At 38.4% G+C, this 109,741-nt stretch overlaps 1 protein-coding gene across 5 annotated transcripts; it reads left to right on the top strand.

The window, feature by feature from the left end:
- Nucleotides 1–4,063: 4,063 nt before the first annotated feature.
- Nucleotides 4,064–109,056, top strand: ARHGEF3 (Rho guanine nucleotide exchange factor 3). Of its 5 annotated transcripts, XM_079316687.1 has the most exons (13): nucleotides 4,076–4,118; nucleotides 15,793–15,888; nucleotides 38,308–38,374; nucleotides 57,580–57,642; nucleotides 95,366–95,473; nucleotides 100,332–100,502; nucleotides 102,201–102,263; nucleotides 102,556–102,652; nucleotides 102,758–102,834; nucleotides 104,233–104,490; nucleotides 104,656–104,826; nucleotides 105,804–105,990; nucleotides 106,841–109,056. In XM_079316687.1, the coding sequence occupies exons 1-13, from the start codon at nucleotides 4,084–4,086 to the stop codon at nucleotides 107,179–107,181; spliced, it is 1,734 nt and encodes a 577-aa protein (XP_079172813.1). In that variant the 5' UTR covers nucleotides 4,076–4,083; the 3' UTR covers nucleotides 107,182–109,056. The 5 variants fall into 5 exon arrangements, with proteins under 5 accessions (XP_079172814.1, XP_079172813.1, XP_079172815.1 ...); XM_079316688.1 differs by lacking the exon at nucleotides 15,793–15,888 and having other exon boundaries at nucleotides 4,064–4,118; XM_079316689.1 differs by lacking the exons at nucleotides 4,076–4,118; nucleotides 15,793–15,888; nucleotides 38,308–38,374 and adding an exon at nucleotides 48,098–48,342.
- The last annotated feature ends 685 nt before the right edge of the window (nucleotides 109,057–109,741 follow it).

Below are 109,741 nucleotides of genomic sequence, written 5' to 3'. Positions count from 1 at the left end.
GATTGAAGTAGGTGGGTGAGTGGATGGAATGCTACCCTGTTGGGCTGCTGATTTAGTTGGAATTCTAACTATTTAGTTGCTACTGGTGTGCAAATAGATCTGCTTGAAGAGAGGCAGTCTTGTTGATTATATAAGTCAGGTAAGTTTGTGTCAGGGCAGTCCATCAATTTGGCATTTTTTCTCCACAGGCTAAGTGTGTGTCTGTGGTTTCATGTAATTCTAAACTCTCTGACACATCTGCTCCCTGTGCAAACTCTGTATTAACCCTTTAACTATAAATCAACATCAAATTGCTCACAAAACTTGCTCTGAATTTTTGTAACAGCCAGCCAGGTTTAAGAGGAGATTTTACTTACCCTTAAGTACTTTGCTATAATCATAATGCATTTTCCTAGGAGCACAACATTTCTTCCATATCTTCATTACATTTCTTGATAGCCATAGAAGCCTGGATTATACCAAGGGCTTGGGAAACTGATACAGTCTTTTTTTCCATTTTAAACTAAATTAACTTTTAGAAGCTGTCTTTCATTGGAATACTGACTACTTCCAATAACTGCAATCCATGAGTTCTTCGTTACCTTTGACACTACAGTAAAAATACAGATCAAACCTAAAACCAGAAGTCACCTTCTTCATGGTTAAAAAAAAATTATTTCTAACCCAATTAGAGAGGATTAAACTTGTCAAATTGGATGCCTTGTATAGTAAAAGGTAAAATTAAACACTTGGAGAATGGGCTTGTTTATTTATTTTTCACATTGTTGCCAAACTAAGTTGTGTTTTAAAGCAAAAAATTTCCCAGAAGGATTTTACATTGAGGAAACCAATGCCAGGAATATTTTCAGGGCAGCAAGTTGCTGTCTGGTGAAAATAACTTCTGGTGCAAGTTGTAGAACTATAATCACGATATAAAAGTATTTTTTAGCATAATTCTTTATGCCTTTCCAGAAGGCAGTGCCACACCCTTTTTAGTAATAATGCTTTATTTCTCAGGTGATTCAACCAATCTCAATGGGTTTGCTTATGAAATCAGATCCTAATGATGGGAGTGGGGCATAGATCAGACAGATTTTTCTTTATAAGTGCACAGCTGGTCACATACAGGCCATGAACAAGTGTTAGTGTCATGTTACATGAGAACTGGGTAGGAACTAGATAAAGTACAGGAAATAGATCACTTGGGAACAGAGGTGGGCTGGTGTCAGCTGAAGGTAGAACACAGGGATTGGTGTCTTGGTCCTGAGCCATCATAGTGATTCTTTGAGCAGTCTGTGACCTGTCAGTGTGTTTGGTTAGAGATTATTGCTGCAGCTTTGGCATTTTGCAGTAACTTGGGTGATGGAACCACAGGGCACTGGTTCATGTCTGCAGCAAATCACCTACTGATGGAACATGGTGGGGAGCAGAGAATGGCACAGCAGGAACTGCAGGAGAAGGAAGTGTTGCAGTTGGGCAGACATCAAGTGATGTTTTATTTCCTCTACAACACCCCCAGAGGCCTGAAGTGTGAGATCCCTCGGGGCAGACTCTGCAGGGGCCTGTTTCAGCCCCAGAGCACTCCTGGGTGCTATTCCTCTGCATTGCTTGATGAGAACCTGGTTTGCAAGAATGACTCCTTTATAATTTTGATGAAAATCTGGAGTGATTTAATTGCTGTCAGTTACATCATACTTATTTCAAAATAATTAAAAGTGAGAATAGAATTAGACTGACTTGTGTTTAGCAATGTCTAATAGAGGGGATGTACCAGTAAAGCCATGAGTCATCAACAGAAAGGAAATTGTCTGCTCTTTATTGTAGCTTTTGCAAACATGCCAAGGTGTGTTTAGGTGTTAGGAAGGAAGTCACCATCTCTTTGCTGAAGAGTTGGACAATGCTCAGCTACTGAGGGTGGAGTGGGAATACCACTCCTGATAGTGAATCAGGAAAACAGGGCAGGATTTGTGTTCCTGAACTTCTCCCTCTTTGCTTAGACTGCCTGCAAACCTGAGAAATACCACTGCATTTATTTGAGTATTCATGTTTCTACCCTTGAATAGGCTTGCTAAACATTTTTTCAAAAAGTATAACAGTCAGATATCACTATGTTTTTAAGATAATGTTTTGGACCAAAGTAATAATACATTTAACAGTTAAATTTTATGTATTACATACTAAAGAAAATTCCATGCTTGCTGTAGTTTTAAAACATTGAACAAGCAACAATTACAAATTACATTATATAATATATAGTCTTTAAACCCAGGAAATACAAATTAGTGATTACTGAAAACTGTTCAGTCTCCCTGGACAATGCTTTTAGTTGATGTGTTGGAGCACATTCCACTTTGTTATGTAATTATACATGTTACATCAACTAATTGTTCATTCCCTGTGTGTATAAGTAAGTGGAAATTTTGTGGACAAAAAAATATTCTAAAAGTTAAAGGTCTCTAAACAGACCATCTCTTTCCATTTCCTGATAGTGAATATCAAATTAAGCTTGAAACAGGGGTCTGGAACTGCTGCTTTCCATGAAGACCTGGTGAGTGCTGGATAAAAAATGGACATGCACTTACAGCCTGTGCATCCCTGCCTTTGTAACAGGCACTGCCAAAGCAGGGGGTGGGATGTCTGTTTTCCACTTACCTTGGCTGCAGCTATGACAAAGGCTCAATGTTTCAGGAACCCATCACAAATTATCAGATTGAGCAAGCTCACAGATTTCTCCATTCTGCTAAATTATATCCATGCTGCTGGGAGCCCAGGTTTTGCCCATAACCTGGTGTTGCTTAAATAAATCCCTGATTTGGCCATAGGGCAAGAGAAGTGCCAAGTCTCCACACACCTGTGTAATTGATGTGAATTGCTACTTTAAGAGAAGAAAAAAACTCCTGCTGTAAACTACAATGTAAAACTATTATGGCATCTTGATGGCCAGTTGAATTGTCCCTAGCTTAAAATAATTCACCTTAAGAACCAATTTCTTTAAATATGATTTTAATTCCAGAATGTTTTCATAAAGTGTGGAGTTAAGAGATTACTTTAGTATTCCAACCTGAAGAAATGACATGGAATTAAAGACCTTTACTTAAAGCAAGGTCTGATGTCCATATGTCTCTTCCATACCACTCCTATCCTCAGCAATTAGAAGCAACTGAGAGATGAAATCTTGCAAGATGTTGATTTAGAAAGTAAGGCCAAATCATAGTTAATTATTTGCTATTCTGCTATAAAGTGTTTCTGGTAACTGGGCCACAAAATGTAATGAGTTTGTTATTGTTTTTCCATTGGCTGTTTTATGTTGGCAATACTACTACTGTGAGAGACCTACCACCTACATTTAATTTGAGGTTGTATTTGTTTTAAGTGATGTAATTGTTAGTGTTTATTATTATTATACTGACTTTGGTCACAGAAAATAAGATGATCTTTCCCAGGCACGGTACAAACAAGACTAGAAAGTGTCCCTCATCTAAAGTGCTTGTGATCTATCACCATCTTCACATCCCTGTATTTTTCCAGGGGAATAGGACTTTTGAGTGTATTTCTTACTTTAGTATTACTACTATTTCGTTCAAAACACACATGCATGTTACCATCTGTACATTATTTGTCACTGTTTCCCCAAGTTTTTAACCTAACGGGACCTACTCCTGGTCGCTTGCTGTCACTCTCATCTGAGACTGAGCGTGGCACGATGTCCTTTGCCTCTCTGTGGTCGCTCTGGCTCCTGAGCTGTTCCCAACCCCAGCCTGGTTCCTTCACCTTCCCCGGGCGGGGACGGGGGCGGGGGCCGGTCGGGGCTGCCGAGCCGCTGCTCCTGGCCGGGATGAGCCGCGCAGAAGGGACCCGGGGCGGCAGGGAAGGGCAGGACACAGCCAGGAGCCGACTGGAGCGGCGAAGGGCGGAGAGCCGGGCGGGGCCGGCGGAGAGGGGCGGGCGGCGGGGCGCGGCGGACACAGACACACACACACAAACCCGCGGACAAATCCCCTCCCGCCGCCTGCCGTGACAGTCGCCCGCAGCCCCGGCCCGCGTCCCGCCGCTGCCGCTCCCCGTGCCCACCCTCCGCAGCCCTGCCTGGCTGCCGCCGGCCGCATGCCCGGAGCGGGGCAGGAGCAGGACGGCGCAAGGTGGGTGCTGTCCCTCGGGCTGGGCTCTGGCGGCGCTGGCAGGTGGGCGCTGCCCACAGAGCTGGACAGGCTCGGCTCTCGTGGGGCAGCTGGGGGCGGCGGTGGCGGAGCTGCGCTGCGGGAGACCCGCCGCGCCTGACGGACTCGGCACGGAGCGGTAGCGGCGGGTCGGGAGGGGGCTCCCGCCGGCTCCCGCTGGGCGGAACGGGGCTCGTCCCGCTGCCGCTCCGCGCCCCGCTCCCGCTGCCCCGTGCGGAGGAGGCCGCAGCTCCGCGCTGCCCGCGCCGGTGCGGGACGCGCGGGCTCCGCTCGTGCCCGTGAGGGGCCCTGAGGGGCGGCTCCGGGGCCGGCGGGCGCTCCACCCGCTGCCGCTCGGGTGCCTTTATTAGTTTATGCTTCTGAAGAACTTTTAGCGTTTGTTTGATGGCAAATCTTACACGAGCGTCGGTTTGGAGGAAGGGCCGCGGGGGCCGCAGCCGGCCGCCTGCTCTGAGCCCTGCGGTGGCTGTCACGGAGCGGCTGTGCCGCCGCCGCTGTTTGCCTTGGCGGGACCGGCAGCCGGCTCTCGGCCCTTCCCTCCGCCCGCACGGCCCCTGCCTCGGGGAAGGAGGCTCGGGCCGCAAGGAAAGTGGAAGAAAGAAAAACAAACGGGGAGCGCAGTGAGTCGCTCTGGAGGAGCGGCTCGGCAGAGGTGGGAGGCAGCGGGGCCAGCCCGCTCCCTGCGGCCCGTGCCGGCTGCGGGCTCAGAGCGCTGCTGCTCCTCTGAGCCCTGCTCGGCAGCGGCCACCGGCTGGGCTTTACTGCGGAACCAGCTGCGTTCGTGCAAGGACGCCAACTCCGGTAATTTTTTTTAGTATTATTATTTTTAAATTTAATTTTTGTACAGTTCTTTAATTTTGTGACTGTATAAGCGTTCTTGTATACATTTTCTCTGTATACCTACATTTATTAATGCAATTTCTAGTTAAATGTTATCCTTTAGTACATTTCACTGTTAGAGGGTAGAGGAAATTCCCTCATCCTCAAGCATTTGCTATGGAATTACTTTGATTGCTGCTTAGTTCAGTAGCATATAGGAAGGTCTGCTGAGTGCAACAAGTTGTGAGATGGATGCTGTACCTGTACAGAATTTGAGTTCAGAGTAGGAGAACCCATGGGATTTGGAAACAAATGGAGCTGAGTATTGATTGCAGAACGTGGGTAGTAGAGTGTGTGAAACAGAGCTGCCCTGGTGTAGATGGAGTAAGGGAATTCATGGTGTATGTCTGGCTTGTCATCTGGTGGAGTCAGTCCTTCTATTTAAGGTTTTCATATGTATGATATGATACCTGTTCTCAGTGTGTGTTTGTTAGCCAGTTTCGGTCAATGAAATGTCACATTGTTTTGAACAGAGGTCCATTCAGGTTCCCAGCGGTGTGTGTGGGTAGCAGTGTGACAAGGCCTGGTGGCCCCAGCAGACACTGTAACACTCAGTATCATTCCCTGCACATTCTCGCAGACCTCCGCTCTGTTTTGAATAGCTCGCTTCTTCTCAGCGCTGTTTTTGTGCAGACAGTTGTTCTGGCGTGATTCCAAATTGTGGGAGTCATATGTGCACATCATTTGGAGGTGTATTGTGTGGAGTTGCTTCCAGCAAGTGGCCACGGAGTCCACATGGCCTTAAAGAAAACTGTTTTGTTTTGCTGCTCATGAGTTGAGGTGTGTGATACCTGCTTCTGCTCAGGAGTTTATGTGTAATACCTTCATATTGACTTAGGAGCTTTTTCCTGTGTTAAAAAGCTCCCTAGTGTTTCTTTTTCCCTGTCATAAATATTTTGCTTTAAGTGTTAAAGAAAATTAACCTGACCTCTTAAATCTTATTTATCTTGGAGTTTTATTAGTATGTTTTCAGTGTTTTAGGTTTTTGAACAATCTCCTTTGATGAAAGTATTTTTTTTGTTGTTGTTTTTGTTTTGGTTTGTTTGTTTGTTTGTTTCTAGGAGGATCTGCCTGCTGCTATAAATGCTGTCATTAATGCATTTAGAATCCTTTTGGATGCTTTGTGGGTGCTGTATTTTAGTGAAGACAATAACCTACATAGTTATACTCAGTGTATGAGTGAGAGCTGTGTTTGGAGAAATAATTTGTTACTGTTTTCTTCCTGTGAAATATGGAGGGAAACTGGCAAGTGATATGTTTGTGAAATACTGTTTTGTTTAACTCAACTAGCCTCTTTAAGTGTCTTTGCTTTGTTAACAAAGTGTGCCTCTCAACTTGTGGGGATGTGTTGTGGATTCCATTTGCTCGGGTCATATAAAATCTGGAATTGACAAATGGTTGAGGTCTTGCATAAGTCTTTGAGAGTGTGTAGAATTACTGTAGTGTAGTAGCTAAAAAATTGGAAAATAAGGACTTGGTAAATACGCTCCAGTAATGTGTGATTAACACGCAGTTCCTTTTGCCTTTGACTCTAACAGCTATAAAGCAACTATTCTGAAATAAATGGGTGTTTAGCGTGTGGCTGTGGTGGTCTCCACCCCCAGGTGTAGCACGGGGCTGTGCAAACACGCACACCCTGTCCTGTCCTGTGCCAGCCGGGTGGAACGTGCAGGGATGTGCTGTCGGCTCCCCAAATGAGGGCAATGATTAACCCACACAGCTGAAAGGGCTCCTGGCGCAAGGATCGCCTGTTAATACCTGAACACAAGGCTGTGTACATTCATTTATTTCCTAATCACGTGCTGGTGGGTGGCCCGAGGGGAGGCTGCTGTGCCTGGAGGAGCTCACTGCAGTAATGTGTGCTTGAAGGCATGGCCAGTAGTAAAATGGAGCAATTCCCTCCAAAACATTGTTTAAACTGGACAAGGAGCAGAAGCTTTATGTTCTTGGCAATGAAAGGAGGTTTGGCCTTTTGTGTTAAATCATTGTATATGCAATCAGAAACGTAACTGGAAAGGTGCCCCATACTATTGTTTTTACTTTTCCCTTTCTTTGGAGTTAATTACTCTCACAGTCCTCTAGTTGCCCTCATAGCTCTGCAGGTGTGATCAATGTGTGGTACGACTTGCATTCAAAAAAGTTTATTGGCTTTTACACCACTGAAGCTTGCATAAACTTCGAAAGAATTATCTGGACTTGTGTGATTTCTGTAAAACAAGAACAGCTATTCTGCTGGTATCATGTCTCAGACATTTTAGATGTTAAAGAGAAGTGCAGCTTTTTTTAGTTTATTTTAAACACTTCACCATTTCTCCTAAATTAATTTTCAGTGTTGTAACTGATAGAAGAGAACGTCCATTGCACTGTGTGTACTGGATCAGGAGTCCCAGTGGTTTTATTTTAATATAACAGTGTGCCCATGTAGTGTTCCTTCAGAACATTTTGTCTGGACTATCACCTCTTTCCTGAAGATAACAAGCAGCTGCTTGGACATGGTGTGTTTTGGGACTGACTCCTTCTGCTTGTGCATGGCTTTCACTTGGGAGAGGTTAAAGGCACGTAGGAATTGCAGCACATTTGTGTGGGCACTGCAGTGATGAGAACATCCCCCTGCAAACTGTGAGTTCCTTAGGTGAGCATGAGCCTTAAAATGCTTTGCCTACAGAAGTAGGGGCTGTCAAAATTAACATTTGTTGATGCTCCATGGATAAGTAATTGATAGCCAAGAAAAAACTCCCTCAAGTGAGTTGATAGTTGGGTGAAGGGGTGGTGTTACAAACTTTCCCATGTAGGCTGGGATTCTAAAAACTTTCCCGTGTAGGTTTGTATTCTGACTGTGCTTAGCAGTTGCAGGTGAAAAGCTGTAAAGACTCGATTTTAGGGAATACAGCTCTTTGTCTGCCTTTCAATGTATTAAATAACCAAGAATATAAATGCAAGGCAAACTTGACAAACTTCATTTAAGTGTATTAAACTGTGCATAAATCCTGAATGAAATAATTGTGATTAAGACAGTAGGCTGAAAGCATCATCATTTTAATTTTAGGCAGAAAATATGGCACCCTTCTAGGCACTTAAAATTTTAACCTGCTGCCATTTCCTGACAGTGATGATTCTGATAAAGAGAAAAATGTATTGTATTTGTCTCAACTGTGGTGGCATTTCTTTTGGTTTTAATTTGTTCTTAATGTATTTTTGTTGAGGATAAACCACATTTATTAAGCAGGAATATGCTGAAAGGGTGGGAAGAATATGAAGAAAAGGGACAGTGGTTGCATTAATTTTATACTGGGCATGCATGCTCTATCTAATTTTTTTTTTCCCCGAGTCTGCCTTAACCATGAAAAGATTGAATTTCAGTGCTAGTTTCAGAAAATGTATCTTTTTGTTTAGTAAGTTGTTCCTTAAATTGACTTATCTTTGCATAACCCTTTCAATATTCTGTACAGAAACAGCAAAAAGATACTTCTGGAAATAATTTTCCACTAGATAAAATCTAGATTAAAAACAAAACAAAACAAAAACATAGAAAAAATCTTTGTGTTTTATTGTTGCAACTTTTAAATAGACACTTAGTGCTTGCTTTCAAATACAGAAGTTTGAAGAGGATAGAGTTAAATAAATCTCAAATTGCTGCTTGTATGAGTCACTAAATTGGGAACATAAATACTCATATTCTTTGGAAAGGACCTCTCAACATTGTTTTCCTGCATAGTGTCAACTGCAAAACACAATACAATATGTTTAGATTAAAACTAGTAACATTTGCATTTGAAATCATGGTTTATGATAAAAGTCAGATAACCTTTTGCATGTTAAGCTGACCAAGGGCTAGCATTAAGTCTCCAGTGGAAGCTGCATTATTGTAATTTGTTGTGTTTTCTTTGCTTGCTTTGCTGAAAAGAAATTGAAACTTAGAGGGGGGTAAAGGGTAAAGAAAAGAGGAGTGCTGGAGAAATCTCCCTGCATGCTGATAGAAGGGATAGGTTGTTTTGTTTGCTGTCTGGTGCTGAAGCCAGAGACTTGAAATAGGAACATCTGGATCTTTTAGTCCAGAGAGAAACAGATTTGTCTCAGGATGACATATGTAATTTCAACACCAATGACAAAAAAATTCTTGTTATCTATGTGTGTTGAATAGAGTACTTAGTGTTCTCTGTATTCTGCTTAAACAGTATGTTTAATTTTGTGTATCTTCTGCATTTTAAACTTTCTCTTTAAAATGCTTTGTTGAAGTCTTTGCAAATGTTTCATAATGTTAAATTTTGTCCTGATCAGATGAGAGGTTTGGTTGCACGTTTTAAGATACAAGAGTACTGAAGGCTTAAACTTTTTTTTTTTGTTGATATGGCAATCAACTACCATGCCTAAAAGTGACAACAGAGCTCACAAACATTCCCTATTGTGCCTGCACTGCTCAAGTTGGACTTGAAATGCTGTCAGCTCCTGATAACTGCAGATTGGAGATGGTGGATGAGCCCTTGCTCCTCTTTTCATGGCACTGGTGGACAGTATTATACAATATGCTGATGTGCAAGACAGACTAAAACAGCATTCTCTATTTTTTGTTCTTTCTTGAGCAATAATCTCCTTAGGAAGATCAGTGTTTATATTTGGGTGTAGAACATGTGCATGTGCCTGCCTGTGGTGTCCCTGATGTTGCTGTCTTACCATATAAATGTATTTAAATAGTTCTGAAAGCTGTCTGAGATGTAACCCTGTCCTCTCTTTGATGCTGGGAAACTTCTCCAGGGTCTTTCATTAACAGTAAGGTTTGATGGATTACAATGTAGTTGGTTGCCTTGCACTTCTTTAGGTATTTTTTAGGGAAAAGAGCTAAGGCTTACTTGACCAAAGGACTGGTTCTATTCACAAAGTTGTCTCATATTGGGCTGTATTTCTCCAGCATGGAGCATTTTTTCATGTCAGTGCTCTGGTTTCAGCCTGGAATGAACTGTTACCTATTTATTTATTTAATAGTTGTCTTTTACCTTTTAATATACATTGTGCTGAGAACAAGTACAACATTCTTGCTATCTTAGAACTAAATATTGTCTTTTCTATATGCTGGATAGTCTGCCTTGCTGGCTATAGCAACTGTGTGTCTATGGGAAAGGGAGCCAAACTCAACTCTTGCTGTTGGATCATGCCATTACTTTAAAGCTGCTTCTCTGTCACCTTGAAGAGCTCTGAGATTCACCAAAATCTGCAGCATCTGTGGTTCTCTGAACTGCTGCCTCCAAATATGTCTTTGTATTTATGCTTCCTTAAAGTACCTATAATAAAATTTAACTTATGAAGAAGACAGAAGGAATATATTTTTAATAGATGCCTTCAGAACAGGAATAAAAACTCTCAAAAATGCGTGTTTGAAAACACCCTCAAAACATTATTCTTTAGACCATCAGATGCATTTTTAAGGACTCCAAGCACCCTGGATAATATGCCACATGTGTTCATTCAGGTCAAAATTTGAAATAACCATGATGTGTGTGAAACCAAGTGTGCTCTATGGATGGCTTGGACTGAAGCAGACATACAAAGTGTAATTCTCAGCACTGGCTTGAAATATTCTTCAAGAGCTTCTTGAGTTTTTACCTAGTTTCACTGAAGTGTGCTGTAGTGGCCTAAAAATGTTTTGCAGCTCCCATATCTGAGAGTTAGAAAAAACGATTTGAAGAAAAGGTTGTGTTTAGAATTTGTTGTTATTCAGTTAAATAGTGAAGTTTGGTTTAAAGTTTAAATGTGCCCTTTAACTGTTTGCCCAAGGCGGCAGCTGCTGGGAGCTGAGTGCTATCGAGGTGGGAGCTACTTGTGTTTGCTGACTTAGGGTGTGGAAATGTGGCTTTTCATAAAGCAATGCAAGGGTAAATACGTTCATTTACTTAGAAATAGCAGATTTCAGGCAGTTAGTGAGGAAATGGCAATGGCCTCTTTAGAGATGTTACACTACACCTACTAATTGGTAATCAGCTCTTCAGGCTTTGTGAGCATAAAGATATTTGCTTTATAGAATGATAGTGGGTAACACATCTTTTTCCTTTAGTAGATGCACATTATTGCCCATTACATAGTGATGCTACTGCCCTCTATTTTATTAAAAAGAATAATAGTTTCTGCATTGAAGGTTCTTTGAGTTCAGAAATATTTTTTTTCCCCTCATGGTTTTCCTATCAGCTAAGTATAACAAGATACTATTTCAACAATGCAAAGCATTCTAGTGAGGGTGAGGAACTGTGGGAACATGTTTCATCAGAAGATATTAATTATTTTTGCTTTAACTGTAGTGAACAGCTGTTGAATGATATGTTATTTTTTAACTACGGCTACTGTGAATATCTTGTCTAGAGATACAGAGAGGGTGCGGAGGGAAAGGCAAAAAGTATTTTTAGCCTGAGGATCAAAGTGTATCTACACTTAGTAACACAAGGGGAGGGGAAAAAAGGTGGAGGAGAAAATGAGCTTTGTGTAGGGAATCAGTTTTAACAAGATTGACTAATACTTACTCCATTCTTCCAGATATAAGTCAGGTTTGAGCCTGTGGGGTGTTGTGACTTCAATACTTTTCTTGAACCTTCTCATGTTTTTCTGTCCAAGCAATCCTGCAGGGCTGTTCTGTGCAGGTGTTTGAGGGCTTGAGTGCTGTGCTATACTAGAGCCTCTCCCTGGCTTTGTTTTTGTCCACTTAAGGGCAATTGCAGAACTCCCAAAGGTAAATACAAATGAATAAAATATACTTAATATAACACTTGTCAGTATTTGAGCTAGTGGCTTCCCACTGCTAGGCTTTTTTCTGCCATTATGAGGTGTAAGAATCTACTCTAAGGCAGATGGGCTAACAAGGCTTCAGATAAACAGAGTTAATATTTTTAATGGAAGTGTGGAAGAGATAACATAAGAGAATTTTAGGGTTCTTGTTTCCCCTGTGGGGACCCTAGTGTTAAGCAACCTATACCTGGTCATAGAAGACTAAGTAATCTGAATTTCAGATGTCTCATCAAAACCAGCAAGGATGTTTCTTCAAGTTTCCTCAGTAAGACAGAGAGAGTAGTGATAAACTTAGTTGCTATAAATAAACTCTCTGGCATTGTTTTCCTATGTTTTTGTTCTGCAGTTGTGTTATGCCCACTTCCTGCTCTTACAGCACAGCACAATCTCCAGGACAGCACCTAATTCCAGAGCAGGTCCCTTATCTGGAACAGGCAAGGTTCAGTGTGCAGAGGCTGAGGAACTGAATGCATCTGAGCAGTCTCTTAATATTCATTGACTTGTCTTGGCATCTGGCTCCAAGTTATTAAGAGGGAAGATGATAGATTTATTTTCCTCCCTCAAGTTTCATCACGAATCTTGCCTATGCCATAAAGTTCAAGTCCAAACAAGAGTTGGATGGTGATAGAGAAAGAGGCACCTGTGAAAAGCATTTTTTTTTCCTGAACATTGTTCTTTTGCTTCTTGAGTTGCATTTTGTTTTTTAAGTTGTTGCTGTTACTGGAGGCTGATTTCTGAGGATAGTGGTAGTATTCTGATTGTGTGCATATATATATATATATATTTTTTAAACATATGCAAGATTTTCCTTTGCTAGTTTAAGCTTTCATTTTGTGTACCTCACTTTGAATATGAACAGTATTTTTTTTTAGATATAAGCCTTACCACTTTCTTTCCACAAAAAGGAAAAATTTCAGTTTTATTTTAGACCTACTGAAGCAGTATGTGTTCACTGAAAATATATCCATAAAATATTCTTAATGCTTGAAAAAATATATTCCCCTTGTAGATATTTAATTTTTTTTTTAATTAAAAAAATATTTTCAAGAAAGGGTCTTAAGGGAACTCTGTGGCACATGAATAAGGAGAGAATCTACAGGCTGAGAATTTTTCTCTGAAATGACTTTCCAGTAAGAGAAATAGTGGTAATATTTGGTATCCCTGGCTTTGTAAAGTGTTGACTGATACCAATTTTCTGTTTTCCATTTAGAAACTAAAAACCTTTTAGTGTTCTAACAAGGCCATAAAACTTGTCAGCATTATGGGGATCAGCTGTTTAATTACCTGTTGCTCCTGGTAGAGAGTGAAGGAGGCCTGTGCAGACCTGTTGAGAGGCACAGCGTGACAGAAATGTGTCCCCAAAGCTTGTGTGAGTCACTGCTGCCCACCCTCTGCAGTGTGGCTGGGGAGAGCTGCTGGATGGCAATCCTGGCCAGCCCTGGCAGTGCCATCCACCCACAGTGACAGTCACCAGGGAGGGAGATTGGAAAGAGGCTGATGCAGACAAAAGCCACTCAAGGTGCACAGTGTGCTGCTGCTGTTCTCAGATATCAGCAATGGGAGGGAGTTGAGGAGTTGGACAAGATGTATTCCTCTGTATTACTTTATGTGGTTTTCTTTTGCAGAGCATCTCAGAACAGAAGTTAGGTTAATGCCATATTTCATGGATTTTCTGTTAGATCTATGTCAACCTTTATCATCAATTGTTCATAGAAAGGAATAATAACACAGTAACTTTTTATCACTCCTGGCTCTGCTTTTGCTGTAGTTTGAGCATGGAAGCCTCAGTGCAGAGATTTGTATGGAGTGTTGGCTCAGATATTTCCAAGGGTGGGGAGGACAGTGCTGAAAACAGCTTGATTTTTTTTTTATTTGGGTTTTTTGGTTGGTTTTTTTTTTTTTTTTTTGGTCTTATTTTTTTATTTATACATTGAACAATTGTACTGCTCTAGTACCACCTCACAAGACAACAGTGGGAGTTGTACCTTTTTTTCTGGAATGGCAACCTTGTGGTTTTGTAATCAGAATCTTTGACCTTCCAACTCTGAGAGTTAATGGACTGCTTCTGACCTTGCCCTGGACCTTTGATCTTACTGGTATGGGTGACTTGTAAGAGGAGGTAAAACTCTTGTTGGCAAAACTTGTGTGATCTTTGAAGAACCTGGGCTTTACCCAGATTAGGAAATTGCTTCCTCAAAAAGGGGAACTTTGCAGAAGATGTTAGGTATGGGCTCTTGCATTATTACTTTAATATGTATTTAAGAAAAACTCTTTTCTTCCTGTGCTATTATAGACTGGAGAGGCAAGTAGTAATTAAGTTTTCAACATATGTTCTTGCTGAGCCACTTTTAGAATAAAAAGTTTTTTTATGTGGGTTTGTTTAGTGGGGTTTTTGTGTTGTTGATTTGGTTTGAGGTTTTTGTTGTTGTTGGTTTTGGGTTTTTTTTCTTTGGGGCATTTTTGTTTGTTTTTTCTTACTTTTCATTCATACTGCAGAATCAGGAATAAATTTGAGGTCAGGCACTGATCCAAAAAGTGGTCAGTGTTGCTGCCCTCACAGAGGTGAGGCTTTTGTTGTTTTCCAATTCACAATAGTTTTTTAGATCCTTTAAGCCAGAAATAGACTTTTATCCCTCTCTATTATGAAGGATGTTTAAAAAATGCAGGATTAAGGACCTGTTCTTGCCAAGCCATTCTGTTTGCTCTGAAGGGTCAGTGCCACAGGCTCCATTCACAGCAAGGGGCAGGTGAAAACAAGACATGAATGTCAGTAAGGAACAAGGTTTGGTTGCTGGTCCTGGGACAGGGCTTTGCCAGGGCTGTTTATCCACTCTTGCATGGGCAGACTTTTGAAACCAAGATGAGCATTCTCTTCAGAGCATTTAGCTTGTGCAGGTTGGCCTTCTCTACCTGCCAGTGATGGGATGTGTGCCCTGTACTCAGCATTTCATGCTGTCCCTGAGATGTCAAATTAGATTTTGACACAGGTTTCACACAGGTTAAACCACCATTTTAATGGTTCTTTGTACCTACTAGAAAAAAGGAAGGGATTATTATCTTGACAAGCACAGCCTATTTTTTGGTTATATACTAGTAGGTATTAATTAATATACAGTTGATGCTAATTTATGTTAATCACTCAGGTCTTGTGCTGATCATACTACAAGCCAGGTGTCAAATCAAGTTCAATAAGATGACTGAGAGCTAAAAATATCCTCCCCCCCTTGAAAAGAAAGTGGGAGTGGGTAGGGAAGCTATAGGACTCAGATGTTTCAGGTTAATATTGTGGATCTAGTTACTAAAAAATGATTACTGTTTCATGGGTGGAATTAACTTGCATTATGTAGAATCTTCATTCATTCTTACCATGCAATTAATTTACTGGAAACTTTTTTGACCATTTAAACCTTTTGTAAGTGGTGTAAATTGGAAATTGCTATTGCAATTGGAATATGTCTGTGCTGTTTTAGAGAGAGACTTCAGCCATGAATTAACTGCTATTTTCTGCAAATTGGCAAAGTATAATCTTAAATGATAAAAATATGCTGAAAAGCTTCTGTAAATCTTTGCATGTTAGAAATTGAATTTTTCTCCCTCATATTGTGTTTGGATCATTCCACAGCAGTGCTGGCTGTGGCTGCTGCTCTGAATTAACAGAGCTGCCATGATGCACAGCCCTGGATACAGGCTTGCTGACATCAACTCTCTTGGCATGTGTTCAGAAAAGTAAACAGAAGACAATCAGTGTTGGGTTTGGCATAACTAGCAAGTCCATAAAACTGCCAAATCCTTCTCAGTGTGTTCATCCAATTAATCACATTGATGTAGAACATTTACTTAAATGAGTAAAATATACTGTATTTGGGTTTTAAAAGTTCTTGTCTTAAAGTTTCCATTTTCTACTTAATTAGTAACCCCAATCTTTACTTAAATAGCATTTTTCTTTTTTTTTCTTTTTTTTTTTTTTTTGATGTTGTTCTTTTGTAGAAAAAAAAATGAATTCTGAAAGCTCAGCCCTTACCATGAGTAGCCCTGCTGTAATAAACCAGTGTGCCAGAGGAGGAATGGAACAAGAAAAAATTTGGTAAGCTTTACTTCTAATTTTCTAAGAGGTTAGTAGAAAGCAGTACTGGGAGATGTAGTTTGAAAATTAAGTAAAATAATTATTTATTATAACATGCTTTAAGTCTGCATTATTTAACAATAGAGAAGGAAAAAGGGAAATTTTTTATTTTGGTTTTGAGTTTTTAGCAGATGACATGGTACAGGGTGCCATGGGGGATGGGCTGTGGAAAAACTCCTGTTCCCTTCAGCAGTGCAGCAGTTGTGCTCAGGGAATCTTTCACATATAGCAAATGTTTTAATCTCCCAATGCTGCTGCAATGCTGGGTCTTGCTGGTACCAGGACCTTCAGTGCTGTGAGGCTCCCAAGGTTCCTGCCCTGGGAGACATTACTAAGTCAATAGTTTATACTTTGTGTATTTACTCTGTGCTGGAGGAAAAAAGCAATTGCAATGTTTAATGGTAGATGTGGACAAATGTTTACACTTCATAACAATTTTTTTGGTGAAAATTGCCACAGACAATGCAATTTTAGCAACTGGTTTGTGTTTTCATGAAGGGAACTATTCCACCTGGGTTAATGAGAGCCTTTTTTTGAGAACCTGCTGGTTTTTACTTGCTGTTGTTTGCTAGGGCTTTTTTACATTACTTATTTACTGTAAGACAAACAACCAGTAAATTCATGACAGGAAACATGACAGCCATATGGACAAAAACCTACCTTACATTGTTTTTGTAGTCTGAGAAATACTCTTGAAAAACTAAAGAATTAAAGAAATATTAGCAAGGGAATATTCTGTTTCCTGTTGCATGCTTGTCAAGAAATCACTTTTTTTTTTTTTTTTTTTGGTGCTTTGGTTTTTATGTGATATTAAATTAATAGCATCATAGTACTTGAAAGAAGTTCTTTAATCGTTTCTTCTGGAACATTCTCAATAAAATCTTTGGGTGAAAGGGCAGGGTGAGGAAAAACTGTGGGCTTCCCTCCTGACTCACAAATATACTGAGGGATGGGAAATTAACACAAACACTTTTTTTGCTTGATGTCTTTGCTGATTCTTATATCCTGCTTGTGGTATTGATCTGGGGACAATTCTGTTTAACGTCTTTACCAATTATCTGCATGAGGGGATGGAGGGCACCCTCAGCAGATTGCACCCAGGTTAGGTGGGAGTGTTGTTCTGCTGGAGGGTAGGAGGGCTCTGCAGAGGGATCTGCACTGGCTGAATCAATGGGCCAAGGCCAGTGGTGTGAAGTTCAACAAGGTAAAGGTGGATCTTGCCTTTGGGTCACAACCCCCTGCATCTCCAGGCTGGGGCAGAGTGGCTGGAAAGCTCCTGGCAGGAAAAGATCTGGGGGTGTTGGTTGACAGCAGCTGAACATGAGCCAGCACAGGTGTGCCCAGGTGGCCAAGAAGGCCAGTGGCATCCTGGCTGTGTCAGCAATGGTGTGGCCAGCAGGACCAGGACAGTGATTGTCCCCCTGTGCTGGGCACTGCTGAGGCCACAGCTCAAATCCTGGGGTCAGGTTTGGGCCCCTCACTACACAAAAGGCATTGAGGGGCTGCAGTGTGTCCAGAGAGGGAAATGGAGCTGGGGAAGGGGCTGGAGCACAAGGCTGTTGAAGGGAATTGAGATTAATGTGGAGAAAAGGAGGCCCAGGGAGGACTTGATCAATAGCAGTGTGATGCATGTCTGGTCAGGTTTCTAAAATGCTATTTTTTATTCTGGGGTTCTGTGAGTACTACAGCTGAATGAACATTACTTTTCTCAGCCTAATAAAGTGCAATGGTGCACTGCCTTACTGCATTGTTCATTTATTGCTGTTTATTCATTGTCTGATCCTTAGAACTTATTTACATTCTGATGGTTCTGGGTTTATTTTCATGAAAATGTGAGTATTGGTAAGGACTGATGTTAGTCATAGGAAGATTAGAAATATCTATTGTTAAAAGAGTACAGTGGCAGGGTAATATATTCAATTAAGTCAAAAGGGTTCATAGAGAAAAGCCCTGAGCAAGACCTTATCTAGCATTTAAACATCACTTAAGATGCATGTAAAAGGCTTTGATGTTGCACAAGGCCCCTAGAAACAGAGGGGAGAGTAAATAATTGACTGAACCCCAGTTACCTTGTACAGCCATTAACCAAGTCTGCCATTCTAGTTCATCAGTGTTTCACATCTGCCTAGTTTTGTGCTTTTACCAGATGAACAAATAATTGAATTCTCAAACTAGCAATGCTTCACTTGGTTCTGTTGCTTTTTCCCCTCCCAACATACATAAACAAGATTACAGCAGGAGAAGAATGCTGGTATTAGCAGAAGTGTGAGTGCAGTGAATGTCTGATAACTGCAGGGTTCATGTGTGAACCAAATTAAGCTGCTCTTGATAAGCAGGAAGGTGGAGGAACGTGGTGGATGGTCATAACATCAGCAATATCAGCTGTCTAGCTGGTGTGGAAGAGTGTTGAACAATCAAGGATTGAGAGCCTTGAAATTGTAGAAGCTCCTGATTTGGCAGATTCTCACTTTCTTAATGAAAATTGCACGAAAGGAACTAAAGATAAGGGAGCAAATGGGAACTGTGTCAATTCATCCACACTTTTTGTGAAAGTAGGTGGCTGGCACATGGTTTTTCAAAACAAATGTGCAGGAGAATTGGAAATTTTCCAGGTATGTGGATTTTAACATATGCTTCCTCTAGGCTGGATGAAGTTTTGCTAGTCACTCCATCATGTTACTTAGGATTAAGTCAGAAAGTATTTAATGTTTTTTAAACTAATAATTGAAAATTAGGTTCTGGATGTCTCATGACAGTTTTTGGTGCCTTGGCTTTCTGTTTCTGTCTCTAAATACTCTGCCATGTTCCTTATGAAATATGCAGCGTTCTGCTATTTCTATGATGAAGTTTTCATCACTTTTAGACCAGTTTTTCTCTGAAAACTGTCTATGTTATGAATAAATAAATCTATAAATCTTTAAACTAACCAAACAAGTGCTGTTGTATGTGGACTCCAGTGGCTTTTGACTCTGTACATGACTTGGCTTAAACTGAGTTTGAGGACAGAAACTTCTTAAAATATTTTTCTTTTGTTTTTTTTTTTTCTTTTCATTTTTGTTTTATGCTGTAACGGATTGTTTTTGTTTCAGCTTTCCTTTCTTATCTGAAACTGCTAACTTTGTGGGGAAGGGAAGCAATTGAAAATCCAGTCACAGAGTGACAAAGGAAGGCATGCTTAGATACTGAATTTAAATATTGCAAAAAGTAATTTGAAACCCAGCTTCATCATTGCCTACATTGAAAGAGAACAGCTTACTGTCATATCTTAGCATGCACATGTCTGTAAACTCTTTGATATAGGAAAGTAATATTCTGTAATATTGTACTCCAGAATAATTTGTATTTGCACAGATTTGTATTCAGATTTGTATTTGAAGCGCTTATTTTGGTGTGGGTTTTTTTTTGTTTGTTTTTAAAAATAAGTTTATCTGTTTAAGAATGAAATAGAAATACCAGGGTCAGCTGAGATTAAATCAACATTGAGTAAAGCAAGATAGGAAAGCAATGGTGAGCAGCTGAAAACCTGCATCTTCACTTAATAGGGAACAATGTGGATACCACATAGATTTTACCTTAATGCCTGTGGTTTTAATCACACAGCCCTTCTCCCTCAGTGAGGATCAGAGCAGAGTAGCTAAATTGCTGCATTCTGCAGCTCAGGGACAGACAAGTGCACAAGATGACTCGTAGCTTGTGTGGGAAGTAAGGTTTCGTGACAATAAATCATCATGGCTCTGTTGCAGCTTTTGCCAGCTGCTGGTTGATGAAGGAAGAATTATGTGTCTGGAATTACAGTAAGAAGAGAAACAAGTTTCACAACTTTTCCCTGTTTCTCCTATATCCTTGTTTAATCAGTAGAAATGAGTCATCCTGAAGAACTGAATTAAACTGGCTCTAATCAAGTGCAGTTTAACTGCACGTGTTCGATTACAAAAGGCACATATATGTTTGGGGAATACAAGGTTACAGTGTGTGCAAAAAGGAAGCCCTATAAATTACAGACTAACATTTCAGATAGCTGGATAAAATGAATTTTATCTGCAAGAGACCTTGAATTAGTTGCTTTCTAGTAGTGTCTTATTACAAAGAGAGAAAATGCTTTTCTTGGAAAGCCAAAGAATATTCAGGATAGTTAGTATAAAATAACAATTATGACCAACTACTTTCAATAAAGCAGATTAATATTTACTATATGCATATAAAATCACTTCTACCTTACCTCACTTTCCTAGTTTATTTAAAGTATTTCTCTGTCCATAAAAGGAGTAGTAGAATTGAAAATTGTTACAAGGGAATCCCTTGCATTGGGACTTTCAGCCTGAGACCAGTCCCTTAAAGGAAGTGGATGAAGATCCAGGAGAGTGACGTAGGACATGGAGAGGGTGACTCATGAGCACACCCACAAACACTGAGAGATGGGAATGTGCTGAAATGGTTAAAGTCAGTGCACTCACCAACTGCTGACTTTGCCTCATGCACACATGAAATGAGCTTTGTAGCTGAGGAAAATACGCCCCAGAGGCAAGTACAAGTTTGAACATATGTTCAATCATCATGTCTTACCAAACTAAGTGTGGATTGCGTTTCCTCATCCTGGTCGGGATCGGAGCGCTGTGATGGTGCCCGTGTCCCTGTCCGTGCCCGTGTACCTGTCCGTGTCCGTGTCCGTGCCCGTGTCCGTGTCCGTGTCCCTGTCAGTGTCCCTGTCCGTGTCCGTGCCCGTGTCCGTGTCCGTGTCCCTGTCAGTGTCCCTGTCCGTGCCCGTGTCCGTGCCCGTGTCCGTGTCCGTGTCCGTGCCCGTGTCCGTGCCCGTGTCCGTGTCCGTGTCCGTGCCCGTGTCCGTGTCCGTGTCCGTGTCCGTGTCCGTGCCCGTGCCCGTGTCCGTGCCCGTGTCCGTGCCCGTGTCCGTGTCCGTGCCCGTGTCCGTGTCCGTGTCCCTGTCCGTGTCCCTGTCAGTGTCCCTGTCCGTGCCCGTGCCCGTGTCCGTGCCCGTGCCCGTGTCCGTGTCCGTGTCCGTGCCCGTGTCCGTGTCCCTGTCCGTGCCCGTGTCCCTGCCCGTGCCCGTGTCCGTGCCCGTGTCCGTGTCCGTGTCCGTGCCCGCGCTGACCCGCGGGGGGCAGCCTTGCTCCGGCGAGCTCAGCGCTCCCGTCCCGCCCTGCCCCCGCCTCTTTCTGGGATCACGGCAAGACATAGCAGCAGAGGACAGTCACCAATTGCTTGTTTAAAAACACCTTACCAAGCTAAGGCTGCTGTTTGGTGGGGTTTTATTGCAGGGGCTTCATTTTTTTTTTTTTAATTTTTTTTTTTTCTCTTGAGGAATCATCACTCACTAGATTCCTGGATAAAGCTGCAATCTGCATCTTGTACATGTGATTAGATTGTCTCTGGGTCATGCTGCAAATCATTTTTATTGATAGTGTGTCTCTTAAAACATTTGCTGTATACTTAGTTATGACTCTATTAGGCCTTACCTGCTTTTTCAGTGTTACATGTCTCTTCATTATAGCTGTTAGCTGAGGGAGGGAGTTACAACAAACATTTCTGAAATACCTGATTGCTTCCAGTTGAATGTCAAGAACTTTTTATCCAAGTAAAAGGTAATGACACCTTTAGGCTGCCCTCAATGGTATTTTGTTTATGAATGTGTTTTAGTGCATAGACTGATGACATGGCTTTTGTACTCTGATGAATAAATTGAGACTTCACAGGGAGTGTATAGAGGGGGTGAAGAACATTTCTTTATTAAAGAGCTGAGGAATGTTTGAAAACAGAAACTTTTACTTATTTTGGTGTAGGAAAGGACTGTAAAAATCTGTCAGTCCATATGTTTGTTAAAAATATCTTGTGTTTTTCCATATGGGATATTCTGGTGAAATCTAAGAAATAAGTTTACTAAAAATGTCAATTTGGCCTGTGTGAGTAACTCTCTTGGCTGGAACAGGAATCACTGGTACTGAGAAACTGAATCTATGTAGCTTTAAATAAGGAACCAGGCTCTGCTATGTTAATTTTTTTTCCACTTACTTTCATTCCCACCCCACCCCCCCTGGAATTAGAGAAGTGCATGCTTTCAGAATTATAAATAACACAGGTGCTTAGGCTTGGATCACCAATGTTAATAACTAATACACTATGGAAGGAGGCATCGCCATCCCTAACTCAGATTTTGGTAATTCATAAATTGAAATTATGATTATAGAGGCTGAAAACACTGTTTTGCACATATCAAGTAAATGACTGCATAGTTTAGAGCAAGGATGAAATTTGTCATCTTAGTTCTTATTCATGCTTTAGAGCCTCATTTTCTCATTCAGATATGTGACATCTTGATGTATTTTCTTTTCCTTCTCTACAATCTTCAGGAAAAAAACACTAAAATTGCAGAAATAGTAAAAATTTTTAGTTTAAAAATATGAAACGTTAACTAGCCAAGTAAAGGAAAACACTGCCTTTCCTCCTTCATAGTTCTCGTGGCTTTACCCCTAACTAATGACAATGTCACCAGAACAAAACTGTCTAGTAATTTCAGTGTTAGGGAGAGGCATTACTTTTATTTTAGGTGAGAGGGATATTTCTGCCTAACACATTAGTTCAAATCTATGTGGTTTATACATATTCATTACATTTCCCAAGACTCATACATACATGCTAAACATTCACACAAATTCTTTTGCATATTCAAACCACTTCTTAGAGCTTATTTACATAAGAGTAGGCATCTTTAGAGGGTCTCTGGTGGTCATTTGGGAAACATTCCATTCCTCAAATCGTCCTTTTCTGGTCACAGACCTCAAAAAAAAGTTTCTTTTCTTTGAGTGCACCCCAGCATGGTCTGGCCAAGATGCAGCTTCTTATCAGCATTGCTCAGGCCCATGCTCTTTAAGGCTGCAGTAACCACTGGCACACATTTACACAGGACTAAGCAATGTCCTGCTTTAGTTAGAGCTACAGGAATTCACATGAGTTAAATGCTGTTTGTTACAATTAAAGCTTTTCCCAGCAGTAGTAGTAGCTGTAATTGAAGGGACAGAGAAGCCATGCACAGTATGGTGGCTCACCAGACACTGAGTGATGCCAGTCCCCATGCAGCCATTGGCCCCCTCCAGCTCCCTCTTACACTGGGCATGGCCTCCTGGCTATGGAATATGCCTGTGGCCAGCTCAGCCCAGCTGCCCTGCCCTTCTCCATCCCAATTTCTCCTGCAGCTCCTCACTGGCAGAGCAGGGGGCAGTGGGTGTGAGTTTCTGCAAATTCCTTTGAAACATCGTGTTTCTCTATGTGAGTGCATGTGCATGTGTCTATATGAAGTGTGACTTTTTTTTAAATGTAAAAACCCCCAAAGACTCAGTGATCTACCACTGATAACCATCTGTTTCCTGTATGCTTACCCTACTTCTCCTTCTAAAGATTCTTGTCCTTGGTCATGACTTCTTTTCATTAAGGCTCCAGAATCTGTTCTTATAAACAGTTTGTTATTACTTTATACACTTGTTCAGAATGTATTACAGTTTATACTCTAATACTGATAGGAAGAATTCTTCTGCCCCCTTTCCCCTGCCCCCTCCCCCCCCCCCCCCCCCCCCCAAACAAAAAAGTTCTTAGATATACTTAGTTTAATTCTCTGGCTGTAGAGGGAGCTGGTGATAGTTTTTAAGGAGCGCAAATGGTAATTCTTTGAGAATATTTATACATTGCAGTGTTTGGAAACAAGATCAGAAACACAAGGCTGATTCTGATTTATAATTTGGTCTTTTCTATCTGGGGGAGAGAAGGCTGGAGTGTATGTGAACTGGTTACATTAACTGCATTTTCCTGTGGGCCTGAAAATTTCAATAGGTAAGTGTTGTAAGAGGCAGTGATTTGAATATGTATCTTTCAAGCTGAATACACTTGGTCACATGCAAATCTCTGGCACACAAAAGATAGCTTTTCTGTATTGTGTTTTCATTCCATTTCCTTAAAACTGCACAAGGAAATTCCTCAGCAGACTTGGTTTTTTTGATGTGGAAAGAGAAAGCCAGTGTGAATAGGAATATTAAGGTCATTATGACCAAAAACTCACTAAAAATATGTGACCAAAAACTACCTGTGAATATTTCAGAATATCCTCTTGTGTTAATTATTATGAAGAACTCTTGTTTTTCTTTCCTGACTTTGGACTGAATTGTTAAAAGAAGCATAAATTAAAATTTAACCTAATGTATTAGCAGGAATAGAGGTGGCTTGTTTCACCTTTTCTGTCAGGCTTTGTACTCGGTGGTGAAGGCCAGGAACAGACTGTACTTTATGAGCTATCCAGTTAGCTATGTCTTCATTTTAATCAATGGATTCTATAGTTTTTTAAAAAGTTAATTCAATTGCTACTATGCTTCTGAGTATAGAGAAGATTTTGTTTCAAAGACTCGTTAATGATTGCAAATTGTGCTAAAAAGGAGGAGCTCTCAGTTTTTCTCTCTTGGGGTCTCCCCAGCCCCACTCTGCACAGAGCAGTAAGATAAATGAGACTCTATTTTGAAAGCTATATGTGTTTCTATCCCACAGACTAAATGCAACTAGATAGATTAAAAAAAAGAAAAGAAGATGCACTCAATTTAAAAAACTGAGGTCTCTTTGTGATTTCATTAGATACATTCAGGTCTGACACTTTATAATCCATTATTTATTGCTACTCAGAGCTAGATCTGGCAGGTTGCACCCAGGCATGCTGAGGCACATTTCCCTCCCTCAGATCTGCTGTTCTCTAACTCAATGTAGGGAGAGAGTCACACAAAGTCAAATACAATCAATAAGGGATCTGTATCAAAGTGCAGACAGGGAAGGTCATGATATGCTTTTATTGTATCTGCCCTGGTATATAGTACCTTCTCTGTTCCATCCATCAGATTTCATAAGTTTGGAGTTGTTTTTTTCTTCCCCCGGATATCCTCCTTTATCTAAACTAGCAACTGACTCAAAGAATTGTTTCATCATCTTCCCCTGTGCTGACATGGGGGCACTGCATAACCAGACAGAAAATTGTGGGAAACATCCAACAATCTCCATACAGAGAAAGCGGGGGAGAGAAGATAGGATTTAGAGGGTTAATAATTTAGAATGTAAAATTTATCACTAAACATTGAAATTTGTGTGATGACCTGCTGAATTCTTTACACTTGAGCCATTTCTTCACTTCCTCTCCAGGGGTTATATGTCTCTGGTTTTGCTGGTTGTGTGTGTTGTATGGGTACAGATGTGGTTTTCTGACCAGCAGTGTCCTTCAGGTCTGTAGGTGTGTCTTGCAGAGCTTTCTCTTGTCAGGTTGAGCAGATTTCTTTTGCAGTTCCTAAATAGCCTGTTTGCAAGAAGACAACTATGAAATGTCCCCTAACTCTGTACACTTCATTTGGAAAAATTATGTATGCTAATTTTGTAGTGATAAACAGAATAGTGATTTCTTATGTTCCTCTACTAATGTGTCATTTCATCTAACTGAAGCAGTTGTCCCTGTCTCCCTGAGGAACACAGGCCATGAATGTTCAGCTGTTTGTTTTTCTCATAAAGGTGGGATGGGATCGTGATTTTCTCTGACCATGCTCCTGCCTCAGGCTTTCAGCAGCTGACTTCTACCTACAGAAACACATAATTGTCGCCAAGGGCAGGTAGAAAGATTGACCAAAGGCTTTAGAACTGGCAAAAACTTGTTTTGGATTCTTAATCTCTTTTGTCCTTATTTATAGGAAATGGTCTTTTGTTAAATCCCATCAAAGTTCCTAAGTATTATTTCCTTGCCAATTTCAAGTCAAAGCATTTTAATTGGTGATTAAAATAATATTTTTTTTTGCCCAGCAAGGAATCTGTGACTCTCTTGCCGAGATATTAGTAGTCCTCAAAAGTGTCTAATCCATTTTCAGGTCACAGTTAATTTAGGATTTTGCATGGCTAGGTGACTAGGTGAGGGTAGTTTGTAGCCTGGTGAAGCAACAAGCTCTGTTTCTCCTGAGGAAATGCTGATTTGTTTTCTCAGCCTAAGCCAGCAGTTTAGAAATTGCTCAGGTAAACAACACTGTGGTGCTGCAGAGCAAGATTTGGAATCAGTATGGATGCTGGCTGTCTTGCTTTGTTACAGATTTAATCAAGAGGAAGTTTTAACAAAGCACGTGAATTTATTTTGTTTACAGTGCTAACTTGTGCAGAAAAACAAACTCAGTTATTCAAGTGACTGTATTTATTTAAAAATGAAATATCTAAAATTTCAGGTTCTTCACACAATACTTCTTTCATGTTTTGAGGTTTCTGTACAGAACAGAAAGGTTTTTGTGTGAAGCTGTTGTAAAAATGTAGTTACACCCACTTTTTATTATGTGTTAATTGTCTATTAGGCTTTGTAATTGGTGTGCAAAGATTGACACTCGTGATACCAGAGCATGCTTACAATAAATGTCTGCTATGGTAATTTAATGCCTTAATAGCTTTTTAGCAATCAGTTACATCTCAAATGCACTATAGGGCATTTATTTTTTGTTAACTGTGGCTTTTGCTTACAGTTGACCTCCATTACAAGTGTACTGCAACTCTGTTTATAGTCCACTGGAGCAAAGATGCAACTGCTTTGATCTCATTTCCATTTAAAGATAACTTAAAAATACTGTGATGCTTCTTTTTTGGTTTTATTTATTTATTTATTTATTTTTTTCAGTGCAATTGAGTTTAATGATTATCTTCAAACCCTTTGTTTATATATCAGAGACAGTGTTAATGTTTGTCTTTCTGGATAAGATTTAATATCAGATATTTTTCACTTGCTGGTAATAATAAATATTTCTTTTGAGAAGACCCACCCCATTTTATGAACTTGGACAAAAAATAATTTCATTTTTTGCCATGTAGGGTGATGGATTCATAATGACTATTTAAAGAACAGGCTTTTTTCCCCTGTTCTATAGATTTATTTGAAGAATGAAAGTTGTGACACATTTTGAGTTTAAAGATTCAACCAAGTAACCCTCCAAACTTTTATCTTTCTCAATAGGACATCAAGAGACATAGCAGCTGGAGTTATGAAACCATTTTCTTTGCGTACCTAAGCAAGTCAGACTTACAGAAAGGTGGGGTTTGAAGAGTCTGGTTTCCTCAGGAAATGACATGTGGCTGTGCTATTAGTCTTGCCAGCAACTTTTGAACTCATTGCCTAGTTTAGTTTGTCAGAAGATACAAAAAATAGCAGAGCAAATGGACTCCAATTGAACATAGCTGTGTGTGAGTTGAGGTGAGAGGTCCTGGTTAGTACCAGTGGGGAGGGAGGCTCCCAGAGTGTGGCCAGTGCCATCCTTGGTGAGGAACAGCAGCAGAGGTGTTGTCCTGGGCTGCCCACAGCCCTGTCATGGCAGGGGGTGAGTGCTGAGGGGTGGGACAACCTGGGGCTGCTGCCACTGGAAGGACCTTCCTCAGCTGCCCAGCACAGTCTGTCTGCAGCAGAGGTGGGGTCACCATGTGTGCTCAGTGCTAAACCATCTCTAGTTCTGGCTGAGATCATGAGGTCACATCTCACCCCCTGCCATGCTTAGGGTGCAACTTCTGCTTCACCCCATTCTGGTGCCACCTCAGTCTCATGGAAGTAAGAAAGCAGCTTTTATCTTCTATCCCCACTTCAGTTGGAGGTGGAGAGAGTATCAGCTGAAGTGAACTCTGTGTCACTGTTTTTCATGCAGTTAGAAATGAAAAATGCTGTCCTGAAAGCACAGATAGTGTTTTACTAATCATGAGATACAGCATGATTGGAGAAAATCCAACAGCTTGGCTCCAGAAACATACTCAGCATATTTAAAATAGGATCACTCACCTAGGCTACCAACAGTAGTTCTGGTATGCATGACCATAAAGGAAGTGTTAAATACTTCTGCATCATCATTGATCAAATCAACATCTGTTTGATTTCTTCCCTTGTGGTTTGGCTCTTACGTCAGCTGCTGTAGTGACTGGGGATATTGTCCTTGTGTGCCAGTGCTTTCTGTATAGAGACTGAAAAAGCCTGTTCCTTTGTGTTTGTGACTGGGAGCTTTTCAGTTTTTATAATGAAATATTGCAGTGTGTGTCTCTAATGTACCTTGTTGAAACCCAAATACATTAGCAATCAGCAAGAGTGAGAACAAACATAAATGTGCTCTAATTTAAAGGCATGGCATTAAAAGTTTCAGAGGAAATGTAACAGTGGAGAGTGTCTGGAAAAAATTAGAAACGTGATGGAAATAAAGCAGAAAACCATGTGCACAGATGTGCAAGTGCTAATTTCCTCCATTGGTGGCTCATCATTGCTCTGCTTTATAGTGAAATCCCATTTCCTGCCTCACTTCTTGTGTTAATGCCTGGTTTTGCAGGGATTGTAATCAAAACAGAAAGGAAAAAGCATAGGAGTGTGAATATGTATCCATAAAAAGAGTTTTTAACAAAATGTATACTTACATATGCATTTTGGAAAAAACTAGCTCCAGATATCTCCTACTGATAAATGCACTTTGAAAGCAATGTTCTTTGACCTAGGACAAAACATATAAACAATTTAAGAGCCATCATATTTTAAATGTTATTTTAAAATATAGGATTCTGTACTCGTAAGAAAATTATTTTAGCAAGGTTTCCTGTATGCCCTTGTAAAATGGTCTTGGGCTGAAATTATTGTAGTTAGTGTATTTATATTGAAAGACTAGGAAACCTAACTTGTTGCTGGCAAAAGTAGATATAAGTGAACATTTTCTGTCCTGAGTGGATATTTTGAATGGAGCTTTAATGACACCACAGTTTCAACAGGTTTGACTCCATTGCATTCAGGGTTTCTATAGTAATTACTATGGCAACAGTGATGCAGAAAATGTTCCCAGGGGAACCCAGCTGTGAATAATAACTAACTGAAAACATTTTGCTTTTGTATCTCAGGTTAAATGTCTCTTCAGTGAAAGTATGGGGAGTTTGCTTACTTAATAGGAAGTCATTCTCTTGCATAAAAACCCACATATGTTGACAGTTGTGTCTGGTTTCAGAGTAGAAGCACCTTTTCAATACATTGCTGAAGTATCATCCCAAAGATCAATGAACAGTGTCAGAAACATTAGGTGTAAAATTTGGCACTATCTTCAAAAGTTTTATGTTGTAAATAAACTTCTTAAGCCAAATTTGTTTTACAAAATCTGCTCAGGAACTATAACTTAGTTTTATCTTGAAGAATTACGTAAATCTTTTGCATATGATGAATACTGTTAATAAAAACTGTCTTGGTAGCCTTCTGACCTCACTGTGTAACAAAGGTCAGGATCACACAAGTTACATGGTAGAGGTCAGTATTTGTTGTCTTCAGTGTCTATTTATAAATTACTTTCAAAAACTCTTCTGCTTTTTACAGGAAAAAATTTGGCAGTGTTAAATGTCCTGAAACTGTTGTTAAATCTAGTCCTCCTTGTATTTGTAAACTAGACTTTGTACATACAATTGCCTTGTTCATATTTATTTCACTTTCATTCAGAACAAAGGAGAAACCAGTCTGGTGTTTATGATATGAATAAACTTTGGAACTTGAAAGCATTTCAGGGTTTGATTTGGTAGCTTCACTGTCATGGAGTAACAGAAAATACTTATGGTACTCAAGGGATTTGTGGCCACATGGGGAAGTTCTAATGAGTTATATTAAAAAAAGAGAAACTAAACCAGTAAATATTTACAAGACTCTGGTAATTATTTTTGAGATCTACAAAAATATGTTAAAGCTGAATATGAAAAGCTCTTCATTGAATATAAAGAAAAAACAGTTTTCTAAGCCTTGAGAGCTGATAGTTGCTCTTAGAGTTATTTATGCAACTTAAAAGGAATTACTGTGCAGATGGACATGTGATGAAATGGAGGTGAAATCACTATTTATTTGGGCCCCTGTGGTGTACAATCTGCTAGTAATGCAGGTGAAAGTCTTACAAGCAAAAATGTTTTTGCAAATCTAAAAGCTACATATCTGATCTTGATGACTTGTATCTATATATCACATACTGATCTCACATGCACTACAGATCTTTCAGCTCTGAGTCTCTTAAATATTTTGTTGCATTTATTGTACTTCCTGGTCTTGGTAATCTAATAGATCATAAGTGTTCTCTTCCAGGTTTTGTTGAATTCTTGTCTTTAAAACAATTCTCAAAGAAAAAAGATAAAGTATTGTGATCTGGGATTTAAGAAAAATAACTTCTAAGTGAAATCTCTAGAAATGGCAAAAGGTTGAAAAAGTTGAAGCTTTATTCCTCAGGCTTGATGTAAATATTCAACTTCCCATGAAAGGTTTTGTTACTGATAATGTGATGAGGACAAGAGGAAATGACAGTACAAGAGGAAATGACCTCAAGCTGCATCAAGGGAGGTTCAGGTTAGACATCAGGAAGAATTTCTTCACTAAAAGGGTGGTTGGGCATTGGAACAAGATGCCCAGGGATGGGGTGGAGTCACCATCCCTGTAGGACTTCAAGAAATAACTGGATATGACACTTAGTGCTACAGTTTGGTTGGCATGATGGTGATCAGTGAAAAGTTGGACTTGATCTTGGAGGTATTTTGCAGCCTTAATGATTATATTATTGTATGAGTTTCTTATTTTCCCCCACTTCTTAATATTCTATTCTTTATTTAACTGACAATAGTCAAAGTGTAGGAGAATTTCTGTTGTCCATGTTGTAGTTATGCCATCATAAAATACTTGTATGTGTTAGCAGGGCCCCAGGATGCTGCAGAATTTAATCTTTGGTGAGATTTTCATGTCCTGTTATTGACCTGTGACAAAGTAGTTAAGTGGAATTTGCCATGACAGCCTCCAATCCTTTCCCTATGCTGGAGGGCAGAACTAATGGAGACAGAAAACTGTGGTATAATTTGACTTTTCAAGAGAGGTAGTTACTGCATGCTGAAGATAAGTCATGGGCATAGCTGCATCCACTTGGGAAAGTTTGGTTTGTTAGCTCTGGTGGTGACAGGCCTGTTACAACCTCAAGATAAGACATTCTGGTCTGTCTGCATAGAGATTGTAGGAGTGGTTCTTGTCACTCAGTGTAAAACCCTTCAAGCAAGAGCAGTCTCGCTCAGTGAAATATTATACTCAAAGTTAGTCCTCTATAACTGATCACATTTAATAAAAGCAGATATCTTTCCTTGTCTGTCTGGCTTAGTGCCATATCCTTGAGAGCAAGGTGTGAAAGTATCACACAACTCTCTTGAAAGATATGCAGGAGTGTTTTACTTTTCAACACAGAAAAGTCTCTAAATTGACTGTAATGATACCATATAACATCTTACAAACCTACATTTTTTGCCTTTTCAGGTGAAATGCAAGCTGTAATGCAGAAAAATATGAAGTTGCAAATGATGGATAAGGAACCAGCAATACAAAAGTTTTAAAATCATATAGATAGGATTGACTTGCCTCCAGATTTTACTTGGTTTAAATACTGTTGCCTGTTAGTGTTCAATCCTTCTGATCTCTCTGAATGCCTGATTCACAGTTCAGTTCACAGTTCAGTGAATCACAGCTCCACAGGGGCACAAGTTTACCTTCAGAAAGAGCCAGATGAGATGCATCCAAACAGAAAGGGCTTTCAGAACACACCCATTTCCTTTATGAAGAACATGATGTGATGGCACTTGAATGGATTTTGAGGGTCTTGGTAGGTTCTCTATGATAGAGATGAAAATGCTGTTTGAGTGGATTTGGAACAGCTAAGAAATCCCTTGTTTGATTTCTCTGTGTGAAAACCAACTTTTTTCCCATCTAACCAGCAAGTATCCAGTCTGCCTAACTGAAGTGGATTTCACAGCCTTAGGTTCTAGTTTGAGAACAAAATGAAGAACTTGTTGTCTTTCCTTGAACATGAGTGTTGTGAGGCTTTGGCCCTGAGGCTTGGCTTTTTCTGACTCTGATGATGAGGGCAGTTAAGCCTTACCATCAGATCTTATTTTTTTATGGACCAGAGAATCCTCTCTGGCTATTGTGTGGAAATGAGCAAACATTTCTAATGAATGAGCAGTTGTTCTCACTAGTGTCTCTGAGATACACTAGTGGGGTGAGGAAATGACTAAAAATTAATGAGCATTATTGCTTTATCGTTATTTATTTATTTATTTATTTATTTATTTTATTATTTATTTATTTATTTATTTATTGCATTATTATTAATGAGCATTATTGCTGTTTTTCTTCTGAATATAATTGAAATGATACAGGAATATTTTTGGGCTGCATAGTCAAAGTAAAGCTGTGAATTCTCTCTCATCTCAGCCTTTTATAATATTCCTGTAACTGTGATTTTTTTAATAGAAACATAATACAGGACTGTATAACAGCATAAATGCAGCTGTGCCTTTGTCAAACAGCAGAAAAATCTGAGTCCTCCTGTTGGCCAGAGCCAGGGATTTCTCTTTTCAGATGTGATCAGAGTTCATGTATATCAGGTATAGTCTGGTATACTAATGGCATTTATTGCAGCAACCTGCAAAAATTAGAAATGAAGAAACAGCTTAGGGTTAAAGCTTTAAATCAAGCTTGTTATTCTTCTGAAGGTGAAATGTTACATCATTTGTTATATATGAGTTTTAGATTGAAAAGTAGTACTTTGGTTGGCCTTCAGATTTTTGTTTTTATCTTGCATAAAGATGTTTTAAATTTTTACAGGAAAGAAATCAAATACAGAGATGAAAAAAAAAAACATTTTGTACCTTCTTTGGGCTTTGCTAGTGATGGGATATTTTATGGTAGGGTGCACTGAATCGCAGTATAAATAAACATGTTCTGTAGAAAGCATGGGAAAAGAGTAGGTGTGTGACAGCTCACTGCTGCATGTACCTGCTTTGTCTCTGCAGCCACATTCACAGGGGCTGTTTTTCTTTCTTAATGCATTTGTGCCAGTTCATGACAGTAGGAAAATAAAAAATTATGTTCACATTCAGGAAGTCAGCACAGCACCTGAAAATCAGTCATCTGTTTATTCCTTGGTATTTTTGTTTCTCTCAAGATATGAAGTGTTCAGTCTTGCTCAGCTGAGTGGCCTCCCCACCCCCAGTTGCCCTTTTGTGACGAGCTCCTGTCTGCAGGATGGGGCCCTGGCAAACCAAACATGCACCCAGTGTTAGAGTTACTTTGCCTTTAGCAAGAAAAACCCATCGTGTAAACTCACTCCGTGAACTTAAATATTTTCTGAGCCAAATTCTGTTGTGTTAGATTTGCTTTACACTTCTGGAAAAAACTGGAATTTTCCACAATCTCAGTTTAGTGCCAAAATGCACAGGCCTAGTGTAAAAGAGAAATAGTATTTGAGATTGCAAGTGGATGAGTCAATGTTTTTTATTAAGTAGGTCAAAGAACGAGCTTTTTCCCTGCTTTTAAAATCAGTACCAAAGGTACATTATTATCTGTGATTTATATATCTGAGAAAAAAATCAGTATTTGAAACTACTATCCAAAGCTAAAATGCTCTTGCACAGGTAAACCACTTTGACTTTTTTTGTGTGTGGAATTTAGCATCTCAGCTATTCCAATGTGTTAAAATTAATGTGCTTTTGTGACCTCTGCTTTAGTGAACATATTTGATAGGTTGAGCAGATGACATCACAAAGAACAGATCTGAGCAACAAGTGCTATTTATTATTTAACAGTATCTTTGTAAAATATTCACAGCTTTAGTAACAACTTTTATTTCTGCAGATTGAAAAGAATTTTTACTTGGTTTGAGTGTTCCTTTTATTATCTGAGTATTCATGTAGATTTTCTAAATGGCTTTTATCTTTGAGCGGATGTCACAGCTGAGTAGTTTAAACCAAACATGCACAGTTTGGATATTCATATCTTAGAAATACTCCTGTAGTCAGTGATTCAGTGTGCAGATAGACTGGAAGATCAGTTGAAGATGTAAAGGTTGTGTTAAGATAAACTGCTGTAAACTGTTTACTTATCATCGTGCTTCAAGGCAGATAAAACATTTTGTTAGTAAATGTAACAAATTTTAAACATTCAGTCTGTATTTTAGTTTTCAGATTCCTTTATACACTTTTGCCTACCAATTGTCTTTATATAACTAATCTACAGCAAAGTAATGGTTGCAGAAAAAAACTCCACTGATTTACTGAGAGGCATGTTACACTGCTTATTCTGAGAGGCGTGTTAATTTAGTGTGTAAAAATATTCTTATAATATATGCATAGTGTATGTGTGATGGAACCTAAACAGAAAACCCTGTACATCTTAAGGACCAAAACGTTTTATTTCTTAGGCTACAGAACAGTGGTAGAAACATCTTGGTCAAATAAAGTGCCAGAGCACAGAGGATATTATCAGGGTCAGAAATTCCTGCAGTAGCAAAAATTTTATTTGGTAAAATCCTAACTTGTTCTCGTTGAACTGCAGGATCACTAGGAACTAGCAGGTAAGCAAGTCAGTCATTCCCTGGTAAATGTTTCAAGGGGTTTAAGATAATTTGAATTATTAAGATGTGAAGCTGCTGTTTTCTGGCTTATCTTGCCGGTGCTGGAGCTTAAAGGTGAAATGGAGGATACACAGTTAGAATTGCTGTGATGAGGAGGAGCAGTCTGACACTCAGAGGGATGGGCTCAATGCTTGGTTTCTCCAGGGCTGCCTCTCCAGGGGACAGGTCCCCACTTGTTCTTTCCTCCCAGTGGAGGGACTTGGTTTCAGGTTTTATTCCCAAGGTGAGCTTTCCATAGCAATCCCTAAGCCAAGCTCAGATGGAGGGTTTGGTGACCTCTCCCTCCCACAGTCTGAACAGTTCCTTTACATCCACACCTTTTATTCTTTCCTTCTTAACGCACTGTGGTGCTGAGGAGAAAATGTTTTGGTGCCTTTTAGCTAAAGAAAAAGAGATCCATGTGTAAAGAAGGTCCAATGTTAGAAATTAAAGCTCTGAGACACTTGTAAGAGTTTAATTTTAGGGAGGAACTCCTCCTTTCTTTATCTCTGTGATCTCTCCATAGTCTAGTCAGTGATAACCCATTTGGTGCAGGAGTGTTCATCACAGTGCATTCAGTTTTAGGAACCATCTCTGCCTCGACCTTGACATTTGAAAAATCCTTACTATAGTATCTGAGTAATGTATTTTTGATTTATGTGCCTCTGAAAGTCAAGTCTGCTCATTTCTTTTAATGCCTATTAATAGTTTCTCTTTTTTTCTTCAAGTTAATGTTTTATTTTGTTCTATCTGCTACCTACTTATGCCAATGATGATTTTTATTATTGGTCTTGTAAATAATTTTGTTACCAAACTAAGTGCATCTAATACACTCTTGGATCAGTATATCTCCAACCACAGTGTAATATCTATTGGCTGTTTCAAAAATAGGATTCTTTGACAGCTTTGTATTTAAAATATCAAATAGCTATTTCTTAATAAGCATATAAGGCTGTTTCTTAATAAGCACATATCCTGCTGCCCTTCAGAAGGGATTTATCCAGTAAACAGAATGATCTGAAGTAATAGTACTAATGTGTTGTAGGGGAAAAAAAAGAGCAAAACATTAATTTAAAATGTGTTTGAAAAAGCTGCAATACTTTATTTCTTTTTCAGTACAGTTCCATTGATGTTGACAGTGTGAAGACCAAGTGATCAAAATAGCTTTAAGAGAGTGAAGGATCAAACTGAAAACTGTAAATGAGGTCTTGTTTTGATAGAACTAAATTTTGTCATTTTAGGTGCATTTGAGAATGTTACTTCATTTGCATTTAGGTGTTAGGCTGAAAAATGTTGGTTTAGATTGATGGTCATAAACAATTGTTTTATCTAGATCATTCCTAGTTATGGGACCAGCAAAATTTCTGAAACAGTCTTTCAGGAAAATGGTGGGATAGTTCTTCTGCAGTTCCAATGTCTCAGTACGTTTGAGATGGGCCATGTGAAGTGCTTGCTTGTAATGGGAAAATAGACTTGAAACATTCACTGTGTTCCAGACTTCAAATGCCTCTGATAGAGTAAAAAATTGGGAAGTAATGATCAGGCCAGATGCATGAAAGTGAAAGTTTTAGAAGGAACTATTTAAGGCAGCACATAGGGTGCTAAATGAGTCTAATGCATCAGTCTGCTTTTAGAAGAGTGCTGCACACTTGGGTGGAAAAAAAATATTTTGTGTAGACTTTTGTTGTGCCCTTATTGTGTCAGATTGGGTCAGCAAGTCATGAAGGAACATACAGTGACCTCCATATGTTTCCCTGCCTTTTTAATTAACTACTTTTGGTTAAATTACATTGTTTCATTAGACTGCTGCTTTTTAGACCCTTTAATAATGCCACAGTAGCATTAAAAAGAAGAGTTAGCAAATCATTGTGAATGATGGGGAGATTCATTCTCATCAAAATGAAGTAAGGCTCTTAATAAGTGGGAGGAGGATACCTGTTGTGAAAACTGGCAAAATGTAAATTTGATGTGTTTGCTCTTTATAAAGACTGGCTGTTTTTGTGTAGTCTGAGCTGCTGTCAGTGAATGGGAAAGTTCCAGATTGATGAGAGCAGCTGTTTAGTCATCCTTCTTCTGCTGGATGGACTTCAGTTGAGTGTAGATGGATGATATGACAAATTTATTGCTTATTACTGAGTTCTCAGCTCTCATTACAGAATGATTGTGGGGATAAATTATTTAAGTCATTTTTTCCCCTTGAAATACTGTCTAAAATGTCATAAAACTTGCTTTACTGAATTTGAAGTGTCTTTTGCTTCCACTACATTAATCTTAATTAGTGCAGAACTACTGCAACTCTTAACAAAGTGGGAAAACAAATATATGAACAGCATTGAAATATAAGATGAAATGATGAAATGTAAGTTCAAGCATACATTTTTTTAAAAAATTAATAAGGAGCACAACTTTATAGAAAGCTCACTTTCTATACTTTCTCAAAAATCTGACTGGTTCCAGTATAAGATCATCTGTGACTAAAATGGTGCAAAACACCACTGACAATTGATAATCTGTATAACACACTCTTGTTAATCAAATTATCTCTTTTTATAATGCACTTACTATTCCAGTGAGGCTTTCAGGTTAGAAATTAAATTTCAAAATATTTTTACTTGGAAAGCTGTAGTAGGAGGATTTATTAGTAGGAGAGTCTTTAACACTGAAATCTGTCATATGTGCAGCCTTGTGCTCTTTAATGACTTTTCCAATGCACTTCAATATTAATATTTTTTCTGGTTGGCAGGCTGGTACAGTGAAAAACTAAGAAGATTTACATCTCAACCTTTGATGTTGCAAAAATTAATTGTAATTATTATAATTTTTTACATTACGCTGACGTCTAGAAATGTTTATTGTGATCACAGTTCTATGATGTGTTTTAATGAGCATGAAAACAAAAACCAAATATTTTACACCAAAAAAAAGAGAAGACAGAAAAAAAAGACAGTGGAAACTATTGCTATCCTGACTCTAAGAAAAAAAAATTGGCATATGGTTTGTTGGAGTCCTTCAGGAACTATAAGCAGCAGGAAGAATTGTGTGTTAGTTCAGTGCTTTAACTTGAGTATTTCTCATGTTTTTGTTGGATGGTGAGATTTGACATGCAGCCATTTAATTTGCTATTTTTTAACCAAGTTTTTGTGTTCCTGTTGCTATTAGTGGTCATTTCAGTAACTTGTCTAATTGCATGGTTGGGGTTGCAGCGTGCTCAGCACTTGGGTCCTGCTGCCAAACCACGTGTTGGTCTGGTCAGCTCCAGCAGGTCACTCACCAGAGCTTTGATCTGACTTCATGTGTAAAATCTCAGCAATGTTTGCCTACCTTTGTGAACTAATTGAAGATCTTACTGGTGAAAAGCACTCATTAGGAGAGAAGTGGGCCATGTTATGGTTACTTTTCAGAAATAATTGTACTGTGTTAATTATAGGGTAGGAGAAAGATTTTTGGAAGGAGTAAAGACAGAAGTCAGCTTCTTGTTTTTAGTGTCGCACAAGAAGCTGGCTGGCTGTAACTTGCTTTTTGCAGCTCTGTGTAGCTCCACTGTCAGGATTAAAGACTCTGAAATGTCCCCCTCCAGTCCAGCTGCACCATCTTGCATCATGTGGCATAATTACAGCTTCACAGACTGTTTGGGTCAGGGTTGTCTCTGCTGAAAATCAGTGGGAGGAATAAGTTGCTGTCAGACATCAAGTCAGAGCATCTCTGAATGCTTGAAAGGCTGCCATGTCCCTTAGTGCTCAGACTGAATTAAAATGTGTAACTGCACTGAAGACAGAAACCTGTCAGAGGTACAGCCAAGCAAGTCTGAAGTGTCTTAGTACCTGAAGCATGTGTTTTTCTTTTCTGCCTCTATTGTCATTCTGTTATTGAGATAGAAGATATGGCAGCTGAAAATGTAAACTTTTTTCTTTGTCTCATCTTGCAGGCCGAAACAGCAGCAGCAGAATAATTTTTCCTTGTTTCCTTCCACCAAGGGCTGGAATTTCAGAGGGGTAAGTTTAATATTGTTTTGTTCAGGGTATAACATTCTCTCCTGAGGGGTACAGGACATAATCACACTGTACATTAATCTACTTTAAATTAAAAAAAAAATAGGGTGTATTTTCATATCTGAAAATAAATAATGAAAACTGGACTGATACTGTTTTATTCTAATATAGATATTTATAAAGTTATTGCAAGTTTATGGATGTGAACTTTGCAGAAGTACAGTTAAATAACAAAAGTTACATGGGTCTCTTACAAGACAGAAAGGAATAGTTGTTTTTTTTTTTTCTATTTGCTTGGCTGAGTAAGGAAATATGGTAGCTTATGTGTTCCCACAGAAACTGACTGAAAAGGTACATGAAAAAGCAGTGCAAATGATATTGACCATCTTTATATTTGCTGGTGGTATCAGGAGCTTTTATTCTTGTCCTCTTCAGATTTGAGATGTAGGTTCTTAGTAGGTTAATTTGTTCAGAGAGTATTATCCCCCATTGATCCCCTCTCTGTCCCATATGGCCTGTGAGCCCTTCTACACCACTGGTGTCAAATTTAATGTGATGGTGGTGTGGCAATGGCAATGGTGTGTTTGCCATGTGTGTAAGTGCTGGAGCCTGGGATACAGTCCAGGAGAAGTCACTGCATGTTGTATCCAACTCATACTAATCTTTTGGTTAAAGGAAAGGCTTTTCTGCCTTGCAAACTTCTTTTGGTATAATGAACACTAAAGTACCATTACCTGTCGTTAGGACTGACTTGTATTTGAGAGACCATATACATTTGTTTTCTCTGAGTTTCTTCCAACAAAATAGTTAAGTAGACAGACATTACTTAAATGCTTTGCTGCAAGAGTTAATGGCATTGACAGGTTTACTGCCAGTGAACAACACTCATCTGTGTTGTTCATAATATGGGAAACTTCATTAAAACAAAAAATATTTTTTACTGACTTTCACATTCTAATTCAGTGTTTTAAATAGAGCATCCACTGTTGTTTACTGTGAGTTTTTTATTATCACTATTTCTTGAGTTTCACCAGGGGTGAAGTTGTCAGTGATACAATATAAATAGTTCCTTCACAATGGCATAGTCAAGAGTGTAGGCAAAATACCAACAACCTCTAAGCTGTAGATTAATTATACATTTCAGAGCCAGTTTAAAAATAAAATTGACTCTAGTGTTTCCCCCAGTTTTCCCCCAGCTATACTGGAAAAGTAATTGAGGAAGAAGGTGGGTATGAAAATAGTGGGAAGAGTGTTGTAGGTGTGAGTTGTAGCTGAAGAAACAATGATCCCAAGTTCAGAGCAGTATCTCACTGAAGTGAAGACATAGGGCTGGTTTCAGTGGCACCATGAGGTCTGTGATCCTGTGTGGTGCAGGTGGAGTGAGCTGTACACAAAGAATGGAAAACTGGGGAGTAAAATCCTTCAGAATCAAGAAGATAGAAGAAAGGAGATAGGAATAGTAGTATTAGAGAAAACAGGTGACAAATTACTGGATCCTCAAACTGCCTCGTTCATGTGTAGAAATGAAGATCTGTGGCAGGTGCCTGCCACCTTATTTTGAAAGAAACTCATGAGATAGTGACACAGATGTCAGTATGTCAACAAATAGCAACAGCTGTTACAATTCATACAGTGCATAGTAGGCAGTTGCAGTTAATTATTTGATATAAATGGTTGCATCAAGGATCTGTATGACTTGTTCACTTGATCTGACTGGCTGTTGAAGCCAAGATAGCTGAGCACTGGAAAACAGAGCTAAGTGTCTGTGGATATTTGCATTGTGTGAGCATTAACTTTATTTTGATGGATGGAAAAATTGTGTTATGAAAAGCCCAATGAGCAGACTTGAAGTCGTAGGTTTTCACAGAGATGGTGAAAGATAATAGGTTGGCTTTGATGTATTTATCAAACAGGACTAAAACCTTACTGGCTAAACTAACTAGGTTAATGCTGACAGTGGAGTAGAGCCACAGCTGAGTGTAACAAGCACAACTTTGGAGGTGACTTACTCATGGTGATGTTTTTTTTAACTTCTATTTCTGTTATTACAGAGTGTAATACAGGATCATTTAAACAGTCACAAAAAATAATAAAGAATAAAGTGATTAGCACAGAATTACAACATTGTGTTCATCTCCCTGTCCTCGCTTTGCAGTCAATTCAGTCAGTTAAATGTCTCTATATCATGCTGATGAAAGGAAACCTGGAACATGCACCAACCTAAACCTCAGAGTAAGATAAGGGAGGCCCAGATGCTATGCATTTACCAAAGAAACCCTCTGCACTTCTCTTTTCCTTACTTAAATTTATCAGAAGCAGCTGATTACCATCTTGAGCAGCTCTTATGAGCTCCATGGTTAGAGATCATGTTTAACTCTCCCAGTGGGGATTTTCATGTCAGAATATCATGTTTCTGTCATTTTTAGATAGTGGTAGCAGTGACTTCCAGAATTTTGAGCAGTGTTTAGATGTCAGTGGGGTGAAAGAAGCTTCTCAATTTTTTTTAACTGAATAAATCAAACCTGGTTAAGATAAAATTTAGACTTATAGCAAAAAGATTTCACTGCTCATAACTTTAAGCTCCTCCTGCATACACAGAATCCATCAGGTTAATTTGTGTTTCAAAGAGATTTTTATAGTCAGGTGTCCAGCAAATACTATAAAGGGAAAATATTCATAGTGACAACTGTCATTCCAGAGGAAGAAACTCAGAACCTGTGGAGATAAGAATATACCACACTGGAGGAAAGACCAGAACATAGGAGATGTGTTAGATGTGGTACTTAAAATAGGAATGAAGGAAAATCCTGTCCTGGGTATAGGATTGGAGGAGGAAAGAGAAGTCTGCAACTTAGAAAGAAGGATTGTCAGGATGGAGAAAGCAAAGAGCTGTAAAAGAATTGTGAGAGAGAGTCGAAATGAATGAAATGTGGAAATGAATAAAATATGGAAATGGCGGAAAGCTAGTGAGTATAAAAGCAGAGAGATGGAAGTACAAAGTGGAGGCTGAAATCTATAGGGTGCTGTAGGTTTATCAGTTCAGCCTCTGAAAATGCTGACCCTGAGATAAGATGATGTGGGTGGGGAGCAAATTTGGCTAAGACTTGATAAGGAGAAGAAGCACAAATATCTGAAGGGATAGGGCTGTTCAGAGGCAGGTCAATAATGAATATGAAGAAAACACTAGCACAGATATTGGCACAGAAATTAGTATTACTTCTATTTTTGCTTTATCTTCTGATTACCATTACCTTTCACTGTTCTTCTCATTTCTGTGCCACCCTTCCCTTAAAAGCTTGATGCAGGTAAGTGGCTTTCCTCTGCATCACTGTTTGTTGCTTATAATTAAGAGAGCCAGTCAATATGCTCCTCTGAGTGTCTGTGGAAACAATGTGTTATGTTGCTGTGTAGAGTGGGAAACAGCTTTGTTTCACCAAGCATTCCATCAAATGAGGATTACATTTGTTCAGTCATCCACGCACAATTAGATGTGAGGAGTGAAGCCTCTGTGGTTTTCTGGTAGTTATGATACAGTGTTGAGTTATATGCTTGTATGCTATTTTTTGACACACTAAAAGTAGTCAGTTTCATAAATAAGGAAGTTCTGAATTCAGGAAGAATAAGAATCTCTCTTGAGAGTTTGGGATTTCAGCTGCTTTATATGTCTCCCTGCCCCCTCCCTTAAAAGCACCCACTTTCTTTGTGCCAGCAGGATAAACTTCTAGACTTAGATATGTATATGGAAGTCTTCAAATTATTGTTTAAAAAACAAAGGTACATTTGCAGAAGTAGTAGTACATATTTTTGCTATGATGACATTTGAGGTGACAATGAAGAAACTGCCAGTCAATCAAATGAAAAGCAGTGACCTGAATAGTGAGGAATATTGGGCTGTAGGCAGAACTGAAGAGGGTGCTGCTTTTGTCTGCACTTGTCTCTGATATGCCTCTCCACTGTTCCCCTGAGACAGCGTAATTTCCTGCATGCTTTAAGCAAACATCTGAACCATTATGAGCTTCTTTATTGCCTCCCTGCCGAACACAATAAATTTGGCTGAAGATTTTCAGTGCTAAAAATAAATAGTGAAATCTAAACCAACATTTTGTACTTGAAATAGTTTGAGATGTGTTTAGTGTGCAGTTGCCTGCAGGCTGAAGATTTATTTATTGCAATGAGGCTTCTTCCTATTTCCCCCTTTCTTGTTTCCTTTCTAGTTTTGCAAAAGCATCTAACTGAGCTGCAGATGTGGTCACTTGTGAGGAAGGCTGATCTAATTTATGAGAAACCTGACACAAGTGTTAAATAGGCTGAAAGTCAATTTTAGACATGTAAGTGGTTTCTGGGCTAGTTTTACTGCACACATGTTTGTGGGGAAAAAGGTGTCTGACATGCCGAATGAGAAGGATTCCACACTTTCCAGACAGTATTTGGAAAAATGTATATTTTTGTGCAGACCAGCACACTTCAGTTATCCCATTCAGTTATTCCTGTGTGCCACTCACTCCTTTTAGATCTCTTCCTCTATTTTCTTCCAGCAGGTTCAAGCTCTTCTGTTTCAGAGTTTGTCTCAGCCCTTCTCTTTTACTGCCTGTCTCTACTCAGACTTGCCTTTAGTCTGTCTCTGTGGAGGAGCTGTGGTGCTGCTGTCCAGCACTGACCTTTCCTGGGCATGGAATGCCAGGATGGCCCTGATACCTGAGATCAGAAATAAGAGGCAATTCTTTAAGTCTGTTCTTGCAGTTCTTTATTGGGAGCACTGCAGGAGCAAGGAAACTATTTCACACCATTGATAGCAGCAATGTAAGGAGCATTAGAAATATCCTTCCATGATACTCAATTTCTAGTTCAGAAGACAGGAGCTTATAAATGTTAGCAACTATTCACCCTGGCCACAAATTTTTGTTTATAAGAGTTGGATTTGATCTATGGGCGGAGTTTTAAATGGTTTAGCTTGTTATTGGTTTTGGTTTTGAACAAACCATTGGAACTGTTTTTGATTAGTCACAAGACTAATTTCTCTTGGAACAGCAAGGTTTATGTTGGCAAACAAATAGAGATGCTATCAGAAATTCATTGTGTGGCATTTGCGTAACTGGATAGCAGTCAATTCCATCTGCAGTTTCAAAACACATCAGAATCGTTGCATTCCTAATGTATACACTGAATTCCAAGACAAATTCAGAGTGACCAGTTAGACAATTTTGAAGAATTAAAAAATGTGTTATTCCAAAGCCATGTGCTGAGTCAGCATGGTTTAATCACCATAACTTGTGCCCACAGTGTGTGATGCAAGATTAGCCATGTCACACTAGAATCTGAAATTCCAAACATGGTTTGTTGATATGTTGGTTCTTAGGCCTGTGATAAATGGCCATATTTTTGTGTAGGGTCAATGGGTACTGTAAGTTATAAAGCCCTCTGCATATAGTAGTGTGGCAGCAATCATGCTGGAATGACAGCTGTGAGTTGTTTATAAATTAGTTACAAAGGAGAATGATGCTGCCTGGCCTTTCATCTTCAACATGCCAAGATTCCAATAGCTGGGGACTCAGGTAGACAAACCTGTGCATGTTTTAGGAGCTATTACTGCTCATGCTGCCTAGGGAATGCTGTACTGCCTGGGAGTTTGCACTGACTTCATTAACTCAATTCAGTAGCTTTCAGGGCTTTTACATCTGAAGTCACTGTGAGTTAAGTACACAGCCATTAAACCTAGTTTACAGAGGTGCTTCCAAGTTAATTACATGCAGTTATAGAAAATGCACTTTAGATTCTGTGTTTCTTGGGGCAAGAATATTGAGACCCTTATAGAGCCCTTGGCTGAGGAATTCCTGAAAAGACCTCCACAGACTTTGACATCTGCAAGACTTTGCACCCATGACTTTTGTTGTAAAGGGTAGTTAGTCTACTTACTAAAGCTCAGTTATTGAATTAATACTTTTTTTCTGATAATAAAAATAGTGTGATATCTCTCATTTGAAAGGGTTTTGTATATTTCATCTTATCTTTTCAAACAATGGATTTTTTTAAAATACTTTGTACAGTCATCTGTTACTGTTGTAGGGTTTTGTTTTATGGATCTTTGTAAGTGCTTTGTTATAAGTTTATTTTTGCTCTGGGTGTGGTTTGTTATTTGTAGTAGAAATATTCTGTATATGCTATGAACCCTCCATGCCAGCTATTTTGCACATATAAACAATACTGAGCTAGAAGCAGCATGTGATAAAGCAGATAGATCCAATTGTGATTCTCTTAGGCTAGGTTGGATGTTCTGTTATAGAGCAGATTTCCTGTCTTTAATCATAGACTGGGTGTTACCTTGTACTCCTGCTGTCATTTACTGTTCTTTTCTTTGTTCAGCAGCAGATGAACTTGACCCCTGTTCAGTTTAACTCAAATCAAACTCTGCCCACTTGTTTGTCTTTGTTTCCCCCCACTGCACCAGTGGCTGCTCTTTGAGAACACGTGATATGAAATTACTATTTCCTATCACTTTGTTTCAGAAACCTGTAATGGTTAAACTGAGTGATGTTCTTATCCAGCTGAATTTGATGCCACTCAAGTCTGAGAAACATTTTAGAAGTGGTTCTGGACTATACATTGGTATTTTATTGATGCTACATTGTTTCATATTAGCAATTTTATTTTCAGTTGTCCAGTGGAAATGAAGGGCTGCACACATGGGCTTGGGCTGCTGTTGTATTTGGTTTTACTAGTTGTGATGCTTGCAAGAGAACTTGGTATTATCACAACCATTTGCAAAGATACATTATTTACATGACTTTTCATTTTCCCCAAATTGTTGTGATGGTTTGTTGTCTAATCTCCTAGTGCTTATACTGTAAAATCTCACTGATCTTCTAAGTTGATTGTAAAAGTTTCCAATTTGCTAATCCTTAGGTATTATTATTTAAAACTGTGGATTAAATTAAAAGAAAAAAAAAAAAGTAAATAGATGGACTACACATTTGGAAAAGGTTTCAAAGCTATATCCAAATACAGTTGGAAAATCCTCCATACTGGAGGTTTTATTCTAACATCTCCCTCTCCGTTTCCAGTCCCTCTGCAGTCCCAGATTCTAATTTAGTTTGTCAAATTGTACTTGTGATGGAAAGCTAAACAAAATCCTTTTAAGGTCCAGGAGAGAAGGAAAACCTCCTGAAAAGTTCTGAACTTCTGAAACAGCTTATAAAGATGGGAAAAGAAAAAGAAGTTTGAGTTCTTCTTGATTGGAAGAAGAATTTTGAGTGGGTTTGTTGGTTTCTCCATGAGGACTCCCATTCATTCCAAGGACAGAGGTGATTTCACAACCAGATTTGGTCAAACATGTCAGTTGTAGAATGAATCCTAATTATTTCTAAACATAAGAACAAGATTCTTATGCTTAATTCTTAATTCTGTGGTTAGAATATACACACCAGTTATAAATTATAGCTATCTTTTAAAATCTGACAAATGCTTAGTAAGAACAATATGATGATGTCTTCTATATATTGCAGTCTGGAAACAAATTTTGTTATTACAGTAGCAAGGAGAAAATGAGGTCTCAGTTTTGCTGGATATTACATAAACAGTAATAAACAATTCTTTCTCTAAAGAATTTACAGTCTAAGCATGTGTAAGAATGTACTATAACATTTCTATAATAATATTAAATTAAATTTTCAAGAAAATTCAGATCTGTTGAAGCTCTTAAATTTCATTCATGATGACAGATCTTTGTAATTCCTGGGTTATGTTTTGAAATGGCATATCCCATTCTAATGGAACATGAATATAATATGATATGTATATATACAGTCTATATATTCAGTATATATAATATGATCCGATTATGACTTGAGGTAATGTTCTTAAGATATGTAAAATGCCCTCTCAAAAATATTTATGACATAGTTTTTGATGCAAAAATTGTACACAGGTTGTGCCTGTCTCTTTCTAGATTTGTGCTTACTTGTAAAGCTTACATGTTTGGAGTTTGTTAGTTCTGATTTCTGGACATCATTCTTTTGATGAAGTTGCTTTCTGGAATCAAGATAGGGTATCTTAGATTTCTTTCCTTGGTACTTGTGTGGCTGTCTACAGTATAAGTAAGTTCAAGCTGCACTTCCTATCAGGTGGATGCCCTTGATGCTGCTGTCAACAAAGTGCAGAGTACCTTGGAGGTGATTCATGTGCAACTGCAGAGAAAAAACTGATAGGATGTTTTCTTGCCTCAGACCTTAGAAAGGCTTTGCAATCTCATTAATTTCTGTTGATTGATACAGGCAGGGGGCCAGACTCTTTTAAATATTGTTTATTAGATTGATGAGAGAAAGCCTGATAAAACTGAAATCTGTGGTATCTGCCTTTAGGCTTCTTAAATTCTGATGGCTGCTGAGCAGGTGGTTATGGGTGGCCTAAGGAGTAGTGCAGGTGCAAATATAAAGAAGCATAGCAAGTTAAAGTCTTTACATGTTGTGGTCTCCAGGAAGTGGAATACGGAAATCCAAATGTTACCAGGAAATGTAATTGAAAAATGTCTGCCTACCCAACTTCATCTTTGGTGCAATTAAAGAGCTACAGATGTAACACTTAATTGCATTCCTGTATTTGATCCTGGCTCAGGTGTTGCCAAATTCTGATAGCAGAGGATTAGGGTTTCCTGTATGGGATAAAAGATTATTTCAGAAATAACTTTAAGTTAACGAAGAGAGATTAAAGAATACTTGTAAAATATTGCAGGCTTATATGTAGAATTTATATGTCATTGCTTGGAAAAGTACACTATATTCTGCTGGAAAGGTCTGAAAAAAAGGTGGCTAGATTGAGTTTTACCTCACTTTTGGGCAGAGAAGACAGGCTACAATAGCATTAACCAAGAGTGATGTGCTTCAGTAATTTTTAAAGTATTGGCCTAAAATATCTGTTTTCTGAAAGATCTTTTATTCAGTATTTTCTGCCTGCAGAGATGTCATGGCACGTTTTCTCAAAGGAACTGGTTGCTCACTGGTATCAGTTTCACCTTTTATCCTCTTTCTTCAAGCTCAGCAGAAATTTTTTGTTCTGAAGAAACATTGCACCAGCTCACTAAGGACTTGTTTTCTTAAAAGTTTTTTCTTATGAATTGCTGTTATCTTGCTACCCAAATTTAAATTTATCTTGCCAGTTTTGCCCACTGGAAGAATGCAGAATTCTGTTGATAACAAAACCAAGTCTGTGTTTGTGGATCTGAGCAAGTCACAAAAGATTGAACAGGATGGGGGCAGATTAAGAGTGAGGTGTAATGCTTTCTTTCTTTCTTTCTGTAGGAGTAAAATCAGGGTCTGCACTTGTCCCTTACTTGCAAAATTGTACTTCATTTTTACAATTATGCCTCTGTTAATTTAAGAACTCCTCCTTAACAGATCCCATAACTTCTGAAATACTTAAAAAAAATCCCAGTAAAATAAATATTTAAAAGTTCTGCCCAGCATCTACCAGCTGTGTTGTTTGCTGAGACATCTACATTTGGGCATGGTTGTCTGCCCTTGAGTTTAGAGCCCATTGCTGCTGTTTAAGAATTGCACAGGTGGGAGATGGAGTGTTTCAGTTACTGAGGCTCAAAGTTCCCAAACACCTACCTGTTATTTTAGAAACCTCTTAGTGATATCTTAACTTTCAGCATACTGGTGCTGTTCACTTATTGGCTGTTTGTAAAACACTTTTGTCTGTTTAAAATATTATTGTGAACCAGTGTGAGAGAAAAGCCATGACAGAGATAGACACAACAGCAGAGATCAGCTTCTGACACTTGCAGTGCACTGCATGACAGGAAGCAAGAGCAAACTCTGTGGCTGCATGGGGAGGAGTTCCTACTGAAAACTGAAGGACAGACATAGGGACTCCTTTGTAGCAAAGACTTCCCACTGTCACGCTGAAAATTACTCCTAAAATCCGAGTACAATACAAAATAACTCATGGTGTGGTGCTGCTTATTTGTGCATCATCAGGTAAGCGTGAACCAGGGTTGTGTAACTTTTTATTGTTTGTGTGTAAGTTGGAATTGTACAGATACTCCTTCCAAGCATGCTAGGATTTAAGATTGGGTACTGGTTAAACCAAAATGTTGCTTGGCAGGAATGTTTCCTTATGTAAGGGAAGAAATTTACTAAATGTTGAGGTACCATGCTCTGCTATTCCCAATGGGATGGAGGACAGTTTATTTTTCTCTCTGTTTTGCTTGTTACTGCAGGGTGATGGGTTTAGGTCTTTGCTTCTGCTTATTTGTAATGTAAACATCTCTGCCTCAGTCTCCTAGCCTGAAAATGTAAATTTATCTGAATCTAGAGCTTAAAGGGCCTAAAAATTTGTAGCAATATGCATTGTTGTCTCCACTGACAAAGTGAAAGTTGACATGCATGCATACAGCTCACAGTGTATTTACACTGCAGAGTGATTCTGCTCTGCAGCATGTGGATGTGGTATCACCTGGAAAACTGAGTGCTGTTATGGACACTGAATTTTAGAGAGATATGGACAGAAAGGTAGCAAGGTTGATAATAACTGTAGAAAGTACAGCCTTTGAGGGAGGTTTAAAAGATTCAGTGCATCTTGTGTATAGAAAAATAAGACAATGTAAGCTGTGAGTATATCTCTGACTTTATCTCTGAGTGTGTGTGAACAATTGCAAAGTGGGCACTTGTTCTCTGTATTTGCCAAGTGTAGTAGCACAGGAGTAAATGGGCTTTTTTCATAGCAAGGGAGATTCAGGTTAGATTATTTTGAGGATAAATGCTTCCTGATTGTCATGTTCATCAAGAGTAGAACATAGAATAGAATTAAAATCTGTCATTTCAAACTGTTGTATAAAATCTTTCCTGTCCTACAGTGTTGCAGTGGTTAGCATTTAGTACTTGGTTGTTCTTAATGGTTTGTGTTGAGCTTTGATTTTGGATTGTTAGTATGAATGAGAATAGCCCAGTAGGGACACCAGTGAACAAATGAGATCTCAGATTTTGCAGCTCCAGCCCCACTTTGCAGCATCCTTTCTTGGAAGCCTAGAGAGCATCCTCTCATTTAGAAATCCAAGTTATTTCAAAATATTTGTGTATATGTTGACTAAAACTGTACTTTGAAGTCCTTAGAAATATGTGATCAAGGTGGGGGGCTGTAGTGCAAGGCAAATCAGGGACATGGAAACCTTATGGCTCCAGAACACCTGAAAGGAGATTGTAGCCAGGTGGGGATCAGTCTCTTCTTCCAGGTGTAGCAAGTGCAGGACAAGAGGAAGCATCCTCAAGTTGTACCTGGAAAGGTTTAGATTGGATATTAAGAAAAAATTCTTCACTAAAGGCACTGTCAAGCATCGGAATGGGCTGCCCAGGTCAGTGATGGAATCACCATCCCTGGAGGTGTTTGAAAGCCATGCAGTTGTGGCACTGAGGGACATGAGCTAGTGGTAGCTTGGCAGTGCTGGGTTAATGGTTGGACTTGGTGATCTTAGAGAGATTTGCCAACCTGAGGGTTTCTGTACTCAATGTTCAAGAGCCTGTGTGCCCTGCAAGTGCACAAAAAGCTGAAGCTAAGTAGTGTATGGGCTCTTCGATATTGCATCTTATTTTTTATTTATATACTAAGTGAATTTAGAATTATCAGATATTGATTTTGTTCATTAGAAGCATAAATTTATATAGTAGATTCTGGCTGAGAAAGTAGATCTCAGATTCTGGCTGAGAAAGGATTCTCATGCAACAAAAAACTCCTCTGGAAAATAAATAAATGTAACTTATTTAGATTAATTTGGTTTGGACTTTACTGTAAAGTTTGCAAAAGTTTCAGTGTATTTAACTGTTCTAGATACCAGTTACTGGTCCTTTCCCATGTCTTCCAAAAAGGGGAAGGAAGAAGGTTAAATAAAGACAGAGTAAATACCAGTCCTCAAACAAAGCTGTTCTAATTCTTGTCCTTACAGCATCCCGTACATGCACACCCATTTCCTGTTGTTAATGTTAAACACATTGAATATAACTTTCATTTCATTGTTCACTTCAGTGTTTCTTTTACATTACATTGACTGGAAAACCTCCAATCCATCACAAAAAGCAGAGCAAGGGGAGGCTGCCAAGGAGCTGCCATTTTGGCCAGCAGAGATCTGATGACTCTTGGAAATGCTTGAAAAGTGTGAATGTCCTCAGTGGCAGACATGATCTCACCTTCACTGCAGTTTTTGCTGTGTAATAACAGAGCAGTCTGTTTTTTCATTTGTTTGCTTTCTTTGGAATATCAGGAACAAGCAAGTTGTGTTCCTAACACCAGTATCCATGGCTCCTGCCAGCTGAGTGTGTGCAGGGTGAGAGGCTGGACTGTCCCAGGCTCAGTGCAGGGGGGTCTTCTCTGGCCATTTCTACTTAAAAGCAATGATGTTAAGGATTTTATGTTATTCTTGAGAAAATGTAACCTGGAATGTCTCTGGTATTCCAAACAGTAGAGGGCAGTGGAAATACACATGGAATCAAAGAATTTTTGGTTGCAAGTTCCTTTTGCCAGTGTAACATAAAGAGATGCAATACTGAAATGCAGGGTAGCAGGTTCTGGACTTTCAAAAAATTTTGTGTTAGAAATCACTGTTCTGAGATTGTGGTCTCCAAAAGCATATATAGTTCATTATTAAGCTGAAAAAAGCACCCTGCTCTGGCCAAACTTGTTTTATCTCCCCATCACTCAAACTCTTGCCAGTGAGTCTCTGCAGCCATGGAAGTGGGAGATGAACAAGGAGGCTCACTGGTGTGGGCAGGAAGGTGAGTGACAGGCTGTGGTAAAGGAAAAGAAGGCTGACCCTTAAAAGGTGGTGAAGATCCATCTCTTTCTGAAAGGGCTTAAACTCTAGTGAATGAATTGTCACTTTTTTATGAAATTGTAATTGGTTATCTAGGAACCAAGCCCTATATTCAACAGGAAATGCAGATATGCTTTGCTGGGGACTGCAGACAGAGCTGTTTGTGTGATTAGTATGCCACATTCTCCTGCTATACAGACTTTCTAGAATTGTGCATTGTATCAGACAGGCTCAAGCTCTTTGATTTTTTTATTTTTCCTTGTGTGTCATATCTGCCTTTATTTCATTTTAGATGTTTGAATGCCCGTGTGATATGATGGAAAGTGTGTAACATGGCATGAGGCTTCCTCTTTTTTCAATATCAGTATCATTCTGGCTTGAAGTTGGGTAATTCAACACCACTGTTGTCTCTTCTAGTTCTCTTCTGACCTCTGCTTGGTGGGATTATATCCCATCACCTGTGGCAGGAAATGTTAAAATAGTGATTATTCAACTAACCTTAACAGAAGGTTATTAATCACTTGCCTAGTAATTAAGCTGGATCCAAGGCATATTTCATTAACTGAGTAATAACACCAGGTAAGAAAAAAATGCTGAAGTTTTTAGACATTCCTCTTGTATTAGGAAGACTAAACTGAAATGTTTTAACTTATCTGTTTGCTGGCTATGTCATCTGTTGAACTTTTGGAAACATTTCAAATTAGCCAGGAGAATTGAAACATTGAAACAGTCCAGTTTGTAGTTTTTTCTTTGTCCTAACTCCCTTTTTGCATTCCTCTTAACATCTGTTTTGTACTATTTGTGCCTCATCACTGCACTCTGTCCTGAGTCCTCCATACTCTGTGCTGTAACTAACTGAGAGCTTCATAATTTTAAGAGCACTTGAATGTGATTTGAAATGGAAGCAGTGAAAACTTGAAATAGATTTTATAACAGGAGCAACAGCAGATGGAATTTTTGGCAGCATTGAAAGAATAAATATGGTCTTAGCAAGTGATACTTTTCAGGGATTTTTAAAGACAGATGAGTGTTTTGGTGGGATGGGTGTGGATGCACTGACAAACTACAAATTAAAAAGAATGAGAATTGTAATGTCTGATTATTCTTTTGAAGTTACCAGCTTCTGTACATGTTAGAGGTGTAAGAATTAAAAGAGTGCTTAGAAGTGCACATCTATGTTTGAGTATTCACATGTCGATGTTGCTGATAAAAAGTATTTATACATAAAGAGAATTTAAAGCTTACTGGATTTTAAGAAGTGTTGTATAAAAACAGTGTGAGTAGAAATTCACGTGGAAGTTTGGATTATTGTTGTGATTTGATGTCTTTCTATAAAGAAATGATGTTGTGCTCCTGCCTTATTCTGAGCTGCTTTGACACGGGCTGTGATTCCTGGAGCACAAAGCCATCATCAGGCTTTGGGTGGCAAGGGTCCTTGGAGAGGTAGAGGTGTTCTCAGCTGGCTCAGGAGATACTGATTACTTTTTTGAATTAAAAGAAAAAAAATAAAATCATGCAATAATGCTGCTTTTCATGCAGATATAATCCACCCTTTGATGTGTGATTTAAACCTGGCCTGTGATGTTTGACTTTTTATTAAGTATTTGATCAGTTTTCTCCCATCATTCCACATTAATCCCTTTTGATTTTATTTTCCCTCTACTTGATCTCTTCAAATTGTTTTTCTTTGGGTAGTTATGTTTTTTAATTTAGTCTGATGTAGATATTGTCCATGATAAAAATGCATCATAAACTAGAGAGGAGCAGTGAACCCCTTTCTGCCTTTTACTCAACAGTAAAAATGGGACAAAACTTTGCTAGCTAAATGATGTTCCCTTTTCTGTATTACTGCAAATGTGTATGTATATACATTTGTTATATGCATATATATTTTTTTGTATGTATGTTTGTATGTGTATATATGCACTTCTACTTATTTACATTTATTTAAATCATAGAACTCCATTATTTGCAAAGTTACTTTTTCCAATTAGCAGTATTGAAGTGTGTTTAGGTGTGTTCTGGAAAGACTGTTTTAAAAAAATATTTTCATATGAGAACAATCTGAAATACAGACTAGTTGAATGGTTTCTAATTTTTCTTTGTTTGGACTTTTGTTTTGGGAGCATGGGAAAAGCCTGTTTCCTTAGAATGGATTTCTGTATGAAAAAAGTCTTAAAAGTTGTTTAGTGTTTATTTTTGAAATAGGTCTGACTCTCACTAAGAAGGTCTAAGGGTATGATGTGCCTATGCAATCACATTAGCTTGAACTGTTATTTATTTTGGTACCAGTCTGTGTGCAGATACATTTCTAAGCATTTGGAATGGAGATATGATTTAACAAAAGTCAGCATTTCCTTCCCCATCACAGGATGGGTTTTGTCAAGCTATTTTTGTGCATCTTGGCATTTCATCTCCCAGGTGGTAAAGTATAAATCTGTCATATTGATAATTAAAATCCTGTGATGGAGACTATGCTAATCCAGCCTTCCTTATAACAATGTCTTATTGCTCTAATTCCTTTAATGAAAGCATTACTTTAATATATAATTGGATATCTTACCTTCCCATCTCCTGTGAGATAATTATGGAAAGCAACTCTTTCCTGCTATGTTAAGGCCAGGAAGTCTCCTGTCTCTGTAACTGGATGTAGGCACAGCCTTTTGGGCAACAGTATCACAAATATTAGGATTCAAAATTATGATGCAAAAAGCTTTTTCAGCCTAGAAGTTCGTGTTCAGATGCAGATGTGTGGTCAGACAGAAAACACAGACACATTCCTGATTGGAACATGTACTTGCTACTGTTTTCATGCAGGTGTGTACTCATTTTCTAATGTCTCTAAATACTGTGCAAAATATAGTTATTGAAGTGTTCCAAGCTTTCTGGCTTTCCCAGCGAGGCAAGTGGCATAACATTTTTCAGTTTGGTTTGTTTATGTGCAAGCAGATTCTAATAATGAGATGCTCTGTGGTGAGATGGCATTTGTCCATTGCTCCCAGCCCAGCGTGCAGTTAGCACAGTGCTGTGTGCTCAGTGTGTCCCCCAGGGCTGCAGTGGGACATGGGCATGCCAGAGTGTGCTGGGGAGGTGAGGGGGGCAGAGCCTGCCTTGCTGTGGGGCACTGCAGTGCTTCCTCACTGCCCTGGCTCTGCCAGAGCCTGCTGCTCTGGGCTGAGCTGCTGCTTTGTTGGGAGGGTTGTGTGGCTTCATGTGCCACGAGTGTTAAAGGTAAAATGGAGAGCAATAGTTAAGGGGTGATTTTATGGGCTGTGGCAGATTCAGGGGTCAGCTGCATTGTGCTGTGACTGCTGAGACAGGACTTGTAACCCCTTTGGGGAAAAGATCTTCACAAAGAGCAGGGATTAGTTTAAGGAGCACCTTATGTTCCCTGCACAATATCCACTGCAATCTTTGCCTTAATCCACTTACCATGGGCAAGAAATTTATCTGTGATCTGGCAGCTCAATTATTGGATGTTTTTTTGCCATGGAGTTCTGCCTCTCCATTATACAATGGTAATAGCACTTGAAACTCTCAGAAATATTAAATCATTAATCTTGTCTACAGTAGTTAATATTTAACAATTTCTATATGAAATAGCTGGTGTTGCATAACTACTGAGGCATAATATTTGCAAGTTTCCAGATAACATTTTATTCAGTAGCTTTTATATTAAGCATGTATTACTTTCCAGTAAGTGGAAGATTTAAAATAAAGTGAGGAATGGTCCTTTGATTAGCACAGAGTATGAAGTAGAGCAAGGGATCCGTTTTGTGGAAGCTCTCACAGACTTAATATTTAATTGTTTTTCTTACACTTTACTGAACTTTTCATTGCTTTTGGTCTCTACATCACTGTTGATACTGAGTTGCTCCTCAAGAGCATATTGATGTTTAGTTATATAGCCAAAGAGGTTGCCTCTGAATAAGATATGAGTATTTTAATTCCTGCTGAATGCATTTTGTGCTGTGCTTTACCTGAACAGCCTTGCCATGGTTGCTTGTCCTCATGGCCACAGCTTTGACCATGGTACCTCTGTGGTTTGCTTCAGACACCTGCTTTGAATGTAGCAGTGAGAAGCCCACACATAGTTCTTGTACAACTTTCCCTCTGCAGTAGAACAATGTCCTGCCTCATTCAAGTTCACTTTAATCCCGTAGCCTTGCCTAATACAATTGTATTTCATATTATGTAATTTCTGGTCTCCATCTACTTTCATTAGGGCTGGCCCGTGTTGGATCTGCCACCTTCTGTGTTAATCTGTAGCCATGTGACTGCAGTAAGAATCTTCCAGTTGATTGTTTAACAAAGGAGCTGCCTATTTGTTGTGTGTGTGTTCATTTGTCACACTTCATTAGCAGTGAAATCGAGTCTAAGATGTCAGACTTAAAGCAGCACCATCCCAAGCAGTGGATGCAGCTGCATCCTGTCCATCCATGCACTAGAAGCATCAGTTTGTATAAAGTCAGCTACACCAGACCCATGCACCATTTTAATTTATCCTTCTCTTGTAGCAAGCTGTATTCCAAATCCAAACACCCTTCATTTTTAGTTAACCTGTGTCCACTGTGTAGGAGGGCTGGTACTTTTCAGTTTTGCAATTTCTTTTTATGAAGTAAAGACTTGGTATAGACTTAAGTAGAATCAGTATATGATTTTTTGAGTACAACTGAAGGATGCATGTATTTGGGTCCCCAGAATTCTAATTAGGTTTGAAGAACAGTCTGCAGTATGTTCACTAGAATCTTAAGGGATCTTACCCTCTGGGCAAAGTACTGACCTGAAAGATTTCATCCCTGTTTTGTGTTTTTCACAACATATTCATGTTTGCTAGCCCTGGAATAGTAATTCAGATTAGTTTGTCCTTGGGGAAAAGAACAAACTTTACAAAAGACTGATACAGGATAAGTAAACATAGTCAGTATTATTTCAGATATTTCTATTCATAGCTCAGTGTGGTCTGAAGTTTCTAGAAGTTTCAGAAGTTTCTATGTTCCAGTCAGTCCTTTAACTTGTTGCTAATAATCTGTACTGTAACAGTAAAGGGGACTTGATTGTGCTTAGTCTGAGGGTGTAGAATTACTTTTCATAAAACACTTCTCACTGTGGTGATAGAACTCACAGTCCAGTTCTGGATAATAATGATCTTAAAACACAGCTGTTGCTGGCTTAGAAATTATTGTTAGAAAAAAGTATTAGAAGTTATTTTCTGAAAAGAAGTGAATTTGTATTTTAATGAGTGAAAGATCTGCTGAAAACTAGTGAGTAAACATAAAAGCTTTCAACACCAAGAGTTTCGTTTTAACAGAGTAGGAAATCAAAACTTCTGGATTTTGTGACAAATATTCCTTATCTTTTTGGATCAAAGAAAGAGCTCTCAGAAACCATGTGTTCAACCTAGTAGATTTGAAGTTGTTTCACTGGCTTCACAAGAGTTGGGAGCATGGACACTGGGCTTGAGGATGATACAATTTTTCCATGTTTTTTTTTTTTAAATAAAAATTATCGTTAATTATGTGTAGCTTCTGCCTTTTAGCTGAGCTTTGGGCATCCCATAAGCTGTGAACTCTGTATGGCATTTGTCTGGGGTTTTTGGTCTCTAAATTGCTCATCTTTGACTTCAGTAGACTGGAAACTAAATCCCAGCTATAATTATGTGTGACTGCTTATCTCTGGTTGACAGTGGAAGACAACACAGCTGGATAAATAAGAATAATGCATCCTGTGATTTCTCTTGTTTCCTGAATCTTCCTGGCCTGGTAGAAAATGCAGAGCTCTGTTAAATGACATTTCATACTTATTTGAGGTGCATGAAGGGTAATCTTGTGGTGAACCTGTGAAACAACACGAGGGAGAGCTTGCCATTTGCAAACCCCAAACCTGAATGTGGAGCAGAATGCAATCACTGCCATGGACAGTGAAACCCTAACATACACTAATGTAATTCCTGCAGTACCTCTCACCTTTTATATTGACTGTCTGGGGATAGGACTTGATTGCTGAAGGTAGCCTTGGAAAAATCTTAAGTATAGGCTTTCAATACAAAATATGAGTTTCCCTTCCTGACAGTCTCATTAGTCACAAAAGTTTATATCAAATGCCATAGTTTCCAACGTGGAATAATTACTTATGCTTTTAGTGGGAACTAAGTTTCTTAATTGAAGTGAACCTATCTAAGTAGAAAAGGAACAGAATTTAATTTGCTATGTGCCAATAGGTAGCTTTTCAACTTGTGAAAAGAATTTTTGTTCACATACAGGGTGATTATAATGATGATGAGAGTAAATTAAATATATATACACATATATTTATATGTATGACATCATGAGATATACTTGTTTCAGGGCCAAGCCAATGGCAGTTGGGACTGTTCATCAAAACTGAGCTTTCTTTTAATTTTGCTTTGTAGAAAAAACGGAAAAAGAGTACTCAAGATGAAGATACAATCAGCATCTGCAGCCTGGATACAAGTGTGAGTAATTTAATTTTCTTTTTTCCCTCTTTCTCTATTCCCTCAAACTAAAATATGGCTGTTAGGAATATTCTGAAATAAGCCTGATCCATCTTCTCAGCTGTGTTGTTTTCATACATAACATGAATAGTGTGTTCTGTTTGTTATGAAAAAATGTGTGTTATATTACTGCTCTCATTTCTGTATTAAGCCTTTAAAAGAAAAATTATGTCATAATGACAGTAAAGCATTGAATCTTATTAGTAAATAATTAACATGACAAGAGGGCTTTGTGGATGCAGGATTTAAATACAGACTTTTTATACTGTTGAAGGGGTGTATGAGAAATTCCATTTCAGTTGTCAGTGGTGGTTAATGCAAGCTGTAAGATCCAAACTATTTCTGTTGATTATGATGGATGTTGAATCAAAGTATTCATGAGGGTAATTATGCAGTAAACTGCACTGTTTGTTGTTTTTCCTGTAAACTTGTGACACAAAGGTACACTTGACATTATAGTTTCAAATCCATGGAACTAAAATAGAGGTAGGAAAATTTGCCATTTCTCTTGTTCATCAATATTTTATCAATATCCTGTTTTCATCAATATTTGCAGTGTTCTATTTACAGCCAGCTGTTGAACCAGATTTCCTTTTCTGTCAACTTCTACAGAAAAGTAGTACAGGCAGACACTTCTTTTAACAGTTTTATTCATTAGCAAGTGTCAAACCTATTGCTGTGGTTTCTTTAATGGTTTGAAGTATACCTGTCCTTTGAAGCATTAATTATATTTAAGGGCTCACCAGCCTGGATGGCTGCAGATAAACACAAGGTCTTGCAGGCACTTCAAGTGAGCTGGGTAGAATCCAACACTATTCTGGAAATCATAAACCCACAGTAGTCTGACCTTGTCTGTGAGCTAATACTTTAATGTTAGTTCATCCCATCAGACCTTACATTGGGCCCAACTTCAAAGGAATTGTTATTGCTTTAAAGGAGTTTTAAAGGAATTGCTGTTCTTCAGGGAAAATAGGAAATTGTTAACTATTTATTACTATTTTGGACAAATTGATAGTTTTTGGATGCTTAACTCTGATCTGGATGAAAAATGCTGGGTTTAACTATTTTTACGTTTCTGGAAAAGTGTGTATTTTATTCTCCTATGATAAAGCAATTAGGTAAAATTCTGTTGTGTGGAATCTGTTATACTGTACAAATACCTGGATGAATATAGCTTCTCCTTTGGCTAATAGCTAAAGATTTAAATTATGCTTGAAGGTGACAGTTTCTGCTAACAGAATTGCAGGAGGGTGATCTAATGTGATCTTAGCTCTGAGTTTGCCCCAACGGAAATGCAGGCAGAGCACTGAGCAAAGTGAGGGTTGTGGTTTACTGATGAGCAATAGATACAGCAATAATAATAGCAACATCCTTCATTTGCAGTTATTAAATGCCACTTAAAATTTATAAAATATATTATTTTCTTGGTGCTGTTTTTCTGTGTAACCATTTTTCTTGGCAAGAAAAACGTGAATTGGAGAAGTTAATTCACTGAATGTTGATCTATAAAAGAGTGGCTAATAAAACTATTGAATTTGGATTTTCATTGAAAGATTTGTAAATCCCTACTTTAGAGGGATCTTATCAATAAAATGTGTGAAGGGTCATTAAGAAAATGTTTCCCACTGTCATCAATGCAGAACTTCACTATTTAAATTAAATGCATGCTGGAGTCTATACTAGAAAATAGAGGTGAGAAATGAATAGGTGAAGAAGCTTGAATCTCTCCTTACAGTGCTTCAGAATCACTCAGGTCAACAGGGTGAGGAATATTCTATGAGGATATAAAGGATATGCATTTTATCTTAAAGAGTGATCAGTTGATTTAAATATACAATTTATATAAACACTGGTTGGTTTATCTGTTTTTGCTTGAGATATCTTCAAGCCTGTCACACCTTTTTTCTGTTACCAGGAAGTGCTGATTGATTTATGCTGTACAGACTATATTGTCTCTTGTGTCTTTGAAGCTTTCCTTTCCCTGAACTCTTCTACATTGCACAACTACAGGTTCCTGTTCAGCATGTGGTACATTCTGTGCCCTCACCACTGACAGGACTTGCTGTTAAGACCAGTTTGCCTCTGGCTGTGACAGGAGACTTAAACTGTTGTGGTGACTGACTGGGAGAGGGTAGGTGCCTTTGGTTAAGGAAATGGACCTGGCATGTGAATTCTGAACAACACCCTCAGGTTTTTTAACTTCAGGTGGTGGTTCAAGTGTGCCCATCAAAACTTGGTGCTGTTGGCATTAAAACAAGTTGGGCAGGAAGAGTTCACATTTTCTCATGAGTTGTGTTCCAGCCTATTAGGTTATCATCCTTCCAAGTAAAGGAGGACTTTCACCTTTGTGAGCTCCTGGACACAGTAAATGAACTTTTATTTTTCCTTTCATGTCATATTTTCCTTATGATTAATGATTAAGACAGTGCTGAGGATGCAACTGGACTGAATACCAAGTGTCTTTTGTGATTAGAAAATATTGGAGAGTCTTCTAATTGCACTGTGGAATGTTGTAGCACAGAAGGGTTGGCTGGAATCCAGCAGTCCATGGCTGAATACTTACCTATAAAGGCACTGTGTGTGCTTAAATGCTATTTCTATTGAGTAGAGATATGTCTTTTCATGTTTTGGGTTTTGATTTTAGAGAACCATAGCTGACATTATAGGTAATTCAAGATTTCTGTTACAAGGCAGAGTTGGCTCTTTTGTTCTCATGTTTGTGATGGCAGATTTCAAAAATACGGAAAATGTCAAAAATAATCAGTTCATACCTCACAGAAACCAGCTGTGGTGGTGTTATGCAAGGTCACTTTTCCTTTCTCTCTTGTTCTACACTCCTCACATACAGAGTAACTTATTCCCAGAAATAGAGAGGAGCCTGAAGAAGAGGTGAGAGGAAGTGTCTAGAATAATTAAAAGTTTGGAACAGCTTCTGATAAAAAAAAAACAGTCAAACATACTGGAACTTTTATAAACTGAAATCAAATATCCTGGGAACAGATTGGCATGTGATCAGTTCTGTGAGAAGTGGTCTGTGTAAGGTTGTTCCTTCTCTTGGGACTAAAGACACGAAATTAAGCTGTTTGTGGGTTCCTACCAAAGCAAAGGTGATGCCATTTCACCTACCACACAGTGGCATAATTCTGGCACAGGGTGTTGTGGATACCAGAGGTTTTGCAGGAGTTCAAAAAACAAATAGGGTAAATTAATGGAATTAAAAACCATCAAGAGCTATTAGACTGAGTGAAGCCATCCATCTGAGGAAGCTCCTGGAGTTGCATATTTCTGAGTCTGGGAGAGCAAACTACCTGTCTGTCACTAGCTGTTTACTCTGCTTGCACACACCTCCCTGGACAGCTTTTTTTTCACTATTGCTGGGGAAATGGTGCTGGCCTGAGATCCATCCTTAGCCTGTCATGGCCATTCTCAGGAGACCTTGATTAGCCCAATGCAGTACCTCAGTTTCTTCCAAGCAATGGCAGTTTTGAAATTAATGAGGGCTCTAAGTTTAATTGGAGTCTTTGGATTATAGCATTATGTAAATAATTAAATGTTCAGGTTCCTTTCTCTAGCAACTCTCGCATGCCTTTGAAAAGATGTGCCAAATTGTTTATATTTATATCTTCAATGAATGCATTTATTTTCCAGGCCTAAGAATATGAAAATTTGAATGCATGTGTTCCCTATTACAATTTTAGATTTTCGCTGGGATAATGATAGATCACTAAATGTTTACTAATAAATCTCTCAAGCTGTGTTGTAAAAATGGTTATTTTTTATTATATATTGTGTGTATTTAACAAATCAGTGTATTAGGCAGTTCTGTGCAGCACACTGTTTGGTGTGCATGAGATGAATGACTCCTGGTCTGGTCAGTTCTCCAGCTCCCTGAGTTGCTGATGTAAAAAACTCATGGTGTATTCACTCTGCACTGGTTTCACAGGCATCACCTCAGGGCTCTGCCTTGTTTTTGTGCTTGCCAGTGGAAAGATCTTTACTGTCCAGTTTGTGAATCTGGTAGCCACCTTTGTCCAGGAATGACTGGATTGCTTCATACCTTGGAAAGCAGCATCTGTATGTGTCTTCTGCCAATTACATCATCATGTGTCTACAGTCCTTTTACAAAAATAGATGTAATTTTTTTTTCTATCACTGACCATTGCCAGACATACCTGTCTTTTCCAAGGGACTAAGTCATACTGACAGAATTTCCTTTCACAGGAAACACTGCTTGGAGCTTTGCTGACTCAGGACAAGGACTGGTAACCTAAATATGTGAAATGATCTTTGTATTTGTTTAGTGATCTGGACTGGTGTTGATGCTTCAGGAGTTGATAAACTGGCTTATTAAACTGACTGGTTGGACTTGGCACATTTTATTGCCAGCTTAAAGAAGTGGATTTGCAAATCCCCTCAATGTCAAATAGTTTGTGATAACTTGTGACAGATGTGGCCAGCAGACTGTGAGGGCTGAGTGCATGAACATACAGGGCCACAGCCTCAGAAGTTCATTTAGAGGGAAATGTGTACAATATCCAACATGGCTTTGTTCATGTTGGCCTGCACTGGGAGGCTTAACTCAGTCCATGGACTTCAGTCTGTCCAGTTAAATCAGCCAGTGGTTTTCATGCTTGTGCTCTTAAAATGGTGATAACTTCTTGATCTGCTATGCATAATGATTTGCAGACATTATGTAATTAACCTGGCTTATGTAAACTTCAGATTTTATTGGTATCCCTTTAAGGGCTGGGAACTGGGGCAGGTAAACTGAGACAGCTTGAAAGATCATAGAGGGCAAAGTACTTTTTGGATTTAAAACGCCCTCAAGAGCTCTGCTCTGAATTCCTCCTATTGCAGACAGTCTCTCCTTAGTTAAATTCTGAGCAGCTTCTGGATTATGTCTGGCTGTGCTTTTGCTTCCTGTTGTTGCTGTGACTTTTGTTCTTTCCTTATAACCCAGCTTTGAATTGTGGTTCTTCATTCAGTGCAACCTTCTGGTGAGCCTGGTGCAGCCCTGGAGGGTTGTGATCCTTACTCAGACACAGGCAGCTGGTTCTTTAGCTGTATTCCATGGCTATTAAATATAGCTAATACATCACACACAGTGTGGTGGTGAACACTGTTATCTGAAGATTATTGCACAGAGCACTCAGCAATGTGTTTTTAATGGCCATTGTAAGAGGGGTAACTGCATAGTTGGAATCTTGCAGTAGTGATGATACTGTGTACCTCATATGTCTGAATTCTATAGAATTGTAAATAACACAGGAGATATCCAGAACAAAAAGCTGGTAAAACCTAATACCAAACTTGGACTTCTCAGAATAAAATTGTGCTAGAGCAGAAGTCTACCCAGAAAAAGAATTGGGATAATGGTGTGCAGTTCTTCTCTGCAATAGGTTGTATGCAGATTTGTTGTAAACTAGTGGGAGTTGCTGTTGTCATTATATTGAGAAGGAACATACAATAAATACATTATGAATTAGATAAGGCAGTTTCATAAAGAAGGTAAAATTTCAGAAGAGTTCTTTCTATTTGTTGTATAAAGCGGTTATTATTACTGAAAATTAAGCTCTGTCAAATAGTCCCTTACTATTGAGTGAACTGGAAATGCCTTACTGCTCATCTGCCTACTTGCAAGTTAATGAAATACGTCCCAGTGTAAAATACAAACAAAAAGGTACCCAGACTTAAGCTACATTTGCATGCACTAGACCAGAGTTCATTAATTTTGATTGCTTTTACTGCAAAGTGATCATTTATTATGTATTTAATAGTCAATATAGCTGAAACATTATTTGACCTAATTAAACTTAATTATAAATTCAATTATATTTGATTGCTAAGGTATGGAGAGCTAGCTTTATAAGCTTAAGGAGGATTACTTCCACATCAGCTTATCAGAGTCAAGATAATTAAAATATATATTGTATCTGGGTCTTTTATTTCTATAAACTGTGGTCTGTGGCATGTTTGTAGTAGAAAAGGTCTTCAGCTTGCCCAGTAAGATGTATACAATATGTTTGAATTATTCATGATCTTTGAATATTGCTGTGCATCAGGGTGGTCAGTGCTCATCTGGATTCAGACTTCATTATCCAGTGACTATTCACAATCCATTATTAATCCTTCTTATGATTGTCATAGACTACACTGTCTGCTGCTGGCAGTTTTTGGAGTTGTGTTCTGTATCTTAAGGTTCTGTTTTGTTATTCTCTTGCTATTTCTCATTAGATAAGGCCTACAAATGCTCTATTGGAAAAATGTGTAAATTGCTGGTCAGGCTGCATTTTTCTCATTCTGCATTGTAGTATGATCTTAGAGTTCCTGTACAGTTATACAATTACTCTTTATTTACGTGAACTCCTTCTCAGAATTTGGCTAATTGTTCCAGTAAATCTCATTATTATTTTGGTGAGGACAGCAAATGCATGATGAACTTTGACATCTTCAGTAGAAATGTGCCTGTACAAATATGCCAAACCTTTGGAAACACACACCAGACATTCTTGAAACATACTTGGGAACTGAGTAAAAAATGTATCTCTTGTACATATCCACACTGTTTCTAGAAATTAAACCTAGTGTATAGATACCTTAAATGAGGTATGATCATTGAAACTAATTTTTTTTATGGTTAAGCTCAAACTAACAGTATCTTACTGTGACTTGCTGGCATCTATTTGTCTGCTCCTTTTAAATTCATGTGCAAGGCATTATTTGATACAGCATCATCAATTTGTTGTATATGCTGTTTTCTTTTCTTTGAGATTCTTTCTTTGTACAATTCTTAGCATTCTGCAGTCTCTGAGGGAGAAGTAAAGCCACAAAATGGTTTTGCTGTGGGCCTTGTTGGTTACCAGAAAATGGTTTTTCTTCGAAGTTTTTTTCCCTGATGAGGCATGCTCTGTTACTGTTCTGAAACTGAAATATGTGTAACTGTGGAGCAAGAAAGGTGTGATAAAACCCCAAACCTGATGGTTTTCAGACACTGCAAACTATCCCTTATACTTTTTCCATGGGGTTCAGTTGTCAACCAGATCTTAGGTTATGATAATGTCTTGGGAACTGTGGAAGACTTCTGATGCACATCTGGAAACAGGTTATACCAATGCTTAGACCAGGTTTGTTTTGGTGAGATGCCAATTTTTTTCTTCCCTTGGCTGTACTGACAAAAGAGAAGAAAAGGAGCTAAGGTTTTGCCTCCAAATCAGAAAGGTTTCATAATATCCACTTAGTTTGTGGACTTAGCTCTCAAAAGCAGCAAATTTACCTCAGTGAAAAGTATATGAGACCAAAGATAACTTAATCCTCAGAAATATAGAGATTTTGTAATTCCTATGATATTTGCATGTAACACTTTATCTTTCAGATTCAGTCAAAAGTAGTGTACATAAATCTATGTCCTATTTCAAATAATTGCTTTGTATAGTAATAGCAGTGTAATTTATTATATTCTACCATAAAATAAAATGGCTACTGAAGTTTGAATTCAGTTTAAATTACTTTTGAGTTACAGAAACAGGCTTGACATTTGTTTATTTTCTACATGGCAAATAGGAAGATTTGTGAACTGAAATTAGGATGTTATTGGCAGCTATGAAGTTGGATATCTATTAAGCAATGCATGTGGTGGTTGGTTTGATGAAGATTTGCAGAGGAGGTTTTCATAATGAAATTGAATAAAGCAATGAGTTACTGTAATTCAGTTTATTTAGAGGTCAAAATAAAAACTGATATTAGTTCCATAGAGATAAATACTGTATAATGCCATATGTTTTCTAAAATTAAGTTTTATATATAATTGTTGGTAACTGTATTTTATATTGAATTTATTATATGGACTGTGCAGACATAATTTGTAAGACAAATTAAGGCACCATGTAAGCAATGTGCTGTGTGTGGCTTGGAGCCAAAGAGTTGAGGTTTTTCAAGTTATGTTAAACTTCTGACTGAAGCAGTCTACCTATATTTATTCCATGGAAGAGGGAAAGGATGGCCCATTCATCCTCAAATAATATCCACTGGGAGTGTTTGACATAGTCCAGTGCTTTCTGAAGTCTCGAGTGGAAGCCAAGTCAGGATTTCATTGAATTAGCTTGGCTGTATAGTTAAAATCCATAAATTTCTGCAATGCCAGCTATATTTTGGCTGTGCCTCTAGAAGTGACCAACCATAACAGGAAATTAAGTTTGTACATAAATACACCAGGATGCCTCTGTGCATTATGGCGTTAGGACAGGTCTTGTGAGGGCATTGGCCCATCCATCTCTTGGTGGTTGAATTAAATAATAATGAAATTACTATTACAGATAGTTTTCATGGTCTTTTCTTAGAAGCCTCTACTACACGACTACTGTAGTCCAGCCTAAAGCTTCTCTGTCTTTGTTAACAAGGTTTCCTAGTCACAAACCAGTTCTAGGCACTGTCTTACACATGTGAGCATTCAGAGCAGTATAAAATCCATTGAACAGGTATGGGAATCCTATACTGTGCTTTTTACTGTAGCCAGGACCTACACATAACCAGTTCTTTCAGACAGTGCCTTTTCCTTAGGTCAGAGTTATTTTTGTTTCAGCTAATGTGAAGTTAAAGTAATTTTATCAATATATTGGGGTGATAAATAACATCTGTCTCTGTCTTTTGAAGAAACTTCTTATACCAGGCTTTGTGCTTTTTCTAACAAGCTGCATCTTAGCAGGAAAATCATTATCAAATAATTTCTTCAGCAAGAGCTTAGCAACAAGGAAAACAAAGACAAGCTTGTTGTTAAAAAATTTCTAGTAGGTATTTCCTAATTTTAGCTGGTGAAAGCAGTTTTTTTTTTTTTTTTAAAGAGATAAGAAGTTTCACTCAGTTTCACTCAGATATTTGTGGCTACATGGTCATTTTTCTTGTTTTTATTCCCTCACGAGTGTTAGGTTTTCTGTGTACCCTTCAGTGGATCACTGGACTTCTCTCTTGATCAGATCCTTACCTGAAAAATGCAACAAATGTGTGTTTTCCTAACCTGCTTTGAGACCGAAGTGCAGCAATTCCTGGAGGAGTGTTCTGTGCTGGCAGTGCTGTGTCTGCAGCTGGAAGGGTCCATCCCAATGCAGGCTGTCAGCCAGGGCCACTCCAGTGCAGAGCAGAGTAGGGAGACATAAGCAGGTGAATCTTAGAGAAGTGTAACATGATTTGTCATAAAAGTTTCTTACTTTTCTCTGGGATAATCTTAGAATGCTGTGGTAATGCCACAATAATCCTAGAAAATTATCTCTGCATAGCAGTGATTTTTCAGTTCATTTGGTAGCATTTAGGTCCTCTTATCTCTTAGGGGAAAAAGTTATTTATTTTCTATTATTCTGTTATTACTGTAAATCTATAATCAGGACAGCTGAAGAGTATCTGCTTACAGCTGCTGGCTCTGTTATGCACCTGCACCCTGTTCCCTTTCCATGGTGTGGAAAGCAGCCAGAAAGGGAAAGCCCCCAGCAAATAAAAGCTTAACAAGTTTTTCTAAGTGCTCTAAGAGTATTTTACAAAAAAACATAATATGTTATTTTTTACAAGTGTATGAAGGTGCTTGTCAATAGAATATTAGCATGTCACCTCTACTGCTGATGAACAAAACTGCAGAAAAAAGAGAACTAAAACTTGCAGAGTAATACTCTTGGGGATTAAGATTTACCCACTAACATACATTACATTTACACTAACATAGATTCAACACTAACATACAGGAGGCTGAACCAAGAGGATTTTGTCAAGTCATCCCACCTGGATGAGGACAGAGCATCTCTAGTAGTAACTTAGGAGATATTTACATTTATTTGAACTTCTTCATTTACATGATTAATATAAAAATGAATCGGCAAAAAAATTTAAAAGTTTGTTTTTAGCCTGCAAGGCTCATTCATGCAATTCTGCATTTGCAGGATAAAATGTAAATCTGCTGCTGTATTAGAGGACTTTTAATTTATTTCTTCTATAGTCTCTTCTGTCTTATCTGCTAAATCATCCATTAGTTGGATTAAAAAGTCTATTTTTTAATTGATCTGTTAATTCTTAAGGCAATGTTTATAACAATCTAGCTGATACTTTTTACCACTGTTCTCAAATAAACCAATGCTGGAAGGATTTGACTTTGTCTTGGGAAATGTTCAGACTTTCATCTGCTATTTCTGTACATAAAATACATGATCTAAACTGCATATATTTGCTTTGTACTTGTGATAGAGGTTGCCCTTTGAGTTTTGCTTGCCTCTAAAAGCTTAATCCCTTCATGGAGGAGAGATTCACTTGATCTATCTCAGTAATCTGGCTTCTTTTTTGATAGAATTGGAAACCAAGCCACAGTCTTTTTAAAACTCTCCTTCCTGGAATGCAGGCAGTTTAGCTGCCAGAGATATTCCTTTGCATTACTTAGAATTTTATGCCAGGTTTTTTAAAAGATACTTAGGTAGTGGTGACTGCATTAATCTGCATACAATTGTCAAAGGTGCTGAAGCATTAAATTTCCAAACTTGACTATAGGTAACTTAATACATTTAACTATATGTTGCTTATGCTTAATGGTTCTACTCAATTTTAACTCACTGTGAGAATGTAATTGACTTTTGATTTGATTTTCTAAAACTGTAATTTAGAAGAGAGCAACAGTCCACTATTCTGGCTTTTCTTTAGCATGTTGATTAAAAACACTTAATGAATTTTTATGCATTTCTTCTTAAAACTTCTAGTTTGAGATTTTTCCCTTCCAAATTACTTTACTGTGATGAATCATGTTTATAAAGAAGCATAAATTTGTCATTCTTGTGTTCAGAACTAATTTGATCTTAATGTATGCAGGGCACTTAGCTGGGGAGGCATCAGTGAAGTCACTCAGGTACAGCCTGGGTGACTTATCTACTTGATAAAGTAAAACAAAGCATTATGTTGCTGTTGTGAATAGTTATCCTATATCAACTGCCTATTACTGAAATAAATTGGCAATTTATGATAGTTTAGCTTTGCAATTCTGTGGATAAACAACTGATTATTAAAGATTTAAATAATTAACCTAACACAACACAAGAATGTTTTCCTGCTGGTGGCTGTGTAGGGACTCTGGTAATTACAGTGTCCAGAGCAAGTGGTGAATTACAATTCACCTGCTTAAGGCCAAAGTTCTAAATCTGTGGTTTTGCTTTTCAGTGTTTGAGGTGAGTTCTTCAATGAAATCTAAGACTGGCTGTGTGTTATTTGGCCATGAATAAATCCTCCATCTTTCAAGAGATCTCCCTGGCTTTGTTGTAGCTTTGAATTATGAGACAGGCAGTGGCAAGGTAGGATAGTTGAGGCTTAGATAAGCTTGGTCAAGATCTTTTGTGTTCATGTCATAGCAGTTACTCTTCTGCAAAGGTTATTGAAGACCTTTCAAAGTAAATGAAACTGTATACTTCTAGAACTTCAATAATGAGCAAAACATTACCTGGAGAGGGATAAGCTGGCAGTAAATTTCTTATTCATGTGAAATTAATGGAATTTCTTCCAGAAACTGCTGATTTCATCTGAGAAGTAGGAACCCAGATTATGTGAAAATATTAACAAAGACAAGTTGCAAATTTGAATAGGCATATGGTCTTATTTATTGCTTATAGATATCTTTGTATCAGATCTTTCATCTTCTAAATCAGATATTTCTTGTCTAATTTATATCTGTTGTTGGATCCAGAAGTGGTCAGGGATGTATATGTGATGGGATGTGAACAGGATGAGTCTTTGAGGGGCAAATTGTGTGAACTGGGTTTGTCAGGAGAGCAACAGCATTCTTGGAGAGCCTACACAAGTGTTTGTTTTTCTATTTAATTATTAACCACTAATTAAAGTTCTGAAAGTATTTATAGGTAGTACAGAGTAGTTGCATGAAGTGTTTCTTACCTCTTTTATGAAAGCTCTGAAGCTGCTTCTTAATTAGGACTAAAGAGTCAACTTTGAGCAGTGAAGGTGAAAGTTACCAGAGCATTGTTGTATTGGAATACATTGTTTACATTATGTTATTTATTGTATCCATTGTGTTATTTCTGGGAGATTTCTTGTCTTATATACTTGTGCTTCTTGCTTACAGCGTGTTACTTGTGCTTCTTTTGTGGCTCTTTTTCTTTTGTGCCATCACTTAGAATAGCACAATCACTTCCTGCACTCTGTGTGAAATGTGCTCTGAATCCAAGCAGTTTGTTTTCATGTTTGAAGACATTTTTGCTTTTGGACTAGAACCTTTTGCCTAAATAAGCAGCTTTCTGTGCTCTTTTTCTGAAGTTTTTAACATGATAATGATAATGAACTCGCTGCCCATATCTGTGGAACTGGCCAATGAAGTGAGGTGGAGGCTGGGTTTGACATTGCCTGAAGATAAAAGTCTGTGTGTGGTTACAGAACATATTTCTCATGAACTTCATGTCTCACTTATTCTCTGGTTCGGTTTTGTTGCATATAAAATGCTGATGAGCTTATTTTTGTTGAGTGGTACTAAGAAAATTTATTCATCAAACCTAAAGGAATATGGAAATGTTACTGAAATGGAAACTACTATTCTTATATTCATTTATGATGTAATTGAGCTTGGTTGGTTGCAGAATTTCAGAACCTGCTGTGGTTGAGGCAGTCTTTTGTTGAAGGATGCAAAACTGTGGAATAAGCCAAGTAAAAGCAGTGCCAGGAAGTACTTCAGTACAAATTTGTTTACTGCATGAAGTCAATGCAATGGTTTTCTTTTATATTGTAAGAAGGAAAGAAACAAACCCAAACCCCAAAATAAGAGCCCTCAGAGCACAGCTGAATGTACTGATCTGTGCCAGAATACAGCCAGCACCTGTATTCAACTCTCACTTGAACTATTCTGCACACAGGCGTTAAAAATGTCATTTACAGAAGCTCCAAAATACATTGTCTGCTCTGAGACAGCTAATATTTGTTGCCCATTTGTTGCCATTATCATTCATCATTCTTCTACCCTGTTTTTTTAAATTCAGTGATTTTTCTAAATGGAATCTTGGGTCATGGGTAGGATTAGGTGCCTAGCTGGCAGCTTTTGCCTAACTCCTCAGGAAGTTAAGATAGTTTGCCTCAGGAAAAATAATTTTCTCCCCTGGTAGGGAGACTTTTTCTTTCCTATGTCTGAGAATATGACATAACATGATATGAATCAATGTTCCCTTCCATCAAATGAGATTGCTTGTTTCCAAAGTAATTTTTTTACCAGTGATGGTAGAGCTATACTCTGATTCTTACAGTGTCATTTTTAAGTGGTTTTTATTTGCATTAGCAGGAAGCATACATAAGTTCAACATGCTAATATTTTTTCATCCATTATTAAGCAACATTGTTCTCTTGCTGGGTGTATTTTCTCACATTTGTCACTTCTTACTGTTCTTTAAAAATAGCTTCCTCTTTGTGGTATTCATTTGAGTAGGCTAAAAACCCTCTACAAGTGAGAGATATGGATTAGGACATCTTAAAAAGTAATTCTCAAGATTAAACAGACCACAAAGTTGTAAATATGTAATCTGATGTGTGAGTTCATTCCAAAAGGTAAACTGATATGCAAGTGGGAGAGTTGATACAGCCTTTATAAAACAGTTGCTATGGTATATGTAGGTACAGCTATACTGGTAATGAAACTATGATTTCATTTTGCCTTGCATCACTTTCCACTTCTTAGTGGAAACTCCAAAAAATTGAGTTAAAATTTCCCATTGGGTAAAGAAAAAGGAAATGGAAGAAGTAACAAATTATTAGTGTCAACATTAAACTCTTTTGTCTGTTAAAAGATCATCAGAAAAGCTAAATTGTTACAGCTCTTCCATGTGGAAGCCTCTATATGGAAAAAGTAGGTCTTATCCTTGGGGATTACAACAGCTAATGCAGGAACCCTTTTTTGTTCTCACATTACTGTCATTTCCTGATATGGAAACAGTTTAAGCCAGCCAAGCTTGCACTTGTGAGTTTGGAATGGCATCACCTGAAAACTGCTTCAATGGCTCCTTTCTCCTTTATAGAATTGATAAGTACTTGAATCCATGCTTATGTATAGCAAAACTGAATCAACAGCAGCTCTGTGAAGCTGCAAATGGGTGCAAGTTACCCTGTGAGCAGCACTCACTGTCACTCTTAGATTTTGGGAGGTATTTATGTAATGTAGCTGTAAATTTACAGAAGTCATTTGTGCTGATTTGTTTAGGTACATCATTTGTGAAGGAATCAGCTGCAGCTTTGCAAATACTCTTGTCAGGGCAGCTAAAGCAGAACCCAGTACTAAAAATATGTGTGTAAGATTTGCTATTACTTAACAACAAAAATAAATGGAAGGAAGTGCTCCAAAAATAACTGGGGATTTTTTTTTTTTCTTTATACCCCTCCAAAGATTGCTCTTTAAAATACAGAAGTTACATATCTGACTTCATCTATGGGAAGGTGGCTTGTGCTGAGTACTAAGAGCTGTTCAAGAAGAAAGGTTACAGAAATGACATTCCTGTCATGAGTCGATGAATCCAAGGAGTTGACACATTCCTGACCCTGGCTTTCCAGCTGAATTAGTAGTTGAAATGCTGATACAGTGTACTGAGAGGTTCCAGCTGAGACTACTTGGAAAAGCCACATGAATCCTATGGCTTTAGACAGAATATTTAAAATAATTCTGAGACCAAAAAAAGGAGTAGAAATGGCAAAGGCTATTTTTTATTAGGTAAGATAACTATTCTCACTGTACCTTGTTCAGGTAATAGCTTAGCAGCAGACTGAGACCCAGATGGTACCAGTGACTGCCAGAGGCACTGTCATGTCTTTGTTAATTGGCATTTGCCTTTCCTGTTTTACCTCTCCATGTTTTGTAGCAATAAAAGAGTATTAAAGCAAGCAGCCGTGTTTTTTGATACTGCTTGCCACGCTTAATTGTGTGCTGCATTCAAGTGTGTGCTGGTTCCACTTCATTAATTAATTCCAGCCTGCCAATTACAGGAGGCAGCTGAAACACAAACCTCTTCAAACCTGACACCTCCCCTCCCCCTGTCAGGTGTGACAGCTAAAGCCCTGCGTGACTCAGTTCAACAGGAAGAAGTTACACTTTGAGATTTAATTAAGACAAGGTGTCTTTGAAGTTTCTTCCCCTTCCTCCTCATCCTCATTATTTCCTGATACATTTTTGGGGCCAACTTTAGCAAGTTTAGGAAGGAACAGGTTTGGAAAACAGATGCATGCTTCCTGAAAAGAACCATTAGAAACTTCCAGCCAGTTTCACAAACAAGACATAATCTCAACCTTTAAGTACTGAATTCAGTATAGTAGGCAAGAAACTGTGGTCTTTGGTATTGCAATTAATTCATATTGAATTTGAAAAATATTTAACAAACTGATCAAATAAAAAACTTTAAAACTGTGATCAAAGTGTTATCTCTTTGAAATATTTTTTTTAGCATTCTTGCCCTTTTTTTCACTATTGAGTACTGGGGCATGAGGGTGGATATCGAGTTTCATTCAACTCCATTATTTTGTTTTGTTCTTTTTTCAGTGTGAACTGTTCAGATACTTTGTGAGTGTTGGTCACCTCACAAATGCAGCTGCTACAGTTAGTAAAAAGCTCTGAAAAAGTGGCCCTGAGATTATGGATGGCAGACAACACTGTCTCAGAGATCACATTAATGATTCTTGTGGCCACATGAAAGAAAAAAAATTATAAAAAATTCCTAATCACAAACCTGAAGTTTTGGTAAGGACACAACTTGCTTAATATTGTTGTCCATGATCCCTAAAATTTGGGGATTACCAGTACAAAATCTGTGTAGCTTTTCTTTGCTGAGCCACTTGCCTGCAAATTGTGCTTACAGAGATAACTGTGCATGGGTATTTTGTGGTCAGACACAAAACTGGATTTGTGCTATATGTTTCTATGTGGTTAGAGAGAGGGTGAGAAACACTGGACAGTATTTCTGATGTCATTTTTCAGCATGGAGTTTGGTGACATCATGTTAAATTGGATAGGAAGTCATAGTGAAAGCTGCTCATCTCCTAACATCAGGGTTAAAGATCTCCCCCTTTCTATTTTCTCTTTTTGCCAGGAATATCTCTCTTTGTAGTAATTTGTTAATTGGGTTTATCTCAGTTATTGTTATTTTTGAAAATTTGCAATATTTCACTCAAAATTGCTTTCTCGTAATCTGGATAGAAACGTAGAAATTGGCTAACAGGATTTTTGATTGCCGTGGACCTTGCAGAGGTTGGGGGGATATTACAATTCTGACAGAAATGTTGGGTCAGAAGCTGATTTAGAGATTTTTGCTGCTCAAATGCTGCAGATATTTAGAAAGAATGTGAGGGCAAGCCAAGGATTAAAAAAAAATTCCAAACCTGTACACCACAAACAAAACAACTTTCCTTCCTCGAGCTATTGTATGTTAGGGAAATAATATCTGAATGAGAACCCTATTTTTTTGTAGATACACTGTAGGTATGTAAATATGTAACTCAAGACAAAAAAAAATAGGTGCTAGTAGGGTAGGTAGGAATTGTAAAACAAGTGCAAAGCTTTAGGTTGTGCCTCCCATAAGATCTGCTGCTCAGTTATTGTATCTTTCCCATATGTGCAAGTAATATCAGACTGGTGATTTAGTTTCATAGAGTTCAGGGAGGCTGGTCATGTTCAAAAAGGTCTTTGTAGCTTCTTACTTCAGCTGTTTGGCTTATTCATGTGATGTGGTTAATATATCCTGCAATGACACATTTTAATGCACATCTGCTGTTAGATAGCACGTACTGAAACAAATGGCACTTCCTGAGCTAACAAAAGAGATGGATTCTTACTGTGGCAAAACTGCAATCATTTGGATAGATATCCTTTATTTTGATAAAAATACCAGATCTAGAGGAAGCAATTAGGAACAGAAGCAAGTAGTCTCTAAGTGTTTGTACAAAAACAAGCTCACCAAATTCCAGAGAACAGTATGTAATAACATACCTGTGTTTCTACTGCAGATATGAGGTGCATTCCAATCTTTATTGTACAGCCATGCTTTTATGAAGTTGTCCTTTCAGCCTTTCAGTCTGCATTCATCAGTGCAATGGCTGGACATTTCATAGGACTTAACCCTTTTCTTTGTGGATTATCATTGCAGCTTCCTTAGGTAATCTTGAATACCCAGTCTGTGCTCTTTTCCTGGGTCCTGTTTTATTTTAGAGAGGAATGAAGAAGTGAATTCAAGGGGAGCTGGCAGAGCACACTGAGAACACCTGTACCACGTGTGACAATGTGCTTGAAGTACAACACAAGGATTAACATTTTTCCTTCTGCTTTACTGCAATGTGTTCACATGCCAGCAGTCTGTTCCACTTCTTTGTCCCACTTGTTTGCTACTTGGTTTATACTTTTCCTTATTTACCTATCATACCCAGAATAAGATAAGTATACAGGCAATTAAACGTTATCAAGTTTCTAATGGATAATTATTAATCAAAATCAAAATGAAGGTCCTGTATCCAGCAGCCTGGAAAAACATGAGCTTTAGTCCCGTTGCACATTTTACTTCCCTTTTCTTCTTTCAGCTTTTATAGATGACAAAATATTTTTGCATCAATCAAAATTCACAGTTCTAGGTGGTTAAGAGTTTGTTTTCTCTTTTTTTTTAATTGCAGAAAATGGTTCTTTGTTAAAGTGCTTGCAAGCCCATTTCCTACAGCTAATTTAGTTACCAAGGAGTGTTACATAACCTTGTTCTCTTCTGCAGTAGCCTAGAACTCGTACACAAACTCACAGTTTGACAGCTGAAGAGTGAAATAAGATTCCTTGGGAGGGATTTTTTTAAAAAAAAATCAAGATCACTTGCATGTCTACTTAAACTGCTGCTTGTGTGTGGGGTTGAAGGTCCCATTGAGGAAAAGACTGGCTCTGGGAATTTCATGCTGGGCACTGTTGTGTGTGGGTTGCTAGTGGGGTATTCATGGTACAGAGCCTTCAACACTAAATTTGTTCTACCCATCAATGACAGAACACATATTGCCACACACAAAATTCAGATACAAGAATTCATTTAATGTGACAATGCCTTCTCATCTTTTGCAGTGTTCTTGAATGGCATCAAACTCATCTAAGAAGTAGGGCCTTTTATATACCCTGTATCTAATTTTGTATATTATTTGTCATTTTCCTAGGTAATCACTTTGATTGTTCTGTGCTCCTCTGATGACTTCTATTGTGCATCAAACAGAAACTACAAAGGATAGTAGTTTTTGAAATTTATCCCAATCCCACAAATCCCAGAAACCTGCCATTCAGGTTGTTCACTCATGTTTCTCTCTGGTCTAGAATAACAGCCTTCATTCTCAACAACTTGATTTTATGTATTTATTTATTTGCTTTTAATCTTGTGCTTTTCTCCTGCTATTCACTCCCATTTTATCAGAAGAATCTTTCCCAAAAGTTACATATTGGTCAGAACAAACTTGCCAGCTGTTCATGTTGTTGAGCTCTGAGAGCAGTGCCTTGCATTAAAAGTATGTGGCTTCTCTGATCCCCCACGATATTCTCTGTTTAACATGGATTCTTAGAACAAAGTAATTTTAGGGTTATGGCTGATATTTAAATCTCCTCGTGTTGTTCTATGGTCATTTATACTAACACATCACTGTTTACTAGGGTAGGAGTTTTATTAAGAGTTTATGTTTTTGTAGAGATTTGAAGATACAGTATTTGAAATCCATGTAATTTAACATCAATCCCAATTATATAATAAAATCAGAATGTTTGCTAAAACATCTTGCTGTTGTTTTCAGTCAATTGCCATGTTTTCAAGATTATTAGATACAAGAAGTATGTTCTGATGCAGTTTTGAATTTTCTTAGCTTTTAAAGTAGTAAACAATATTATCTCTGTGACGGTTGGAATTATTTTCAAAGACATTTTTCCAACTATTGACTCTCTCTGCTATCTTGGGAACTAAATTAACTGTGATCATTAGTTACCTGTCCAAAATTCATAGTTGTGCATGACTGGAAATGGAACATTTGTGGTGTGTTGTAGTTGCAGATTTGATAATGAAAATCACATAAAAGCAGGATGAACTTCATCAGTGCCAGATAGTTTGTGGTTAACAACTTGACCAGAGAGGACATAGCCTTCAGAAATTACAGCTGGATTTCTTAAATCAGGAAAGTATTCAGGAAAGTATTCAGGAAAACGGTTTCTTATTTATATTTCTGTGTCAATTAAAACTTGTTATAGTAACTTCTGTACCATGGTATGGGATTACATCATTATATTTACATTTGGGAAGACAGTTATTTTGTAACTTCAAATAAAACCTTTTTTATTCCCGGCAATGGTTTCTTAATTTGCTAATTCTTGATAAAGGGATATGAACAAAGAAGTTCTGTCCTAGTGTAAGTTGTTGTCTGTTTGAAGATGTTATATCCTATTTCAGCTGCCTTTTAAAGATTGCTCACATTGTTACTTCATGCCACATCATCTTTAAGGATACAGGTCTGCAGTGCAGTTGTACTGGGAGTAGAGTAGGTCTATCAGTTGTTGAAGCATTACCAGTTTTTGCAAGGACACTTCTTTTTGATGTTATAACATGGTTTTCCTCCCTGCTCTTAGGGAGACAATGTGGGTAACAGAAAGATGATTTAGTTTCTTGTGTTCATTTTTCTCTGCTGTGTTTGTACAGTAGGTCATAGCATACAGGAATGGAACCACATTTTCTAAAGATATTAAAGGACCATTACAGTGGAATATTGTATTTTGCATAATCGCTGTAACAATCTGGATTGTGAGGTGTTGAGTGATCCAAGGAGTTCTGTTCAGGACCAAATGTGGAGGTTTTCTGCACTGGGTGGTCAGTCAATATTGCAATGTGGAAAAAAAGACCTCTGGGGTTCAAGGCTGCTTCACTGTAGTGGAGATATCGGACTCTTGTTTCTGTTTGCAAAGCACTTTGTAGTCTCACTGTTTTGTTTGACTTTCACCACTATTTCACATAGATGTCTTGTAATCTGTGTCAAACAATTTTTATTTTCTTAACTTGGGTGTAGAAACACTGCTGGCATATCCTTGGCTATGGGCTAGAAAAGGGTACATGAATTATAATTATAATGCTTCTGATTTCATTTCCTAAAATTGTTAGGCTTTCATAAGGCACGTCTAAACTTCTAGTGTTGCATGGTGATCTTAATTTGCAAATTTTAATTTTTCTGAATACCTTTTGCAATTCATGTATTGTGGTGGGTTAACAGCTGGATATGACGATCTTAAAGGTCTTTTCCAACCTTATTTCTGTTGCTCAGGAGAACATGAAATCAGTCTAGGTTTGTGTTCTAAATGTTTATTCAAGAAGCACAAGTGTTCTAATATTAAGATAGTCAAATTGGCAAAAATTACTGACTAGATGAGTTACAGTGCACAGTTGTTATGGAAACTAATAGGTGGGTTTGTTTTTAAAAATAAATAAATAAGGCTTCTGATCCAAATCTCTTATCGAAAAAAAATGAAATTATGACAGTATTCTCTGGGTATGACTTCATGAAACAAGCTGAACTAACAGTTTAGAACTACCAGGAGGTGAAAAAACAGCCTTTTCCCTGTCTTTCCTGTCCTCACTTGTACCTGAAAGCCTTTTCACCATTTATCTTCAGTGAGTTCTGGTGCTTTTCTCATGCCACAGTTACTTGTTCAGGTCACAAAAACAGCAGACAAGATCTGGCACAAGAAAGGTTTTTGGGGTTTTGGGCTGCTGACTTGCCTATGTGAGGAGGTGAATGTTAGATTGCAGTAAGGTGACAGGGAAGGATTATACAGAGAGGGGATACAGTGCCAGTGGAAGAGCAGGAAGGGAGAGAGAAAGAGGAATTTGGGTTGAGGGGGAAGTGAGGTTTATACTTTTATGAGTGGCAAATTGTCCATTCAGCTCAACCATAAAGTAAAATCTTATTCTTTGTTAGCACTTGGGACTCTGTAGCACAGAAAGCTCTGTCAATCTGAACACAAAGAAATGTATAATAAGGTTTGAAGTTTGTAGGTAAAGAGGTGAATAGGAAAAGACAACTCAAAAGACTCAAGTCTGATCTTTTTTTGCTGATTTTATTTCTGACCTGAAAAGGACCTCTGTAGCTGAAAGCTCTTCCTTTGTTGTTTGTTTGTTTGTTTTTTAGGGTTTTTTGTTTGCTTATTTGTGATTGGGATTTTTTGTAGGCTTTGGTTAGGGTTTTGATTTTTTTTTTCTCCCCCAGTTATGTAATTTGTCTAAAAAACCCTGGAAACCCCAAACTTTGCTTTATTTATTGCACTTGGAGGGGATGGTTGGAAGAACAAACCAAGTGGCATTTGGCCAGTATTGTCTCTCACTTATAGAGAGGGGAAATTCCTGTTGCTTCTGAATAGAACAGAATTTTCTTCTTGCTCTTATCTGGGCATACATACATATATAAGCAAAACATACATAGGTGCATGTAAAAAAATACTATCCACTCTGAGGAGAATCTTACAGAGTTACTCACATAATATATGTGTTATTGTAATAAAATTTAATCAAAACAAAAAATAGACCACTACTGTGATGTCTTACTAAACATTTTGTATTAGGTATAATGATTTCTCATAAAGAAATTTGTTACTTAATTTTCCAGTCAGCATAAATGCTCTGGAGAGAAATTCCTGCTTCCCCACTGTCTGTAACTTAAAAGTGTTTTAATTACATTTAATCTCATTTAAACATCATATAAGTGTTTCCAGTAATCTCCTCTCCCTAGAATGCCTTTTGATGAAAAATTCAGGAAAGGGTGCTCAACATCGGGTAATCAATTCACCTTCTCTAGAATTTGAGCAGCTGTTTAAAATCCACATGGATAAATCAGTACTATCCTCCCCACCTCCTCCTTTCTGCTCTCCCCAGAGAAGTGTACTCAGATAAACTCAACCAACTTCTTTGTTTATGAGTGTGACTTGGGAGGATCATTTTAGCCAACCTCCCCACACCCTGTGACTCCCTCATCAGGGACCCAAGTGGTGTGCACTGCTGGGTGTGGTAGAAGGGTGAAGTGTGAGCCCCTCCCAGTGTCTCCAGGCCATCCTTAGCCCCGAGCTGTGGACTAGTCACCAGAACGTTGTTTGTGTATGAATCTGAGGCAGATTGAAAAATGGGCTGTCATTGCCATCCCTAGGGAAGCTCGTGAAAGGAGTGCTTCTGCCTCAGTATGAAAGTGATTGTTACAAGGCATCCTTCAGCTGTGCAGTATTTCCTGTGGTAATCACAATTTACATGAATTTAGCAAAATAAAAACAAATCGAAACAACTTGGCAGGTTGTTTGATCTGTTTCTCTTCCAGTGCAGAACTGTTCTACCAGTGACATTTGTGTGCAGAAACACTGTCTGAGTTTGAAAGCCTGCAGCCTGCCTTACAACTGGATGTGTGTTTATACAATAAACTATTCATGATGGTTGGCATGAGAATCATGGCTCGCTCACTTTGAGCTGGTATTCTGAAATAGCATCATTCATAATGGAAAACAGGGGAGACTCCTGCCACTGACTGACAAAAGCTAGGGGAATAGTTCAGGGCATCTTGGCTGCAAATCCCAAAGCACAGCCCACAATATTAGAGAGGAAACAGAACTTCATCCTTCTCAAGTTCTTCTCATGGTACTCCACATGTTGCAGAAATAAGGATCATGTGAAAGGTCTTCAGATGGAGAATCTAGACAGAATAGCAATTTGGGGTTCAGTTTTGTGATGTCATGTGTTACACAGGGTTTCATTTTTCTGCACTGATCTTTCCATGATTAGGACTCTACTTGGAAAAATTATAGGTGTTGTTTTTGAGAGCACATTTTTAATGGTAATCACTTATTCTCTAGTATTTTTATTGGAATTTCTCAGCACTAAAGTGTTTAATATTGAGCAGTCACTTCCTAGTACTTATTACCCTAGGAAATTGTAACCCATTACCATGTGAACAATCTGTATTTGCCATGAGGAAATTGCAGTTTTTTGAACAGCTGGGTAACTGCCTGATAAATGCTTTTTTTAAAGCAGTTTGTGATTTCTGGGTTCTCAGTCAGCACTGTCAGTGGTTCTGCTTTCCATCTTCTGAAAGACTGCTTCAAAGTTCTCTTTGGATTGTTTGAATGTGGTTTCAGTGTTGGTGGTTGTTTTTGTTTTTCTGAAAGGAAAGTTTCCTAATGATTATCCTGAAGAGAGAGATTGGAGAGAGGCTTCAGAGAAACTCAGCAGGTGCAGAATTGTATGTATGTACAGAATTAGCCTGGCTGACTTTCACTGGTGATTTCAGAATAGGAGGAATAGTGGCTTTGCTCTGAGTATTCTTAGCAAAATTGTACCTCTCCTAAGCAGTAGCTTCTGGTTTATTGGTTGGTTTGTTTGTTGTGAAACCACATACATGGAATCACAAAATGGCTTGATTTGGAAGAGACCTTAAAACTTCTCTTGTTCCAACCCCCTGCCATGTCAGGAGCACCTTTCACTGGGCCAGGGTAGTGAGAGCCCCATCCAACCTGGCCTTGGACACTTCCAGGGATGGGGCATCCATTGCTTCTCTGGGAACCTGGGCCAGGGTCTCACCACCCTCACAGTGAAAACGTTTTTTCCCAACATTTAATCTCAAACTATCTTCTTTCAATTGAAATGAAAGGAAGGTTGCATGTATTGTATGGGAGATATTTCATAAACTGCAAACTACTGAATTATTTTTCCTTGAAATATATATGCAATATTTCTATTTAACTTAAGACTTTTGTAAGGTTTGAACCTGAACACATCTCAAAGGGCTTTGCTGTTCTGACAAGACGTTTTTTCTTCTGTATCAAGTTTTGAATTTTTTGAGTTTTTTGTGAGGAAATGAACTAAGGGCTTAGGTGTGAACACCATGGCCACAGAACACCTCTGTCAGTGAACTTCAGTCCTCAACCAGCTTAGCAGTGGTAGGAACCTTTGAGCTGGGCTTTCCAGACTTACCAAATACCTTCCTTACTTTTCCCTGACAGGTAAGTAATTCTGACTAAATTCTATGTTGGCCTAGATAAGTTTTAAAAACCTTCCTACACCTCCCCCACTGAACTAAACCCACAAAAAACGTTCCAGAAACAGCAAAACTGATGCACAGGCATGCTCTGCAACATAGTCACTACCATCATTTTATCTGAAATACTAGTTTATTTCTTGAAAGTACCTCACAATTCAGATTCACAATTTTTATAGTGTTAGTGTAGACTTGTAGTCTAAGTATAATTTTTGGAAAGACTGGACTCGCTGGCTCCACACTTACAAACTTCCATAGTGAAACACTGAAACCTTTGTTTCTCCAACTGTATAACTGGAGTTCTCTAGGGACTCTTTCAGCCACAAGTTTATGAACTGATGTTTGGCTCTGCCTGGGCCTGTGTGCACACACAATGCAGTGACTATTGGTGGGCAGTCACTGTGCAATCTAACTTCATGTAGAAATGAAATAGAAATCACACTAAGTTTGTAAGACTTTACAGAAGGGACTCCAAGTGTTTGATATGCAGTTCAAAAGGGATTCAATACCATGACTAAACTGTAATCATAATTCATTATTTATAAATGCACATTGCATTCTACAGACATTCAGCTTTCTGAGAGTTGTTTACATTTGTTATTCCTTCAGATAATTCTATACTTATAAAGTACAGTGTCACTCATCAATGAATTTTGGGTCCAAGTTTAATTTCTAAAACTGTGTTTACACTTTTCTGGTGGAGTAAATAAACATCCGTGGAGTCTAATTAATCCTACTTTCCATGTCATTGAAATCCATCTTGTTAGGTACAAGATGTTCTGAAATTTATTGACATGAAGGTCCTGCCTATTAGCAATCATATTCCTCTTAGAACTAATTTTTCTTGTGTTTCTCAAGAATGCTTAGTCAAGCTGAAATGCACTGGCCTGATTAATGGAGAAATGACAGAATCCCTTCCTTGGCATATTTTTTTTTGTTTATAAACCCAAGTTCATCATTTCAATCTCCAAACCAGTACACTCTTGTCCAGTGTGAAGTGCTGTTCATGCCATGAAGCATGTTACAGGATTAGATTGCTTTGAGAACATGCCTTGAAGGTATTTTGTCTAAATGATTTAAGTGAACCTGATTTTTGAAATGGTGTTAACATACACCTTCATAAACAAACATACACAGATGGTATTTGAAATCAAGGCTTCTTGGGTTTAAATGGCTACACAGCAGCTGCAGTGTTCTCATGGAGGTTCTTGACCATTTTTTACAATTTGTGTGTAGTGGTATTTTGATGTGCATGAAATGTGAAGAGAAACTGCCCAACATTGTCAGGTTGTGCTCAGAGCTGTGTCCTCTGAACATCACACAGAAGAAGACTTGCAGAAGTGAGTGTACATTCATGTGGCTGAAGTAACTGTTCATAGCTTCAGAAATCATGACTATTTGTGTGTGGTCTTCAAATAAAATGCTACGTTTTTTCCATATTTTTTTAAAAATATGGAATGTAATATGATGGCTGCAAGAATTGATTTACTGTAACACCAAATATCCAGTGGTGGTGAGCAGTAGATGCTTAGAGAAGTGTCCAAAACAGAAATAGCCTGTCATGGTGTTTCTCAAAATATTGCCTCAATAGTCAAGAACTCGTGTCTGAGAACATTTCTCAGGAGCAGCATCTCGTGGCAGATATTTTGCTGTGTATACTACAAAAGTGGTGTATAATATGAAGAATTAGCTTCTTTTTCTTTGCTATGAATCTCCATCTGGTTTAATCTGATGCACCATTTTTTCCCTGTAGTTGAATACAGTGAAAAATCATTCCACATTTGCTTCCTCTGTCAATTTTAGTTTGTACGTGTGCTAACCACATCTGCTCTAATCTCTCTGTTTTCTGTTTCTGCTTAGCCATTATGTGCAGAAAAACTGTTCTGTGCCTCTTGTCAACACTTTCACTTTCAGTCAGCCTTGTCTTGCCCTACTGTGATGCAGATAAGGAGGCACAGAACACCCAAATGTTCAAATGTCACATTTTCTTCTAGAATCGTTGCATGTCTAGAAGTACTTATAACTGTTCTAGTCATTTTGCAAGAATTTCAGGGTTGGAAAGCTAGTGAGGTTTTTGTTTTAAGAACAGACTACCATAAAATAGAGAGACTTGCATTACAGGCACAGGAGAGCATCTCTGGTTGTACTGCAGCTGCTCCTGAAAAGGCCGAGGAGGCTAAGTGTGACAACTTATTATATCTTTGGGGTATTGGTGACACCAAAGGAAAGTGTCCAAATGAGGACTAGATTTGCCATTTGACTAATCTTATTCCAAAGTCATCGTTATCTGATTAACAGCCTTCAGAAAAATAGATGCTTGTAAAGCCACATCCATCACATGATCACCCTTTAAAACCAGTTAATTTTTTCAAGGTCTGTGGAGTTATTCTTGGTTGGGCTGCTTCCCTGTGGCTGAAAATATTCTTCCCTCCTCCCCCATTCCTACTCAATTTCCTTTTCCTTGTCTCCTGTATTATAGTCTCTGTCAGACTGATCCTGTATTGCAAACAGGGCCCCTAATGCTTCCTCTCTCTTTTCAGGAAATTTTCACTACCTTTGTTTTAAGGTAGCCATCAAACAGAATTTGCCTGGCTGCCCAGACACTGAAATGCCCTGTGAGGTACCTTAGGCAGAGGTGTTTTTCCACTTTCTCAGCTCGATACAATGAGGGGCGGGCAGGGGAGCAATTTGGCTGAACAATAGCAACAAAAGTGGAACTTTAAAAGCACAAGAAACAAACTCCAGCTTGCCAGAGAGAGGGAAAAAAAATAAATAAAAAGGCGTGCTGGTGAGGGAGTGAAAGCAATGCTGTGTATTGTGGCACCATGAGATCGGTGACATGAGGCCGATTCCCGCTCTGGGTGCGGGTGCCTCTGCCGTGTGCAGGGCTGGAGCCGCTCTGGACTGGGCTCTGTGCCTTTGGGGACGCTCTGAGCGCCGCCCTCCTGTCCGGCGCTCGGCTGCCAGAAAAGCCGGACGCTCCCGCAGTCATGCTGCGGGAAGCCACGGTCCCTGTGTCCTTATGTCCTTGTGTCATTGTGTCCGTGCGCTGTTAGCGCTGCGGGGGCGGCGGGGGGAAGCACACAGCGAGGCCACAGGCGCTGGTTCCGCCCGCTGCGGCCCCGCGGCTGTGGAGCGGGGGGTGTGAGGGGCTCGGACCCGCCCCGCCCGCCCCGCCCCGGCTGTAGCGCTGCCGCTGCCGCAGTGGGCGCCGGGCGGCTGCGGGATCCGGGCGCTCCGAGCCGCGGGCCGGGGCGCAGCTCAGCTCAGCCTAGCTCAGCTCAGCTCAGCCCAGCCCAGCCCAGCCCAGCTCAGCTCAGCCCAGCTCAGGCACAGCGCTGCCGGGCCGGGCCCGCACCGAGCCCGCGCTGAGCCGCCACAGCGCCGCTCCCGCAGCCACCATGGTGGCCAAGGATTATCCCTTCTACCTGTCCGCCAAGAGAGCCAACTTCGCCTTGGAAGCGCAGACGGTGACCAGCCCGGCTAAAGAGACCGAGGTACTGCTGACACGGTTGCAACTTTATTTTTCTGTATTTTGTGACCTGTGTTGCTTTGGGGAAAGTAACGTGCCTCGAGAACAGGCTGCAGTGTATAGGTACCCATTTTGTTTTGGCATCCTTTACTGATTTCTCTAGGTATTCACCTTTCTTTGGGAATAAAACAGGAAAAAGAACCTAGATTTTTGTCATCTGTCACTTTAGGAAAAGTAATCTTTAAAACAGCTGATTGGGACGTACCTGTTTTACATAAGTAGCTTAAAGAGACTTAGTTGTGTTTTATGGACTAAGTATTACTTACAAATTGTTAAACTTCTATAGGAACTGGAAGGGAATCAGTAAAATGGTGTCTTAGAGCATTCACTTTAAGATGCCACTTACATTAATTGTCTTTTCCTCATCACAATAAACAAAAAATTAATCTGATGTACAGTTTACTGAAAATCCTGTCCTATCGGGAGAGTGACTGCTCTATTTCTTAAAAAGCATGGAAGCCTTTCAAGTGACATTAAAAATCTTATTCACTAACTCAAATTCAGCAATATTTGTGAAAAACTTAAATATTTTATACTTTAGATTAGCGTTGGTTTGTGTTTAGGAAAAAAACAGTGACATTAAGGATTCTCACTGTTCTGGGGGAAGGAAGGAAGAACATTTATCTGAAAGTTTTTATTACTTAAATATATAGTTTCTTTATTAATTTTGTTTGATGAGTAACTTGAAGACTGCCTATTAAGTTGATTCTATTTAATAGACCTTCATCAAAGATTAATTACCTCCCCACTTGAATAGATCTAAAGTAAAAGTAACATAAGACCAGTGACCTTATTTAATCATGATACTTAAGCTGAGAACTGATGCTGTACTCTTGCTTTTCAGTGTACTTTTACATAAAGAGATATAATTATTGAGGCTAAGGGAAGTGGAATTCTTTTCAGCTCTATGTTTTTGAAAAATAACACCCTGTGTGTGTGTGTGTGTGTATGCATCTATGAAAAACACAAGCTGTTAGGTACTAAATGTTTTTCTCAAGGGTACTCATTATATTAATGATAATATTAATGAAACATGGTTTAGCCTTTACTGCATGAAGGGATTTTTTGTGAACTAATAGAATTCTCAGATTTGAAGAGCTGGTGTGTTGTTTTGTTACAGTTAGGAAGAGCAGCTTAATTATAATCAAATTCCAAAGAAAAATACTCAATGAAAGCCAGGAGCATGAGGAAGTATTGAGTAACAGATGTGATCAATCAGAATTACAACATGCAAGCAGCTTGTGTTTTATACTAGTAAGAAAATGCATCCTTATGCTTTCAAGCTGTTTTCTGAGCATCGGATGGGATTCCAGAGTTCTTAAAAAGAAACTTTTAAACATCCTGTCTTAGGAAGGTAAGACCACCCCCCCACTCCAAAAAATTGATTAAGAAAACAGAAATAAAAGCTCCTCTTTGAGAAAGGCATTATAAGGACTGGTGTATTGCAGCCTGTTCCTTTGAAATCTACACGGGAGAAAAAAAAATCCTTAAGCTCTAACATTAAGCTGCTCTTTCAGCTTTCAGTATTTACAAGGGGAATTAAAGCTGTTGGGCGCCTTCTACCACAGCAGTGTGTATTGCAGGAGGGCACTCCCGTGTCCAGGCAGGCTTTCTGCCTTTGCAATGTGGCTCTCATTCTACTTATTAACATGTGAAGTTGGTCGATTCTTTTAAATAACTCGAATTCCGCATAAATGTTGGTATGTTTTGGATTAGAACAGAGTTCTGCTATGTAGATGTTTTGAGGAACAAGTCAGTGCAGAAAAGAGAAGTGATGTTTTCTGCTTCCGGCTCTTTCTTTAAACTAACTGTGCCAGCTCCCTTGGCATAAACGCTGTGGAAAGTTGCACAGTCACAAAATAATGACAAACCAAATTTCCAAAATATATGTAAACACTAAAATCTGAATTCTGAAAATAAGCTATTGTTCTAGCCTAAGTCCAGCTATCATAATTCTTTTAAAATGCAGTTTAAGGGCAGTAAAACACTGCAGTACCTGAATTAATATGGTAAACACTCTAAGGTCTTTACTTGCATCATTACATGCACTATACAAAATTCTGTACTACAATTCTAGGTGTGAACTGTACAGAGGTGTTGGGCTCTTCCCAACTTTTTTATAATTAATAGAAACAATTGGTGAAATTTGAAACTTGCTTACTCTTAAGTTACAAAAAGCCCCACAATTTCCTGATGAGAAACACCATTTTCTGTGTTTCACTGGTTAAAGCCCTTTAAGGCCAACACCCAGGCTGGGGTGGGCAGCAGTGGAGAAGCCACAGATTGAGGTTTAAAGGTGTGAATGTGAAATCACGGGAAGGAACTCCCTAATTCCTCACAGCAAGGATGTCTTGTCCTGCCATACAGGTTCCAACACAGTACTCAGATTTAGGCTCCAAAATTTACAATCGGGGCATAGAATTCCTTTGCATCTCCAGGATGTTGTGTGTGTGCTTACAGCTCTTACATTGCAGAGTTACAAGCCTTGCAGTCAGGGCTGTTTGTAGCCTTTTTTTGTCTCCTGCCATCCTCCCAGCACTGGTGTGCAGGAGATCTGGGCTGCCTGGTGCTAAGGACTGAGTTTATTTGGCATGGGGAATGTGAAGGGGAACCCACCAGCCTCTAGGCATTAACAGGAGAACCAGGCGTGGAGCCAGAGGGAGAGGGGCCAAAAGATTATGAGATAAACTCCAAGTCATGAATTTTCTTTGATCTTCCTAAATGTATATATTTCATTTTAATGAAATATTAGCTTGTTGCAGTTTAGACATATTTCAGGTAAGTTTGTGTGCCGTGTAGCTGGAAATGTGTCAAACCCCTGCACTTGGAATTGCTGATCTCTTCTGCTTAATGGCAGTGTGAAACAAACAGCTTGTCTTTATTTTTCCCTTCAGTAAATCACTGTGTGATATCTGCTGGTTAATTGGCAGTCCAGGTTAATATCCAGTCCGTTTCAGAATGGAAAAGGTCTTTCTTAGGTTGCCTGTACAAGCAACTTCTAATGAGAGGAAACGCTGAATTTAATCAACTCTACATTAGTGGTCTGGATTTTTCAGCGTTTCTGTTGCTTGTGTTAATTTACCTCAGTGTGAGGTTTTTCTGTTAATTTGCCTTCATTTCCTAGCTCCTGATAGATGTATTGATTCTGGATATTGCAGACAAATGAACGATCAGTCAAGGTTGCTGGATGCAACTTGTCCTTATGCTGCTGAGTGGTTCTGTCCTGCCCATGGCAAATGAAATCTGAGATCCTGAGGGTGGTGACCAACAAGGGCAGCCTGTGTGCAGGAGGAGCCAATCTTGGATTAACTCAGGGTGGGATAACATAATGCAAACTTCCCTGATGTCTTTGACCAGGAATATTTCACCGCTTCCCTAAATGGCTCTTCATTGTATCCCAGTTGCTCTTCTTTGCAATGCTGTGATTAAAATAAAATGTCTCTGGATTTTCCTTTGGTTGCTTGCTGGTTTGAGGAGACTGACAGAGGAGGAACAGCCAAACTCTTCCTGCTGCCATCAGGGAGTGCAGGTGGTGGATGGGACCTTATGGATTTCAAGGAAAATTTCATCACCAACACACACACTCTATTGTATGATCCAGTCGCCTTTGTGTCAAGTTACTAAAATTGCTTAATAAATTCTGCTTGAGATGCTGGCAGTTTTGGTAGTGGGATGCCTCTCCCAGGTTTTAGCATGGACTCATGTGGATGATTTAGTTACCTTTGTACAACACTGAACTATTCTCAGAACTGCTTTGGTGTCACCTACTTTGTTTTTCTTGACCATACACCTCAGTTCTAGAAGAAGCAGTGTTCTATAATTTTCCAATCAGAATCTTTCTAAGATACTATGAAGCAAAGGCAAATTCTGTGCTGTTTCAGTATAAAAACCCAGTCGTTTTAGTGCCAAAATCAATTGAGAATGTTGTTCTGGTTTTAGACTTGCTTCGCTCTGAAGGTACATAAAGCTTGAGATGTTTGGTTTAATTTATTTTTAGATTTAAGTGTTTGCTGTGTTAAGGACTGTTGTAACATAGGTTGTTTTTTCTATTTTGACCTTTTTTGTTTTGTTTTTAATCCTGCTGAAGGTTAAATACTGATAACATCCTGTAGAACAGAGCTTGAATGTGTTTTTTTTTTATTAAACTTCAAGTTTTGGGGGCATTTATTAGAGCTGTTTAATCTGAGGCCAATTTAACTAGTAGCAGACTAACAAAAATAATATTGTTGGGCTTCCTGCCATGACAAATGTTGACTTACCCTTATAAAGTTGACAAAAACTAATAACCTTTAAAGTATGGAAACCTTTAAGACATATGGAAATATAGCCAGTTACATGAAACCTGAAACAGAGTGGTTCTGTTTGAGTTTACTGGCACTGCTTGTGAATTAGGTTTGAAACAAAGGTTACTGTACTGTTTCAATTTATAGTGTCTTCTATTTATTGCACTTTAACACTCTTGAGACTAATTTAAGTTGAAACATTTTTCCCTAATGAGTGCTCCCATAGCACAGAATGAATGCATTGGATGTCTGTTTGTCCTGATTCACATCAAAAAATGAAAAAAGGTAGCCAGCATGTTTTTAATAAAATGTTAAGCTAGGTAGCTACCTTAAATCCAGAAATACTGTTGTAAATGTCTCAAACTTGCTGAAGCCAAATAAATAGAGAGTCTTAAAGGCATTGGCAATTTCAGCCACTTTGTGTATGGGTTGAGGGAAGCTGAGTTGGCCTTTGAAGGTTAAATGTAATCAGGATAAATTCTGCTATTCTAACATGCTAAGTTTCTATACCAGTTTTCACATAGCACTTGTTTTCTGGGCTGGGTAAAAACCTCTTTAAATTCCTTTTGTTGAGTTGGTTTTAAATACAATCAGAAAAATCAACACAATATGCTGGTCCCAGTAGTGCAGCAGACACAGGAATAATGGCCCCTCAGGGAAACATTTTCCCTTGTTTGTTGGATTCAGCAGCAGTCCTCCGACATGGAAGCTGTTGTTGAAGTTGCTGATAAGAGATGGGAGAGTCAGGTGGAAAAACAATCATAGCAGCAGTGAACATAATTTGCTCTTCACTGGCAGGAAATTAGTGGCTAAGCCCTTGAGGGGCACAGAGTGGAAGAATTTTGAAGTGAGGTACTGGAGCAAGTGAAGACCTTTTATATGGCACCTAGACTACTATTCAGCATGTGTTATCCAGGTCATTGGTTCTGGTGTTCTCAGGGCAATATGGAGGGAATCTGGCCTCATTCTTCTTGTTTCCTTGCTTTCTGTTTGTTCGAAAATGAAAAGCAGTCTTTTGCTAGAGTAAGTTATCCACCAAACTGGGATAATTAAGGTGTGGGTGGTCTTGATTGATAATGTAGCAAAAACTTATTGATACAGTTAAATGGGCTTAACTCTCCTTTGAACTTCGGGAATAGTCCATTCTTTACATGTACTAGTAAAGGAGTATTTTTTTTTCTTTGTTTTGCTGATAGAGAGCACCAAAGTATTACTTTCTTCCCCTAAATAGCCTTCTAGAAGCTTTCATATGTGTAGTGTGTTCTTGTATACAATATAACCATTTTTAATTAGGTGCTAATTTCACTAATAGCATGAACTTAGCTGTCAGTGCATTGCAGCTAATGTGAGTGCCTAATTCTTTACAGGATCTTCTGCTTTAACACACTTCCATGGCTATTTGAATGCTCAGCTTGCCTGGGAGCAGGTGCTGTGTGCTAAGATTCAGGCTTTTTAATCTGTGTGGGTCTGTGCATCAGACCCAAAATGATGATACAAAAGTTACCTTTTTGTCAGGATGTTGTCATTTTGAAAAGACCATATCACAGTTTATACAGCAAGATGTCACTCAGTTCTGCAAGGCAAAAAGACTTAAATTTTACTGAAAAGGGAGCTGGCAGCTGTTAGTCTTCTCAGTATGTCTTCCCAGTAATGCTGTAGTTGGAGCTGAATGCTGCATTTTCCTGCTGCCTCACAGCAGAAGGGTCATTTTTTGAGAGTTATACATTAAAAGATAGAGCTTTCCTTGCTTACTCAGTAGTCTAAACCATTGGGTTAGGGTTTAATATCTAGAAGATACAGGAGACACAATTGTACCTATACATAAAAAGTAAATTAGAACAAAGAAGCAATTGGAAGCCCTGTGTCCTTCATGCCTAGGACTTCTTGTCTGATAGCTTCTCATCTTCAATTAGTGATAATCACTGATTATGCTATGGTGATTAGTCTTTCTTCCCACTAATTCTCCAGAAAGGTATGTTAGAAAAATGTACTAAGAAGAACTCAATATGTGTTTGAAATGTCCACTGTCTGGTATTTAGAACCATTTGTGTTTTGGACATAGATTTGCTTCTTTAATCAGTTTGTTCAGAGTTTCAAATTCTTTCTGCTGCATGTATTCAGGGTACTTGCAGCTAAAATTTTTTCTCTCTGAATTCAAATGTTACCGAAGCAATCTTGAGTTCAAATTTACAGCTCCCTCCAACAGCCATCTGCTCATTGTTCTAGCCTAGTCAGGTATTAATTTGACTTCACTTGACTGTTCAGCCTTTGAAGTTCCTGCACTCATGTTTCCCTCAGCTTTATTTAGCCTTATATCAAATTTAAAGCCCTGTCAGATTAATGTTACTTGTTCACATATACCAGCTCCACATTTTGGAAACTCTGCCAAACTATAGTCTGGGTCTTTTTTTCTAAACTTACTTCCCGTATTGCTTTGGCAAGCCTTCATAACTCTGAAAATACAGTCTAACATGCAATAGTTTCAAAAATCTGAAATATTTTTTTTTAAAAATACCAATCATAATGGCTTTAAAAGTTCAGGCAGCACTTTGTAACTTCTGAATTTTTTGTCATAACTTGGCCTGGTTCCCAGTCTGGACAGGTGATGGTTGTTGCAAATGGATCCAGCCTCTAAATCCTCTCTCTTGATCCCCTCCCAGTTCCCTGAGGTGTGAGGGGGAGGCAGGAGGAGAGGAGCAGTGATGACTTTGGCAGCTCTGATTCTTCTGGGCACACTCAGACCTGGAGTCTGATGTTCTTTCTGCCAGTGCAGTGTGACCTCACTGGAGCCTCCTCATGCTGGCCAGACACAGCTGAACATTCATACCCCAAAGGATTTTATGGCTGTGGGACTTTTGGTTAAGTGGAAAATTGGAGAGTTTTCAGAGACAAATTAGTGAAATAACGAACATATTGGACTAATGTGCAAGTGCAGATTCTGCTCAGTATCTCTGGGTAAAGCAGAACAGTTCACACAGTCTCCTCTTTCCATTTGTTTTGTTGGCTGTGGCAAACACAGTCCTTGGTGAGAAAAACCCCCACCTGTTCAGAAGTTGTCCTTGACTGTGGAATTTTACCCTGTCCAGATTGTTGGCCTCAGTAGTTTGTTCAGCTTCTCTGCAGTGCTGGTTAGGAGAGATGACACAGCTTGAGAATGAGAGTGCTGATGAAAGGGGAGGCAGAGACAGAATGGATGTAGACAGTACAGCAGGAATCCTGTGGTCAAATGTGCAGCTGTTTCAGTATTACTGTCTGACAGTTTTAGAATTGTTCTGGTTGTGCTATATTTTCATTGCACAGTCAAAGCCTTATTTGTACAAACTCCATTTTTCTACAGTAGAAAGGGTGACTCAGTGCTGATGGCTTTTGTTGTAAGACTTCCCTGAATAAAAAGACATCTGGAACACTAAGATTTTATGAGTTTTCACTTCCAACTCAGTATCTTAACCTACCACTCAGTTTCTAATGAAGGGGAAAATAATATTGAGAGTATTCAGAAAAGGTTTTTTCATACTTAAGAACTTAGAATTAACAAGATTTTCTTTCAGAACTTATTGGTAAAAGTGTAAAGTTTCAGGCTTCTGAAGTTATCTGAAGTATAATAATGCTGATTTCTTTCCATAAAATTGAGTCCTAAATTTGGACTGCATATTTAACTGTTCTGAATTCTGGTCAGAATTTTCCATATGAAATCAGGACACAGTGGATTACATGAGGAATTCAAGGTGGGTGCTGACACAGAAGGGCAGGACTGCAGGTATCTGAGCTGTCTTTGCCTGCTGGGAGAACAGCTGGCCTCTAGTGGCTCTTTGCAAGAGGTTCCAGATGATCTTAATAGTGTTTGGTGGTAGCTGAAACTCTTCTTGGAGTTCATCTTTAAAATCAGTTTCTGTTTTCAGTGAGGTTTTGCAACAGGAACATTAGTAAAAATTATACTACCTTAGCACTTTTGTCCTTGAAATGGATGGAGGCAATGGATACCAGAAGAGATAGAGGCATAAAGGAGTAATAATTTCTATTAATCCTAATCCTCCCCTCCCTATCTCCTGGCAAGTGCGTGCAATGTCCCTTTCCAGGTTTGGCTTTGGGGCTGGGGCACTGATGCCTGTGGCCTGTCTGAGGCAGAGCTGCTGGCACAAGCTGTGCTGCTGGCGTGGCTCCGTGTCCTGCACTGCAGTGCAGCACCATTCCTGACCATGGCCCTGCCTTGGGCTGGGCTCTGGCCAGCACTCACAATCATCAGAAACCACAAACAGCCCATGCTTGTGCCCCCAGTTAGAGAAGAATTGCACTGGAATCTCAAAGATTTTTCCTCTTTTTTTGGGAGAAGGGGAGGGGGTGGGGTGCTACTGCTAGAAAGGAGTGTGTGAGTGGTGCTGCAGTGACGTAAAAAATGCTCACTCTGAAACCTGCCTCAAAGTCATGGTTGCTGAAAAGGAGGGGTTATGAATAACAGTGCAGTGATGAAGATAAGGATTTAACTTGCTTTAGACTGCTAGAGTTCTTTACTGCCAGGTGTCATGTGTGATGGAATACATTATTTTTGCTAGAGGGTTAAATACTCTGTCGCTCATCTCAGCTGGATTTATGGATTTCCAGGTCTGCCTGCTGAGAAGTAAATTAAATATGTAGCTGCTTCTCACCTTTCCTCTGTTGCTGCATTAATCGAAGAGAATTTTTCTTGCCAGTAATACAGATGGTGATCATCGCCGCTGAGATTTATTATTATTTGGTATCAAGAAGGATTACAAATCTGCATTATTTCCAGAAGGATTTATATTTCTGAAGAAAAGAATGATAGGCATGCTTCATTTTCTTAAAGCTATGTACAGACAATTGGAGTCATAGCAAACCTACACAAACTTTATAAGCATGGCTGCAAAAAAAAGATGAGCTGCTTTGGGATGTCCTTGAAATATGGTGTTGGATGGGGTTTTTAACTTCACTTGGAAGGTTTGGCTCTTTTTCTGTTGCCTTTTGCATGTGCTGTTCAAGATCCATTAAATGTCAGATGGAGGTTAGGAAGCCAAGGGTAACTGTTCTATTTTTATGTATTTATAATCACTTTTTCCTGTTACGATTTCTGTTAATTTTTTAAAAAATATGTATCTGCAGGACGATTGGCATATTATTTTATTTATACATTACTTTGAGTGCTGTAAAAATATATATAAAACAGAACAACATTGAATTGAGTGTTTATGGTAAATTTTGTTAATTTTTCCTTTATATTTTATGCAAAAAATAAGTGCATGTAAGCATGTTATTAATGTGATTGCCTGTATGTGTGAGTGTTTTCATAAGAATATGCATTCAAAGACAATAAGGTTTAGAGATTCCTGGCTAAGCTATATATTCTGGAAGAAAATTAATTTAACAGAATAGAGTCACATACTGACAGTGCCAGAAGCAAAGGCACAAACAGCATAGCTTATATTTGAAAGCATTCCTTTCAGTGAGAAGATTATCAGAACATGCATTAGCTGCAAGAACACTGCTGAAAATTTGTCCGCTAAGAATGAGTTAAAACAATCAAATTATTTTCTCTTTCTTTGCCTCCCTTCCACTGTTCCTGGCCATGCCAGCTTTTTCATCATTGTATTTTTCAGCTGTTTCCAGGACCTGTATGTACCAGCCAAGAGCAATCTGTCACTGTCAGCATTTGAAACTGCCTTTGTTTATTTACTGCCCTAATTACAGACCAGGTTTGCAAACACTCCTGCTTCAAATGCTTTCTTAGGAAAACCAGCAGAACTGTTAGCAGTCTTTATCTGATTATGCTCACACTCTCCTGACGTGTTTTCTTTCCCTCCTCCTCCCTGTGCTGCAGGAGCCCAGTAACAAACGGGTCAAGCCTCTTTCCCGAGTCACATCCCTGGCCAGCCTCATCCCTCCTGTGCGAGCCACTCCTCTGAAGCGCTTCAGCCAGACTCTGCAGGTAACAGCAGCAATTTCTGCTTCTCCCACACTGCTGCAGCTCCTTCCAGCCTTCCTGGGAGCAGGGATGCACAAGGACACCCCCACTGTCATGTGCCAAACAGGTTTAGGCACCTTGTCACCACAAGGTCACTCAGCTTAAAACTCTCACCTCGAAAAAAACCACTTCTCTATGCAGATAATGAATGTTTTTCACTTACCAGTAAGAAAACTATTGCACCTGCAGCATATAAAAATTGTTTACTAAAGGATTACGGTTGCTTTTTAAATTTGATGAAGAGAATATTCCGTAATGCTTTCTCTTAATGATGCTAGGTTTATTTGAAAATGTTATTTTTGGTATAGTTGGTCAGGTGGGACTGCTGAATTTCCTCCTGTAAATTGAAATTTGACCTTACCTGAATAAAAGATTTAGTGAACAATTGGAAATTTCCAAGTCATTTTCTGATGGTGATGATGAAAACTAATAAAGGACAAACAAATTTTAAATCCAGTTTCTATGATACAGATTAGGTGTGTGATACTGAACATACTTGGAGACTAATGAAACTTTAGTTTTTTTAAAGCATTTGTGCCTTCAAACCTAGAGGTGGCAAAGCATTGGGATGCTCAACTCCTAATTGCAGCTTGGAGCTGCAGCACTGCTCTGGGTCTGGCCCAGAGAGCCACTGTTTCCTCTTTAAAAGGGTTTATGTAAGAAGTCATGTAAAAGATCTAAAGAAATTTATTTAACAAGTGTAATTTCTTCGAGAGGAACTGTAAAAGTAACTTGAATGTGTTAGAAATGTTCCTCAATCAAAATTACCTAAATTAGAGCTTTACCGAAGTTACCTGTTAAGAAGGAAAGAAATAAAACTTCTGAGTCTTTAGAGAAATAAAAAGTCATGGGAAAGAACTCCATTTTTCTGTAGTTGTAATTACCTAGAAAATGGATATTACAGGGTTTTCTGGCATTGGTTTTCCTGTCTTTGGTTGCTGTGATGTTGAAAGAGCAGCTTTCTGCACAGGGCGGGGGGATCAGCCCATGTCTGCACCCCCAGCCTGGCTCGGTGCAGGCAGGGTCTGTGTGACTGGAGCAGAGCTCCCTGTATCCCCTGGGCTCTGTGACTCTCCAGGGGAAACTGGCCCAACAGCACTTCCAGTTGTGAGGAGTGTGGAGAAGGATTTCATTTTGGCTACACTACTGCTGAGCGGAGTGCTTCCCTTTCCTTAGGGAAACACAGCCTTAGGAGCTGTTGGCTTATTTAGGTACCTGTGCTATGTTCTGCAGTGAAAGCCTCTAGGACTGCACAGTGCAGTGTCCAGAACAATATTGTATTTAGTAAAGCTGTTTCAGACAAACCAAAACAACTATCCTTTTATGTATGCAGCAGCAGCTTCCCAAAATGAGAGCTATATGAATGTGTTTAAGGGTAAAATTTGTCAAAAATAGGAGGGAAAACAATGACTTTTTGCAAGTCCTACTGTTGTTCTGTTTTCCTCTGTTCATATTGATCTTAAGAATATATTTTAATTAGCAGATTAAACAGTGATGTTATTTATACCATCTCCTCTATGTGCTTGAAGGAGCTGTGGTGAGAAATCAGCTTCCATGTTTTCTAGATCCTGCTGGTGATGTCCTAGCTGTAAATTGACTTCTTATCTGTTTTTCTCAATAGCTATAGAGCAGGGACAAAAAGACTGACCTTGTGCTCAGGTGTCTCACTTGGAATTACTTAGAAACATTCTGGGAAGTACATGTAGCTATTTCACTTTATTATGTTTTGACATAGCTGTCACTCGGTCTTGAGAACAGTGTAGGCTTCTTTCATTGTGTGATCTCCTGTAAAAAAAAGAAAAAAAAAAGTTAGTTTTCTTACTGGGTGAAATTTATGTATCTTCATTGTTATTTCAGTCAAAACCCCTGTTTCTTCTTTCATTGGTGCTAGATGTTCTGTGTCTGTAAAATGAAGAAAAACTACTGCCATCATCACAACATGCAGAACAAACAACTTCTTCCCCTGAAAGAAAACAAAACAAAGTCAACAGAACATCCATCTAAAAAAGACCACTCCAACAGCATCAGTGAAAGGAGTTAAAAATTCTGAGATTCCTTTATGGAATTTCAAACAAACCTTCTTAGATATTCTTCTAAATAGAAGATACATGTAAGAGGGAAAAAAGCCTGCTTATTGTGTATAATTTTCCTTACCTGTGTACATGTGACTTCCACTTTACATTTAGCATGCAGCATGAGGAGAAACATTTCTCTCTGGGATTTGTGTAGTTTTTTTAAAGATATGTTCTTAGCAACTTTTCATGTTTTGCATATTTTATTGGTTGTAGAAGTACTTGATTTTTTTTGTGTATACTTCACTTTATTCCAATTTTCCATTTATGTTCAATGCTTTTTTCATAAGGATTCCAAGTAAAAAATATTGTAAGCCTTTCAGGTTTTCTTTCTGGACCTTTTTGTTTCTTTATTTGCTTTTGTTATTGACTATTTGTAGTCATTCTGTTCCTGTCATGTAGGGCAGTGTATATCAGCTGACTAATAAAATGCTGTTAGCTTTATCTAACATGCTGCCAGCCACATTCTGTGCAGCTGCAGGACACCTCATGCTAGGCAGGTATTCTTACTTGTTAATCCACCTGGCAATCCAGTTTATTTCATAGCTGCATTTTCAGTCTCTATCAAACTAGACTAATGATTATGATCATCTGCTTGGTCTTACTCACAGCTTGTGCAGTTTGGTTTAAAGCAGAAAATAGATCAGAAAAAGAACTCCAGCTGATGCTGAAGAAAGAAATTGAAGTCTGGCTGGCTTCCTCTGCAGCTTCAGTTTTCATCAGTGTGTCTTGAATATAAGTAGGGAGTCCAAATTACTTTTATCTATATTAGGATGCCAAAAATTTCTAAAAATCCTTCAGAAGAAAATTGACTTTAATATCAGTTCTGAATGCCAGGGCTGTGATCAGTAGTGGCCTTTGCCCAGTACATGAAGTTGTTTGCTTTATTGAAGCTCTAATTAAGGGTTGTTAATTGCATTAATTAACATTGGTAACACATGGACCCTTCAGGAAACAGTCTTATAACAACCAGGGATATGTGTTGCAATCAGAGAAATATGGTAAACAAAATGAGGGGATGTGGATGGATTTTCCCCCAACTCCTTTCATTTTTGAAATTATATGAAAATTTTAATCATCCCTCATGAACATAGTTTTTAAACAGTGTGTGGGACATATTTTTTAAGGAAGACAGAAACCAGGAAAGTATTTATTAAATACTGGAGATATAGAAATGGTCTTTTGACATTCCTGAAGTTCCTTCATAGGATTCTATCACATGATTGATTTTTTAAATTTTTTTTTAATTTTTCCTTTTTGACAAGTGCAAAGTAAAGATAACATCAGAGTATCTTCAAACTTGTTTTAAGGATTTTTTGGTAGAACTTCAGTTTAGGACTCTATTCCACTAATAAATAACCTCAGTCCTGTGTCCCTTATTAAGCAAGGTATACTTTGTCTGGTTAATGAAAAGGCTGATGTATGACAAAATCAATTAAATATATACTTATTGTTTCTAGGTAGCAAAGTGCTAAGCAAGCAGGATTTTGGGGAGTGTGATTTAATATTGAGTCTTTTAGACTCTTTGTGCCCCTACCCAATAAGGCCAGTTTAGGGCTGTGGATAATGGGATGGACTGTTCTGCAGCAGAGAGGAGCATTCTGTCAGTGCAGGGTCACTTTTCCCAAAACATTGCCTAATTTGAGTTTGCTCCATGATTCCTCATTATAGCAAGTGTAAATTAACCATGTAATTTCACATGGGTTTCTGTATCTTCTTAACTCTTGAAGGAAGAGTAGCATCTGACTTGCAGAGTTTTTAGAAGAGGTGTGTGTGTTTATTGTTGAGGTCTTTATCAATTCCAAGTACAACTCAGAATGGCTTCTGTTAAAACACAGATTTTTTTATTTATATCACGTCTTCTGATATGGTAAAAACATAGTATTTGTAGGCTTTGTTTGCATTTCATGAGCTCTTATCTTCAGAGAAGAATTTCAAATATTGTGTTTTGTATATGCTGCTTTCAACCTGGAAATTGAAAGAATTTATTTAGTTTTAAATATTCTTACCCAAGGCAATTGAAAGATTACTTTGTTATGTAAGGCAGGTTTTAAATAATGATAAAAATGTAGAGTATTTCAGCTATGTGAAATAGTTTAAGCATTTCAGAGGTATGACCTCAAAAAGAAGCCTCTCAGCAAAAAAGAAACCTTCTGAAAATAGAGTAGTGAGAGAATAAAGTATCCATCCTTAGCCTGAAATCCTTTTAAGAGTTTACAGACAATTAGAACTTTCAAGTCTTTCCTAAAATTGAATTTGACTGTATTGAAGTTTAGGACCAGACCACACAGTAGATACAGAGATGTTGGTGTACACTGGTGGAGGGTCTAATATTTGCATTAATTCTAAATTTTTGATGAAGCAGATGTGAAATGTATGAGAATTCCTGTCTGTTCACTGTACTGAAACTCTGTATTTGATCAGTTCTGTTAGTTTAGTGTGCTTCATTATCCCTGTAGTACACTCTTGGTGCTTGTATGGGAGTGCACTGCAGAAGTTTTGTACACGTTGAGGACAGGACATGGGCAGAGTTCAGTGCAGGAATAGAGGCCCTACCCTTCCATGAGGATGCATTAAAATAATTTCTCTTGCATTCCCAGTACTAACCATTGCTATGAAGTTCAAAGTAAAACCTAATGAGAGAAGGTTTGTTTGTTGTGCTGAACTATGTGTATGAATTCCTTAGAAAATGAGGAAGGTGAGGGTGTAACATGAAACTGTTGTGACTCAAGCCCAGCTGTCTCTTCCAGCGCTCCATCAGTTTCCGCAGCGAGAGCCGCCCCGACCTGTTCAGCCCACGGCCCTGGTCCCGAAATGTGCCCCCTGCCAGCACAAAGAGGAGAGACAGCAAGCTCTGGAGTGAGACCTTTGATGTCTGTGTCAACCACATGCTTACATCCAAGGAAATCAAGAGGCAAGAGGTATAAATTATGATATGTATATTTTTTTAAACCGTAGATTTCATGTTCAAACGTTGCCTTTAAAGCATGGAGCTGGGAATGCTCATAGGCATTGAGATAGCACTTGAAGAGGTCCTGCAATTAAAATGTGTCACCACCTCCACTAGAAGCAGAATTCCATCTCTAATCTTTAAGACTCAAGCTATTTTAGATTAATGTATTCTTTGTAAAAAACAGCTCATTGTATTTCCATAACAAACCTGAAGTTACATTGCCTTGTGATTGGCAGCATGCATATATGTGTTCTGTCTGACACTTTCTGTAGTCATGGTTGATAGTGTGAGGTGAGGTGCCAGGAACAGGTGTTCATCAGGTGATACAGACACACAAAAATGCAGCATCATTTCCCTTTTCCAAAAGACTGTCTTTGAGGAAGTTTCCTGTGCTAAAAACATGACACACTGATCAAAAGATGTGTCTTCCAAAGCAAAAAAGAAGCATGCTGGTGGTTTTAATGACAAGACAAAGTCTAAATAGTTCATATTATAGTCAACACAGAGCTCCATCAGAATCAAGATGTTTTTATTTTCTAAAGAAACTTCTGGCAGTATCAAGCTTGTAACAATTTCCGTGAGAATATTTCAGGGACTGAGTCATAAATGAAACAACAGTAGTGTCAAGCATTTTTTGTGCAAATTTTAACATTGTACAGGAATTCTTAGGAAATAAATTTGTAATTGAGCACTTCAAAGGCAGCTTACTGAAAAATAAACTGTAGAAATTGTTTGCATGGTGTATAGCAGTCACTGCTGTCTGGGAGCAGGAGCCTTGGTACACCAGATAAGTGAGCTCTATCCCAGCAGGTTGAGCAGGAGGGTTCTGCTGTGTGTTTGTTCCCTTGCTGTGTGCTTTGCTGGGACAGCTGAGCTGCTGCCCATGGGCAGCACCATGGCAAAGCTGCAGGAATGGGTGTTCCTGAGCCCCAGCAATCTGCTCCAGTGAGGGATGGCCTTCCAGGATTTATACTGCTGGAAAGCCTTGACTGTAAAGCAAGGAATTCTAGCCCAAAACATCCTTAACTCTTACTGTACTGTTTAAGGAGGAAATCATGCCATAAGTTAATAACAATGGGGGTCTGATAAACCAGTGAATTAGGGTGGTGTTATTTTTAATCTGCCAGTTTGGAAGTCTCAAATATGCTTTAAGAGGAGTAACTAACATCAGCTGACCATTAACTAGAGTTCAACCTTTGTAACAAAAAATGAACTAGTACCAAAATAAAAGTGTTCAGTACCAAAGAAATGCTTTAAGTAAAATCAGTGTCCTACTTAGTAGAATCTCCTGTAACTTCTGCCAGTGCATGTGTTAAAATGGAGCACAACAGACTTCTGTGCAAGCAGTTGTATCCATGGTTAAGGTACAGTTAAGTCAAAACACCACAATGAAGGTAGTTTTCTACATCTGGGAATACATCATTTTGGGAAAAAAAAAATCTTTGTCTGTTTGAGACAAACTTTCAATCACCATTCTGCTATAGCTGTTTTAAAAAACAATGCACTTGATTCTGTAGTTATGGTATAAAGCCTTTATTTCTGTAGATTTGGCAGAGAAATACTGTTTGATGGTGTTAAGACAGCTGTTCAAAATATAACATCAACCCAGGAAGTAGAGCATAGATTAAATAAAAATATTTTCTAATACTTGTGTCTGTTTTTACAGGCTATCTTTGAACTTTCCCAGGGAGAAGAAGACTTGATAGAAGATCTGAAGTTGGCAAAAAAGGTATGTTTAAAAAACAAAACAAAAAATCAAACCACAGCAAAGAGTACTAATTGGTTCATAACATATTTAAAACAATCTTTGTTTTTTATAATTGCTAAGACAGTAAAAGAGGAAAAAATCCAAAGCATATTTCAATCTTCCCATTCTTTTTGAAACACTTAAGTGTGCTGCCATTTTTTTTTTAAATATAGAATTGATAGTTTAATATATGGTTATGAAGCTTATAGGGAGCACTAAATTCTGTAATGATTTTTTCAAATAATAAACCACAAATGTTTGGTTTTCTTTCCAGGCTTATCATGATCCAATGCTTAAACTTTCCATAATGACAGAGCAAGAGTTGAATCAAATTTTTGGAACACTGGACTCTCTAATTCCTCTGCATGAAGGTAAAACTCAAATAGTCTTTGACTGTCTGCATAATTATAGCACTTAGATTTAAATTCAAGTTTATTAAAGTGAGGTTTCTCTTCTTTTTTTCTGTTCACTTTCAGATCTTCTTAGGCGACTTCAAGAAATCAGGAAACCTGATGGATCAACAGATCATGTTGGCCACATCCTCGTGGGTTGGGTAAGGCAGAGTTTATAACCAATTTTGGGACTTTAGTTTGGAGCTGTAATGTAGTTTTTCTCAGACAATTTCCTTTCTATAACATGTCAAAAAGATATTCTCAAAATACTTTTAAAAGGTAGCAACTATTTATAGACATGATAGAATAATTTCTCTTTTCAGGGATTTTCCATGAAAAGATTTAGACTGGGATTTTTTTTTTTAAAGCTTTTGCTATTCAGGAGTTGAGCACTATTTAATATACTTTAAATAAAAATCAAGAGTCAGACTAGAGGTTTCTTTTTATGTAGATCCTTTAAGAATCTGCCCCTGTTCCTGTTCTGCTTTCCTTGGAAAGTCAGACAGGGACACAAGAGAGATGTTGTTGCCTCATAAAAGATAAAGTAGATAGGTTCACATTCACTAGCATCCAACAGCATAAACACTGAAAATAGCTTTTGTTTGTTTTGTTGATAAAATTGTTCACTGTAATCAAAAAGAGTTATTTTTTGTTTTAGATATGTGTGAGAAGTATGCTTTTAAGTAAATGTAAGTAATGAAATTTAGCAGGGAAAAGAAGGCTTAATTCCTTTTAAGGAATTTAGCAGCTTTATGTGAAAGTGTGACCTATGGTCAACAAGAGAAGCATTATATAATGTATATAATGCAAATAGATAATTATAAATTATTTGTAAATGTCAGAACAATCTCAGTTTGCTTTGCATAAAGGAATTGAAAATATGTTTTCTGATGTGTGTTGAACATCAGTAAACTTCTCTTGGTTCAAATATATTCAAGTCTAATTTCCTTTTTTTGAAAGATTTTGCATATTTGGGTGTTAATACAGAAGGTTTTATAAATGTATATATTGCTCTAATCAACAGGCAAGTTATTTTTTTTTCAGATTTATATATATATCTACAGTTTTGTCATCTTAGTTTGGTCAGGGTTCCTGAGTGCAATATAGAAATTAGATTGTAGAAATTTGCTGATCAGAAAGAAGGCCAGGTTTGGGAGTACTCATTCCTAGGCTTTCATTTCCATTCATAATTAAGGCCAGGCTTCTCTGCTCAAGTGTTGTCTGCACTAAACAGTGCTCAGCCTTAAGTAATTTATATTTTTAATGCTTTACAATAGTAATGGAGTTCTATCTGTAGGATCTGAGTGATCAGCAACTGCTTCTAAATTACTTAAATGTAAAATAAGGTGGTCTGAGGACCCTTGTAAAAGTTATTTGTTGGAAACATTACATCAATAATCATTATCAATAACATTATCAGAAACTTTATCAATAAACTGTGGATAAATCTCCAGCTAAAAGAGTCTCAGCATGAATTCTGATGTCCTGAATCACCTCAACCTTTCAGTGCAGGAATTAGTGCTTTGCTTCAGCTACAGAATAATGAATTCTTTCCTCAGCTTCCATGCCTGAACTCCTATGACAGCTACTGCAGCAATCAAGTGGCAGCCAAAGCTTTGCTGGATCACAAGAAACAAGATCACAGAGTGCAAGATTTCCTGCAGCGCTGCTTGGAGTCTCCTTTCAGCCGCAAGCTGGACCTCTGGAATTTCCTTGACATCCCTAGAAGCCGTTTGGTGAAATACCCACTGCTGCTCAGAGAAATTTTAAGGCACACACCAAATGATCATCCAGATCAACAGCATCTGGAAGAAGCTGTGAGTTATTGTTGGGTTTGGGGTCTTTTAGCAGATTATAGCCATTTTAGTTTATTAGTGAATTAAGGGACGCTACATATAAATATTTGCTTTTTTATATTTTATGAACAGTTGAATAGTGGATTCTGTAATTAAAATTCACATGTTTTTATTGTGTTTCTGCAGATAAATATAATTCAGGGCATCGTGGCTGAAATCAACATAAAGACTGGTGAATCTGAATGCCAGTATTACAAAGAGAGACTTATTTATCTTGAAGAAGGCCAGAGGGATTCATTGATTGATAATTCACGTGCTGTGTGTTGTCATGGAGAACTGAAGAACAACAGGGGAGTGGTAAGGAATAAATATTTTGTAATAAATAACTTTAAAAGATATCTTCATTTTGCATGACAGCTAAAGAGCTGTGAGCATGCACAGAGAACCATCCTTCTCTAATATATAGGAAGTTGATAAATATTAATATATATATATAACACTAATCTTTTTTGTTATTAGTAAAGTATCTACATAAGAAGATAATAAGACTATATGTATCTCTCTTATGGAGTCTAACAGTATCTTGGTTAAGTTCAATTGGATAAGATCAATTTCAATACTTGCAGGTAAAAAACCCCAAATTTCTGGTCTCAGAGATGTTATATTAATGTCTATAAAGAACACACAAAATGTACCAACAAATTTTAAATTTGTCAAAAGCTGTGATTATTCAAAGTGCTTTACTTGATTCCTTGTTGAGATCAGGGTTAATTTAATGACCAGAGAAATTTGTTACTTTGAATTCCAGTCCCTGAGACACTGCACTACAGAAAAGTTTCACATCTGAGCTTTCAGTTAAAAAGAAAAAAAAAAAAAAGATATTATATTAGTAGAATAGAACTTAGTCTTTCCTGGATTTTTTCCCCCTCAGTGTTAAATAGAACTTTCAAATGGATACACAATGAAAAAGGATTTTTTTTTCATTACTGACACTAATGGAAATATGACACTTATGGAAATAGATTAAACTTAGAGACAATTTATTCTAAAAAGCAACAAAGGAAGCAGTTCTTTTTCTCAGCTCTGGAACTGCTTCTAAAGAGCATGTTTATGCATACAGTGGAAGGGTCCTCTTTCACCACACAGCTGAGAGGGAAAGATGAAAGAGGTGCTGTTCCCTGCTTCACCTGATGAAGGTCAGGCAGGTAGTTTAATCCCAAATTAGCAGGAACAAACTGGTGATTTTCATCTTTCCGGTGAACTTAATTTGTTAATTTGCTTAATGATGTTCCAAGAAAGGAATAATGCTATATTTCCCACAAATCTTTGCCCAGAAACTGCACGTGTTCCTCTTTGAGGAGGTGCTGGTGATCACTCGGGCCGTGAGCCACAACGAGCAGCTCTGTTACCAGCTGTACCGGCAGCCGATCCCCGTCAGGGAGCTGCTGCTGGAGGACCTGCAGGACGGGGAGGTGCGCCTGGGCGGCTCCCTGCGAGGAGCATTCAGCAACAATGAGAGAAGTATGGCAACAACCTGCTGTGTTTGCTCATGCAGGGTCTTCATAACCTGTAGATAGCTGTCAGTGGGACATTAGAATGTTCTCTCTAAAATTAACATTATCTCTATCCAGCATAGAGAATTTTGTTTCACATGGGTTTATTGTGTACTAAGTTGTTTCTTTTAGATTCTTTCTCAAAGCTCACTATATTGATAATAGAATTTCTCCACACACTTGCTCCTGTACTGAATTGAGAGGGGAAGAGCATACAGACTGTAGTGGCAAAACTGTGTATTTTGAAATGTTAGCTTCAGCTGTTTTGCCTTTCCTTGTACTGGAGACACTGATTGTTATTCCATAGCTCTTAAAGCCAGCAGATACTGTAGTACTCAGGATCAAGACTGTTTATCTCCTTCCAGTTAAGTCTATTGTGAAGATACTTTTGCTATTACAAGGATCCTTAAATCTTATTTGGTCGAAACTTCAAGGAGTTTTTGTATGTATGCACTGTATTAATGAAGTAAATGGAAGAGATGAGGCAGTGTTTGGCTGGTGCAAGGGTGAAGGTTCTGGAAATCCACTTTGCAGAGAAGTAGGAGGAGAGGCATTAAAGTCTAGGAGAAGCCTTAATCTGATTCACTTTAAGATTTATGGATAGCTCATGCATGGCAGAACCAAAATGATTTAATCAAGCAATATGAAGTTACTAGAAGTGCTTGTGGTGTTCTGTGCTCTTCTCCCAGAAACAAGGAGATAGCTAGACTCTTCTCTTGGGTCTCCCATGGTCTTAGATTGTGCAGGTTCTGTTACTTTGATTATAAAATCCAATCAGCCACAGCATTCAGGGGTTTGATATGTGTTGTTTCTTTCAGTCAAAAACTTCTTTCGAGTGAGCTTCAAAAACGGATCCCAAAGCCAGACTCACTCTCTGCAAGCCAATGACTCCTTCAACAAGCAGCAGTGGCTGAACTGTATCCGGCAGGCCAAGGAGAAGGCTGCGTGTGCTGGCAGGGCTGGGGGGCTGGAAGCACCTTCCCTTGTGCCACCCCAGGGACGCAGAGGGGCGCAGGGAGAGGCTGCCCTGGAGCAGATGGAGCAGTCAGACTGTGAGTCAGACTGCAGCATGGACACCAGCGAGCTCAGCGCCGACTGCGAGCGCATGGAGCAGACGAACTCTTGGGAGAGCGAAAAGCAAATAGAAACCAACGTTTGACAAAAACTTAGAGTTTGTGGAAGAAAACCTGTCTCTTACCTGTACAGTATTTGCATTCCGTACATGGAACCGGTTGGAGAAGCACTTTTAGAATGTTTTTTGTGACAATGTCAATGCAGTTCTTGTATTTGTTCCTGTGAGTGTCGTACTGTAACTGCCCATCTGTATAAGCTGGAATCTCTTGCAACTCATGCCCTGTGATTATATTCCATAAACACCCAAGGTGGATGAAAGAGGTACTTGACCAGTTATTCTCAATGTCCTGCTGTAAACAGAATCTCTAAACTACTGTTTATATATCTGCATTACATAAATAACTTTTGCTAATTTTTAACTACTTTATTTGCCCTTTAAAGGGGGAGCTGAAGATGTGGACTTAATATGAAATTTCAGGATGGGTATCAAGATAAGTTTTCTTAAAGGCATGGAAAGAAAAGGTAGTTTCTTGGAACAAAAGAGAAAACTGTCTTGCAATAACCTATCCAAACTCCTGTGGTATTAAATCAACAAGAGCTATAAACAGCGGGCCATGGAACCAGGGACTCTTTAGGGATTTATTTTTCAAAATGAAGCACTGTCCTAAGATCCAGCAGTCAAACTTACTAAAATCTGGACATTTCAAATGATCAGCATAGTAAGATGATTTATTCTTCAAAGCATGTAATGCTAAAAATAATCAACTGAAAAAACCACAACCAAACCTTTACAGCCAGCACTGAATTGAATTAAATGCTGAGAATACTGGATGTTTGTAAATAAGCTGGTAATTTGCTTTCAGTGCCACATATATATAAATATATATATTATCCCAAAAAGAATAAGAATGGAAAGGAGCTTTTGCTTGTGAATAGGCCCTCTTCAGCATTTTGCACTCCACTGACCTCCACTGTTGGTTTTAAGCACCACTAATGTTAAAACGTTTAATTTTCTGTAAATGTCTGTTTACAATTACATGTAGTTGGTTTTTAAAACTAAGTGATGATTTTATATAAATGGTGCTCTACAAATACCCTGTGGGATTATGTAGAGAGAGTTTAAACAAAAAGGGAATTGTTTGTTCTTTAGGGTGTATTACATTCTTTTTACTTTCCTCAAGTTTTCTTTTAAAAGTTTTTGTTGCATTTACTTTTGTACTGTAATTGGAATAGTTACTGTGTTTTCTGGTGGCTGATTTAACCTACTCATTATGATGAGAAGCAGATGAGTCACTTAAATGCAGTCTAAAATACACAGTTGAGCATCCTGTTATTTTTCAGGAATCCCTGGGTAGTATTTTATTTCTTACTGTAAGAAATGGCAGTGCTGTATGATATATTACAAATTTTAAATGATTCTTGGTATTACACAAGATAACCTGTGTGAAGTACTTGTGACAACAGAAGCAGAAAAACTGCTAAGTTATTGCCAAAAATATTTTTCTTGTGTTCTACAAGTTTACATAAAATTTACTAAGTATCTTACATATATATATGCTGATGTGGATTACAGAAATCAGTGTGACAAGATGATAAACAATATAAAACAAGGTATTTTTATTTTTTAAAAAATGGCATTTTTACCCTATAGAACATATTTCTGTATTTATAGTTTAAAAAAAAAAAAAAACAAAAAACAATTTTCTTTTCTGTTTCAGGCTTTGTAATTTATTTCAACTGCTTCATTTTTAGATCTGAATGAGTATACCAGTGAAGATGAAAGGAAAATTTGCAGAAGAAAAGGCATAGGGAAGTTGTTCAGTAAAAATGTTGAAAAAGAGCAAAAAGCATGTAAAATGTTCAGATAGAGAAGAATGAATGAATGTGTGTATTGACTTTTTTTTTTTAATACTGGCCTTAAATTTTTCTGGAAGCATTTCAAATAAATTACATTAAACCATCTTGATTTTACTCGGTTTGGTTGGTTGTGCAAGAAGACTACAAAAATATTTCAGTGGTACATACAGTAAGGCTTTAATGTAAGGTTGTATTTTGTTTCTTATAAAGTAGTACATGTTTGGATCTAATTTGCTAAATGCACAGCAGTAACAGAAACAAGACACTGCACTCAGTTCACCATATTCCCCAAAGTTCTGTATTATATAATTAATTAAGTAGGTGGAACAAAAATTTACTGTCCTGTCATCCTAATTCCTTGTGGGTCACAATTGAAATTATTAGTTTTGGGGTATTCAGAAATCACCAACCATCCAGGAGATCTCAGAACATTAATTTGTGTTTGTTTAGTATAATTTAGCCACCCACTCACTGTTCAGCATTCTGGAGTGCAAGTGTTTTGGCTGTGCTTTGTAGTGACATGCACTTAGCTACTGATTGATCTCATAAACCCTAATGATGTTGCATTTTTCTCTTCAAATCATCCCAAGGATTAAGCTTTCCAGTTAAGGAATACTCATATCACGCTGGATTTGGTAAGCTTGTTTTAGTTATAGCACTTCTAAAATGCCACTGCCTTTGAAAGGATGACTTTTGATTGTGGCAGGAGGGTGGTGGTGGAGGGGTGGTGTGGGCTTGGGCAATAAAATGTACCAAAAGAATGGGTAAAATGTAAAATAATGAGTGTG

The sequence above is a fragment of the Erithacus rubecula genome (genome assembly GCF_903797595.1).
Source record: "Erithacus rubecula genome assembly, chromosome: 13".
Lineage (NCBI taxonomy): Eukaryota > Metazoa > Chordata > Aves > Passeriformes > Muscicapidae > Erithacus > Erithacus rubecula.
This window is presented reverse-complemented; position numbering and strand designations above follow the sequence as displayed.

Bases quoted from the DNA above. Each gene is read 5' to 3' on its own strand.
- ARHGEF3 (XM_079316687.1), top strand. From the start codon at position 4,084: ATGCCCGGAGCGGGGCAGGAGCAGGACGGCGCAAG. The intron at 15,889-38,307 runs GTAAGCTTTACT...CTCATCTTGCAG, and splicing joins ATGGAACAAGAAAAAATTTG to GCCGAAACAGCAGCAGCAGA. The intron at 102,264-102,555 runs GTATGTTTAAAA...TTTTCTTTCCAG, and splicing joins ATCTGAAGTTGGCAAAAAAG to GCTTATCATGATCCAATGCT.